Source organism: Drosophila pseudoobscura, chromosome X (genome assembly GCF_009870125.1).
Source record: "Drosophila pseudoobscura strain MV-25-SWS-2005 chromosome X, UCI_Dpse_MV25, whole genome shotgun sequence".
In the NCBI taxonomy this organism is placed as follows: Eukaryota; Metazoa; Arthropoda; class Insecta; order Diptera; family Drosophilidae; genus Drosophila; species Drosophila pseudoobscura.
In genome coordinates this window covers 62,011,988-62,134,304 of record NC_046683.1, presented here as the reverse complement: position 1 = coordinate 62,134,304, position 122,317 = coordinate 62,011,988, and the positions used below count along the sequence as shown (strand labels likewise).

The window sequence follows — 122,317 nt, the reverse complement described above, 5'->3', positions numbered from 1 at the left end:
GAGCAAGAGGGCTGAAGCAGTAGAGCACCTCTAGTGCTAGAAAAAACTGCATGCAAATCATTTGCCGGTCATAAATTATGCAGCTCAAAGCAGCAAACAGGAGCTGCAGCCGTGTGGCAGGAGGCTGTCGAGCAAATAAACTTCAATTTATCTCAACATGAGTTTCGGTTTTTCTTGACCACTTTGTACCTGCGAGAGACCACCGACAAGCTTCTTTTTTGGGAAAAATATATGTTAATATTAGCCTTTAAGGAAAGATCAAGTACTATTACAGGCTTCCGCTTTTGTGTGTGTTTTTGTGCGTTTTAGGCGGAAACGGAAATGCCACCGGTCGCAGTCCAACGTGTTCTTGCTTTTGGTCATTCCTTCCTGCCTTCATGTTTGTGTGTGCCCTGTGTGTGTGTCCTATGCACGTCCTATGCAAATTCAAATTCATGACATTCATGGCTGGAAGAGCACACGGCGAATATAAATATCGATTAGTTAATAGCAAAACTATGTGACAGGCTGACAAGGTCTTTAAAGCGGCATTGAACTTGTCTAGGCCTTTGCCTCCTCTCCTCCTCTCCTCCTCTCCACCTCTCAGCACAACTTTAGAATAACCTTTGCATGATTTAATTATTTGCAGCCATACGGTAACATACGACCCAAAAACTTCACACCTGAATGCACAAAGGCCGACATAGCGGCGGGGATGTGAGCGGCTGAATGGTGCAAAAGTTTTGCCACTTTTGCATTCAGTGTTCTACACTGTATGTTGTTGAAGGACCCTTCTTCTGACCCCGCTGCCACTGCTGCCACTGCTGCCATTGCGGTTTCTCGCATTCGGGTCTCTATTTCTCTTTCGGCCGAGAAATGAATGTCTCAATTCATTTTACGCCACACTGCGCCTCAAGTGGAGCGCGCCATGCAAAAAAGGGCTGCCAATGCGGGTCTCGGCTCTCGGGTATGGGATTTCGGGTTGTGGGGCTTGGGGCTGTCGGTCTGGGGGTTTGGGGTTTGGGTTCACATAAAAACAAAAGTAAAAAGCAAAATAAGAAAATGGAGGGAAAAGTGCAAGCAGCGCAGAAAAAGGACTTTGGCATCATTACAATTTGTTGATTTGCTTCGTTAAACAGCAAACAACAGCGAGCGAAAAGCGAAAGGCGAAAAAAAAACGCACAAGAAAAGGCGAATCAAGAGTGCAAAGAGTGGTCGGATGAAAGAGATTGAAATGAAAACGCAGACAGAAATTGAAACAACAGGCGACAGTTGAATGAATCAAGACAAGGCATAAAGAAGGGACCTCGTCTTCGACATAGAAATGAACGCTTAGGCAGCCCCAGTCTCAGCCCCAGTCTCAGCCCCAGCACCAGCCCCAGACCCCGCCACAGCCCTAGGCAAACGCTACTTCCATTCAAATGGCGAATGCATTGTTGCTTATTTGCGAAGAAGAAAGCGCGAATAAATGAGCAAAATAAGAAAGGAAAAACATGAAAAACCAAGGAAAACAACAACGGCAAATAAAACAGTGAAAAGCAAATGAAAACTGACAAGGGACTGGCTGGCTGGCTGGCTGGAAAGGCGTTGAAGGCGGGTGCCAGCATCCTCTCTCCTTCAAAGGCATCGCCCTTGGCGCCAAATTTTTTATCTTTTAGCTGCTGTTATAAAAGAAATGAGAGTCACTGTGTGTGGCCGCTGGCTACAGTTTAAAATGAGGTGGAAGTTGGGGCGGAGTCAGAGGCAGAGACAGAGGCAGCGATGCTTGCAACCAAGGTGGCAAGCAATCATCACTGACAGGCAGCGGCCCGAGCATGAGGAGCAAATATTTCTTGTTGCCTTGCGGACAAGTAAACATTCAAAAGATTTCGATTTTTTTCCATTTAAGAAACTTGAATTTTTAGCAAAATAAAGACCGATACGCTGCCCTCTCGTAATTGGCCTTATCACTTCTGACCCGACTCGACCCTCTTTGCACAATTAGATTTATTTGCAAAATTATAAGTGGAATTGCAGCAACCCCAGCAATAATTTTCTTTTATGGCCCGTCGCCGCAGTTTATGCAACAAAAGCGCTTCCCCATTTGTGTCATAATTTATTGCACACTCTTGGGGGCTTGGATAATTAGCATTTAATTTTGGATTGTTTATGAAAAAAGAGCGCGGTGGGGAGAGCAGATAGCAGAAAGTCTCCGTCGAAAAAAAGGTTCATTGGAGCCGCTCATTAAATTAGTGAGCGGATGTGCCGCCGATTTACATTCTTTGATATGCGGAGCACCCAAAGTCCAGGGTCCACTCGGCAGCGCATAATAACTTTTTTTAATGAGCTCCGATTTGAATAACAAATTGTATGGTTAAACTCGATGTTGGTCTTCGGGGGCAATGGAAATTAAGAGTTGATTGATGCTCCATTAGAAATTATGCCCAGTCCCTGGGGCGGACCATATCGCACACCTGGAACTGGCGAAGTAAACTGTCCGCTTGCTGGACATGTTAATTGGTTTCTGTTGTGTGGCTGCCGGTGCCATGCCTTCTGATTGCTTTTCTATACAGAAATTAGCTCTTAAACTAAGTGTCCAGTGTCCCCCGGGGGCGGAAAATTGGATTGGTCGGACCGGAAGACTAAGTGGTAATTTTCCCAAGTGGCACAGTGGCACGGTAGCACAGGAAATATAACTATTTTCTCTACAAATAAATGAGAATTTTAGCAGGATAATTTTCTGCTATGAGTGGCTCTTGCTCCATGGTGCTGGCTGGCTGGACAAGCCCACCTTTCTCGTCTGTCACTTGATCGGCAAATAACCCACTTCCGCCTTGAATGAAAAACTTTTCCCAAAGACCAAAGGCACCGCAAGAGGCAAGACGCAAGACGGTGTTTGAAATCGACAAATGACGATTAGCACATCGCACAGCAGCAGCAGCAGCAGCAGCACAAGCGTCAGCAGGTGTTTTTGTTGCTATTGCTACTGTTATTTTCTGTTTTGGCCAACACACACACAAACACGCTAAGAGACAGTCCGTGGTTTGGGGAACGGGCGCATTCACGTTCGTGATCGGCATCGGCCAGCGCAATAATTTTGAATTTCATTTTCAGTTGGTGAACAACGCGCGAGCGAACCAGACACGCGCGGCGTCAAAGTGCACAGAGAAGTACAGAGAAATAAACAGAGAAAGACACACCGAGTGAGACTGAGAGACAGAGAGCGAGGTGTGATCAAACAAAATAAGAGAAAGACCCAACAGCTGCTCAGGAAAAAGTACGAAAATTATACGAAATTTTAAAGCAAACAAAGAGTAGACCCTGTACAGTGCACACAGTATTTGGTTAATGCTTTTCGTTTTTTTTTTTTTTTTTTTATTGATTCCCCGCCAATTATTTTTGCACTTTGCAATCGCTTGTGATCGAATACAATTTTTTGCTGTTTTTTTTTTGTATTTTTTTTGCATTATTCAATCAATTTTAACGAAGTGTTTTCCCCACACGACATGTAACAGAAATAAATAAATAATTATCGTTTCTATGCCGTTGATGCCGATAATTTGTGAAGTCAATCAAAATGAATTAAAGAACAGCCTGAAATGTGCGAATATCATTTCAATTGAAATTCTGATCAACTGTGCAATGCCAAGGCCGGTCAGACAGGAAGAAATTGGGCCGAAAACGAGTTGATGGTCAAGTTAGCAGTGGGCTAGGCTAAGCCAGGCAGGGCACAGGCTGGTAGGACATGAGGAAGAAACCATTGCCCAAAACAGATCTAAGTGGACAAACAAGTTTCAAGTGTATACAAAATCATTTTTCAAGATTTTTCCAGCTTTAAGTTTTGGTTGTATTCAGAAAAGATTAAGAGGAAGTAAGACCTTCTGAAAGCCTCCATTTTGCTGTACTTCTTTGAACTTCGTTATCTGAAAAAAAAACAAGAACATTGAACATGGAACATGGAGCCTCTTAAAGTTACAGAAATTATATTGCTAATCGCTAATTGCCCACAAATTTTTGGTAGAACATAGCTCTGATTTATCCACTTTATCCACTGCCATCAGCCTTGTTCAATAACAACTCAGACCACATGACCTTTGAACCTGAAGTGTGTGTGTCACACACAACAATTCGCCATGTAGGAATTTTGTAGAATTGTTTTGGTTCTGGGTAAATATTTGAAACATTTTATCTCGAACAAGCGACATAATTACATTTTTATCTAGATACAATTTTCAAATGATTGTAGGAGCGAGCATCTGGTATCGCGTCTTGTCACATTGTCTAATGAATTGCCCTGGTGTGTGCAGGGACAGGGAAATGCCATGGTTTTTCCCATTTCCCATTTTCCGTCTCTTCTTTTTTCGCCGCAAAACGAATTAGATTTTGCGGTCTCTGTTCTGATTTTGATTATTTCCCCACTGCAATGCACTTGTATCCCGCATTTATATTTGATTTTTGGTTTTCTGTTTTTTGTTTTTTGTTTTTGGTTTGTCTTTTGCTCAATTCGATTGCATTGCGTAAGGTCGTGTCGGTGGGTCGCTGCTTTTTGGTCTCGTCTCGCCGAGATATTTGAATTTTTGTTAACCGCAAAAAAAGCTCGGAAATAACTTGGCAGACGACGAAGACAACGCATTTGGGTGTCTCTACAGAGTCAGGGCCGGCCAAGCGATGGCTGCTGGGCCATGAGCTACCATGCGGCCTGTCACCGAAGAAGCTGCAACCCAAGGGAAGGAGCCGATAAAATGACATGAAATTCCCCATTTAATATGGTTTCCCCATCAACAAAAAAAATGAAACCAGCCATGGCCAACAGCAAAATGCAAAACTTTGTTCACTTTTCGCTAATGTTTACGTTTCATTTCAACAAGTTTTTTGTGGGAGTTTTAAAGATTTGTAAAGAAAGAGTGTTGATGGTGGTATAACATATTTTGCCTAGGATGGGAGTGATCTCTTACAACCTCCGCTCGATAAATCTTTACCAAAAGACCTCTAGAATTATTTTTGTTAGAGTTGAAATTTAATATGAGCGAGGAGAGGTTTTGCCAGCTTTTGTTGCAACACAGTATTCATATTTCATACCCCATTTTGCTGCTCACTTTTTGGCACGTTCTATATATTTTTTTTCTTTAGTTTTTTAGCCATTTGTTTTTGTTGTTTATTGCGTGCGCTGCCCATTTGCAAGCCGTTAAAAAATCAAAACCAAAAAGTGTACGGCACGGAGAGTATGTGCTTTGGGGCATCGGGAAATAATCTTTATGACGCTGAGCTCCGCTGATATTTCACGCTTCGTTTTACGCACCTTTAAAATGTGCTAAACACAGAAATGAATCCGCGAATTCTGTGCTAATTGTTTGAAATTTTTTTATACCGCATCTTTTCAAAACTAATTGTGAAGAATTCTCTCTCGTTTTTTCGTTTACTGATGAAATCGCTGGCTGGGGCGATAGAGAATTTCGATCTCCGGCTGACGGCTGATAAGGCCGTGCTTTATGAGTACTTATTTCGAGATCTCTGCAGTTCGTTGAAAGACCGACTCGGGATTGAGGCCAAACCCAAAGGGGGCTTTGACACGTTTTCGTAGCTGATCTGCCAATGAAGGTCGTTGCTGTTGCCGCTGCTGCTGGTGATTGGGAGATTCGAGTGCTGGTTGAGTCATGTTTTAAGTACTTGTTAACAGGTACTTGCAACATATTGTACTGGGCCGAAACCTGTTTCAAAATGTAAAAATAACAAAGACTCTTACATAACGAATGGGAGTGCAGTGAGGCAAGCTCTGGTTTCAGCTTCGAATTTATGTATGGCCGGTCGGTCGTCTCGTCTCGCCTCGCCTCGACTATGCTTTCCAGAAAACCTGTTTACGTTTCGGGCGCCTCTCTCTCACTCTCTCTTCCTTTACTCTTTCCCCAGCCATGTTGCGGTCGGACTCTCTTCGGTTGCCTTGGGCTCCCAGGCACGTGCTTTTCACCTGTGGCTTGTTATGGCTGTTTGGGGCTTTGCATTTGTACATCATTTGATACGCTCTCTATTAGCGGCCTTAAGTATTGTATTATTATGGGGTTTATATTGAAATTTTTACGGATTAATTCGAGGAATTTGCAGTTAAGTGAAGTACGGATTATTTGGACCAGAACATGCCGGTCGATTACCCATAAAAAATAAGATTTAAGGCTTTTTCATTTTCTTCTTTTTGTTGTGTATTTGGGTCGTCCGTCGGGTCTCGTGGCTAACCGCTTAAAACTCGAAAAAACTCGTAATAAGTTCGGTGTTAGATCCGGTCAAGTGGTGGTCTCTGCTGGTTAGCTGGCACAGCCTGACACTAGTGAACTCCCCGAAGAAGCTGTAAGAGCCACAGCCGCCTGTCTCCGAAGATCGATCGATCCAGGGGGCACTCGGCCGCCGGCAGCGTATCGCCTTTCTATGCGATTCTCATGGGAGGCAGCTAACCTGAAGCCAAAGCCAAGATTATTCCAGAGTTTTTTTACATTTTCATTTTCTTAAATGATTCAAGCCACTTAAAGCAAAACTAAACTTCAGAAATCGGTATTCCAATTGAAATCCAGTAAGGATAAGGGGGTCTGTCATTCAAATGTCACATATGTGGGGCCCTCTTTGCATTTGCACGGGATCGTGATTGAGGTTGTTAACACTTCGTCTAGACTGTTTGTTTAGCATCCATTAGGCCTTATTTTCCTTAAAGTTAACGCAGCGGAGTGCATTGCCTTTGCCACTTCAATCTTCAATCAAATATTGTTGCACCCTTCTCGCACTTTCCCCCAGGCCTGGCCAATGATATTTATCCCACCCGTCTGTCTGTACTATTTATTTGCAGCACAGACTCTATTCACAGCCCAGACTTTAACAGATTGAGGCAGCTGGAAGATACATTTACGAGTGCTAATAAAAGTAAAGTCTGTTAACTGTTGGCAAATGTGCGAACAATGGCAAAGATGTGAAGTGTAAGCGGCATAGCTGAGTCGAAGGAGAAACCCAGGAAGTATTGCACAAGCTTGCCACCAGAGAGTGAATTTATTATAAAACAAAAACACAACAACAAAATGAATGCCAGCGATGAATGGACGCTCGTGGAGCAGACGGAGCCTGCACCACAGGAGGTGGAGATGGAGATGGCAATGGAGAAGAATGGCAGCTCCATGAGTCTGCGAACACACCCCACAGTGGCAGAGTATTATGGCAGTAAGTACTCGAGGGAAATCCCATTGAAGAGTTCCTAATACTAATACGGTTGTGTGCACATCCCTCAGATATGACTGCCTTCCTTAGCCTGGCCATTTTCATAGCCAGCCTGCTGACCATCCTCAACATCTGCATCTACTCGACCACAGTCTCGCGTCTGAGGCGCCACCTGAACAAGCCACTGCGTACGCCGTCCATCCTGATGGTCAGCCTGTATCCGATTATCTCGCTGGCCGCACTGGCTACCATACTGGTGCCGTACTCCTGGTTTATTTGCCACACGGTGATGCATGTGATGTTCATGGTGGGCGGGCCCATATTCCGCACACTGCTCTTCCGCTACGTGGACTCCGAGCAGAACTACGTGAAGGAGTCGGGCGGGGAGGCGGTGCAGCTGACAACGCCGCCCTGCTGCTGCTGGTGCCTCTGCCTGCCGATGGTGGTGCCCACGAAGGCCAAGCTGTGCATCTCCCGGTACATGGTGTGGCAGATGCCCTTCTGGCAGGGCTCCATTATGCTGGTGATGAACATCCTGTACTACCGGGACATCCAGCTCTACCACCAAGTGATGTACTTCTTCATACCCTTCATCATCAGCTCGATTGTCCTGGGCGTGTGGTCCCTCCAGATCACGGTGCGAATGATAACGAAGCTGCGCGGCGACTATCAGCTGCGAAAGAAGATGTTCTGCCTCCAGCTGGTGGTGATGCTCTGCAAGCTGCAGTATCTGGTGCTCTACGATCAGCTCGATGGCATCAAAATGGGCGGCGAATATCCCATCAATCACACTGTCTACAAGCAAAGTGGGTGGAGAGATCCTTTGTTTGGGAGAAACATATTCATTTTGGTTTCTTTTTTCAGCCATCATCAATATCCTGATACTGGTGGAAATGGTCTTGGTCTCCATGATGGTGCAGAGCGCCTACCGCACACCCATCCAAGTGCAGATCGATGAGGTCAACAAGGACAAGGAAATCACTCGCATTTGAGAGAGGGAGTTTTACAAACGGTTACAAAACAGTAGCAACGAATTGTGATAATTTCAATAAAGAAACTGTAGTTAAATGTAGTCGGAAAATGTCGTCCTGCACCAGCTTTAATTGTCTCTAAGCTTCCACATCTTTCTTAGCCAAGTGTTAATCATGCTTTAAGACCGAAAACAAAATGAAATAAATCTCCGCAAATCATGTGTTTGTTCTAGGACTTCTGGTCTGGTCAGAGACTACCCAACCCCAACCCCAACCCCACTTGTACTCATAATCCCATCCCCATCCCTATCCCCATGCCCTTTGTCCCTGCAGTCATGCGTGCCGCATTTAGCTCATAATTCTCCCTGCGGCAGAGATCCGTTTTACATTTTTCAACCGACAACAAAATGCTGGCGGGGCTTAGACCCACGGACCAAGTGCCATAAAAATACAATAAATATAATATGATGAAATATCTGTATACATATACATCTTCCTCTCTGTTTAGATAGCCTTTCTTGAGGATAACTCAATTGCTGTCGCAGACCGCGCACGCGGCCATAGGCCAGGCATCACCAGACCACATTTTGTCCCAGCCTGGAAAATCCTTCGAGGGAAGACCACAATCTTCGGTGGAGGAGCATTGAGAGGACATTGCGTACTGCAGAGAGCAGTGCGTTGAAATTTATGATTTATTTCAAAAGAAAGTACATTGTGCTCTGCCAAAATAAATCACACTAAAGATGCTGGCTGGCTGGCAGGCAGGCAGCTCTCAGAAATAGCAGAGGAAGCAGCCAGGGCTGGTTCGGGGCAGGGCGAATGAAAATCAAATATAGAAAAAAAACAGGCGTACATACAGATCGAATGGATGGATACTCTTGGGGAAGTTCATCATATATTTACTCTTAATTATGGGTTTATTTATGTCTCTATCTGGAAAAAGATGATACATCAAAGGATGTTTTCAATACCTCTGACACGCATTGAATGCTTGAAAGTCCTAGCCTTAGAAAGAAAAGCCAACCCAACAAACGATCGGCTATGCCCCATAGAAACACATAGAGTATTAGCAGGATGTCTGGCAAGAAGGACAAGGAAAACAGGGGAGTGGGTAATGGGGGACTAGGAACAGTCAAGTGCCACGGTCGGTCGTCGCTGGGCACGGTTATCTTATCGCTCTTTTATGGTGTACACAACGCCACAGAGCACCGAGCAGTGGCAGCCACGAGTAGGAGAAGGGCAGCCTGTGGCTACAACAGCTCCATCCTATCCCCTCCCCAGAACCCCAGCCCCGCCTTCCCCGTCTGGTCGAGATGTCGCTTTTTATGAAGAAGCTTGTTTACCCGGGACTTGGCCAGGGCTTCCATCCAGCCATCCAGTCATCCAGCTGGCTCTCTGCCTTCGCCAGAGCCAGAGCCAGAGCCAAGTAAATCAGATTAAGTATCCGCTGCTCATTTTGATGAGCCACTGTCAGTGCGGGACTCCAGTTAGGATTTTTGATTTTCTCTTGTCTTTTGTGCAGCAAGGATACGTATCCGAGTGCCGCATATGTGAGCGGACGAAGATTTAATTACAATTTGACGCAGGAATAAAGCTAGCATCCATTTATGGAATTTCACTCAGCTTAGCCCCGGGGAAAAATCCTGTAAGGACAATTTTTTAAAATTTATTATCACTTAGCGCTGTCGCAATCCGATGAAAAAAAATATAAATTTTTCCGGCGGGTAGGCAATCATTTTTAGCACTGATTTTCGTTCCACATGTCATTGTGGATTTCATGCAGCTCTCTTTTTGGCTTAATAAAAAATTCATAAAGCTTTTGGGGCGGGTGGGGCGACCAAGGCTATTGTTCAGATATAAAAAATTAAAGAAAACCATTTTTGTGTTGCCTCGCCCACTGCGTCCTGCGTCGAGCGTCCCTCGCACTCTGTCTGTCTGTCTTCCATTGTCTACGCTTCTTGGCCATGTCCAAACACGTTAGGCCATCAACTTGGAACTACAGCATGGAGTTGGAGGACAGCGACTGGGGCACATTGGGGCACAGACGGGACAGAAATGGCAGCCTCCAGTCCTGGCTGTCAGCCGTCTGCGTCTTATGTCACTGTCCATTAGACGCGCCATTCACAGGCCTTTAAGTTGTACTTATGCATTTTTTACAATCTCCCTTTAAGATTGCAGAAATCTTGTCGGCTAAAGAGCAGCAGCTAGAATTTCATGGCTGCTTGGAGCTGGAGTTGCCGTACAACACTTAGAGAAATTAAATAATGCGCATACGAAATGTGGTGCGCGCTGCTTAATTTTCTTAATAGAAATTATAGCACAATATTTGTCATTCACAGGCAATTTAACAAATTCCTCTCCCACAGCCCCCCCCACCACCACTCTTTTTTCCCCTATATCTTTCTCTCTCTTTTTTCTGGCTTCTGCAGACATTTTATGATTATTGACAGCCCCACTTTTTCGTTGACTTGACTTTGCTTTCCGCTGGCTCTTGTTCGTTTGTTCTTCTGCTTATTTTTTATGCTGCTTTATTTATGTCAGGCCTTTTGTTTAAGTACCCGACTCCTGGCCAAGGGCTCCAGGCCCCTGACTCGTTGCTACAGCCTCCAGGCTACGGACTCGGACATTTTGCTGGTGCTAAGTAAATAAGTTTTATGGCATTTCTTTTCCTTATTTGTTGCTGCTCTGCGTCTGCGACTTCTGCTTGATTGATTTCATTGGCTTTGACACTCGGTGTCACATCGGTGGATCGTGCGTATTTTTCCGCTATTTGTTGGGGCATTTTTCAGGCGCCTTGAGGTAGGTAGATATTTAATGCAATTAAATTCGTACAGAAAACTGAATAACACAGATAATACATTGTATTTACTGGGCTTAAAGGAAATATCCGATTTTTCTTGGGTTTCCCTTTTGCCTTGGGGCCTTCGATTTATTTCCGCGCTTAAGGGTTTCAGTTTCGTGTTGATTCCTGGTCTAAAACCCTTTTTCCTTTTCCATTGTCAGATGTCAGCGACAGCCTTTTCCGTTGCCATTTTTTGGCGAGGGTTTTTGTTTTTGGCTCTTCTGACTGATTCTTAATATTTGCTTCTTATGAAATTGGGCAAATATACTTTGTATAATTTAATTAAAAACTTTGGCAACTCATCGTTGACTTTTTCCGGCCCCAAGTCAGCGGGCCACACACACATACAGACTCTTGAGTTCCTGGGCCCCGTTATGGGTTGTGGGTGGTGCTAGGGGGTGCCTTGAATTAATTAATGTTCCGCGTAGCGTAGCGGCGAGCAGCCATAAGAAAAATATTTGCGCATGTTCTGGCATAATTAGAAGGGTTTCCCTTCTGTCTCCCCTCTTTCTCTTGATTTACTTTTTTTGCGATTTTTGTGATTTTTCTTTTAAGCCAAAAACCAAAAAGAAAAATGTGCCTAAGCATTTTTCAGTTGTGAGGCTTTTGTTTTTCTTATCAAATTGATGAGAAGTTTTCAAGGTTTTAGGGATGGACTATGCAGATGCCCTATAGCCTGGTTTGCAGAGAAAAATATGGCCTATAGGTTTGAGGATATTAAAATCAATTTGAATTAGTGGGCATATTGTCAGAGTAAAATAGTTGAGTGGCTTGTCCGTCTTCATTTCCCAGGCTTTTCCATTTACTCATTTGTAGGGTATTGGCAGTGCTAGTGCCTTACCCCTGAGACTCATCAGCTTTTTTGTCGCCTGCCTTTAAGCACACAGAGCACACAGCCAAAAGCTTGGCTAAGTATCCTGCTGGTGCAAGGGGAATGGTGGGGGGGGGGGGGGGTCCTGTGGGGCGCCTTATGCTGAGCACTCGGTTTAACAATGGCAAACAAGTAAAACGCTGCGGAATCCGCTTAAAGAGCATTTGTATGTAATGGCAAGAAAAACGAACAAGAGGATACCGAAACAGCAACACCATCCAGTCATCCACTCATCCAGCCATCCAGCCATCCAGCAGATCCCTCGGCCAGGCCGGGCTGCATCGCTATGCTTGCTTGGCTTCCTTTCCTTTCCCCTCCCCTCCTCTCCTCCCCGTTCCTTTTCTCTACTTTCCTTTCTTCTTTTATTCTGTTTTTCTTACACCTCCGCATGCCTCCATTAGGGGATTTTGCATAAGTGACAAGGCCTGGCTGTGGTAGTGGCAACTTTTTCCTCCTTCAGCTCCACCTCCACCTCCACATGTGGCACTGTGGCATGTGAGTGGCCCGACTAAAGCCCCGGCTAATGCAGCACTGAGAGACGTGCATAAGGCGCTGGTAACACGACACGCTTGTCAAATGGTCCCCAGCCGAGGACACGATGGACACGATACCTCGATGCGGACACTGACACTCTGCCACAGATGTTCCGCTGCTCCGCTGCCGCTCTCTCTCTCTCTCTGTTCCATTAAAGTGGGGAACAAAGTCACTGCATCAGCTGAAAGTGGTGTAATTGAATGAGGTGGCACTGGGATCCATTCGCATTGTCCGGACGCGACTGGCGGCACTGTGATTGGATAAATGATTAAGTAGTTTGCAATTACGTTAAAGGAAACTTTGCCGCTAATAAGTTTTTGGATTTAATTGGCTAAAATAAGTGGACACTTTGCCAAGAAAGTTCTTTGCCGGAGAATGGTGGGAACTGTAATTGAAGATGTTCTAAGCAAAAACAGCTAAAAAAAGTGTGTTCAATTAAGAGGATGAAATGTAGGACACATTACAAAATGTAAAACAACGTTTTTGTTGTTTTGCTGAGAGATAACACAGAATTAAGGGAGAATGTGCAATGCACGCGCGGATTGAACATGATCGGACATGAAAGAAAAGAGCAGAGGATAGAACGGAACGGTGTTAACGGAACAACTGACAATTAAGGGGATCATTGTCCCTCTTATCAGTCATTCTCTAACGAGCTCTGTGTGTCCCACTCGGAGGGAATTTCTGGAAAGATTCAGCTAAAGCCAGATGGGAAATGATTGGAATGGGCATTACGCCGCGTGATAGAAATGAGTGTACTTGGAAAAACAAGAAAAGACTTGATTCGAGAGAATACACACAGAATGTAGACTTAGCAGCACGCCAGCAGAGACAAAACGCATTATCTCCAGCCTTTACAGAGTCATGTTAATTTAGAGTAAGATAACAGAGCGAAAGAAAACGAGAGAGAGAGAGAGAGGCCTTGACCTACATTATTTCTCTGTGATCTACACAACTATGCTGTTGCTCGGCCACGTACTTTCGCTTTCGTTCTATGCTGTGGGAGGAGAGGGAAACGGGGAGAAACGAACATCGATCTCCAAGCAGAGCTTTGACTCTCATTACCCCTCTTTCGTGAAGTTACACATACAATAAGTACGATAAGCTCGTTCGCTCTCGTTCTTCGACGAAGCTTTGAGTCGCCCTGCACGCTTCTGCATTCTTATCACAGCTTGCAGTTCCCCCTGGCTCCTCTTTCAAAGCGCTCATCAAAGCGGTCAACTAAATAGAGTGTTTCGTGACGTGAGTTCTTTCTCTGTGATCAGCTTTATGCACTACGAAATGATTTCGCCACAAATTTTCGCGCTCGTTTTTATCATTGAGATGGGGAGCGATAAGAGAAGCAGAATTTCTAAGAAGAGCTTTGAGTAAAATACACATTTACTCTTATCCCAGCTTTCTTATTTCCCCCCGACCACTCATTCAAAGCTCATTAAGCGGTCAATTAAATCGTGTTTCTAGTTGCTGCACGCGCGTCTAAATGCAAGTGAAGAGAAAAGCGAGAAGAGAAAAGGGAAAAAAGGGAGCGAAAGTGCAAGTTAAAAATAAAAATACAATAAAACGGCAATATTGGGTGCAATATTGAGTGCAACGCATTGCAGCCAACCGTTTGAGTGTTCTTTTTTTTACCGCATGTGAATCAGTGCAATCAATCGTTTTCAAATTCAAATTGCTTTGGTTCTTTGTTGGGAAACCAAAAGAAATGCAACAAAAAAACCAATTTAAACGCTACGATAATTAAAAATAACAACAACAAAACGCGTCAAAAGGAAACAGAAAATATGATGTAACGCTGCAGCATTTTGGAAATAGGTGAGGTGAGTGTTTTTTTTTTGGCTACAGCTTTTTGTACCTTTTTGATTCCATTTTTCCGAATTTTATTTACATATTTTCTAAAATTATATTTTGCATATCTATGTATATTTTCTTCAATTTCCCCTGTTTTTATCAATCTTTTTCGACTCCGATAAACTCCCTGTTCTATCATAGAACTTCTATGAAATTCTCATATACGGCCCATAATGTGGGGCTCCCTTAAGTTTTGCTCCTCAAAATGCTGAGTATTCGGACTCTGAGGCTGATAGGCTGGAGCCGCTTTGGAGTTTTCCAGCAGGTGTACATGTAGTTCAGGTTTTGGCGGTACTTTTCCGATGTCGCTATGGATTTGTTAACATTTTTGTATCAGTCTTTAAAGAGCTGCCATCGCGGAGAGGCTGTCAGTCATCTGCACTGACAGCCTCTCCGCGATGGCAGCTCTTGCCGTTCCCTCATCTATTGAGCCGTTTTGCATGGATTGGCTAAAAAAGGTGGGCACTTTGCAAAGAAAGTTCTTCGTCACAGAATGTGGGGAATTCCAATTGAAGGTGTTCTATGCAAAAAAAGCAAAAAAAATTGTGTTAAATTCAGAAAACTTTGTTCGATTTTTGTAGGAGATAATTGAATGAACATCGGGGTCTTCTAGTTCTCGGTTATATCGGACCATTACGCTTTTTTGTATGGGATTTTCGTGTAAATTGTCTCATTAGAATTCGTTTTCCTTAACCAGCCATATATCCCGGGACCAATTCACTTAATTTCAGGACTCGTGGGCACACACACACACATACTCGTGCATACATGCATCAACTCTAACCGTATTCATGGGCGCCCCCTCCCTGGGGGTTCCGCTTATGTGATTACTTTTACTATTAGCCAAATGAGCCGAGGCCGAGGCCGGCGCCGAGTCGAGGGCCAAAGGAGGGCCGAGGGAGGAGTAATAAACCATCAGTCAACGGCCAGTCGGACAGTCGGGCAAAGCAAACACTGGAATGAATAAACAGATTGGAGGAGCCATGGCCCAGGCTCCGCCAGCAGTCGCCCCGGAGGAGGTGTTTTGTCGGAGACCACACTTCTCGCAGGCATTCTCCTGGTGCGCAGCTGATCAAAGCTAATCAATTTAATTTCACAAAAGCAATTTATTACAATATACGCGTAGCGAATCGAATCGAGTCGAGTCGGATGGGCAATCGATGCCAGCGCCATGGCCAGAGGTTGTTGGCCAAACAAACATATGGCCAGAAGACACGAAACGAAAGGAAAACATTCTATTCGATATATTTAATCAGCTTCAAGAGCCTCGGCTTTAATTCGCACACAGATTTGGTTACCACCGACCGCTGTTGGCCAATTTGGTTAGCCAGGGTGGCTCTGTCGCTGTCATCGTTAACCCTTAACAAGGGAAGACCATTTGCCAGGCGCAGCTAGAGCAGAAGAAGACCATTCGGGCTTATTCAGGCGACCACAAAACGTATCCAATGTATCCAAGCAACGACACAATTGCCGTCTGAAGTGCGCAACATGGCCGTAAATATTTAAAACTACCAAAGAAAGAGTTGGGAGTGGGGAGTGGGGAGTGGGGAGCTGGCAGCAGAAATGTCATTAAAGCACTCGAGGATGCGGCGCGTGTTGGTTTCCACAGATCAGCATCATTAACACTATTTTCCCTGGGCGGTGCTTCAAAATGATGACATTGCTGGCGGTGGAAACCAACCCAATGATGACACTGACAACTGGCTGCCAGTCACAGCCAGAGCCAGAGCCAGAGTCGGAGTCGGAGTCAGAGTCGAGTTTAGTTTAGTTTTGCTTGCCACAATCATTACGAACACTCAAGAATTCGCAGCCGTGCCACAGCCCACAACCCTGAACCCACAACCCACAGAACAACCCAATCCCTGAGGCAGCTCTGTTGCTGACGTGGCCAACGTGGGTCCTGGCAACGATGGGCAACGGTACATGGAGGGAGGGCGGTAGGAGTTTCGAGTGGTGGAACATGTGGCCTGGCCACTCGAAAAAACCCGAATGAGAGAACCCGGAGCCTTCCAGTCATCATCTACACTTAAACGCACTTTTATACACTTGCCAATGGGTGAGAGGATGTGAGGATATGAGGATAGTGGCCCCGAAAGTCGAGGAGTGGTTGAGTGCTGCTGCTGCTGCTGCTCCCGGCTCCCGGGAGCTGGATCGGAACGGGTCTGCTTGTCTGACAGCCAGCCAGGTCAAATAGAAATCCATTTAATTTTCAAATAGTGGAATGTTTGCACACGCTCACGCATGAGGAGAATGTCCTGTCCTTACTCTCTCCCTCTCCCTCTCTCTCTATGTCTCCCTGCAGGCGCACATTCCTGCTGCTGCCTCTAATGTAAAATTCATAGCTGGGCCCTCTCTTTGTTTATGCAAAGGTGAGCCATGAGCCATGAGCCCCCAAGCCCCAAGGCGGGGAGTCGAGGGGTGCCATTGTTGGCATAGTTTGCACCGGACACAACTTGCATTCCCATTCCCCTTCCCCATTCCAGTGGGGCTTCTGGTGGGACACCTGATCGACAATTCCAATGGCGAAAACGTACAAATTCTTTAAATATATTTATGTGGATTTTCCCACATGAGTTTCAAATCTTCTTCGGCGCTCAGTTTGTTGGGTAGCAATCCGCAGAGCATCCCCTCCGATTAATTATCTGCGTTAATGTCCCATCCTCATGGCCGCGGTCTAAGCCAGCTTTGCAATTGCATTATGGCCAAACCAATTTCAAAAGGGGGCTCAGAGAAAGAGACACAGATAGAGGGTGAGTGAGAGTGAGAGAGAGAGCAGTTGTTAGGGTTGTGTTTATGTGGGATGATGATGTGATGCTTATTTTGCATAATTGACTGCAAATTGTGGACACAGGAGCGGGGGCGGTGGCGGGTGCGGTGGCTTTAGCTTGCGGCCATGTAATTGCCATACAGAATATCAGAGCGGCCACCCGGTGCGTACGCTGAACGGTTTATAGGGGGGCACCGAGGGGCTTCAACCTTTCCAATTGCACAGCGCAATGGAGAACGATGGTGGAGGCGGAGGGCTGGCGAGCCAAAGAGCCAGCTGTCATAGCCATGAATACTCGTGAAGCGAACACATTAGCAAACAACTTTTTGGGAATATGTATGTGAAGTACCCGTCACAACAGCAAAACCAACAACAACAACAAATAACAGCAACAATGCACAAAGAAAAGTTTGCACGGCCTAAACAAAAAGGCGCCAAGTACGACACTGAAATACAGGATGCGGAAAGGAAGGAAATTTAAATTTGAACCAAAGAAAAAGAAGACAGATTATTATTACTACTATTATTATTATTACCACTATAATTTTATATAAGCTAATAAATAGTTAAAACTAGGTATTAACAAAGTATGGGGCTTTAGCTACTGAGGCCTTAAGCTCACTAGAGTATTATTATCTATAATATTAAATATGATATGTACATCAATAGTATAATAGATAATAATATGCATATGCACAGGGGTGGTTGTGTATGCGGTTATATGTAGTGAAGGATTTTAGTTTAATCTAGATAGTCGATGATTATTTTGGCGTTTTTGTTGGTAGGGGCATGGGGTCGGTGTTGTGGAATATTGAGGATCTTTGTAGAGAGAGGGTGGGGCATGAGTATATTATATGTCTTAAGTCTATGGAAATTGTGGGGATTGGTAATTACGAATGTAGAGGAGAGTGAGTTAACATCGATCGTTTAATTTCACATTATTACTATTAGTATTATTATTATTAGAATTTTTATTATATTATTATTATGATTATTATCCCTATTATTATTACTACCATAATTATTATTATTGTTATTATTATTACTAATATTCTCGGCATTCAAAGGGTCCTTACCCACTCCTGTTGGCCAGTGTAATGTGTGTTTGCCCGAAATACAAACACAAACACATATGGCGAATATGGAATGGTACACACACACACACACCAGCATTCGCCTTTAACGTCCGCATCCGCCCACTCCACCGCCCATCATCTTAGCCCTTAAAGGTCAGTGCGTTCTCGTTCTCTCTTCTCGCCGTTCGTAGTTGTTTTTTGGGTTTCTCGGTTTTAGTGGCATTTGCTTTTGGCCGTTTCCTTCTTTCTTTTTTTTCTGGTGTCAATGTCGGGCAGAACGGAACAGGGCGGGTGGGGCGTAGCCAAGCACGCACGTATCCATCCACATACTACGTGTCGGGCTGATTGCACATAAATATTGGGGTGGTGAGGCGGTGAGTGGGGGGGGGGGTTGCTTCAGCTCTACTATCCTCCCTATCGATATGGAGTGTGGCTGTGTATGTGTGTGTGTGTGTGTGTGTGGGATGAGGCGTTAATACAACGCATTTTGTTTACAACTTTTCACTTTTTGATTTTTCAGCTTTGAGGCTTTCAGTTTTTATTTGCTTTTCAGCTTTTCAGCTGCGTGAAAACTTGCTCTATTTGCACAGAGGTTTTCCCTTCCCATTCCTTTCCATTCGCTTCCCTTTCTTTCAATGCTTGTTTGTTTATTTATTTATCTATTTGTTAAGCTGTTTGGTTATTCATTTGACATGTGGCATACAAAAATGGGTTGCGGCGGCGGCGGCGTCATCAAGTGGCAGCTGCGCCCCAATAAGTAGGCAATTGAATTTTTTCTTCGCCTCAATCCTTGTTACCAGGAAAATGTCCATAGTTTCACTGGATTTTGTTTAGACAAAGACTCTGGCTCTTTGGGGCATAAATCAATCTTGAATTTCGGCCATTAATGTCACCCCTCACCACGAACCCCGAACCCTGCATGGCATTCACGTCATCAGTTTGATTTACTGCTGGCACAATTTTAATTACGTGGCAATGAGGCCTTAACTGTATGTGTGGCATATATCACTTGCACTGCCTGCGTGTGTGCGTGTGTGTGTGTGTGTGTGTGTGAGTGTGTGCACTGTACCCAGTAGTGCAATTAATTTATGCCAAACGGCGGCAGAGCCAAAGTAATTGTACCAAATTGACACAAGACCGCAAGGTGAAAACCAGGACCAGGACCTGGGCCGGGCCTGGGCCGGGCCTGGGCCGGGGCTCGGGCTCGGGGTGTCAGAAGCCCGGTGTCAAGAGGTGCTTGTCGGTGCGGCGTACTAGCATGCATCAATATTGAAACAGAGCCAGGACAGAACCAGAACCAGAGCTAGAGCTGGGTCACAGAGCCATTAGGGGTAAGCAGGCAGGCGTCGGGAGGCCGCATGGGACGTGCTTACCAATAAGGAGGCCTTGCCAGGATGCACAATCCAAATGCCAAGTGCATTGCTGCCACTCTGCTGCCATCAATGTCCTGGGTCGAGTGGAATTACAAATGAGCCCCTGTCGAGTGTCGACGAGTCGCCGAGTCACGAGTGAGAACAGCTTCTCTGAGGCTTATCATTGTTGGGGCCAGGAACAGGAAACAACAGCAGCAGCAGCAACAGCAACAGCAACAGCATTAAAGGAATACCAGAGAGGTGCTAGTGAAGGATAGAAAGACAGCGAGGTGCCACCTTAGTGACAAAAAGTCCCAGTTGGGTGCAAGTAGACGATGTTGCAGTTGCAAGCAAAAGTTTCGCTGGCTTTTGATGCTTGGCTTCCTTTGGCTTTCGCCATTCATGCAACCATTTTTATCTGGCGCGTAACAGACACTGGCGACCCCCCTTCCCCACCCCCCCCCCCCCCATTCTCATCCCTGCCGCTTGCCGTTTACATGCATAATTAATACTCTTTCTCTCTCTCTCCCTCTCTCTTTCTCTCTGCAATATTAATCGCAGTGAAAGACCTTTTGCTGCCATGCAACGCCATTCTTTTGCTGCGAAAATATGTCTTTTGTTACGGCACTGAAAATGGCAATCGATGAAAGTGTTCTGCCCCTTCCCCCTTCCCCCGGCCCCTGTCCCCACCCCTGCCCTGCGCCCAGTCCATGAAGGATGTTCTGACCTTGCATTACTATAAGATTTCCAGGGAAATTATATTCCATTAGAGTGTATTTACGTTTTCTTTAACTTCCAGTGAAATCCAACCTCATTTCGTTCCGAAGAGGAAAACCCCTAAGAAATTGATTCCCAGAGCTACTCAAAACCAAAAATAATAACCAAAAGAAATGGCAGCAGTGGCAGCAGCAAAAGGTCTGCTCTGCTCCCATATGGCCGATGATTTTCCCTTTTTTATTTCCTTAACCATTTTCCAATGAAGAACTCTTCAAAAGAGAGACAAAGAGAGAGAAAGTGTGGGGGCGGATGAAAAAATTTGCATATTTATTCGACTTGTTGTTCGTTTGTTGTCGGCTTGTTGTTGTTGTTGTTGCCATTCATCGCCGTTTTGTCCGCGCGCGTAACTCAAGACCAAGAAAAACCAAATTAAAAAGTAATTTGAAAACCTTTAAACGCAAAACGCAAGTAAATTATGCAAACATTATGGTCGCTGGCTGCTTCCCGAGAGAATACAAAAACAATACAAAAAGGACAGCCAAGAGAGGCCCAAAAGGAGGACGGATGCCAGCAGGCAACTTGGTCCAAGGTCACATGCGACATGAGACATGGAACATGGGACATGGAGTCAGAGACATGGAGCCAGAGACATGGAGCATGCGACATTATGGTTGCCATGGTTCATTTCTCTTCTTCTCTTCCCCCCACCACCCACCAAAATGCCTAAATGCCATTTTATGAGAATTTCACAATTTCTTGTGTCTTTATTTCTTTATTATTTTGTTTTGTTCTTCTCTTCGTTTGGCTCGAGGGGTGGCCCTGGCTACAAATGACACTAATAATTTCCATATAAATGAAGACATGAATACAAATCAAGTGCAATCATTTGTTTCTTATTTTTTGGTTCCGTGAAAGGCGAAGGCGGGGTAGGGTATAGTGTTGAGCTCCTAAAATTGAACCTGATTGACCATCGGACTAATTAAATGAAAAACTTTAAGGCATGCCATGCCAGGCCCCAATTTAAGGTACAATTTGTGGCTTCAGGGCACTAGGGGCTGGAAACGAAATTAGAAATGCAAATGGAATGCATATTGAAAGGTGAGTCTCTCTACCTCTCTCTCTCTCGCCACATCTCTCTAACGATAACTAACTAACGTCCCACAAGACTCTTTTCCAGCTAAATGAAAGCAAAGCCCCCACACACACACACACACACACATATACGAGAGTTGTGGATGTTGTTTCTTAGATATGCAATCACAGTAGTAGGAGCAGCAGGAGCAGCACCAGGAGCCAACGCAAAAGCCAAAGCCGCCAGGGGACATGTACGATGGTCGGAGTGGAGCCAGCCAAAAACCCAAAATGTGTCAACATTTAGTAGTACTCGAAGGAGCACACTGTATGTAGATTGTGCCAGTGTGTGTGTGTGTGTGTGTCAAGGTGCTGCCATTGTGGGATGTGCCAAGGAAATGTGTCGACATGTCGACATACCTGTGATCCTGGGCTATATGGTACCGAAAATTTAAATATGCAACTAAATATATATCTCGACGAAAGTTGACAACGTTGGGAATCTATTAACACGTTCTGACACTTGCAGGCAGTAGATTGCTGAAGGGCCGGGCAGGGCAGGGCAGGGCAGGAGAGGGGGAATATCTCTGTGCCTTTACATCGACAACTAAATGTCAATTTATTTTACATCAAACAAGGAGACACGCGACACACGCGACACACGAGACAGAGAACATGCTGTTGCTGCCACCTAGGCCACGGCATGAACACAGATCCCTCCTCACAGATGCCTCCTCTCCGTAGAGGCATCCTGCAGCCCTGCACAACTTTGTCGCACAACTTTTGACTTTCAATTTTGCAAATGAGGTGACAGGAGGGACATGTGCCAAAGTTATTTTACAGGATAGCGCTGCCAGGACTTACAGACAGACAGGTGTGTGTGGGTGTGGGTGTATGTGTGTGTGTGTGTGTGCGTGTCTATCTATGTTGTTTACAAGTTAACTGATTTACGTTCGTGATTTTTGGTTGCTTCTCGAAAAAACTTTTGCATTTCATCACAGATCCAGACCCGGCAGGAAGATGCCGCTGCTGCTGCTATTCTTAGACTTTTGGAAACCAAAACAAATTGCGGTTTATTCTGGTTTATTCTGGTGTTTAGTGGTAAGAATAGTTTTGGCAACAAAGTGGCCTGATTTCCACTCCACTCTTGCGTGGAGAATCCTGTTTGCTTTTGTGCTTGGAAACCTTGAAGGCATTTAAGGAATTAAATGATAATAATCATTTAAACATATCCACTTTCCGACATGTATTCCACCGCAAATTCCTTCTCTAATTATCCTTGACAGGGAATGCATATTTTATGAACAGCCCTCTGACGATTTTCCATTCAAAGGCTTAGCCGACTTTTCTGCTTAATTTCCCACATGGTTGCCACCTTTTTTTACCTGTTTTTTTGCCAGCTTTGAGCTGTCGAAAAGTTGCCTTAGAATTTGGCCTGATTACTCCGTACTGTTCGTCCTGCCCGTCCTGTTGCTGGTCCTGCTGCTCATCTGCCAGGTTAATCCAATTAAAGCGAATCCAATTAGCATCTCAGACAGCCTGCATCCTGCCGGTACTCTTTGAGCGAGGAGGACTGGCCCCTCTACTAATTCCATCACGAGTACAACAACGAAACTGCAATCTTTCTCTTTTTTGCCACCTTTGCAGCTGTTATTTTTATCTCTTGGCCCAAACGCTTAACTACCTGTGTGCTGTGGGCCAACTACTCTGGCCTAATAACCATCTCTGCAGCCTAATGTGTGCTTGTGCTTAACAAAAAAAAATGCAAAGGCAAAGGCAAAGGCAAGAGGCAAAGGCTAGAGGCATCAGTAGAGGCTGGCAGGGATCCCGATCCCCTCATAGAAATTGGCAGCATCAAAGCGTGCCAGGGCGCACTTAGCATAATGGACAAGTCCCAAAGAATCCCAAGCCAACGAAAACTGGTCGAAATTCGTGGCTCTCTCTCTCTCGATGGTGGCCTAAAAAAAGAGCTTCCAGAGCGAAAAGCTCTCGATGCCGACCGACTCCACTGGCTGGCTGATGTGCAACAGGCCGTCGCGTCGCGGTGACAAATGTGTTTTGATTTGAGGCAGGCCGAGGGAAAAGTTTCGTCCTTTCTAATGCTGAAATAGTGGCCGACGCGAGAGAGAGAGTGCAAAACAAAGTACAAGTGAAATTAACTTTAATGCGACGAACAATTCAGAACACACAAATTTACGATAATTGCTGCAATTACATTTTGCAAATGATGCTGCAGCTACAGCAGCAACACGACACAGAACACACAACAACGACGGCCAGAGATTACTGGCATTCCGCAGAAACAACATTCCCTGGCACATCCCAGAAATAGTTTATTCCACCCCCTTCCATCCTTCCATGCCACTGTCTCAGTGCCTCGTAAAAGCAAATTGAAGCCATTGACTTGAGGAAATCTCTGGCTCTGTCTGGCATTACATTTGGCTGGAGCTACGTTGCTGCTGTCCTGGCTGTCGTTTTATAAATTTCAATTTCTTAAATGTTTAGCATACTTTGGGGAGCGGTGGCTGTTCCATAGCATAGCTAGCATCGCATCGCATCGCATAGCATAGTTGACACACAGACACTGGCAACGTGACGACACAGTAATCACAATCAGTGGCATTACCTTGGGCTTGTCTTGCTTCCTCCTGCCACACTCTTTCTCCTCACTGCTGGAATGGAAAGCATAATAAGATTGGACTGAATGTGACGCCGACGCCCCTCTACCAGCTAATAAGCGAAAGGTTAGCTGGGGCCGGTGGGTTGGGCATAATAGGATGTCCCAAGCCACGGATTACAGTGTTCTCTGCAGTTCAGAAATTCATAATTTCCGAAGAAAGTACAAAACGCGGGAGTGTCACTTTTCACATTTCAAGGAATATATTTCCCCATTCACCTGCTGTTCAATGTTGAATTCCAAGAACCCCTTAATTTGGAAAATCCATCAAAATTAGTAAATAAATTTCTTGACTTTTCCATTGAGTGCCCAAGTACTTGAATTGGAAACAAACACACACACACAAGCACACACTCACAACTAGAGAGCATTGAATTTCAACAAATATAAAATTTCCAAGAACTGTGGCAGTCGCTGAAATTACTCTGCAGCAAATGAATTTGTGTTCTATCATTTCTATTTATTTTTCGCATTGCTTTATGTTTATTCGGGGAACAAATAATCCTCATTCATGATTTAACGATGGTAAATTCAATTAATACAATCCCTTTTCCCCTCCCCCTCTCCAGCTATCAGCGATATAGTACATAGACTCCACTCGTGCGTGACATTCTCATGGCATGGCAGGCAAATACTCGCACGAAATACCAAATAGTCGCACTCCAACCATTATGAATATTTAATTTGGTACATTGACTTTTTGCTAATTGCTAGGCGGCCCCCCCATCCGCCTTATCGCAGATGGAATTTAATTGAAATATGTACTTGCGTATGTGTAATATTGCGCATACGCCCTGGATGGCAATTACTTGTTTGCTTTTGTTTACAGAAGTCGCTGGCGAAACGTTTTAAAACTTGATTTAATTATCGCCAACACAAAATACACAAATACTGCCTGTTGTCAAAGGATATTTACGGGAGTAAACCGAATACACGTAAATAAATGTATTTTTTTTTGCTCTCAATTTTTCTATTTTCTTGCACTTTTCCCAGGGCTTTTCTGTTTTTTTTTTTACAGTTTTTCTACTGCGGTTTTTGCTGTGCAAATTGTCAAACCACAGCAATTTATCAGCAATCCCGACAATTGCATTATTAATGGCAGGCGCTTAGAGACCACAGCACACCACACATGCTGTGGACATTGGAGGACGGCTACTGGGTGCAGGCCACTGGCTCCTGGCTCCTGACTATCCCAGGGTCCCCTTCATGCGGCTGTGTAGTTTGGTGCTTTGAGGGCTTAGCAATGGTTTCCCGTACAACATCTGTCTCTCTCTCTCTCTTCTGCTGGGGGTCCAGTTGGACTCCACAACAATAAACCAATTTAAAGAAACCTTATGTAAACAGTTTTATAATGGATTATATATGTATGTGCTGTGCTGTGCTGTGTGTGTTCACGTGTTCTTAGTGCCACAGGATCCGAAGCAATCAGAGCGGAGGGCCGCCAGCTGGACAGGAAATGAAACAGTGGTAAAGAAACTTTTTTCTCGGAATTGTTCAATGGAGAATAATAGGTTTTGATCAACGTTTTTATGGTAAAGTGCATTTTTTTTTTTAGATCGCAAAATAGTATTTAGTACCCATTTGATTTATTTATTTAAGCTTCTTTCCCACTGCCACAAGATTTTTCACATTTACATACATTAGTCTCATACTGAAAGCTTAAAACCGAAAGATTTAAACTCGTTGAAATGCGACACGCTCACACGCACATTTTCGTTAGTTTGTTGAATATTTCGGCTGTTCTAACACTAGAAATATTTAAGTGCACTGAATTCGATTCCTTGCCGTAACACAATAAATATCTGCACAAAAGCCTCGTAATTCACAGTCTGAAACTTCTAAAATAGTTAATAAATCTCAATTGATACAGTTTACACATTTGCAGATAGCTCTTAGATACATTTATCATCTTTAAGACTCCACTCCACTCCCATACCCATTTCCATTCATTTGTCTGACTTTGTTGCTAAACATTTTCCAAACCACAAAATCTAATCTGCTGCCATGGTAATACCAGAGGTGGAGGAGGCGGAGGTGCCGGCGGATGAGAGCGTAGGAAAATGTGGAATGTACGTCATGGGAAAATGTTTGCAATGCCATTTGTTTGTCCTGGCACAATGGCTGCAGAAATGAACCGAACTGCAGTGCTCCCCGTGCATCGTAAGTGGAACGGCGAATGGTCGAATGGGTGGCACATCATCATACAAATAGAACCACAGCAGTCTTTACAGAGAGCAAAGAGTACAGAGCTCACCGTCTGCTTTAGCCCGCATTCAGTATTCAGCATCCAGCAGCCAGCATCCAGTAACCAGTAACCAGCAACCAGTAACCAGCAACCAGCATCTCGCTAAGCGTCGTCTCTCATGGAATAAACTGCATTGCACAATTTGCACTGTGGTCAGTGCTCAGCCTCCTCTGGCAGCTACAATTGGCTGGCATTGTCAACGGAGGCGCCCACAGACCGCACTCACATGCAGCAGAGAGCTTTAGAGGCCAGGGATTTGCATGGCTCTGAAGCCATGGTCCAGTTAATGCACGGAATGCTGCTGGGGCCACTCAGCACAAAGGTAACCTCCAATTTGAGGCCACACAGAAATATGACTTCAATAATATTAAAGTTGCAGAGAAGCTGGGAATTCGGGATGCCACTTTCTGCAGATGCAACTTTCAGTGTGTGCGTCTGGAGAGCGGAAGGACTTAAGTTTCTGCTGCTGCCAGCAATTGTTATTCCAATTAAAGAGATTTGCCCCAAGTGGCCAACAAAGTTAGGAATTTAAGGCACTTGCACTCTCGCTTGCCCTCTCGACTGCCCTCTCGACAGTCCTCTCGCCTGCCCTCTCGCCTGCTCTCCCGACTGCCCTCTCGCCGCTCTCTCACTCAACTATTCGAGTATTTCCTTGACAATTTTAATTATATTTCAAATGAACATTCGGTAAAGGCATTTTTTGTCTCGTGAAGACTTCTGTCATTTCATATCTGGGGCTCTCAATTGCCATAAAATTCAGATTCTCATAGACGACATGTTAATAGAACCCGTCAGCAAAGCTCTCTATGGAGGAATATAAGCTTTTAATGAAATTATGTCTAGGCATTGCCAAGGACATTGTACGGCACACACGCGCCCACACACTGACACACACGCATGTCCTCAAGCCCAAACTCAAAGCCGAGCCCAAACCCATTCAAATCACGCATACGCCATGCCGGCTGGGATTGGGGCCAACTGTCAGCGCACTGTCGTCTATCTGTCGTCTGTCAGATGTCTCCGCTCTTCGTTCTGGGATTTTTCTTCTTTCTCGGAAAACATACGGGCATACGTATACGTACGTACATAATTATGCAGTTGCTGCAGGCGAATCAATTAAAACGGAGGCGAAAACGACGGCATGGATGGATTGCAAAAGAATCCAAGCCGACCCTCCACCCACCCAGTTACCGTTAACGTCTCTAAGTAGATGACGCTGTGGGGAGGATAAGCCATTGCACGCACCTTACAGTGCCTTTGAGCTGGGGCGCTCGTTAAACGAACTGCTTCCTTTCTTCTACTTTCTGTTGCAGCAAGGATTGCGGGGGCCATTGTTTGGCCACGTCTCCCAGGTGCTGCTGCGACTACTGCTGCAGCTGTTTCAAGTGATTTCCGTTCGCAAAGCCAACACTGGCACTGGCACAGGCACAGGTGCCTTTTCCCATACCAATGAGGCATGGAGGCATGGGGCATGGGACCCTGTCAGAGCCTTCACGCAGCAGCATTCAAAGAGGAGCCCAGATTATGAAAAGCCTCTGAGTGGTTGTCAAGTGAGATACATTCAAGATTTTTCGATTTAAAAACGTTTTTTCGTTTTAAATTCAAACCAAAAAATTCCCCTTTAAAGAAGTCCTTTCGCTGGTATTCAGAGACATGTACGCCAAATATCATTGGGTACGCACAATCACAGCCATCAAGCTGTGATTCTGATTCTGATTCTGGTGTTTCATAACTTGATACTATGTGTGGCCCTCTTGCGCACCCCCCCAAAAGAACGAAGGAAAATCTTTATTTCCATCCCTCACATAAGGAAAAAAATATATAAGGGACAGGGCACAGGAGACAGGGGAAGGATGCTGTTGCTGCTGCTGCTGCTCCTCGACTTTGCCTCAATTAATTTGCGCTTTATGTTTTATATGGGCAACTTTTTGCCTTTTATTTTTTTGCCTTGCTTATGGCCCTGTTAAATTTACATAAAATTCCACACATAAGATACTCCCCCCCCTCGTATGTGTGTCTGTGGGTGTGTGTGGCTGTAACTCGGGCATAAGCAATAAATCATGAGCAGGGGGAGGGAGGGATGGGTACGGGGCGGGAGGGGGAGTTTGAAGGAGACCGTGCGACATACAATATTTTCACTAATGAAGTCATTTCACAGTTCAATGCCACGGAAGGAAGATGTGGCGCGTGGACTACTGAGCTTTGCGTCTTTATATCTTCATCTTTGGCCGGCCAATGGCACTGCTTCAAGGATAACGGATGCGGATGCGGATACGCCTGCCTGCTGGCTTCGTGTCTTATTGGCAAAACGGATTTAGTCACGTTTCCGATGCCTTTATCGAGATTACACTTTTCACTACACTTATCCGCTCTCGCTGGCGCTCTCTCTACTCCTTTCTGCAGGTCTCGTTTCTCAACAGCATTTTATATACAATGTATAAAATCTATTCTTTAATTATTAATTAAGGAAAGTCAGCTGCAGTCTCTCTCTCGCTTCGCCGCAGCTGCTTTGCTCAGGGCCCCCGAGGCGTATGCGTAATGTGTGCCCCAGACCCACTTGCAACTCTTTTTCCTGTTGTTTTTTTTTTTTGCGTGGAAATAATCATAAAAATGTAATGGGAAAAAAATGCATACAGCCACCAGTTCTTCTTCTGTTTTTTTTTTGGCCACCTTTGAAAGGTGCCAGAGGAGGGAGACGTAGGGTGTAGGGCATGGGGTGGGGGCAGAACTTTTTTATATGCACATGCACAGATGATGAGCACCGATGATGCCACAGACACATGAGGACATCGTTACGGAAGCTGCTTTGTTGGCTGAACTGGAAGCAGATTGGCGGAGAAGGGGACCGCATTGGATGAGCCATAAAAGCATGAAGCATATTTTTATAGCACATAAATGTCATAATGCCATGCGGTATTTCCGCTTGCGCTGGAGGGGAGCGGAGTGGACTGGATCGGAAGTTGTAGCATCATCCTACATTATGTATGTAGGTATGTGGGTATGTGCACATGTATGTGCCTGTATTACATGAGTTTAAGTGCACTGCACGCAAAGCCAAAGCCAAAGCAAAAGCCAAAGCCGATGTAAATTATCAAATGGAATATGGAAATCAATGGGATTTGGCTCATCATTGATTTGGATGCTTATGGGTGCTTACAGGAGCATTTACCATTCGTAAATGGCACCCAAATCTGAGGAAGCATCAAATGGTTGGGCGACTCGAGAGTCTCTCTGGCTCCCTGTTGCTGCCCGCCCCCTAGCCGGCTCTGCCCTCAATGTAATTTAGTTCCAGCTGCCGCACAGTTTTAATCCCGATTGCTGGCTCAGGCCCTGGTCCTGCTCCTGGCCTGGCAAATAGTAATTAATATTCCATTTGGTTTTTTATTAACTGCAACCAAAAAAAAGTTCCGCCCTTTGCTGCACTTCCCCCCTGGTTCCCCTGGCAGTGCCTTTCCGGCTCTCTCTCTCTTTTTTCTATAAACTTTGTTTTCTCAACTTTAATGAACCCCCAGCCACAAGCCCAAGAGCGCGAGAGAGGGAGAGAGGAAAACAGAGGAGACCAGAGGGCAGTCTGACAGGGTGGAGGGGGGGCGGAGTGGGGCATGAAGGTAAAGCGAGTGCAATGGGCGCATGAAAATCGAAAACCTAATCAAGCAAATTGGCCATAAAAATAAATCGCATTAGCCGAAGGATGTAGTAGGTTGTCAGAGATGTGTGCCACACCTCTCTCTCGCTCTCACTCTTCCTCCCCCTCTCGCTGTCTAAGCCTTTAAGTTTCCAATTCATGTGTGGCACTGGCACTGCTACTGCTGCCTCCGGGGCATGGACACACATGGATAGAGGATGCAGAACGAACGCACATGCCCAACTGAGCTGCGCTGAGCTGAACTGAACTGAGCTGAGCCGAGTCGAGGCGAGCCGAGTTGGTGGCAAATACACGTTCGAGTAGCATTCAACTTTGTGTTTGCCCAGTGTAGCGTAGTGTGTAGCGACTAGTGTGGCAAATGGCGTATGGCGGATGGCGAATGGCGAATCGCTCCGAGGTCCGAGAGGGTCACTGAAGTGCATATCAAAGCAAACTAATGAATAAATTCATTGAATCCGTGGCTCTGGCGCACACACACTGGATTCACAAGACTCGCAGGATTCAGTATTCGATATTTGCACAGCATTTCGCCAACAAATCGTGGAGAATGGCAGAACGGGGGGGAGGGGAATGTTCACAGTTCGCAATGAGATTTTGCCAGACATTCAAGGATATGGACAGCTGTTTTGTTAACGATGGGATCCCGATCCAGATCCAGAAAATTTATACACCTGCTCCAAAAAGAGCAACCCTTTCGGGTCGGTCCCTTATTTATGGGCCCTCTAGTCGGCCATGAAGCAACATGAAAGCGAAAGTGTTTCTAATGCTCTTAGCCTGCCTTCCTCAATGAGCTGCTAATTTGAGAAAGGACCCATAAAGAACGAGAGAGACGCACCGCACCGCACCTGTGGCTGCCGTGGCCGTGGCTGTGGCTGTAGCTGTTTGGCCATTAAAACGTTGCGCATGGCCTGGCAGTATACTTTATTTGTCAATTAATCAAGTCTCGGGTTCTGGTTCAATTAAAATTTTATATGGCCAAACAAAAAAAAACAAAAACAAAAAAGCGTTAGAAGAAGCCTTGCGCCGCCAATTGGCCAAAAGGCCTATCAAATTTTAATTGGTTTCAGGTGTAGCAGGCAGGCGGCAGACAGCAGGTAATTGAGAGCTGTAAATATTGTACCCGTATGTATATGTACATGAAAGAAAGCTACATATCCTTGGATATCTGAAAGGCTTAAGTTCAATCTCGAATGAACCGAAACGTCTTACGGGGTGGGTTGCCTAATCACACCCCATCGGAGGAGTGGAATTTAAATAAATGACCCACATCACGGGAGGATACTATACATGTTTTGTATAACATTTTATGGCCATAAATCTCTTCTATTTGATTACATTAACCCGTTACCCTCTCTCGCCCTCTGCAGTGCTACCAAAAAAATACCCAAATCAAAAAGTGTTAAACAAAAGAGCGAAAAACAACAACAAAAAAAGAGTCAAATTTAATTTGAAAGCGAGTCGCTTTGCCCTCTGTTACACACTGATTCTCTACAATTCTCTGCCCAAGTTCTCCCTCCCCTCGTTGCCGCTCCACCCATCCCTCCTCTGGCACTGGTTCCCTTGTTTGCATTTGTTTCGACTTTTACGGGTATTTTCATTGTGCATTGCTTCTGGGTGGCAATTTGTTTTCCCCTATTTTTGTTTTTTTTTTTTCTCTTTTTGTCTGTTTTTTGCTAGAATTTTGCTCTGCTTGCCATATGATTGCTCTGGCCACTGACTCTTTATGGATGGTGCGGGGGGGGCACAGGAGTACGGTTGCGTTTTGGCCACAACCAAACCGTTGATTGTTTTCGTTGGCAGTCCTGTTGACGGTCGCCCATCAACGTTCTCTGCTCTGCGGAGCTCCTTGCATAGATTTGCGACGTCTCCCTTGGGGGAAATTCCAAAGGGAAAAACAGTGAGAGAGCAAGAGGGGTGAACATATACGTATGTATATCATTATGGTATTACTTTTTCGTTTCCGTTTCTGTCTCTGCAGTCCGTTTCATTTATTAAATCACCCTCGTCAATCAAGTTCGTTGACGGTCGGTCCGTCGCTCGGTCCTTTCGTTCTTTCAGTTTCAGTTACGCTTTTTTGGTGCGTTTTTTTTGTTGTTCATGCCCCCACCGACATCAGAGATTATTGTGTTTAATAAAAAATTAAGTGCACGGTGCAAAGTTGAAACATTGGCCATAAGCTATCGGCTGAAAATCACTCATACGCAGCGTTGTCCGCCCCACCAGACCAGCCCAGACCAGCCCAGCCATTCCCGATGCGTGTCACGTTTCAATTGTTTCAATAGGGAGCTCCAGCTCCAGCTCTGGCCATGTGATGGGGTTGGGGTGGAGGTTGGGTGGTTCTCTTGTGCTCTCGTGACGCGTGTGTGTGTGTGTGCGTGTAAAATGTAGAAAAAATAAATATTAAGATATACTACGAACACATGGAGAAAAAACCTTGTATATATATGTATACCCCATATATGTATATAGATATAGATATATATCGCGTATATTGGCAATGCGGCATGGAGGAGAAGCAGCAGCAGCAGCAGACACGGTCATGCCAAGGACAAATTCCGACAAGTGTGCGGACATAAATGTCGTTATCATTAGGTGGCCAAACACTCGAAAGACCAGAGGGAGCAAAAGTAGGGCAAATTAAATATTGAATGCCATGAATGATTAAATGCAAGCTCATCAGGGGAATTCCCATTCGACTTTCACCACTTCCCCCCACCGCCGAAGTCTGGCATTTGGGGGAAGAAAAAATTGAAGATTTAACCTTTCCTTAGACTACGATTTAAAGTTAACTTTTTGAAGTAAGTATTTAGGGGCACCAAACCAGAAACCAGAAACAATTTTCTTTAAGCCACATTTTAGCGAATAAAAAGCACGAGAGCCGAACTTCTTCAAACCAAAGGAATGTAATGCCAATGCCAGCAAAACAGCACTTAACAACTACACACACACAGGCTAGGATGCATGCATGCATGCATGCACCTTGAGGCGCCACAAACTAGCATCGCCAGCTGCCGAAGAGCAAAAAGCGTTGGTGGGGCGCTGGCGAGGGATGCAGGCGAATAAAAAGCCATTGTTGATCCATCTATCAAAACGGGAGAGCACAGCACAGCCCCCTGTTCCATGGGGCAGAAGTGGGGGAGGGGGGGGAGTAAAAATCGTAGCCATGTCGAACCGCAGCGAAACAAACAGCAGCAACTGTGAGAACTGTGAGGAGCAGAGTTCAGGTGGCACACAAAGAAAAAAAAAAGGTGCAAGTGTTGGCCAAAGAGCAAAAACACGAGATCCCGGGCCACGGCACGCCACGGCAAGGCACGGCAAGGCACGGCACGGCACGAGAGTTAAATGCAAAAAAGCCAGCGGTGGCGGCGGCTATCAACTTTCAAATTATTAAAACCCACAAATTTACAAAGTTCCACCCCTCGCCGAAGACGAAGGGAATAAAGTTTTGTGCCTGGCGTCAACTTAATTATTGAATACCGACCGTCGGCTTTTTTTTCCAGAACCGCACCTGCACCTGCACCCGCACCCACACCCGCATGGCATCCGGGCACTCGGAGAAGCAGGTGTGTGTGTGGCAAGGCAAACGTTTTGTATATTAAATATCAGGGACCAAGCCGGCAAGTCGGTAAAATGTTTGAGAACATTTTAAATTGAAAAACTTTTGACCAGCACACAAATTAAAAAATAAAAAATAAACCGAGTATAAACTTCGAGGAAATGAACAACAGCAGAAGCTGGCAGCAGGCAGCATCAGAGCAGGGGCAGTGGCTGAGGCAGGGGCGGGGGCTGGAGGTGGAAGTGGAGAAATCATTAAAAAATAAATCTCTGCATCAGGCTTAAGAGGCTTGAAGTGAGATTGCCAATATCTATGGCCTGCCCCGAGCAGAAGTCACGTGCTGCACAAATTGATTGCAATACGCAGTGGAAAAAAAGACACCGAAATATACAAAAAGCATACAATAACGATGCGTGGCCCAACAAGAACAACAGCAAAAACAACAAAATATTTATGAATACATTTTGTCGCCAGTGGCGCATTTCAATTGTTGTTTTGGCAACGCGTGTGGGTGTCGTGCCACAACATCCTGTAATATTAAGCCCATTGTAAATCACATAAAAGTGTATGTGGAAATTAACTTTAATTCATGCCAAGCCAAACGATGAAATGCAAATAAATGAGCTTAATTAATTGGCGGCAAATGTGTCAGCCGTTGACTGTTGAACGGATTTCATTTTTCAGCCCAAACCCAAACCCAATCCCAATCCCAATGCCTTATGCAAATGTGGAAGCCATGGCAAATAATTGGTAAATTCTCCATCAAATAAAACATTAAATTGATCTTTAAAGCAATTAACTTTTATGCATGTCAAAATTCAACAAATTAGTGTCGATCTCCATGGAAATATATTCATTTATTTAACAGGCAAATTTTCTTTAATCCTAATTGATTTTTAAAACTAAAAATTTGCTAACAATTTTACAATTTGAATTGAAATATTTGTTGCATATACATATGTACATAGATGGAATATAACTTTCTTCTGTTTCTTAAAATTTCTCTTTTATTTCGACTTTAAATTCTGGTCTATAAAAGCGCAGTACCCATCGCTCAATTCCCTGGCTGCATGGTGCCCCAAATGGCCTCTTTACTTAGTCCGACCAGCGAAGCGACTATTTAAAAAGGCAACAGCCAATTTCATGACTTTTCCATACAAGAAGCGACTGGCTGGCTGGTTGGCTGGCTGGCTGGATGGCTGCTTGTTTAGGCCGGGGCCGAGCAAACAATTCTCAAACAATTTTTGCTTGTTCAGCCAAGGCCAAAGGCCAAGCCCATCAAAATGAATTTGAAAGCGCACCTTAAAGTCAAGGCCAATACCAGAGTGTTTCATCTCTTTTAAAGCATTCGACCATTCGACCATTGGCCAGAAAGGGGTACGAAGCAGTCCATCTGCTTCAAGTTGTTGGCTTTGTCTGGGCTGGTCACTCACTTAACTTGATGCTTTGGGCCGGGAACGGGGCCAATTGGCCACCCACCCACCTGCCACCTGCCAACTGCCCATCGCTGGGCGGGCAAAACCGTTTTATGGCGGGTGGCGTTTCATGGCTACAACTCAATTTCGTGTTTAACAACTAAAAGTGCACGCCAGTTGATGGTCTTTGATGGCAACTAAACGGAATACATACATATACAGGATATACTCCACACCAAAGTTGCCTTTGGTGTTGGGTTTTGTTCGCATTATGCAAAACTGGTAGCCCATGACTCGCGGTCGCTTCCGCGTTTCCTGCATATAAATTCCATTCAGCCCTTCTGCCTCATCATCGTCATCGTCATCGTCATCATCATCATCATCGGTCTGCGGCAAGGCCAAGTTTATGGACGCTCATCGTTGAACAGTACCCTGTTCTGTTCGCTTTTGGCTAAAAGTATTAAAAAGTTGGGCTTCCAATTCTTTTATTTTTGTTCGGTTTGTGGTGCGCCTTTGATCCGGGAGGCGGCAAAACGAACTGCAAACGACAGCCAAAAATAAAACGCCAAAAAACCGATGTGGGCCACAACCAGACCCAGACCCCGAAGAAGCTCATGGCAATGCAATTGCCTTCCACCCCGCCCGGCCCCGCCCGCCCCGCACCAGTTTTTCTTTGCCCTTCCTCCAGTTATCTCACTCGAAGGATGGGCCGCCCTGCCCTGTCTGCAGCTGCCTTAGCTGGCGTGAAAATGGTGGATTTCAGTTGTATTAATTTTTAAATAGTCTTGTGGCCATCTGCAATCCACATTGAACACGGCCACGGAGTCCCGGAGAGCCCTGCTGGCATGTCTGCTGCTGTGCTGATACGCTGCTGTGCTGCTGCGCTGTTGTGCACCATGTGTGTGTGGAGTATGGCATGTGGCATGTGGCAGCTGCTCTTTGCCTCTGGCTCGACTGGTCGCGGAACGCGCACAGTTAAAAGCTTTTACTTCTCTCTGCCAAAGGCTTGTGTGTGTGGGTGTGTGTGTGTATGTGCTCGCGAAATCCATCGTCGAAGATGGCCAAAAGTCTCCGAATTGGCCAATATTAAAGCCGAAAGTATGCTGCTTCTGGGCTTTCCTTTATCGAACTTTTGCCATCGACTGATCAGATATTAACATGCATAAATCATTTCATCTCTGATCAGCCTCGAGCCTTGAGCCTTGAGCCTTGAGCCTTGAGCCCCCCCGCCTATCACGAAATTTATGATTCCCGCTGGGCAAGAGAGAAAATGGTCCCACATGCTAAGCCGACAACTTGTTGGACCCTTCGGCGCCCCGGACTCGCTTTGATTTGTGGCCAAAATGGTTGGCATTATTAAGGCCTTAAGGTGCCATGCGAGTGGTGCGGATGGTGCGCGTTGGTGCGCATTGGGTGGCTCCTGATGTGCCCCATTTGTATGCAAGCTCACGAAACTGGAGAGCGAAAAACTTATAGCCCAAGGGGTAGATGTAAGTTTAGTTTAATAGTTGCTCGAACGCGAGTTTTTGGCAACTCTAGTCGCGTCGCGTTTTAATGCAAATTAAAACGTTGCCGGCGCCAAAAAGTTGTTCGTGCTCCATCATTTTCGGCGCAGCCAAGGATTAAATTGAGCCAGCAGACGCCGGCAGGAAAGAGTCACAAGACCCCAGTCCCAGCTCCAAGACATCCCGATTCTGGAGGCACTCATTCAGGGGCGAACAAATGGTTGCTGGCCTCGCACTTCTGCCGATTTTGTCACACGTCGTCTGGCAGTTTGTAGCCGCATAACAAAAGCCGTCAAGAGGCGGCCGGAGTTGGTTAAGGGTCTAGTCTGGTCTCGGCCATAAACTTGATGGCATAATGTCTGCGGACTGAGCCATTAACGCACGCTTAATTAGTTTTGGTTACAGGAATATGGATATTATTCAAGTTAAGGGTACTCGTAAGTATTTTTATGTACATAAAGACTTAGTACGTCCACATAAGTGTATGTCCATACATACATATGTACCCATGTACATACATGCTTTTAATGGAGTCCTTGATTAGAATAAATTTTGAGGTTATATATTTACATATATATTTTTAACCAAAGATTTGATCTCAAAGTAGAAAAAGTTAAGAAAAATTGAACTTTTTTACTATATACAAATATTTTATCTAAATTTATTTTATAATTAAATCAAAATATATTTCATAATTTAATTAAATATTTAGATACATACATATGTATGTATTTATATTAAATATGTTACTTCTCTTTATTATAATTATTTTTTTTTAATTTTTACTAGAAATCAATTTTACTCACACTTTAATCTATTGATATATTATTACTACTAAGCATGTTTTATACATGATTTTAATGTTTATTTTTTTTATTTTGAATTTGCTAATGCTCTTGAATTTTACCAGTTTTTGGTTTATTTCTGCCTAAATTACAATTAAATCTCACAAGCCTGGGGTACCACTAATGGAGGTCGTATGTAGACTTTAGTCGCCCACTATACGTATCTCAGAGTAGCACGCTGTTTCGTGCACTTCTTCTTTGTTCCATCGCTCGATCTGCTGCTCTTTACACTCTGCGAAACTCTCTTCTTCCCTGCAACACAGGACGACACATACTCTCGGGCCACTCCAATCAACAAATACAAAAGACTTGTTTTCAATAAAGTAAAAGAAATGCGGTTTGCTAAGTGCTGTCTACATTCTACATGTTGCAGATCCCACCATCCTTCAGCTTAGAAAGAAAACCACAATTTGTATGGATTGAAAGTTGATAGGAATTTTAAATCGTGTCGATGCAATGGCGACCCCTAAAGATACATTTATCGAGCCAAGTGTTGGAGTTTTCTACCATTTTTATGTAATTCTTTTTGGTATGACTTGCCTTTAGATCTCTATATTGATTTAATGACCCCAAATTTGATGACTCATAGGAGTGTTCTCCTTGGGTTTACCTCTCGAAACATAATCAAGTTGCATGCATCGTTTCGCTCATCGCTGAATATGCAATAAAATGCTGAAACGAATTCAATTTCCTCTTCGATTTCCTTTTGACATTTTTGAATAGCGATTTCATATGCGATTCCCATTCCCCAATCCTCATTCCCAATCCCCATTGCCCATTGGTGGTATTTTTTTCCGCCTTCAACCATTTCCATTGCCAATTCCATTCGATTCAAATTAAATTTGTGTTTAATTCAATTTAAAAGTATTTTACCCGATTTCAATTCAATTTTCATTGCGATTCTCCGTTCCGTGGGAGATATTCAGCTTGAGGAGAAACGGAGGATACGGTGTGTAGCAATTGACGGGGAGAAATATCCAGCGGCCTCTGACACACCACCGACTATCCGTAGAACCTGCCTGTCTCATCCTCTTCTCTGTAGCCGCCAAAAACCAAAGTCTTTGTCAATTTCTACTTGGCATTTTGGCTTTTGCGGTTGTTTTTCCAAAAAGCAAGAGTATTTGCATTATCCGTCTCGACTCTGACACGGGGATTTCCTGTGGATATGCCTCGGTTTCTGTGGCCTGCTTTGTCTGTGGTTTGTCCCCCGCGTCTTCCCTCTCCCGCTCCCGCTCCCTGTTGCTGCTGCTGCTGCTGCTGCAATCTCTATTGTTGCTATTGCTATTCCTATTGCTGTCGTTCTTCATTTCTGTCTACTCTGTTCGTGAGCAATTTAATTGAATTATTTGTAAAGCCTTGGCCTGCTTCTTGGGCCCTAGTTCTGGCTGGGGATCTGTGACAGCTGCTCTAATTAGTTGGGCAAAGGCAGCGGCAGTGGCAGTGGCAGTGGCAGTGGCAGCAGCACTAGCAGTGACAGTGGCAAAGGCGTTTAATTAGCTCGCCTTCAGCTGGAAATTGAGGTGAACCGCAGCCAGCAGGGTTAAGCTCCTTAACAAGACGACAGCCTAGAGGGCATTAGGTACTGGGAGAGTGGATTCAGGCAGTAGGAAGGCAGCTCTCACTCAGGCACTCGAAGTGCCTTGTCAGAGCCATCTATTATGGCCAAATTGAATTGCTAACAAGCTAGGGAGTCGTCCAGGGGTGTCGTGTTGTGTCGACAACAAATGTCATTCATCCAGCAATCCGGCAATCACAGCATTTAAATTAATTTCACGTGCCATTTTTGCCTCCTTCTTTTTTGTTGCTGCTCCTGCTGCTGCTGCTGCTGCTGCTGTTGTCTGGAGCCTGTGGATAATGCCAGGCAGCAATTTAATGATTCAGCGAATATCTGGCTGGGTGGCATTGTCTACCAGTCCTGGGGGGTGCGTGCCAAATCCTTAGCTATTCATCCTGCGTGCTGTATAAGCAGTCCCCAGGCGGCTTCATGTTGCCATCAGAGATGATCAGAGCTGTACGGTACTGGCACTGTGACTGGAGCAGGGTGGAACAGAGGGAGGAATCACAATCACTACTGCCAGGATGATTTCTGTTTAACATTTCGAAGCGTTTAATCGAACAATTAACAACTTCCCCACCGACAAATAATTGATAAATGATTCATGAATAATTTAAATACACTTTAAGGCCTTTAAAGAGCAGGCTAAGACTCGGGGAAAGTCACAGGAAATCACTTGGCAAGTCACGTTGCAGGGCCTGCAGCTGAGAATCGTTCACGGGCAATTTCCATCTTGGCAGAGCTTGTTATTGGCCATGGCCTAGACTTGTGCGGCTGTCTGTCATGTCTGTCAGTTATCAAAAAAAAAAAAAAAAAAACAAAAAAAGTCTCCCATAAACACGTCGCACACGTATGCGCCATTTTAAAAATGGCGTCAGCCTCACTTCCGCTAAATTGTTGTCGTCGCTTTGGTTGCTCCTCCTTGAGTGCTGGTGCGGGCCAAAGGCAACAACTGCATTTAAATTCAATTGAATCCAGATGCTTATGAAGTCGTTAGAGAAAAGCCCTCCTCCCTCGCACACACCACACACCACACTCCACAGCCAATGCCCAATGCCCAAGCCTGCCACCAGGACTCCTCCACAGACCGTCACAGACAATATTGTCACATCGTCGAAAATAATTGCCGGAAATACAAAAGGAAGGCAAGACGCAAGGCGTAAGGCGCACAAATAGAAACCAAATCGAATCGAATTGAATCGCATCGAGGAAGAGAATGAACGGAATCGGAATCGCAATCGCAATTGGAATTCGGAATAGATTTCCAATTTTCTGAACATCCATTCCCAGTAGGCGGTTAGGAAGGAGGAAGCACCGCAGGGAGTCCTTGTCATTGAGGCTTACGTGGCGTATACTCAACTATAATTAATTACGCCCTTTTGTGTCGTCTCTGGCTGGTTGAAGCCTGGTGGAAGTGGAAGTGGGAGTGGGGATAGGAATAGGATTGGATGATGATTTCAGTTCTTGAGTGGCTTCTTTTCAATTCCAATTGTTTGACTCCTCTGGCGCCGCTTTCTTGCCCGCTGCTGCCGCAGCTGCAGCCTGCAGGTCCCATTGTCGGGTCATTGACTGTTTGGGGAAAATCTCCGGGCTGGCTGGCCGGCCGGCTATAAAAACCCGCATCGATGGCCTGGCTAGCCACATTCATGCACTGCCAGTGCAACAGTTCACAAGGAGGCAAACGACTTTGCAGCAACTTTGCTCTAGGAACTACTAAAGGATGGCCCAACTCCATCTGCTGCTCTACTGTGCCACAACTCTGCTGATTGCCAACGCCTTGGTGCTGACGCCGCAGCTCCTGAGCGCCGCCTCTGTGGCCGATAATGAGCAGGGGGGAATCATCGGCAAATCGAAGACATCCTTCCCCTTTCCGCTCGACGACGATGTAGAGGGCGTGGAACTGCCCATGGAGGTGGACCAAGAGGTCACTGTGGACCAGCGACAGTCGCAGCAGCAACAGCAGCAGCAGCACTCGCTGCCTCCTCCCTGGTTGGAGTTTGCCGAAGATACAGCCCCGGTGGCAGCGCCCCCATCGCCCAAGCACCGGCTGGGCGGCCACAAGCATCCGACCGTCATCAAGCATCCGACGAGCGGCTTCCACAAGCTCTCCTCCCACGGCCATCGCTCCTGCTACGTGGAGATCACCAAGCATGTGGAGGGCATCTGCCAGTCCATGCCCCTGGGAAGTGCCTGTGTGACCGATGACTATATGGTCATCTACAACGATGGCAACTGCTCCACTCAGTAGAGGGTCTCCACTTTGCTCTTTTTTTTCTTAGTATAACCATTTTGTATGTGCCATAAGTGTCTAAATATGCGGATGGGAGGAGTACGACTACCTGATGTGCGTTTCACAAAACAAAACCAAACAAAACCAAACAAAGCCAAACAATCCCATACAATTTGTATAAATAAATCAATATACACACGAGTACCACAAAATACTTACAATATACTCGTATATGCATTTAGTAACATTTCTTATTATTGAGATCGATTATTAAATTCCTACCTAATCTCTGAACTTGAATCATTTCTAGTTTAAAAAACAAAATAAATTAAAATACAAATTAATTTAAACTAAATCGAAATCGAAACGTTATAATAATAATAATACAGAATAATTTAAAAAAACAAAAAAAAAGAGCTTGCCAGTTGGCATTTCAGAGATTTCTGATTTCTATCTCAATTTTGGCCATATCGTAGGCTTGGGCGGCTTTGCGCCCGGAATGGTCGATGAATTGCCACTGGCCACACACTGGGCCCCAAACAGCTCCAGCAGCTGGGGCGCCCGGAAGAAGGAGGAACGTTTCCAGCTGGCCGGACCCACGCGATCCATATGATCGTAGATAACGCCAGTCGCGTCTAGGGCACGAAACTGCTCTATCAGATGCTCGTCCTGGCCCAGGTCATTGCCCCAGAGGAAGATCACCTGTTTCAGGTCGAGAGCAACGCTCAGCAATTGATGTTTCTGAGCAAAGTTCTCCACGTGCAGGGCTGTGCCCAGGATATCCGCCGAATGGGCAAAATTGACGGCCTGCTGGAAGCTCTGGGCCCTGAGATCCATGTATGGATCCCAAATGTTGGACCGCCCAATGCTCATCAGGATCGCGGGGAAGACCTGCTGCTTGAGCCGGATCATAGTGCAGATGTCCGCATCGAAGCTGGCAAAGATCAGGGGTCGGCCGCAGCCATAGCGGACCGTCGTCTGCAGGATTCTATCCACATAGACATTCTTGTTGAGGCTCTGGGTCGACTCCAGGAGACCCGAAGCCATCAGTTGCGGCCACTTGATCTCCACCAGCAGGCCCAGTGACTTGGGCAGGGCCTCGTACACCTCCGAGAGCTTGGGGAAGATTCTTTGGCTCTGGCTGGAGTCCCTCAGGTTGAGGTGCGTGTATTCCTGCAGGCTCCAGCGCTTCAGGATGAACACGCGACTGGCCTTGAGCTCCGCGTAGGTTAGCTCTCTGATCAGCACGTAGCGCAGATCGAAGCGATCCCTGATCTGCTGATCCTTGCCGGATGTGTAGAACCCGAAGCCGTGCCAAACGACAGGGACATAGTCCTTGGTTAGCTGCACGTCGAGCTGAACCATGTCGCCCTTGGCCTTCATCACGGCCAGGAAGCTTTCTATCGTGTTCTCCGTGAGGGTGGTGGAGGCCTGATAGTAGCTGGCCCCCAGTCCCCGATAGCCCACATCCATGGTGGGCCAGTTGTCGGGCCAGTAGTGATGGAAGCTCTCCCTCAAGTTGCAGGCCTCCACCTTGGGCATGGGCAGCACCACCAGATAGGGCAGGCTCAGCTGTCCAATGGCAATGGTCTGGAGACTGGCGAAGATCGGGAGCTGCAGTGTGCCGCGACTTCCCCGGATTTGCTCGGGAAAGATGTAGACCTCGCCCAGGGACTGCTTGCTCCCCGTCTGATAGATGGAAAGGCGAAAGGCGTTGTAGATGTCCAGGGGCTGGCTGATGCGGAAGATCACAATGGAGCCCTGGCTGTACTTCACTCCCAAAGCGGACAGTGGACGGAACGAGGAGTGATTGTAGACATATTTGGCGACCTCAATCCGGGAATCATCGATCACGTTGAGGGGCGTCAGCGCCAGTCGGAGCTTGGCCTTGCTGCCGACCCCCTGGATGACCATGTGATCTTGCCACACGAACTTCAGCTCGATTACGTACTCGTGCTGCAGCCAGCCGCGCTCCAGGTGGAAGCCACCACCCACCGATCGGGGATAGGCTTCGCCGAAGATGTCCAGGCCGGGGGATCGATAGATCTCGTAGGTCTGCATCATTCTGGCCACCTTCTGGCCCTCCCAGCTGCGCAGAATCCGCCTGCCCTGGCCATTCTTCGCGTAGATCAGATAGCGATAGTAGAACCGCTGGCTGGCACAGACCCACAGCCGGAGATACCACTTGGTCCTGGCCCTGTCCTGCGCCTTCAGCGGAACTGCCTTCTCCAGCTGCCAATACCCGAGGGCGGCATGATCCCCGCTAACGGCAATATACTCGTCGGCAGCCAGGCGAATGTTGTGCCTCAGCTCCAGACTGAAGACCCGAAAGAGGGGCACACAGATGAAGCTGCGACCCGAGACCTGCCCGGCTGGCTGCTGCTCATCGTCGAAGATCTTGAAGGCCTGCAGCTTCTCGGCGGCAAAGACAAGCGTTTCATTCAGTTCCGTTCGACTGGTGGTGGCATAAGACAATGGCAGGGGCAGCAGCAGCAACAGCAGCAGCGGCATAAACAGAAACAGCAGTATGCTAATTGATTTTAACACATTCAACAACACACAAAATCGATACATTTTTCCTCATTCCACACAGATTTTGGGGGCAGCAGGCACACCATCATCATCTCGCCAAAGAAACAAGTTTTCTCTTTCGGATAAAAAAAAGAAGTAAAGCGCCAAAACTTAAAGAAAGAAAAAACGAAACACGAACTCGGACGCGGACGCGGACGCTGACGCAGACACGGACGATGCGGATGCGGAGGCAACTTGACCCAACGATGACAAACAAACGAATGAAAGAATCTCTTAAAGCTCAGCATAGTTTTGTTGTCATCGAAATTGAATTTTGGATTTTGGTATTGATATTTCGAATCGAAGATCTCTGTGGATGCCCTCATCGTGGATTAATAAGTCAGCGCCGGCCAGCGAGCCCACTAATTGAGTCGGAAGGCGGACTTCGGGGCCTAATGATGGCCCGAGCAAATGGCAGGTGGGTTAATTAAAGCATGATGGAGATATATGTCCATAAAGTCGATTTTAATGGGCAGTGAAAACCTTTCACTCAGAGAAGATCATATCATTTATTTTCATGGCACCCCGCGGCTCTGGTACTTCGAGGGTATCTGAAATTCGACTTGGACTGAACAATTCTCTCATTGTTTTAAGTTATTCGCATATTTTTCGACCAAATTTGGCATATATGTAAATTTCTGGCTAAAGAAAGTTTGGGCCACGCGAGAGAGAGAGAGAGACCACTACTGACTGCTTCAGATATTTTCATCGTCGATCAGAGGCTTGAGATAATGCGGATGGTATTCCAAATGAAGATACCTGGCCAGATACCAGCGCTGCCAGGGACCGTGGCTCTGGTTCACACAGTTTTCCGGCTTCGCCACCAGCGTAAAGTTGTGCAATGACAGACGTACCGTCCGAAGGTAGCCAGCGACTGCGTTGAGGGTCTCCTGTGTGGGTTCCTGGGTCCTGGTGTAGATGGCCATCAGATGCTTGAACCAGGGCAGGGAGCAGTGAAGTTCCACGGCATAATTATCGTAGTCCGTCATGGTGATGCGTGTCCAATAGAGATTCACTGGAAACATATAAAGCACACATTAATCAAACATAGACATCAAATCATTCGAAGTTGAAGTTGTCTATCGCTTACGGCCGTCGAGGTAGCATCGGGTCTCTCCCCCTGGATTGGTCCCATAAATCCACCAGCCGCCCTTGATCTTAAATTCCCCACATATCAGGTTTCAGTTATTAGCGATCCAACGCTAGATTGCTTATCAATTTTCAAGATCATCCAATCTCACTTTCTCACCTTCTCTGTGTCAACTGGAAATTCTTTGTATAGACATTTCCACGCCCCGCTGGCACAGGCCCTACCGATTGGTGACAGCAGCAACAGCAACAGACCCATGCGGAGGCATAGGCATAGGCACTGGCACTGGAATTCCCACTGGCTCGTCCTAAGCCTCATGCAAATGAGTTTGCGCTCTAATTGGCCATAAACTGAACTGGCTTTAGGCATGGCTTTTACACGACTGCTCCGGCCGCCCAGCCTTTTTTATGGCCCTCTCTCTGCCTTGTGGGTACCGTTTATGGGCCGTGTTTCGGGGCTCAGCATTTTCATGGTGGCTTTTACATTCGTCACGATATGCTGCCCCATCAAATGTAAGCGGATCGAATTTTACAATTTCTTTCTTCTGTTTCTTTGTTTCTGTTTAGAGATCAGATCATCATATAGTAAAACACGTCATTCCATTGAGTGTTGTGTTGCGTTGCGTTTGCGTGTGTTTATTTTTAAACGAATGTCTTCAATCAGCACTTTCGGATGAGCGGAATATTCAATATTTATCTCTTTGTTCTGCCAATCACGCGTGGCATTTGTCTGTTTTGTATTGACATTAAATATATCTTTAAATATTAATAACAATATTTTTTTTGTTCTTTTTAGTGTGTTCTGTACTGTGTGTACTTTCAAATGGAAATTGCTTGTAAATTTCATTGCATTTAAGCCATTCAAATAGAACAAAAACAAAAAGACTCTTTGCTTAAACATAGACAAAAACTAACACTACAAAATGGTATAAAAAATCCCCAATAATTATTAAATATGTGAAAGCAAATAGCAAATTTTCTATGTAGTATTTTTGCATAAAAGTTTTCAAAATTATTTGCAATTAGCTCTGGTTTTTTTTTGTTTTTTTGGTTTTTGCACATTTTGCATTGAGGTATTTAACGATTTATAGCAGGTATTAGGTGTACATAAATATATGTGTATTTGCAATTCTCATTCTCATCTTGTTTTCTTTTCTCAACTTTTTGCATCGCTTTCTTCTCTCATTGTCTTTTATGTTGCTACTTAATTTTGAGGGGAATTCCTCCCATGCTCTGGGGGAATGGGGGTTTCTTTTTTCTTTCTAATTATGGCCATATGATGGCTTCACATGTTTCGGTTTCCGTTTGGACAACGTTGGAAACTATAATTTAATAAACAACATTTTGAAGCTGCGCTTCTTCCCCTTCGGTGATGCCCCTTCTCACATTTCTCTTTCTTACGTTAAGTTTCCAAATAAATATACAAAAATAGGTTTCTTTACAAGATTAACGATTAACTTAGGCTCTAAGATCTACCCGCCCCTTCACCCCGCCTAGACCCGGCACTGGGCCGCGAATTCGGCCATCAGGGCCGGAGACTTGAAGAACGCTTCCTGCTTGCCGTCGGGCATGTAGAGATCGCTGCGATCGTAGCACGTGGCCGTGGCCCCAATCTGTGTGAAATACTTGACACGCTCCCGCGAGTTGCAGTCGTCGCCCCAGACGACGGCGATCTGGCCGAGGTCCTTGGCCCGCTGCAGCATCTGGGCGGCGTTCTCGCCGAGGAAGTCCTCGGCATGGGGTGCGGTGCCGGCCAGCTCGAAGGCCTGGGCATTGTTGACGGCCGCCTCGAAGGTCCTCGTTCGCAGGTCAAGGAACGGCTGCCATTTCTTCGTCTGGCCCTGGGTGAGGTACATCACAGGAAAGACGTTCTGCTTGAAGCGCAACATGGTGCACATGTCGGCGTCGAAGCTGGAGAAAATGATGGGACGCCCGCAGCCATGCTGGATCACCTGGTGCAGCACACGGTCAGCAAAGAAGTTCTTGTCGATCGTCTGCTCGGCCTCGCTGCCACCGCCTTGGCGACGCTGCGGCCACTTGATCTCCACATCGATGCCCAGGGATTTGGGCAGCTCGTCGAGCACCTCCACGAGGCGCGGAAAGATGCGATGTGCGGGTCGGGACTCGGCATTGTGCGAGGGATACTCCACCACCCGCCCATTGATCACAGAGAAGATGCGCAGGCGCTTGAGCAGCTCATAGTTGATGTCCTTGATCAGGACGTATTCCAGTTGGTCCGGCTTGCTGATCTGCTTGCCAGGCGGGGCGGTGCGCAGGCCAAAGTCGTGATAAATCACTGGGACTCCGTCGGCCGTGAGGTGGATATCCAGCTCAATCATGTCCGCATGGTGCTCGTGGGCACTCAGGAAGGAGGCAATCGTGTTCTCCCTCTCCGCCGGGGCATCGGCAATGTAGCTCTTGCCGTTGCCGCGATGTCCCACGTCCAGATTGGGCCAGCTCTTGGGCCAATAGTGGGCATAGGTGGTCTTGAAGTCCAGCGGCGAGTACCGGTACGGCTGGACAATGACATACGGCAAACGGAGTCGGGCCAAGGTCTCCTCGGCATCGCTGGCCGACTTGATGCGCAGATGGAGGAGTCCCTCGCTGCCCGTCAGCTCTGAGCTGACAAGACTGGCGCTGCCCAGGAGCTCGTTGGACATGGTGTAGCAGTCCAGACGGAAGTGCTGCTGCAGCATCTTCTCCAGCGGCACAGTTATGTGGAAGATGACAATGTCGCCCTTGGTATAGGGCACTCCGAATGTGGGTTGATTCTCCAGCTGACTCTTGCCGTATTCCTGCTTGGTGTACTCCACCTGGAGGCCAGCGGTCATCTCCACGGGCACGATCTTCAGCTGGACATGCTGGGGGTCGAAGGTTTCGATGTCGTGCACTTGGAACATCTTCTCGCTGTTGAACTTGAGCTGGACAATCACCTCGTGATTGAGCCAGCCGCGATGGACCTGCGGCTTCAGATCCACATTGTTCGCGGTTATGCCGAACACGTCGATCTGGCTGCACTGAATCTCCGAGCAGGGACCCAGGGAGCGCGGCTTGAAGTGCGTCTCCCAGCGGCGGATCTGCTTGTAGCCGGACAGATCCTCCACGTAGACAAAGTAGCGGTATTCCAGCTGACGACACGACTGCAGCGGCACCGTGGCCTGCCAGTTGAGCTCGTCGAGGGAGTCCAGGGGCACGCAGCGCGAGAGCTGCCACTCGCCCAGGGCCTTCACGTCGCCAGTCAGTCCCAGGCGCTCCTCCGGCGCCAGGGGAGTCTCCAGTCTCACGTTGAACTCCCTCAGCGTCGGCTTGCAGGAGGCCCCGGCCCCGGCACCTGCACCTGCACCGGTGACTGCGCCGGTGGCCGACGGCTCCAGCTCATTGGCCGTTCCATACTTGATGAGGGCGCCCGGTGGCACGGTGGCTGCCTCCACGTATGCGGCGCACTGCAAGGAGATGGAGGCATAGGCCAGGATTAGTACGGTGGTGTGCCACAGGGCCATCGCTCAGCAATGGAGACTAGACTACGACTGAGGGCACCGCTGCCAGCGGTCTCGTTTAATAAACCCAACCCACACTGTCTCGGAGCCGAGATTAAACGTTGACCCCTTGCGGATTTCGTTTCGCGCCCTGATAAAGTTTCACTAAGCGGAACGCCGAGTGTCGCCGTTCGATTTAAATCTCGCCCCCATTCCCCCCCTCTGGCTGGGTATTTAGAAACGAAAACAGGTTCGCGCGATAAGCACGCGTTTTTAGTCGCCTCCGTGCCGTGCTCCAACGAGATCACGTGTTTTGCACTGAGGCTCCCGATTCAAAATCAGACTGGCTCACAGATTAATCTAATCAAAAACCCATTAAAAAGAAAATCTATTCTATTTAAGCAGCTGTGGTGTGCTGATTATTCCGCGCTATTTTTGAATACATTAAAATATTCCCAAGCTCGAGTCTAATCTACGTACGAGTACAATGTGTTTTGCGTAATGGATCTACTATACGTTAGCATATATCAAACAGTTAGATGACAAGAAGATAACCCCACCGACGTCTATTGGGCAGTGATTTATTTCCTGCTAAAAATTGATTTTATATTGCAGCGACAATCAATGTCAAAGTCATTATTGTTTTTCTGATAAACGACGGGGACTTTTCGGAGCTATGAATAGGTATATTTTAGAATGTTTCTCTTCCAATTATTCACAGTTCCACACATATTTGCACACACTGTTGTTCAATCAAATTTTGTTGGTGGCGAAAAATGCAAATAAAAGCACGCGTTTAGAATCGCTTCGCTCGATGTAAGCGTTTTACCTTTGAGCGAACCGCATGAGATCCGCAAGGAATCAAATGCACTTTTTGTTGCTGATGGTGGTGGTGGTGGTGGTGGGGGTGCTGCTGCTGCCATGGCAGTTGATTGGTGGTGATGCAACTTCTGCCTAGGATTAGCCGACACTTGCCGTGGGGTCTATGACAAATGGGCGATAAATAGTGCAGTCGCCATAGCCAAAGTTTATGTAAGTGGGCTGAGCAACCCATATATTATTTCTACAGACACGTGTCGAGAGCAGCCCCTACAGAATACACTAAAGAGGCCGCAACAACGCCACCCACCTATCGGGCAGAATGTACAAATCGGTTCTGCTGCCTCCACCGCCTTGGCAACATTTCAAAAGATAACTAGAAGAGACTGGGCTAAAGAGTCGCGTGAGCTAATGAGACCCCAAATCGGTGAAATCGGTATATGTATATAGTAGTGGTATAGTATGGTATATAGTTTTCTTAGTTCTTTCTATATTGTAGTTTTTCCGCCTTTATGTATTTTTGGCTGCTTTGCGTCAAAGCGCGGGCGCGTTTCTTGAGCGTTTCGCGCGCGTTTCTTCTCGTTCTTGGCACAATTAGCATAGCCTTGTAAATCAATCGGTGGGCCGTGCCGCCTCAGAAACGGCCAACAAATATCCAAAAGCTCTCCAATGGTTGTTTTAATTTTCAACGCAATCGTTTTGTTTTGTTTAAATTTCTGATTTCTCAACTTTATGCTAATTTCCGTGTGGGATTTCGAGCTTTTTTGTCGATTTTCTGACGCTCGCTCGCTGCGCCGGCTGACATTCACGTGTTGAACAATAATTACCGTAGCTTTAACGCACGCGCTCTCTACTCTCTCAAGCGTTTTCGCACATATGTTCTTTGTTATGGGAAATTTTAGAGTCGGAAAGCTTCTCTGCCGCTTCTTGGGAGGGAACTTTACTCCTTCTTACTTATACTTAGTCTTATCTTATTTTTAGCAAAAAAGCTCTGCTGGCCATCTGTTTGGCAGGGGGCTACAATTACAGCCTGATTTCTTATCAGGCCCCAGCTATAGGATCATATATCAGCAGAACGTTTTATTGCATCTATAAGCTGGAAATTGAATCTAATCGCATCCATCGCAAAGGCAGGAGGCACTTGAGGCACTTGGGGTCGTTCTCGGTCTCTCCGTCTCTGAAACCTCTCACAAGCACACAACTCCAAGCTAAATTGAATCACGTGAAACCTTATTGCAGCATGTGGCATGGCTCTGAAGAGCTTTCAAATAAAATAAACAGAAACGCTGCTGTCTATGGGGTGGGTCGATTGTTTTTACTTGGAAACAATTGAAATTGGAGGTTGGAGTTATATGAGTGCTACTCCACGATACAATTTCCGTTTCCCTTGAAATGACATCATAACAAAACAGACACTGCCATATCATTATACTATGCCGGACAGAATTCTATACAGAATGTAAATATACACACTCTTAGTATTTCCCTTGTTGCCCATTATCTCCAAGACCAATTTAGTGCATTAACCCTACACTCTCTCTCTCTCCCTCTGTCCCCCTCAATATATTGATTTTCATATACTAAAGACATGCAAATGTCTGATGACAACAGCAGCGACCTTCACAGACCCCCCAAAAAGTCAAAGCTCAAACACTTGCATTTTATACTAGAGACTATAAAACCATACACACACCCACACACACACACCTACATTATACCCAGCCACAACAATCACTCCACTCCAACCATATATGTTTGTATGTTTGTATGTATCCCAAAAGTACAAATGATTTCTGGTTTTTAGGGTATAGGTTTTTGTTAATTACATTTTGCATGTGCTCGTCCGAGCTTTGGTGTTCCATCGGGGTCAATATCATGGGAACGGACATCTTACTGGGGTTTGGGTTTGTTTTTGTGTTTGAATTTTGTTTCAGGTAAGAGGTTGCTTTGGTCTGGTCTGGAGAACCAACGAAAAAAAACTTATATCACAGTTGATTAAATTATTATATTTTGCACTATACGCGCTTTATATGCGCAATTGGTTTCCCTTTTGTTTTTGTTTTTTTAGCTAGGCAAGCATTTTGTACTTGGTTTAGTTTTAAGTTGGGGCTCTTTTATGGTTGCTCCTTTGTTGCTATTATTTATGTTTTTTGTTTTGTTTGGTTTGGTTTGGTTTTGGTTTTGGTTTAAAGGTTGGTTGGGACGCTGAGGACGGTCCGTCGTCACTGCTCCGACGTTGCAGTCGCAACTGTTTCAGGCTCTTTTGGTGTGCGCGCAATTTAAACGATTTCTTTTTATCGAAAATGTGTTGGAGAGCTTTTGCCTTTCGCGTTTGCCTCTTTGCCCGTTCCGTTCCGTTTTCTTTGTGTGTGCGAGAGGCAGAGGCAAAGCCAGACACCAGAGACAGAAAGAAACAGCGACGTTGGCGATTTAGGTACAGTTGCGGCTTGCTCGGGGCTTTTTCGAAAATGTTGTTGGCCTCAGAAAAACAGAAAAACAACACAACACACGATAATGAAACAATAAAAAAGATCCCATGAAGATTAATCGAATTAGCAATGCCCTGAAACGTTCGTCTAGAATCAGAGGCATAATCATAATAAGATTGATGAAGAAGAGAGATTGCTAATTATTTAGCACAAGAGTCGAAAAGAGCGAATAGAAGAAATAGCGAATAGAAAAATACTATATGTATTTGGGATACGCAACTTATTTTAATTAGCCAACAATCGACTTGGAATGCTGGAGTACTCTAGAACTATCAGAAGCGTTTCGTTCGCAACCCTTTAATATCCTTAAGTACGACCGTCTGTAGATAGAAAACCGTCCAGACTAAAGCCATAAAACACAATTCTAAACCAAAATATATTAAAAAAAATACTTTACAAATAATTCCATATCTCAAGTGAAATTCGTCACACGGAATATTCGTGGTATAGAATTGATTCGTTAAATAGAAAACTTCTTTGTATGGAAGTTCGTAATAGAGAAATTCGACTGTGATAAAGTACAATAACTCTAACCCCAACTTTAACTGGAAAACCCACCGAGCTACTTGAAGTTAGTAGGTAAACCCGTATACCCCTATCGATTAGGGTAGCTAACTATAAAACTCCTACCGATAGGATTTTGATTTAGTTTGCGTCGTACAGCAGAAAACACGCTATCTACCCAAAAACGCAAAAGCTCCCGGCTCACGGCTCGCTCTCGAGCACAGATGGGATGACGACACGAGAAATATAGTGGGGACCGGACCGGACTGCGGGAGCAGCAGAACCAGGGTGAGGGGAGGGTGGATCCATGCCACGAGGAGGGAGGCTTATTTGCTCCAAAGGCCAAAACGTGTTGGTCGTGTGCAGCCGTCAGACCTGCACGTGAATTGCTCTGTGCTTTGAGGGGCGTCGGCTGGCTGTCGGTGCCTGCCGGGCCCTCGTCGTAGTCGTCTGTGTAGTGTTTACTGATGCTGAATGGGCATCCGGACAAAAGCTCTCTCCCGCTCTGGGCAGCGTGGCATGGCATCGCTCTCCCACAAACCGGTTTGCGTCGGTTGTATGTCGATATTGTTGTTTTCCTTCAGTTCGGGTTTGTTTACATCCCACTCTGCTGATAAGACAAGAACTATACACTCCGAGCATTATTTTGAAGATATGATACGGGGGAGGGAAGCTTTTTCCGTGCGCAAAGTGGAAATCGCTTCGAAAGTAAAGCTTTCCCGGTCAAGGTCTTCAAAATACTACGTATCTGTCGATCCTAATCTAATAATTTCATTTCATGTTGCTAGGCGCCGTACAGCCTGTGTACGTCCATGTAGTCGTCTCTGGCTGCCGGATATTATAAATAAAACTAAAGTGCCCTTGTTCTCGGCGCCTCAGTTCTCCCTTTTCTCAGATTCCTTTGTGCGCTCTCTCTGTCGCATTATGTGTTCATATAAATATACATTTCGATTTGATTTATAATAATTAAGGTGTTATTTCTTTATATTCGAGTCTATAATCATTTTGCTATAGAGGCAAACAAACCGCCTCATCGGGTCCAAAGTACAATTGCTGCTTGCTTGCTTGGGTTTGCACGTTCAAATATTTAACGGTACGGCGGCCGCTCACGAAAGCTTTATTCTCGTTTGTCTCTTACGCACACCCACGTTAGATATATGTACATACATACACATATGTATGTGTGTGCCGCGCCCCTTCTGGGAAGCCATTCGCGTCTAATATTCAAATGAATCTCACTCCTGATACGATCTGATCCGATCAGATGCGATCCGACCCATCCGATCTGTGTGTTGTTTTCCTATGTGCATATGTATGTATGTATGTATGAATGTTGTTATCCAACATGATATCGGTCACGTTGCCTCTGGTGTTGTTCGCCAAAACAATAATATTTTCGTGTTGTTTTATACAATAAACATATATTTTGTTTTTATGGCTACAGCTGCGACTGCCGGCTTGTTTACAGCTCTCTCGAATGATTCTTGGACCTTGTAACTGGCAAAGCAAAATGAACAAATATTTGGTTTAGATAAGCAGAAGGAGCACACCAGAAGGCACACAGTTTTCATTGTGCAATCAAACTGCTGTTCGACGATGACCTGAACAAGCACGTATCTTATTCCTGAGAAATGCACTTGTAATCTTGTATGTATATCTTATATATTGTAGAATTGATTAAAAAATTTGAATTTATTACAAAACCCACCCATATTTGATAAAACGACACTTTCATATTCCAAAACATGATGGAAATCTAAGCTATAAACGTAGAGAACATCTCATACCTGGTGATCAGACATTTGATCAGTGGATCCTTGGATCCTTGGAGTGTTTTCCGAATGGCAATTGGCAGCCCTTGGGAAAGGTCGTTGCACTTGAAGCACTTGAAGCTTGATTGCTACACGTTTACAATGCCAGTAGAAAGATTGCAGCGATTGCAATTCTTATCACACGAGCGTCGAAACTTGTACTGATGATGTTGATGATGTCGATTTGAAAACCGTTGCTCCAACTTAGAGAGTACTACTAAATAGGAAGTCGCTCGGTGTCGATTTGGCCGCTTCCCCGTCGTACCAGACGTCCGAACAGCGTAAATACAATTAAATCAATTTAAAACAATAAAAGTAGAAGCAGCAACAGCAGCCGCAAGGCAGCAGCACAAAGAGACAATGATGGATGGATGGATGGATGACAACATCCCGGTGCAAAGATAAGCGAGAATGAGGCATCGTGTGGCTGGCTGGCTGAGTGTTTCGTTCGTGAACACTGGCGAGAGAATCGCGAGAGTGACCTAAAAGATTAAGAGATTATTAGAGTCCGGTACGCCAGTCTATAAGAACTTACATTTACAGCCAACTGTACCGTCATTCAAACACAACACACAACACAGCACCCACATCACGCTATTGGCAGAGTTCCCGTCTCCGTATCGACGGCGGCGTCGGCCGTGTTTGTCTCAATGTTTGCATTAGTTTTGGCTTCAGTCTTTAGTGATTCTGTGGTTGCCTCCACAGCGTCTGTTGCTTCTGCTGCTGCTGCTGGCGGTGCATTTTCATCAGTCTTTGTCTTGGCCTCACGCTCAAACAGAATGACCAGCTCCGTGTGCGTCGTGTGGGGGAACATGTCTACGGCCACAGCGGATTTCGGATAGAAGGGTTCGCCCTTGTAGTGTTTGGACTCCGGTCTGGCCAGCTCGATGAAGTTCCGCTTGGCGCTGTGTGGATTGCAGGAGACATACACCAGACGATTGATGGCACTCGCCGAACGAATGGCAGCAATCGAACGATTATCTACAGAGGAATGGAAGAATAAATTGGTTATAATACCCAAAGATTGATTTCTGCTGGAGCTTACGCAGTCCCGCTCTGGGAGGATCCACCACGGCTATCAAATCGACTGGCTTTCCTGGCTCCTGCTCATACATCGCCTCCCGCACCATGCTCTTGATGAAGTCGTCAGCGTTGCCCGTGAAGAACTTGCAGTTTGTGATTCCGTTCGCCTCGGCATTGAATTGCGCATCCTTGATGGCATCTGGTACGATTTCCACGCCCAGGACCCGCTTGCAATGCTTAGCAAAGGCCAGGGCAATGGTCCCAGTGCCACAACAAATGTCCAGCATGGTTGTGTCCTTCGTAGGAGCCACCAGATCAATGGCCTGCTGATAAAGCACATTGGCTCCTTCGGTGTTGATTTGGAAGAAGGCCAGGGGACTGATGCGAAACTGGAGTCCCTGAATGGTGTCTGTGATGTGTGTGGTGCCCAGGATATGGTCGACGGGGTTAACCATCTGGCCAGCCTCGCGATGCTTGACATCCTGATAGTACAAGGAAGTGCACTTGAAGGTGGCATCATCCTGTTCACTCGCGTGCTCATAGAAGGACTTTAGCTCCTGCTTTAGTTCCTGCTGTTCGTCTTCACTCAGATTGGAGGAGTAGATGCCCGCCACCAGCATCAGCTCGCCCGTGGCGCTGGAACAGCGCACCATCAGCTGCCGGAAGTGTCCCACATTGCCATCTGGATTGAAGGGCTGGAATTTCGATTGCCTCACAAGCTTTTGAAAACTCTGGGCTGCCCATTTGGCTTGGTCGGGCAGGTGCGGCAGATCCTGAACCTCCGCCACCTCAACAGAGCCATCGCTGTAGCTGCCCAAGCGGAACCCCACCACGACTTCGCCTTCCGAGTTCTTGCCCACAGTAAACTCGTTCTTGTTCCTATAGCCATTTACCGTGGGCGAGGGCAGAACTTCATTGAATTTAAAGCTATCCAGATGTGGCTTCGCCTGGGGATTGATCTTCCTCAGTTCTTGGGTGTATTTCTTCAGTAGCGTGGACATTTCCTCCGATTTCTGCTTTAGTTGATCATCGTAGGTGATACCCGCTAGTGGACAGGTGGCCTCTACGGCTGTGCGTTGACGTTTCGGCTTGCCATCGGTGGCGCCTTCTGCCGCTCGCTTTTTCTGCAGTGGATCGGCGGATGCCTTTGCTGCCAGCGCCTTCAATACCCTTCCCTTCCACTTGTAGCCGTTTAGTGTCTCCAAGGCTCTCTGCTGGTCCTCCTGGGTGCGAAAGCACACAAATGCAAACTCCTTTCTGGTGGGGGACTTGATTTTCGTCATGTCCAGCTTCAATGTATTCTTCAGTAGCTTTTTGAACTCCTAAAACGGGAAGTGGTTTAGTGTCTTGAAAAGAGGAACATACGGATGTCTCTTGCTTACCCCAATGCCAAAGTACCCCATATTCTTCACTTCTATTTTGTATATTTCCGACGTAAACTCATTCCGCTCCAAATAGGCGTACTCCTCGCCGGCCTTTTCCTGGTCGGGCACGTCGTTGGAGGCAGATTGCTCTACCGCTGTCTCCTTTAGTGGAGCATCATTTGGCGGCACTTCAGATGGCGTTTCTTTAATTACACTCTCCATTATAGTCCAATTCAAACGAAATTTGAGCAAAAAATATTCAAAACAAAAAACACGTGAAATAACATGTGGAACCGATATTCTGATATTCCTCTAAAGCCCCCTCTATTTAAACAGTTCAACTACTTGATGTAAATGGCGAAAAATATTAACGATTGTACATTCTTCTTGTAGATTCATGACATCTTTCCTCTGAACGTAAAAAAAAAAACGATCTCTCTCCTGAACTTAGCTAAAATTATTAAATTTTTCAATATTTTCGGTGGAAAATTAAAATACCCGCTTGGCTTGTAATGGGTTAATTGGTGTCCGTCAAGGATTGGAAACCTTATTCCTCGATTTTGATTTTCCATCGAATATTACTAGCTAGATTGATCTCTCAGCTCTGCCCACATAAATTTATCCGATTGATGAATCAATGTTCTACAAAATAGGCAAATTTCGACGTGAATACCGTAAATGGCCAACCTGCTAGATGGAAAAAACATGAAAAGAAAAGAGATGCAAGCTTCTATAATATTTATCGCACTAAAATATCGCTATAAACATGCCGATAGCTAACAATAAGTTACTCGTAGCTATAAAACTCGGCGCATATTTTAAAATTTAAACATTTCAATAATAAAACGTTTCTTATTTCGAATCAATTGTAAAAAGTTTATTTCGAACATTTTTCTTCAAGGCTATTCGCATTCTTTGACCTCTTCAAATCGCTCTAGGGCTCTATTTAGGATTTCTTGACGCTCAGCCAGCAGCTGCTGCATTTCGGGTTCATGTTTCATAATGTTTCCGATCTCCACCAGCAGCTCCGATGCCTGTTTGAGTTTTTCTGCGCACTCCACAGGGTCCTCTTCCACGCGCAAGGCCTGTGCCACGAGGGCCTCCTCCAGGTCGATCAGCAAATTGCCCCGAAAGATGCTCCAGCCGCCATCGAAAATGTTGGCCAATTTGAGGAGCTCCTCGCAGAGGTCCACTTTTCGACTGAGCGACTCTTCGCTGAGTTCTGTGGGGACACGACACTCGGGTTACTACCGTATACGGAAATCCCCGTCAACCGCCGATCTGCTTACCATCCATGGTGAATCCTGGAGCATTTCCATACAGCTGAGTGAGGGCATATTTCGCCTGAAGGACATGGGTGTTGGTCTCATGGAGCTCCACTCGATGGCGATAGATGAAATCCTCGAAATCCACGGGTGTCGTCTTGTCCAGCGCCTCAATCTCTTGCTGAAGCTTGGCGTCCGAGAGCAGCACTTCCTTAGCGGATCGCTTCAAGTTGCATAGCTGGCACTTCCAGTTGGCCGTATTCTGGAGCGGATTCACGGAGATGATCTGCGGGGAAAACGGTTTATAAGAACATATTCCCTCGACCCATGCTGCTACTGACCTTTCCCGCCTTGCACTTAACGCATGTCTGTGCCCCGGCAAAGGTGCCTAGCTCTGTGGGATCCTGACACCTGGCACAGGCGCAATCGAAACACTTGGCTTGCCGCAGGTGTAACCGTCGCTGGATGGTGCTCCTCAGGGGTTGGGTGTACGAAATGCTCAGGATCTCGCCCTTGGCAATGGGCCGCTTGGCCAGGAATATAATGTTCATGTCGTCGTCGAAGCGATGCCGCATGTTGGGCGCACAATCGTGTGAGATCATGGCCGCACCGGGAAAGAGAGCTCTCACCTTTCGCCGTTCTCGGGGCTGTCGCAGCTCGAAGGTGTTGGTGTCCAGGATGGCGGCAATGCGCAGGATATCCACCTCCGACCAATCGCGCATACCCAAAATGGTTTTGATGAACGTTATGAGATTGGCCCGCAGAACTTGGTACAGGGGTGTCGCCAGGCGCTCCTCGAGGTGATCCTCCAGGGCGGAGAGGCGGGCAAAGCCCTCGGGATCGCTGGCCTTCAGCTGCATGCAACGCAGCAGCATAATCACGCAGTAGGCGGACTCCTTGCGCTCGTCCTCGCCGGGCGTGTAGTTGATCTTCGACTGAAAGTTACTACCGGACATGAGCTGGCACTCTGCTCGATGGTGGGGCGACTCCTCGCACTCCCTCCCGCACAGCGGCCAGCTGCAGGAGCTGCATTTGTAATAGTTGCCTCGCTGCTTCTGCGGGGCTAGCAGATTCCGATGGCAGCCCAGGCAGATGGGCGCCGAGGCCACCTTGGGACCCAGCAAGAGGGGTGCCTCCCTCAGGATCTCCTCCCCAATCTTGACGTCCCTGGTGGCGCGCAGATGCCGGCCCAGCGTCTCGTTGGTTGCCACCTCATAGCACTTGCACTCGCGCTTATGACCCTGCTTCCAGTGCTCCTTCTGGTGCTCCCGGCTGCAGTAGACCACGCTCCGGCAGGCGGCACACAGCTGCGAGGCTTTCGCCTGGCACAGGGCACAGGATGTCAGCGATGAGGACATTTATGATCTGATACGATGGTAATCTTCCACTGGTCTTCGGACTAATCTTCCACTGTCCTCTCACTGTATCTTTTCCTGGATCGCCGTGTGTTTGCGTAATGCGCAACGTTTGAAAATTCACTGAAAATCCAACATTTCTACATCTCTAGTGTTCTGTTTTCGGACTCTACTCGCGATCTGCGATCTCTGTCTGCGAGAACTTGTATTGTTTTGTGGCTCTGCTGCCAAAAAATAAATCCGATCCAATGGGACGCTCGAGAGAACTCCTCTCTGGCTCTCTCCGATCTCCGATCTCTTGTCACATGGCGCACGACGATTTAAATTTAGATCTTATATCTCTGTGTTGTGCTGTGTCGTTGTTTCAGAGTCAAGACAATGTCCAATTTGTACGGCAACATTATTAATGCCTTGGCTAAAAGTTGATCTTTCTCTGCAATTCTCTGCAATCAGCTAGCTTTTGTCTTGCAGTCAGTCCAACGGCAGTCGTAGCAGTCAGAGTTTGTCTGACGCCTTCCTTTCAAACCTATGAGAATAATTCTGGTCTGCTGTGGTTTTTCAAGCTCATATTTTAATATCTCTCTAAAAGATATTTGTAAATATAATGAAAACCGAAGTCGGCCAGCAGCTTAAACATTCATTTGCCGAAAATCCAAAACTCCTCCTGAAACTTTCCTAAATTCCTAAATAAACAATGGTGATCCCATAATTGTCCCCCCTCTATGACAATTATTTAAAAAAAAAAACAACTCTCGAAATCAATTAATTCCATTTTAGCAATTCAATAATTTATTTAGTATTTCTCATTATGTTTAATGTTTAATTGGAAATCAGTCTTTTTTATTTAAATAAGAGTTAAATGCATTTTGTTTTTGTGCTTGTTTCGTTTCGTTTCATTTCATTTGATTTGATTGGATTGAAATTGATTATTTGATTGATTGATTTTAAAAAAAAAGTTATCGCATAAAATACGTGGTATACAAAAAAACTATAAATTGAACTAAAATTGTTTGTTTTTGTTGTTGTTGTTAAGTTGCATTGTTGCTTGTCTTGTTGGCGGTTAGTGTTAGAAACTAATAATAGGGTTTAAAATTAAGTTGGCTTTAAAAAAAAACATAAATATACACGATCGATCGGTAGAAGATAACTTAAAACTCTCATAAGGAGATACTTAGATACATCTCCATCTCCATCTCCTTCTCTCTCTCTCTCTCTCTCTGCCTGTCTCTTTCTATACACCTAAGAAGCGCTGCATAAAATTTCATATTATAGACAACAATTTCATTTAATAATTTTCACTAAACAATAGAGTCATTTTCCACACATTTTCCTTCGGTTTTTGTTTTAGTTTTTTCAGCAACACAAAATGCTTGGGGCAACATGCTGCCAGCTCTCTGATACGTGATATGTGTTGCGGCAACATGCTGCTAGGTCGGTTAGCATAGCAAAAAAAAGCATACGAATGTGTTGCCAAGGCAAAAGGCGCGTTAATTTTGGTTTCTTTTTTTTTTGCATAAGCTACAAGAAGGCTATATACGATACGATATATGCATGTATTTGTGTATGTGTACACCCCAAACACCCCATTTGGGGCAAGGAGTCGTAAGTGGTTACCAAACGAAGACTGGGAGGAGTGGAAGGATCCCCCTCGTTTCCAGATCCTCTTGTAATATCGTTTTGCTGATTCGAATACATATTTTGTTGGGGTGGTATTTTGTTGGTTTCGTAGATGGATGATAAATGCTAACTTTAAATTACAATTGGCGCTACATTAATCATTAGATTAGACTGAAAACATAAGCAACATTCAAAAATACATAGTTTATAGTTTCATTCGTTCTAGTGGTAGTTATCCTTTCTGTGGTTTCATTCAGACATCCTGCTGCTCCTTGAAGTGATGGTAGTGATGGTGGATGTGCTCGTGCACATAGCGATGGATCATCGAGCTGGAGGCACTGGTGTCCAGCTCCACCTCTTGCTCTTGCCCCTCATCGGCCTCCAGGGCCTGCTGCTGTTGCTGCTTTCCACCACTCTCGGTGACGGCCTCGGCCACGGCCTCACCCACATCGTCGTTCAGATCGATGAGGGTATCGGTGCTGACCACCTTGCTGGGTGTGCTGTGAGTCAGCGGTGGGCTGGCCGGCAGATCCTCCTCCTCGCTGGCCAAGAGGTGCGCGCACTCCAAGGCATCGCCAAAGATTTTGGAGCCTGCGGAGCTGGAGCTCGAAGTGGGAGGACGCTGCTCTGCTAGAGATTCCTCCTTCGGTTTCAGTGGCTGCTGCTGCTGCTGCTGTTGGTTCTGTTGCTGCTGTTGCTGCTGCTGCTGCTGATGGTGATGCTGCTGCTGCTGCTGCTGCTGCTTGTGGCGATGCCGACGCTGCTCCCGCTCCTTCTGCTGCAGCTGTTCGCTGAGCTTGGCATAGATGAGATTGCCGTAGTTCTTGTAGTCCTTGCTGGACCGCTGCTGCTGTTGCTGCTCCAGTCGCTGGTAGCCTTGCAGCAGGCTCTTCTGATTGTGACTCTTCTTGGGTATGGGCTGCACTGTGGCCACATTGCTCGGCGTCGGCGGTGGCGAGTGGGCGGCCGATCCGCCGCCACAGATTGTGGCATGCAGGAACGAATCGTAGCCACAGAGATTTAGCTTGTTGTGGGCACTGTTGTGACTGTGCTGGGCGGCCAGTACGGCCGGATTAATGGCCAGCTGCTGATGGTAGATGGGTATGTGCGGTTGGGGATGGTCGTGTTGATGATGACCTCCCCCCACCTCGATGACCGCCGGAGGCGCTGGCACCTGTGCCTGTGCCTGTGCCTGTCCCTGTGCTTGTGCCTGTGCTGGCACCGGAATGCTGCAGGTGGCTGCCGCCGGATGGTTGCTGCTGGACAGGGACAGGGACAGGGTGCAGGGTGGGGGGCTGCAGCTGAGCGGAGACTGGGGGGCGGCAGGACTGTGGTTGGCAATTAGTGTTGGAATTTTCGATCCCGTACTGGAGCGTTGGCGTTGCTGTTGTTGTTGTTGTTGTTGTGCTGCCGGTTGCCGTATGGGACTCACATTGGCTTGGGGTTTTCTGTGTGTGTGGCAAAAACAATTTGACTTCAATTAGTAGCTGGTTGGCTGATTGCATGGGCTATTTGTCAGGAATGGTTATGGATGGTTAGTGTTTCAATTAGGGATCCGAGTGGGGAGGGGGGGGGAATGGGTCGCCAAAAAGTTTGCAGAACAAAAGGAAAATGCAAAGAGCAAATGATTTATGGTTGATTGGGTGATTGTGTGTTGGGGATTGGCGATTGCTGATTGGCGATTGGCGATTGGGGATGCTGCTGCTGCTTACCCATTCAGCTGAAAACACAGGCGATTCTTCTCCATGCTCTCCCTGATGATGCTTATCAAATCGTTTCGATTTAGAGCCGATTTCCAGCACTCGGCCGACTTCCGCTGCTGCTGCTGCTGCTGCTGTTGCAGCTGCTGATGGTGGGATTGATGGGGGGGCCGTGGCTGGCGCAGCTGCACTCCGTCCAGCATTAGCTCCCCCGCCTGGGGCGGTGGCGACACCGAGGCACTCTTGTGTGCCGCCTGTGGCTGCTGCTGCAGCGACTGTTGCAAGTGGCGGTTCTGCCAATTGCCGGAATCATTGCCCACCGAGAGGCTGCGCTGGCGCGTCTCCAAGCAGTGATCCTGGTACTGTTTTTTGTGGTTCAATTGTTGGTGGTGGTTGGTGATGGTTTAACCAAAAAATAAATATACAAATAAAACATAATTCAATTAAATAATAATTAAAACAATCAAAATGAATGCAGAACAAAGCAAAGCAACAAAAACAAAAACAAAAGGCGACTTTTTGGGTATTGGGTCTTACAATGGAGGGTGGGGGGGAGGGTCGGGTCGGTCGTTGTGGCCATGAATGGTTTGAGTCGTTTCATAGCCACAATTCGATTTTCGGATTTGATTGGATTGGATTTGGAAGTTTTTTTGTTTTTGCCATGATTTGTTTGTCTGTTTTACCTTGTGCCTACCTTTTGTTTGCGCGCCCTCCGCAACATCTTCACGCGCTGTGTGGCCTGCTTCATGTAGATGTCCTGCTGCCGCTGATGGTGCAGCTGGCGGTGCGATGAAGGACAGTCGGGAACCGTGGCCTCGTTGCCCGCTGCCTGTGCATCCTGTTTGAGATTCAACATATTCTCGTAGGTATTGTCCGGCGTGTCGGCACAGCACAGCTGCTGCTGCTGCTGCTGCTGGTGCTCCAATTTGGCGCCGCTCTGGTTCTTCTGGTATCTGCCGTGATGATGGTGATGATGGTGGCTCTTGCTGCCAGCACCCTTGCTGCCGCTCCCACTTGGCTGCTGGTCTGCTGCATGCGACTCCCTCTCCCTCTCTCTCTCTCTCTCCTTCTCCCTCTCCTTTTCGCTGTTGCTGTCATCGTCCTCGTCGTCGGACTTAATCAGTTTGCGCGGTCGATACCGATGCTGGCGGCGTGTGCCGGCGGATGTCGTTAGCGCTCCACCGCCGCCGTTGCCGCCGTTCATTTGTTTCGACATGGCTGCCAGGCCCGTGGGCAACTTCTTCAGTTTGTTGTTGTTGTTGTTGTTGCTATTGTTGTTGTTGCCGAGTGCTGCCGCTGGAAGGGGCACAGAAGCGGGGACAACGCCCATCGCCATCGCCGGCTGCTGTGCGGATTTCGATTTGCCCTCGGGACTGACGGTGAGGCGCACATTGATTGTCTTGCTGCCACAGTGGGGCACCACCACGGACTTGCCAATCGACTCGTATATGGTATACACAATCCCCACAATGTCGTCCTTTGTTATCTTGCCATGATGCCCGTCCAGATCGTAGAACGTGAACGAGAACTGCAACGGCTGCGAGGACTTGCCACCCTCCACGGATACGTCGCAGGTGAATTCCTGAATGGATAGATTTTTTTTATGAGTACGAGATAGATTGGAAATGAATAGATTGATGGGGGTGACAGGGGGAGAAATGGAAATTCTCTACTTTCTATCTAACAACACCAGAGACCACTTCGTGGCATCGTAGTGCTAACAATTTCTCGCACCACATCTGCAATCAACTTTTGGGCAGCAATTTCTCATGCAGTAGCTGCCACAAACAAAAATCGCTAATAAACTTTGCAACATTTACAAGCATACATCTAACTATTCCAATTGAAGGTGCAACATGTTGTGGTGCCACACATAAAAACAAAACAACAATTAGGACAGAGCAAGAGAGAGAGAGAGGGAGAGGAGAGAGAGGAGACCACTGAAACCAGTCGAAAATTGTGGCCATAATTTGACTAAATATTTAATTTGCTTGCCACTAAAGAAGCAGAGTGGCAGAGTGGCAGTGGCAGCAGAGATTCTAAAGGGGTGTTGGGGTGGGAGGCGGGGATGGGGATGGCCCATTACCATTGATAAAGTGCTGCCCAAAGCACACAGCATCCAAAACAGTTGCCACTCTCCTGCTGCTCCTCTCTCCCTCTCCCTCTCCCTCTCGTATAAATAAATATAATTTTCTTTTTGGCTGCTACTGCTGCTGCTGCTCTCCTCTCGGCTTGTAGATTTTTAATTGCCTCTGAGTGCTTTTCGTGTTTGTTGCTTTGCTTTTAATGGTTTTTATTGAATTTTAATGTTTTGATATTTTTTTGGCGAACAGAACAGGCACTGAACACCGAATAACAAGAGAAGAGAAGAAGAACAGTAGAAGACTCTCCATAACAGCAGCAGCAGAGGAAGAGAATGCTCCATCCTCAGTGGGTGGTAATTGAAAATTGCCGGCGCCCTTGTGTTAATGAAATACTTTTTCCCGCCTCCCCTCCCCACCCCTCTGAGACGAGTCTTTGTGGGTTGGAACAGCAAATGGAGAGTGAAGCAGCAGCAGCCATTGAAATTTTAATTAAAAGCACATTGAAATGTTGAGTTTATGGCCGATGTGCGTTGTGGCCCAGTGGGCCATGAGTTATGGCCAACACAGAAGCAGGAGGAGGGGGCTGTAATAACAGCATGCGAGTGGATTAAACTTGACCAAAACAACAACAACAACACAGCACCCCACAACACCTGGCTAACAAATGGAAAAACAAACATCATTTAATTTATCATCATCACATATTTATAAGCAGAAGACCCCTGCGATTTGGGGCCACAAGCAGGTAAATGAATACCCTTTCCCAAGAGCGGAGCAGCAGCAGCCACCAATAATCTCCTCTATCCATCTATCAGAATACACTTAGATGCCGTCACCACATCTGCTCTCTTTCGAGGACCATCCGTCTGTCTGAATGCATGCAAACGCTAGCCAACTCCTTCGAGCGCTTCTCTCTCTGGATGGTCCTCACCACAGCGACAGGCGACGTCACCTTATAACAAAATCCATCTTAAATATGCTCTCTCACTGCCCTCTTACTGCTTCCATTGGCATTGTTTCGCCCCCTTCTCTCTCTCAGTGTGGCCGTGCAGTTTGACACACGACTGGAAGTGTGACGGCCACGCCCTCTTGCCCTCTAGCCTGTGCTTGCTCTATGCCAAAGCCAGGAATACCCTTATCTGCTTTCAGTGTATAAGGAAGGAGTGCAAGTGAGTGCTCCATAAATATTTGGGTTATGAAACACGATGGGAATAATACAAATCCATAAATTCCGCCATAATTGAATGGGAGAATTGGAAATCAGAATCAGATTCGGAATCAGAATGGACTATAAAAATAAATGTTTATTGGATTCGGTCGGGGTTGGGGTTGTGGTGGGGCGGCTTTGCTTGGCAATTGATAATCTAATAAGCTTATCAAGTTATGGGTATGATGGAGTGATGGACTGATTGACTGATGGACTCACCTCCAATCGGATGCGCTCCTCCTTGTGGTGGTGCAAGTGACGCGAATGCATCTGCTGATGGGCTCCATGTGGAGCGGCTGCGGCTGCCGCTGCCGCATCGACCACATCCTCATCGACGCCTGTCGCCGCAGCCGCCGTCTGTTGTTGTTGTTGTTGCTGCTGCATATTTGCATATTTGCCGTGCTTGCCCCCGGAGCTGCTGCTGATGCGTAAATGCTTCGTGTGGCTGCCACTACTGCTCATGTCCTGCGGCAGCTGCTGCTGCTGGTGGTGGTGGTGGTGCCTGCTGGCATGGGTATGGGGCATGGGCATGGCCTGATGATGATGCTGGTGCCCCTGCTGCTGCTGCAGCTGCTGCTGTTTGTTGCTTGCCGAACCGGAGGCATTGCCCGGTGGCGTGGTGATTATATTAACCACCGGCGATCGCAGTTGTATATTATTGTCACGTTCGCTGACCAGCAGCAGGTCGGGCGGGGCGCTGCACGAGGAGGAGGCACGCACCTGGTGATACATCAGCTCCTCGGAGTCTGTGGTGCATTCCTGGACTGCAAAGACACCAGGGAGAAGAGGGGGAAAGGATACTTTTAATTAAAATGCAAAGTGGCATGAAATTGTCGGCATCAAAACAGCGCTGCCACCCCTACACCCCTCCCCCCAGCGGCTGCTGCTACTGCTCTTCTTTGGCGCTGTCTAATCCCCCACAGAAAAGCCCAGACCCCAGACCCCATTTCCATTTTGCCCATTTCCCCATTCCCCTGTTGGCGGCTTTTGGCGCCTTTGACGTTGGCTGCCTTTCGTTGGCGGCTTTTGCAATTTATTTGCAATTTGCACAAAGCGCATTACAACAGCAACAACGGGTCGCACACAAAAGTTTATGCCCCAACGCCAACACAAAGCGATGGCGACCAGGCGGCCAATGCCCCACCCCCACCCCTGCCGCTACCGCTGCAGTCTGGCACCCCCCTCGAGACACTTGAAAGGCGACTGTTCGGAGAGCATTCCTAATTAATGACGTCGTCGTCGTCGTCGTCGGCGGCGGCGGCGGCGGCGGCAGTGGCGGCAGTCAAAGTTTTCTTTTCTTTTCTGTTGTGTTTTTTTGGTTTTCTTTCAATTTTTAATTGAAATGGCTACAGTACTATCTGGCTGCTGTGGCTGCTGCGGCAGCTGTTGGCCAACAGATGAGCAGTCTACCACGCTACCAAGGCCTTTGGTCTCGGTTTTGGATCCATTCATTACTCATACGACGCGTAGACCACAGCAAAGTGGGAGAAATAGGAGAATAGCTGAACGACGGAGTGCTTTCTTTATCCATAAACATGTGTACATACAATATCCACTTTTTAGCCGTGAAAATAATAGCTTGATAAACTTCAAAGACCCTCCACTTGACACACAGAAATCCCAGCCACAAGCCCAACCTCACTAGCCCCAGTAGCACCATTCGCATTTAATTTACTTCTCTTTTTCCTTGGCCACCCACAAAACCCTACACCACACCCCAACACCCACCACCCACTATTCGTGGCCATTGTATCTGCTGCTGCTTCATTTTAATTAATTAGCGTGCTTAAAAACAAAAACAAAAAAAGCAAAAAAAACTAAAGAAAATTTCCACTTCTCGCCTTTGCCCCTCCCCTCCTCTACTCTCCCCTCCTTCGACACTTTTCGCAGCTGACCTAAATTTGTGGTTTTCGCATATTTCGCATTTCGCTTTTCATTTCTCATTTGAGAGCTGCGTCCTTGCCGGGCAGGCCCCGCCCAGCAGGACATGGCTTTTAATTGCATGAACATTATGCAAGCAAAGCAGTCCCAAGTTTCCATTTTGTGTAATTTTCCCTTCATTCTTTCATTTCTTTCTGTTGTTTTTGTTGTTATCCCCGGCAGGATTGCGCCAAAAGAGTTGCCGCTGCCGTTGCTGCTGAGGTGGCGACAATTGAAGACAATTAGCCAAAGTGCCTGGGAAATGAGCTGGTTGTCGAGTCCTGGGCCAAGTCCCTGTAATTGTTTGCACTGCGGCATTACGATAGCACACAAAGTTGCGGCAGTGGGAGTGGCAGCGGCAGTGGCGGGGGGGATGCGGCATGCCGTATGTTGACCCAGTTAACACTTGACAATATAGAATTGTAGGTTACCTCGTCTGCCTCGAAAGTGCTTTTCCACAGAGAATATCCCCAGAAACGTCACAAATGCCACCTGCTTTCTATATTTTTTCGTAACATTTTTGTGTTAAATTTTGTGTGTGTTTTATTACGGGACAATTTATAACATTTTGTTGTTGGTTTTTTTGTACAATTTATGCGCATTTTTGATTTGCACCACAAAACCCAGTCGCAGTGCCAGTGCCAGTGCCACACAAAAAGTTCATTAATTAATTATGCAAATCTTTCATAGAAAACTTGTGTTATCTACAGCATCAGGCAGGGACTTGATAATTACACATAGATACGTAGATACGTAGCTGCGTAGATACATAGACACAACACCCCTCCCCTTAAACCACAAAGATATGTTAATCAAGGGCCTACAGCACACGTCCCACATTCTACATCTCTGAAGCGGACTTTAATTGAGACCAAAAGCCAAGATCAACGAAAACCACTACCACACGTTCGTTCGGTGCTGAGGGACCGAACATTACTCATACGCCACGTAGGCCGTATTCAATTTGGGCTGTTGCTGTTGCTGTTGCTGTTGTGCTTTTCTTTTGATAGATAAGCCGCCAGCCGTGACGTTCCATTTATCATAGAAAATTCATGAAGCTGCTGCTGCTGCTGCGGTCACACATTTCGACATGGCCTTTGTGACCCCACCTCCCCCCCCAGGTGAGCCGTGAGCCGTGTGCGCCTAGAAGCCCTTGGAGCTCTTGGCCTCGGCTTTGGCTTCGGCCTCATCTCATCTCATCTTGTCTCGTTGTTGGGCAATGCTGGCCGTGTCTATTGCGGTCGTCATAGTCATAGGGATTGGAAGTGAGGCCGTGGTCCGAACGTCTTGATGGGGCTAATCATTTTCATTTTCATTTCCATTTTCTCTGCCGTGCCGTGCCCTGTCGTGCCCTGCCCTGCCCTACGCACACATTACGCAAATGTACAAATTCAATTCATTTTGCCGCCGTAGGCTTGGGAACACCAACAGTATCTAGTATCTTGTATGTGAGGGGCCCCTGATGGATACTGGACTTTTTCCTTATTTTCTCTCGTCTTTTTGGACTTGATTTGCTGCGAGTTTCATTAGGTTTTGTACCTATAGTATTTAGTACTTTTTTGATCCATTTAGATGTTTTATCAATCACACCTCGAGATTGTTTTTGCGCCACGGCGACCCCCTTTTATGAGTAACAATTGAAAAGGCATTTTTTGTAGGTCATCGGCGAGTCGTGCATGCCCCCAGGGCTCTCTGAGGCTGTCCGGCTGCCACTCTGGCCATTCTCCTTTCAATTTGTGCCTATATATCGTGTATGTATGTATGTCTATCTCTGTATCTGTTTTTGGAGTGGCTTAGGCCAAAGTTAATTTGCAAGGCGGCATGTTTCATATCAGACGCCAAAATGCTTTCCTGATGACTCAACAACAACAACAAAAGCAACAAAAACAAGTTGATTCCCATTGTGTGTGTCGGGTCGGCCACTTGAGAGCAAAAAACATGTTCTTTTGGTTTATCTTGGCGCCACGATCGTCGGCAAAGGCCGTGCGCGGTATTTGCTCAAAAAAAAAAAAGAAACACACACACACAAAAAAAAGAATGCTGAAAGAAACACAAAGGCGATAATTAAACGCAAAACAAAGCGGCCAAGAACAGAGAGAGAGAGAGGGGGAGAAAGAGAGACATAGCAGAGAATCTGGGAACCCGAGATCAGAGGCCCATCAACTGGTGGACCTTTAATTAGAAAAAGGTGTACCCACGAAAGCACACGAGATAATCGCACAAAAGAGTACCAAAAGTTGCATCCAAGAAGTGACAAGAGCCGCAACTCCACGACCAACTATGGCACGGAGAGTGGCCAAGTGGCAGAGTGGCAGAGTGGCCGCGTGGCAACCATTATTTATTAGACAGATGATGTGCCAAGACCCATGGCCAAGCCAGAAAAGATATAAACCAAAGATAAAACTTCATAATTGCGTCTCTGTGTGGGCCAAAGACACACACAGGCACACCAAAGACCGAAAACCGAAAAAAAAACGAAAAAAGTTGTTGCTTTTGCTGTTTCTGTTGCTGGCCAAAGATATCTCGTATCTCGTATCTGGCATGTAAGTGTTAATGAAGTTAAGTGTTTTTGACGCGAACGACGACCGACCGGCAATAACAAAAGCAACAAACAATTAATGAGAAGTCGCATACGGAGCCAAACACACAAAAGAAATGCTCGGCCCTCTATGATAAAGATCAACACACACACACCCATACACACCCATACCCACCCATACACATGCCAAAAAGAAACAAACCAAATACGAGACCATACGTGAAAAAGTTGTGAGAGAAATGCTAGGGGCTAAAGGGCTCCCACGGAGGGGGGGGGAATCTAACGAATGCCAGAAGTTAAGCAACTTTCAGATCAGATCAGAGTTAGCTACGAGACTCCTTCGCTTGGCTTGCACTTGGCTTGCACTTGGCTTGGCATCTTGGACATAAACCCTGCCGCCTGATCACTTGCTGATCACTTGCCGATCACCCGCTGAAGGATCAAGTGCTTTCCAATTACCGTGTTTTTGTTTTGTTTTTTATAGCAATTTTTTGTCCGACACTTGACAATTTACAACCACAATTTGGCATGGCATCGCATGGCACTTATCGATGGTTTGGTTGGGCAATGGGGCCGGCAAAAATCAAACGAGTCCCACAAAAAAAAAAACAAAAACAAAAATATATTTCACTATCAGCCCCAAGAAATCTGCCTCAATTTTTGTTACCCACTTTTATTTTCACTCTGTTGTTGTTGTCGCAACGCGACGTAGCAGAAAATCTTATCAGGTGGAAGGGGAGTGGGGCGTGGGGAATGGGGAGTGGGAATGGGAATGCTTGCTAAATACCAGTAGCAATTATTTCGAGGGGGAAAGAGGCGCTGAGGCCCAGACTGGGGGCTGGGGGCTGGCGGCTGGTGGCTGGCGGCTGGCGACTGGGGTCTGGTAACGTTTAATTAAACGCCGATAATCGATGCGCCTACCCAAACAGTTACACGATGGCCCCGTGCTCCCCCTTGCCCCTGCCCCTCCCCGCCTTCTTTGGCTTATCAGCCGTCTGAAGTTCAGGGCGAGCGTCATCATCGATTGGCGGTAGCAACGGCGGTGGCAGGGACAGGGACAGGCTCTCTATGGCAGGGCAGGCACAAAGTATGCCAACTATTGGCAGTGGTTGTCGACAATCGATTGCAGTTTTTTTTTTTTTTTCTTTCAGCCAACAGCCGCAGCAGCAGCAACAGCAACAAAACTTGAACGAGCGAACGAACAAGCCAGCAAGCTCCTCTGGGCCGGTTGCTTGTGTGTCGGCATTTTTATAACTTTTCTTTAAAGTCACAAATCAAGTGAAACAAATGCCGACAACGACGTCAGACAGATCCAACAGATCGAGCGTGCCTTTTGTCCGATACATATACATACGTATGTACAGATGTATGTATGTATGTATGTATCCAACAAAAATCCCTAACTCTTCAGGCCGCTTCGTGGAGCCGCCAGCCGCCAGGCCCCAGCCCCAGCCCCAGCCTCAGCCGCAGCCGCAGCGCGCGTGTTGGAGGCCTTCATCTCTACCGCAACGTGTTCGGAAAACGGGTTTTCTGTTGGGATATTGTATCGCTATATAAGCCAGAGATGGGCATGCTAAATTACATATCAGGTTGGTAAATGATTTTGAACTGAACTGAACTGAAATGAAAAATAATACTCGGTTTCTTTTGGTTGAGTGTTGGATAGAAAGTCCCATTCCGAGAGCATAAACCAACCAACGATATACAGTTCTATGGTTTTTAATTCACGTGTGTGTGCGTGTATGCATAGCAGATCTGTTAACTTGGCTTTAATGCTAAAGTATACCTCTCTCACTCGCTTCTGTGCCACTGTGTGTTTCTCTGTCTCTGTCTCTGTTTGTCTCCTGCTGCGATTTTGCTGCACCAAAGTTTGCTGCGGCTCCACTCCACACACAAACGGAAATTAATTACAAACAGAGGCTCTTAAACTGGCCAGCAGCAGCGCCAACAACAGCAACAACAAACAGAAAGAAAAAAAAAACACCAATAATGAATGGAGCGTCATAATGAACGAGGGCCGCTCTTAATGTTGTTATCCGAGAGTGTGTGTGTGTGTCCCTTCTCTCCTGCTACTCCCCTGCCCTTGTTAGTCATTAACTAAAAGGCGTTAATTTCCCCCCTTTAAGCAAATCAGTTGTTGTACTTTTTGCTGGCGCCAATTTTTTTTGCTCGCTATGTGTGGAATTTTATCAATCGTTTGTTGGGCCCTGGCAAATGTCGCTATGTCTGGGGTTCCCATAGCATTGTTGTTGCTGTTGTACGGAGTCAAAGTATCTGTTGTTTGTCAATCAAATGTCAATCAAACAATGCTCTAGTTTTCACGCTCTGTCATTCTGCTGCTGCCGCTGCCGTTGTTGGTTGTTGGTTTTGTAATTTCGATTGCTAAAGCGTAGAAGCTGCAACGAATTGTGTAAATATGCATGTACTTTGTATCTGAACATGGAATGGCGCAGACAGACAGATGATAAGATACGCGGGGGCATACTCCGTAGAAGGGTACTTCTCCTCCTCTTCCTCCCCCACTGGGAGGCTGTGATGCTGCGATGCTGCGAGGGTGGTTTCATGGGGTGTCATGTGCCCATTCTTTTCTACCCATTTCAGTATATTTCCATCATCGATTTTACGGTTTCATTCTTAGTTAATTAAATATAAAAACTCCGGTTTCCTGCCAAGTTCTTAGTTCTTTAAGCCTGCCTTGACAAGGAAAATTCTTCAAATCGAAATGCCAGAGGCCCCAAAGCTGTCACTCAGGGCTCCCGAATATCGCGTTTCACACAGTACATATGTATGCCTAGGAATTTGCGTAAATTATTGTGCTGCTTTTATTGTTGGGCTAGAGGGAGGGTGTGGGGGACTGTTGGCCCTTTTTATGGTCATGTAAAAAAATTGCGCTATACCCAAGGTGTTGGACAGAGACAGATGGGGGTTGGCCGCCATGAGTGAGAAAAGTGAGACGGCGACACATCTCAAGTTTTATGTGCGTGTTTTTTTATTATTACAATCTTTTATGGCCACCTGCAATGCCAAAAGCGGCCGCCAACGAGAGATAAAAGATACAAAATTTGTATAAATATTTCAGTCAAAAAAAAAAACACATAAAAGAGAAGAGAGACAGAGTGAGAGACAATAAAATTGTACAAATTATGAACTTGAGGCGTGCTTGGGGGTACGACCCAGAGCCACCATTAAAAAGCGAAAGGAAACTCGGAAACTGTCTGTCTGACTGTCTGGTGACATATGCACTCGAAAAGCAGCTCGAAAATAAATACTTGAAAATTATTACACATTGTACCCATATTCTGTTATTATATTCCCTTCAGAGGGAGAGGGAAAAGGCCTTCAATGTATTGGTATTATAATAAGAAAAAAACATATACATATACACACATATGTACACACATGTATGTACTCGCTGTATTATGCCTTCTTTCTTTCAACTTTTGCGCCTAATTCACACTTTGTCCTCGTACGATGTCGAGTGCGAGTACCCCCCATTCCCCCTTCCCCATCCTCCTAGCTTCCCAGCATCCCATCTCCATTCCCCATCCCAGAGAACTCTCTTGCTCCAACATTGTTGTCATTGCTGTTGTTGTTGCTGTTGCTGTTGCTGTTTTCGTGGCTGTGTGTGAAAATTTTTATGTATTGCCTTTAGCAGCATCATCAAAAAAAATACAAGCCAAAATGGGTATAGGCGTGATATACGGGGGATATAGGGGATTGGGGAAAAGAAGACATCAATATGAAATTTTTGTCACGTTTTCTAATGTGCCAATGGCCAGAACAGAACGGGGAAGGGAACGGAACGGAACGGAAACCATGGATGCGTAGCCCGCATAGGGCCCGCGGGCAGTGGCGTGGTAGGGCAGGGGAAAGAGGAGTATCTGATCTGAAATTCTGGTGTGAAAATTGAAAATGATGTTGACATGGGGACACTGTAAGGGCTGTGTGGCAGGTGGAGTTGGGGAAAATTTGTATGCCCCAAGGAAAGCGGGAAATGTAAATTTATCCATAATCGAGTAATGAGGGAAAATACGAAAGGACATGAAATGGTGCTCTCCATATCAAAGGAATTCTTGGCTTTCCAGCAACTCTCAATAGATCTCGCACATAAATAGATCTGTTTTCATCTTTAATCATTTGCAATTTCAATTTATTTCCTACCCATCCCCTGCCCCGCACCCATTCCCTTGGACGTTGATCATCTCCTCTGCTCGATACATTATTATATTCCATTATATATGGTATTTCAATGGGAACATCAATCATCGCCGGCTAACCCCCCTTGGCGGCTGTCTCTGGCCAGAGCCAGCTCTCTATCATTTGCAGCCATCAATGTTTTTATGTTATGTTATGCCATGTGCTATTACTTTAGCATTGGCGAACGAGCACTCCACATACACTCCTCCTCCGATGACTCCCCTGCCCCCTGCCGCCTGCTGCTGCTGTTGGTGGCACCTCCATTGGCCCCCGACAAGCCATTAACATGCCCTAGCCAGCGCACACACACACGCGCATATGGATAGACATGGCGCACAGATACATCTCAGAGATACAGATACATTCTCACACTGTGCCACGCATGACTATAAAGTATATTTTAGCATGTCAAGCGTTGCGCATCCGCTTTGATGTTTATTTGACAGTTTTTATAGCGGCTTTTATCTGCCAACTACTTGGCTATGACCGCCTGCCCCTCTCAACCCCCCTTGGTATCACTCCGTTCTCCATCCATCCATCTATCCATCCATCCACTAGATCTTTAGCCCCCCTTCGCTTCTTAAGTTAGCCCGTCCGTCCACCCTCCCCTCCCCGTACTTATTTGCTAAAAACAACAAAATTCCCCTAACCCCCCACTCTCTGTGTTTTAAGAATGCTTTTGAAGATTTATAATTTGTTTTTGCCTTTGTTTTTATTTTTGTTTTTGTTTTCGTTCTTGTTTTGTGCGGCTTTGACTTTGAGAGCATCCCAGCACGGGCACACACAAAATGCGTCACAGAAATTGTAAATACATTTTCGGGTAAGAGAAGAGAGCCATTGCGACCTGATTGCCCACGCAGACGGCCAGTAATTTCGTTGGCTCTTGGCTGAGAATGCATCTCGAAATGAACACGGCCTAGATAATCGGTTAAATCTCTGTAGATCTCTCTTACCGATTCTCTTTTTCTCTCAAACACCCACGCGCCCTCTTTCTCTCTCTCTGTGTCTCTCTTTTTCTACCACTTTTCGTTGCTCTTTTGGTTTTGATTCATTTTCAACTTCATTACAAATGTCTCTCCACATTTTCCAAAATAGTTTTCACAACAATTATTTGTTGTTCTTCATATTTTTCAATGTGTTTTTTTTTTGCGCTTTTGATTTTTGGCTACCGCCACAATATATATTCCAGGGCCATCCAGTGGGCGGCCGGGCGGGCGGTCTCTCTCTTTTGCCAGAATTTCTGTTTGCACAATTACCTCAAACACAAACACACAGATACACACACACACACCCACACAGAAAATGCGAACAATTTTTGTGCAAACGGCGGCAAATTAAGTTTCTTCACATAAAGTCGGGAATGGATATTGGACAGGCCACCCACTGGCCCCACTCCACTCCATATGGCTGTTCCCAAAAGCGAGGGGTTTTCGCATTTGGCTAAATATTTAATGAAAATATGCGCATTTTCCCCTGGTTATGCCTTTTGTCTTTCCTTTCTTTGTTTTCTGTGTGCTGTTCCGATTGCAATTACATTACGCAGGCCAAGACAACAATAAACGTATACGGAAAATTGCGTATACGCCATGGCGTACCGAATGGAAAATCCCGCACTCTGTGCTCGTGTTTTGTGCCTTCGTGTTCGTGGATTATTCATGCAATGGACATTGCCATTTCATTATTTTAAAATCAACAAGGATTTGCATAAGCTGATTGCATCTCACCCCCCAGAAATCCCTACATCCCACCACCCACATCTATTATTAATATTCTTTCGGGAGAAGCCAAAAACTTTTATGAAATCAAGTTTTCTTTTTGTTTTTTTCGGGGGCTGAAACTTTGACTCGTAAAATAGTTTTATTGCCGCTCGCACTCGCTCCAAAGAATTGTCGCCATTTCTTTTGTAAGCCACTTGCCACTATAATTAACTATTTTTCGTCTGTGCCTCCACATTACACACACAATCCCGAGCCTGGAGAGGGGGTGGAGGGGGGTCTGAGGGAGCCAAGGGCTTAAGTGGGATCCATTGGTGGCTTGAGAAGTTCAGACGTGTGCGGGGAGCGCCACAGTTAATGTCAAGTTTCGCTGAGTGTCGCCAACTATGTGGCAAAGTTGAAGAAAAGAGAGGACCCAGAGACGGTGCCACAAGGCAGTACACAGGGGGAATTGAGAATGTTTTGGCAGGCCCCAGGAAGGGGCATCGAAAGAGTTCTAGGACAATCTCCAGTAGTTCCCAGATTCGAGGATCATTTATCCATCAAATATGCCGTTGTTCTACTTGGCCTGTATCTACAAGATCTCTTCTATTATATTTGTATGGTTTTAGGGATCGTACTACCCAAACCCGAAAACGTTATCCCACTCTAACCCTGCTCTCATTAGAGACCGCGGGCGCCTCTGGCTGTGGCTCTCGACTCGACTCGACTGTGCCTGGCTCTTGGCTTTACTTTGGCTTTACTTTGACTCTACTTTGGCCTGTGGGTCTGTGGGTCCGTGTGGGCCTCTACTTTTGTTGCCTTTTGCCTGTCGCTTGTTTACTTTTCATATGACAAAGTCAACCGACATCGTTGTCGGCGGCAAATTCTTGGCAACTTTTTTTGTTCTCGTAGTCTCGTTTTTGCTGTTGTTGTTGTTGTTGTTGTTTTCTTCTCATTTCAAACAACAAATACCCGAGCACGCAGCACGTTCTGCAGTCGAGTTTGTCGGTTGTCGCTGCACGTAGCATATTTAAGAAAAAAAAAAATAAAAAATAAAACCGAGAGGGGAAAGGAACAAAAAGCCTCGCCGATTTACGTACTGCAAAAACTTGGAAGGCAGGCAGGCAGTCACACATATGCCACATGACTGAGATTCGGGACAGAGACAGAGACAGGAGACAGAGACAGGAGAACGGTGTACGGAGTACGGTGTACGATGAGGGGCCGGAGAGAAAGACAGAGAGAGAATTGGAATCATATGTGGGCTCTGACAAGGGGCTACTGTTTGCAAGTTCGTTGCAAGTTTTTCTTTTGCTGTGGCAAAAAAAAACCAGTAGCAGCCCCCAAAAAGTTGAAGGCAGAGACAGAGGCCGGTGCTTCATGCCACGTTGCACTCGAGTGAATGCCAAAAAGTTGAGGTTTGTTCTCCTGCCATACTCTCTCTCTGTCCATCCGAATAGGGGAAAGAGCAGAAAAGACTGTGCCTGGAACTGCCCAGTAACGAGTAAGAGTATCCATGCTTCGTTCTGGCCATGCCATCTCTTGTTGTGTGTGTGTGTGTTGTTATTTTATAGAGCAAAAAATGGAGTACCACAAACTGACCCTCCCCATCGCCTGGGGCCAAAATTAAACTGGCTTTTGGCCTGGCCAGCAAATATTTGTGGTTGAGCTCTGTGCAACTCGTGCAGCACTCGTGCAGCATACTCTTTCGGCCACAATTTGATTGCATTTTAACAAGGCAAGGGCTTCACTTTGGTTCGCTTCGCTTCGGTACGGGCCAATTTCTTCATCGTCTTTTGCTTTTGCTTTTGAGGCTGGAAAAACAATAAGCAGCATTTGAAAATTCAATTGTTATTGCTGGCTTTTCTTTCATCTCTCCCATGGTCATGGGAGTCTGGTTGGTCCTTTCTAGCCGCATCCCCAGTCCCAGTCCCTGTCTTTGCCCCTGCCCCTGCCCCTGCCCCTGCCCCCACCCCTGTACGGGAAACACAGTCTAAATTGTTTTCCATTATTTTTCTGACTCAGCACTCGGCCAAGAGGGCAGGAGAGTGGCAGAGGCAGAGGAGAGGCTCTTCATCAGCCTTTTTGATTGCTGTCCAGCTGCCTCTTGAATTTTTTTCTGATTTGTCATTATATTTATGAGTTACGACTGTTCTCTTCTGTTCTTGTTGTTGGCTGTCCCCAGAGCGCTTGGCCATAACATGATTTCCGTTTTAGGCTTCTCCGTCCGCAGCAGCAATCTGGCTCTGGCTCTGGCACTGGCACTGGCTCGAGCTCTGGCTCGGTCTCTGTGCTTCTGGCTCTGCGGGCAAGCAATTAAGAGAAACCGAGAAACCGAGAAACGACAACAACAACAACAACAATAACATCTTGAGCGGAAGTCATTTAGCTCTTTTCCATTTTGAAGTGGAGTTTTGTAATTGATTTTCTTATTCCCATTCCCCATTCCCATTCCCATTCTTTCCCCTTCCCCTTGTGCCCAGAACGGGCTTCCCCCTCCTCCCCGGCTCTCGTCTTGGGCCCATTTAATTGCCCTCGTACACAAACCGCTAAATCGCGCCAAAGTTCTATGCAAATAATCATCATTTCCTAGGCCCATGTCCGTGTCCATGTCTATGTCCGTGTCCGTGTCCGTGTCCGTGTCCGTGTCCAACTCTATGTCCAACTCCATGTTCAGCGATGGAGCCCTTATTGGCACACAACTTGACCCAATTCCAGGGCGTGCCTTGGGTCATTATGAAAAGTGGAAAAAAGAAGTGGAAAGAGTGGGAAAACTTGAGGCACGTAGAGCTCTAGAGCTGATTGCAGATTGTTTTCCCAAGACTTTCGGCTCGAAAAAGATACTTTTGCTTCAAACCCAAACCCAAACCCAAGGCAGCTGTTGCAGTTTTCAAATATTTCAAATACTTCAAGTTTCACTTACTTCCGGTTGGAAAAGTTGCCGAATGAAAGGCCTTTCAGAGAGAGGGCTTTTCGGGGTGGAGAGGAGTCGGTTGCCTTATATTCCTGGAAATATTTCACATTTGCTTCGTGTTGCTTGAAAGTTTCCCCGTCTTTATAGATAGTGTTCCCCATCCAAAACTAAATGGTGTCCCCTCCCATGGCCCAAGTCCATAAAAATCAAAATACGTGACAAAAAGTGTCTTCTGAAATTTGCACTCACTAAACCACATACTTATCCACCATCCCCCATCCACCATCCCCCCCACCCCATGCTGACCAGAGCCAATCATCCCTGGTCCCTTCAAACTTAAAGTGTCCTTTAAACTTGAAGGGAGGAAAACGGGGAGGAGGAGAGCGAGAGAGCTAAGAGCTGCCCAGATCTCAGTGATAAACCATCGGGAAGGAAAAAGGAGAAGAGAAAAAAACTTTATTAAATACACTTAAGCTACGCTCTGTGGCCAGGTTTTGGACGGAGGTCCCCGAAGCTTCGTCCTGGTCAAATCGGCCACGACTTTTAGTCAAAAGTCCAGAGTTGCTTTGAACTTTTCCCCCCCTCCCCACCACCCTGCCCCAGCCAATGCCCTTCCTTCCGCGCACATTTCCTTTTCGCTTTGGCAACAAAGTTAACTTGATTGAACTTTGTTTGGCTTTGCCCTTAGCTGCTTTCCCACTTCCCCTTCCCCTTCCCCACTGGCCCCCTTCCCCACTATGTTTTCTGTTCTTCGAATGTTGCTCTTGTCCTTTGCTTTTCTCTTCTTTTCTTGGCTTTTTCCTTTCTTTTCCTTTCGGTTCATTCCCTGTGTTTGTATGTTGTTTGCGCTTTATAAAAACTAAATGGAAAATAAATTTTGTTTGCACTTTGTGTGTGGCACACAAATAAAATAGAGGCAAAAAATGTTGTTGTGTGAGCAAAATAGAAAATGGAAAAAGGAAATCGCAACTTGAGTGAGTGTGAAGGAAAAAGTTTTCCAAATGCCTCCGCAGGACAGGCATGCCTGCCACATCTCCCACATCCCACATCCCATTGGGGGAGGGGGTGCTGCATGCTGGTGGCGAATCCCTGGCTTAATTGTGGCGCATTTCCGGGGAAACCCGTTTCATTATTTGATGCATTGCAGACAATAAACCGAGGAATCGCAAAGAACTGCTTGGAGGAGCCGGAACTGCGTGAAAACTCCTTCCAGAATGGAGTGCTCTTTCATATATTTCTCAGTGTGCCCTTGGTTTTCCCTTCCCTTCTTCTTATTTTTCTTTGGGGGTGGCTTCCGTTGCAGCAAATGGCCTGCCGCCGCCGCCGCCGCCACCGCCGCCGTCGCCGTAGCCTGCAATCCATGCGATAGCAATCCCTCGCCTCTTGTCATATTTCCTGGCTCTGTCTGGGCTGTCGGGCTGCTTTCGGGCTCTTATAATTTGGGGGCGTTTAAGCCGGTTTTATTTCAGTGGACGGCGACACGAAGAGAGCAGAGTGGGGTCTAAGGGTTGCTTTAAAGCCGTGCCATACGTGACTCTGGCGACTGTCAAAAGTCACCCTCGGAGATTTGCTGATGAAACTAAATAGCCAAAAATGCAGACTGCCTATCGATTTTGGTCATTTATCGCTCTAATGCGATTATAATGCTTAAGATATTCTATCCCCCGAAAACTACGAACTGAACTGAGATTCCTCCCCTGCCCTGGCTTGGAGTTTGTTAAAGCGTGAAAAGTGTAACGAAAACACACCCCCGAAGAGCAGAAACTAAACCAAAACCAAAAGCAAACCAAACCAAAAATCCAACAATCCAAAAGGGGGAAAAAAACGTCCTCTAAGGGTTGCCGCTGGGGGCCGGGGGGCTTATTTCGGCTGTGAAGAACTTCAAGGAGTCAGCTTTCTAGCGCTCGGTACACACCTGCAAGGAAACGGCAGAAAAAGAGAACAAAAAAGGGTTGCATTAGTCAAGGATGTTACATATATAGAAAGAAGCAGAAGAATAAACGGGGGCTGGGGCTGGGGCTGTTGGGGGAGTTAGACAGGGCTGACAATTCGTTGAAGGCATCAATCAGGCATGCCATCAATCAGTTTATTTAATCAACTAGAACGTGCTGGAGTTGACATGTGAAGCATTGAGATATGGAAAGGGCAGAGAAGGAAAGGATGGTGCTAGATTAGGTCTGCCCCCGCCCCTGCCCCTGCCCCTGCTCCAGCAGGAGTGGCCATAGGCCATAGTATTGATGGATATCCTACGGTTCGATGCATCCAATAGTTTTCCTTTTGTGATATGAAAACTAACTAAAGGAAATTGCTTGGATCTTTCTCTTCTCCTCTTCTTCTCTTTTCTCTTTCATCTTATTGTTTGTTGTTGTTTTGGTTTCGTATTGTGTGCATGTGTGCTTCCGCTTCCGCATGCGACCTTATCTTTCATCTTTCTTTTTATCTTTCAAGTGGCATTTATCTGTTTGTCATCCTTGGTTTTTGGGGGACCTGCTTTCGTTATTCCAATCGCGTTTCTTGGGCTGTCAGATGGATCCCTGCTCTGCCACTTGCATAACTCCTGATCATATTCTGCGGCAGACCCGTTTATAACAATTTAAGGCCACCCGTCCGTGGTCCTCGTCCTGGTCGTATGTTATGGCCATTAGGCCTAATATGCGCTAATGCTATAAATAAACCCCTCGTCGCCATACGATTATGGCATACTAACAAACTTCGTTTTGCTTTCTTTTGCCACAAGTCGGGGAGCCCCCATCCCGCTGCTAATATCAAATGTAATTTACAGTTGCGCGGAGGAGCCAACAAACGAGATGGCGTTGACAACGGAACGCAGTGTCTTTAACGCCTTTAATCCAATTTCCCACAGAGAGAGGGAGCACTGGCAGTGGCAGTGGCAGTGGCAGTGGCAGACCCTGAAAGACCCAGAATGAATACAAATGTGTGGCGTACGTGTTAAATTTTCTCAATTAAATGGGTTGCCACCGACTCCGACTCGAGAGTTATTTTCCCTGTCATGTAATCGATATTTATATTTTGTTTGGGCCATTGACTTAATTTCTTATTTCTCTGCTTTCTGCACACAACAAATTATGCAATTCAAATTAATGCTGCCATTATCCCCGATCCGATCCGATCCGAGAATACACAGCATACTGATAGATAGGCCGATACATGGACAGGGAGAGTGTGTCTCTCTGTGTGTGTGTGTGTGTGTGTGTCTCTGGGCTTTCTTTTCTTTCCACTTTTTTTGTCGAGGGGGGATAAATGAAATTAATCCAAACTGGCAAATGCCAGGCACGTATCAATGTGGATGTGGCTATGGCTATGGCCTGTGCGGATGAGTCTCCATTTCTGCTGTGTTTGTCTTTTGTCTTTTCTTTCTTTTCTTTTCTTTTCTATTCCCATCCACCATATCTATCTATCTCTATCTCTATCTCTTGCCAGCTTGCCTGCTTTCCTGCCATATGATTTTTCAATAGCTTTTTTCCTGCCTCGCAGTAGAACAAAAGGCCTCCTCCGGAGTTGCCTTAATTCTGTGTGCTTTGAAATCGAATTAGGGTACTATCCGAGAGAGCCCCAGACACATCTACCCCATATACCCCATCTACCCCATCTCATCGCTCCCTTCCCTTCCGTTCAGTTGTCATTTCGGTTTTTGGTGTTTTTCGCCAATTTCTGTCTGACGGTGGGATAGCAAGGGAGTGGGATAAATTTATGCCTCTGTCAGGAGGCAGGAGCGAGGCGGCAGGAGGAGCCATCTCCATACTGACTTTCACACACGTAACCTGGTTGACAGCTGTTGCCCAGAGCAAAATGCGAGCAGGGAGTGATGCTGCTGCCATGGTAAAAGATAACAACAACAGCAGAAAAAAGGCAGAATAAGCTAAAATATATATATGTATATGTATATATGTATATATATATTTAGGGGTGTGGCATCGTTTGGTAGGGCTTTGCATTGTTAGCATTTGGCAGTTACCTTTCGGTTCTGGTTTTGGGGAGGAGCAGGGGGACACGGACACGGACACGGCATAATTGGGCTTCATTGGCATTTCAGTTTTGGGGCTCGACTCCTGCCACAGGAGTCGGGCGTTGAGGCAGGGACTAAACACAGATGTAAATGCCTAGGCAATGGCGGTTTTTCCACACAAATGGCAGCGAATTGACCCAGTTTTGTGGGCCAATTGGAGGGTGGGGGATGGGGTATGTGCTCTGTAACGATGTACAGGCTACAAAAGCTAAGGTTTCTATTTATAAATGAGACATTTTTTCAACAATATTCCAGCAAAAGCCACCAATAGACCGTTCATTTTCTTTTTGCTTTTGGGTTCTATGGAATTTCCTTTTGACAGCAACTTTCGTAAGTGAATTCCACACCAACATGGCGTTTCCTCTGACATTTTTCTCCTTCGCTTTTCCACACTGACATCTTTGTCACCTGAGCATCCTTCCGCTTCCTCCCGGCCTTCCGGTCTTCCGGTCTGTCTGTGTCTCCTATTCCTATACAGATTACGCAGGATACACATATCCTAATCCTCCCTCCGCACCGCTACGCTTGTGTATTTGAGCTCAAAATTGCTTCCCCTTAAATTGGCCAAGACGCTGCCCCCCCTGCCAGCCACATTGGATTGTCCTCCTGTCTTAACGGAAATCTTTGCTGGCAATTTTCACACCCAAAAGGGAAATACTTCCTACTACTTTAGAGACAATCACAAATACCTTCATTATGGCTGGGAGCAGACGGGAATTGGATCGAAACGTGTGTGTTTCTGTGGGATAGGAATAGGGGATACGTAGGAATGTGGCATCAAAAGACCCTCCAGAGCATAAGCGTCTCTTTTATTTTATTGTTTTGTCAACGCTTAAAAGAAATGTTTTTCCATTTAGCTGAACACTTATGAGCATTGCCGAGTGCTCTACGGATATGTTTTCGGGATTATAACAACAACAAAAAAAACCAAAGAGAACAGAAGCCGAAGAGAGCGGCCAGGAAAATGTCTTTCAAGATTTTTTTCTCTCTGCGTTCTTCTGTGGTGTGTGTGTGTGTGTGTGTGTGTGTGTGCCTTTGCCATTGACGACGACTTTTCACACCACATCAAAAAGGCGACGAGGCGGAGTGCACTCAAGTGTATAAACAATGGCGTTAAGTGTTTAAGTGCACGGAAATATCAGAGCCATGGATTGGCCTCGAACTCGAACTGTTCCGAGTGTTGGCTGCGCTGCGCTCCGCCCTCCCCCTCCCCACCCCTACCACTACCCCTACCCCTACAGTACAAAAAAAACAATCTCTTAGTTCTGGCACTTGTGTACCTCTTTCTCTCTTGCTCTTCGAGCAGCTTTAATTTCATTTTATGGCATTAGCAATTTAAAGAAATACTCTACTCACTCGAACGAGCCAACAGAAGGGAAAGAGAAGAGAACCCGCACAGACACAAAGTTTAATTGCTGGCAACAGCTTGGAAATAGTTACAGATAGAGACAGAAGCGAGGAGCCGGAGACGCAGACGGAGACGGAGCCGGAGAGAGCCCCATATAAAAAACCGCATTGGGAATGGTCTGTCCGTCCATCCGCACTAAAAAAAGAAAAAGGCACCGACGAAGGAGATATAAAAGAGCACAGCAGATGATAGTCCAATAGAGACATTGGTGTATAATTTTATTGCCGCTCTGTGCAGCACCAGATGGCGATGGTCCGTCCGCCCCCTCCACAGAGCACTCCCATGCCAACATCCTACTATTCCTGTGCTTTAGCCGTACGGGTATTTACAGGTGGGGGCCACTGCCACTGGCTTAATTCAATGAACCAGCTTAAGACCAACAAACATCAGCTGAGGCTGAGGCCGAGGCTGGGGCCCAGCTTAAGTTAACAGCTTGACTTGAATTCCACGTGACTGGGGCTCTCTCCCTCTCTCTCTCTCTCTCTCTTTGACCCTCGGATTAGGTTAATTAAGAGCGTGTGCTCTCCGGCTAATAGAATCCAATCCCCAGAGTGAAGGAAAAATGCCAATAGGCCATAGAATAGTGTCAGTTGGATGATCGATGAATTCTATTTGGTTTTTCTACGATATTTGATATGAATGTCATTAGCAGAAGAATTATGATAGATGGCCCCACTGACATTCGTTGAAATGTGTGTTGGGCTATTATTAATTAAAACTAATGATAGAATTAGAGAATGTTTCTCGTTTAAATCATGCGAAAATTATGAAAATATGCATTTTGCGACATGCTCACCCGAGCAACCACGTTATCCCTTATTTTTTTCGGTTATATTTCGCATATTTCTTTTACATTTAAACACACTGTTATACCAATGTTCTCTAAGTGTTCTGTGAGGGGAATCAAGTTTGAAATAATAGGATAACCCGACAAAAAGATTAAATATCCTATATGTGCCGATATATGTATATGTTTCAAGGAAAACAAGCAACCATTTCGAATCGAAATCAATATTTCCCATAGATTCAGTGATGCAACAATTCTCTATAAGGACGCAGTTAAACTGGTACTGGAAGACCCTCCCCTGGCTACCATCCTTGGACATTCAGCAAACAATCAGAAAGGCAGTCCAGGGAAGAGCTAACTGAAAAAACACATTCGCTTTAATGGGTTTTCTGGTCTGCTTACTTGCGTTGGGTTTTTAATAGTTTGGAAAATGCCAACGTAAGTAACAGTTAATTGCCTTTAAGCAGCCATACCATAGACCATAGACCTTACCATATGTACCACCTACCGAACCGAACGGATCCCGGACCGTCCCCTCGTACTGGTAGTTTCAAAGTTAATTTTCCTCTTTTTTTCTGGGTGTGTGTGTGTGTGTGTTTTTTGCCTGCTCATAATTAGATGCATGACTTGGCAAAGAGCCTTTTTATGTGCCCCCGTCCATCCGTCTGGTCTGCAAGTGCGCCGGGCCACTCAATTAGCCGGAAAAGACATTAAACTTTCGCCGGGGGCCACACGATGCGATAGCAACAACTGCCTTCAGAAGTTCAAGACTCTCACGTCTCACGTCCATGCCTAATGAAGTTAGTGCAGCAGCAGTGGCAGTGGCAGCAGCGACCAAAAGAAGGAAACAAAAAATAACAACAACAAGTACAAACATTTTGAGCGCCACTTTTTTCTGGGCAGCCTGCAAAAATTGAAAAAATCATCTTGAAATTCCCCTTTGGCACCTTTCCATTCCACTGCTTCGGGTTTTCCCTTTGCTAAACGTCAGCCATAAATAAAATGCAGCAAAATTTTCTCCGAAAAAACCAAAACAAAATGGCTTGATGGTGTGCCAGGGGGGTTGGGGGGTTGCGGGGTGGTGTGGCAAAGATAGCTGCTGCCCGCTGCCTGCATTCGCCTGTGGCATGTGTACGTGTCTGGTTATCGTTGGAGCTGCCACACTCATCCACACACAAAGTCATTCCTGTTGCGGCTGCAACATATTTTGGGTATCAAATTCTATGCAAAAATACTAGCAGCTCGTTGAAATTCTATTGGGAAATATTTGCGCACCAAGGCTACACCTGAAAGGGTATGCCGCCGGAAGGACTGCAAGGACTATTGAGTGCTGTGGCAGGACGTATGGCTCGGACTCCAAAGAGTATTTATACGTTGGCTTATCAGCCGGCGAAAAACAATTCCCCCATCAATTTTTCAAATTCTCTCTCCCTCTCGCTCTGGCTTCGAGCCCCGTGTGGATTAGGGACTGGATCTGGGGGGGATCCGTGCGCTAAACTGCACGGCGAACCATTAAAAATGAATTGCTTGGGCCATGGCACATATATTTTATAAACGAAAATTATTTTCAACAGCAAATGTTGTTGAAATAACACAGCCAAGGGGGCAGAGGCCGGGGCACGGACACGGCCAGGGGCAGGCGGCAACTATTAATAACAAAGTTGAGGGGTAGTGGGAGGAGGGGTGGCTCTCTCGTCGTACTCCCCGTAATACAATCATATAAATTACACTGCCAGAGCAATCAATCAATGTCAAAGTCAGAGACTCAGTTGCGCTTATAGGCCCAGACCCAGACCCACAAAGCGAGAGCCAGAGGCAGAGCCAGTGCCAGACCCAGGGTCTCGTCAGGGTAGATTTTGAGCTAAGCTGCCACGTACTTGGCCGCTCATCAATTTCAATAAGCGCGGAGCAGCTCTCGCAGCCCCCGCCCCCCCTACTCCGACGCCCGCGTACCTCCAGCGGAGGAGCAGCAGATGACCACCAGCGGCTCCTCCATTAGCACCTATGTCTAAACGGCAGCGGCATTTGTCAAAGTCCCAGAGAGACATCCATTCATCCCATATCATCCCATACCCAGGGGAGGACTGTCACTGTCACTGTCGCTGTCGCTGGTCGGTCCCTGGTCCTCGCTCGGAGAGCTCTTCAGTTGTTCAGTTCTTCTGTTGTGTTGTTGGGTTCGGTTCCATGTGTTTTGCATTTTAAATTGTGCCACAAATGAAATTGAAAATGGCTGCTAAATATGTGCAACTATGCGACACTGTCTTTTGCTCCTTCGCTGTATCTCTGTATCTGTATCTGTGTGTGTGTGTGTGTGGTGTGGTGTCAACAATGGCAATGGGACGCTTTGGGTGGCATTTCATTGACAGCAAGCCATAAATTTTACAAATGACAGCAGGCAAGTGCTGGCTGAATGACAGTTGAATAGGGCAGAGCGGAGCCAGAGCCAGAGCCCGAGCCAGAGCCAGAGCCAGAGAGGAGGCACAGTCCACAGATCCATTTATGGTAGTTTTCCATGCCCCCCCATTTGTTTGCTTTTTTTTTGCTCTATTCAAATCAGTCTGTGCTTCATTTTTGGGTTCAAGCTGAGAAAATCCAAGAAATCCATCATTGAAGCCACTGCCTTTTCTTTGATTGCCTGACAACCAATATATTCCTTATGCTCTGCCTCACAATCATCTTTTGTGTTTCAAAGACTTGTTCCCCACCTCCTCTGATCTCTCCTACTAATCACTCTCCAAGCCCCAGACCCCAACCCCAACTCCAGCTTCAGTTTCCAGTTCCATTTCCATCCTGCCCCATCAATCAAACCATCACAAACGAGCTCTTTCAGACAAAAGACAATCACTTCGGAGAACTACCTTTCCCCTTGCCACACACCACACCATACCATGCCACACCACACCATGCCACGCCACGCCACGCCACATCATCTTTCTAATGACAGCCCCAGAGTCTACTCCATTCCATAAGCACTTATCTGGTATCTGGGGAATCAGCTTAATAAGACCTTTTCAAAGAGAGAGAGAGAGAGAGAGAGGCAGCCTTCGGTTCGAATTGAAATGTAGTTCGCTTTAATCAAACGCTGTCTCCCCAGACGGACCACACCTTTCGAGTGTAGGGAAGGGAAGTATTTCATTCGATTCCTGCAGCAAGCAGAATGCAGCCTGCAACCGCATAGAGACCACAAAATGCCGGCATAACGGCAACACCTGCCCTCTACAGTGTTGGGTCATTGTATGTGTGTGTGTGTGTGTGTGTGAATGTGTTGGGAACGGAAGTCCATAGAACCAGAGCTAATGGCGGCCAGAAGCAGTTCGAGAGGAAGGCCAAACCACGACCAGCATCAAAAGAGAAGAGAATCCAAATCGTAGGCGCCGCATTTTGGAGCAGCTGTGGATGCGGTTGGATGCACCGGAAGTTTTAACTACCGCCACACACACACACACACACACACAGATACTCAGATGCAGGGGCAGCCAGGGGAACACACGCATACACGGAAATTAAAATCAATTGCTGGGGTTGGAGTAGGGCGACAATCTCAGGAACAGAGACCCCAGACCCTCCCGGCAAACGGATCTCAAGACACACACGACGACGACGACGACGATGACGATGACGCTCTCATCATTAGCTCTGTCCCGCTGTCCCGCTGTCCTGCTGTCCCGCTGTCCCGCTGCTGTTGTAGCTGTTGCCATCCGTAATCGTAGTTCTCTTGTGGATGGGATGGAATGGGATGGGATGTGTCATGCTGTTCTGTGTTACCATGAAATCCCAAACCAAATCCCGAAGAGATTGAACGAACGTCTGCCATGTGTCCTACGGATCTCCTTCTGGCTGCCTGCCCTCCGCTTGACGTTTTTATAGATGCTAACAATGTGTCAGGTTTTCCAGGAACTCGGTTCGGTTCGGCTTTGGCAGGCAGGCAGGTCTGCTGTGTCTGTATCTCTGTCTCTCTGTCTCTGCATTTGTATCTGTATCTCTCAAGATGATAATTAGGCAAATGTTTTGCCTGGAAGTTTGAATGAAATGCCAAGAAATGACTAAGAGCTCAAGTATTTTTAGGATAAATACGCTAGATCTCTGATAAAAGGGGTTCCGAACGGACAAGGAAGTCGGTAGAAAAATACCTAGAATTCCGATTCTTGAGAGAGCAGATGAGTTTATAAGCAAACTATTGGTATATAGATATATTGAATATCTTACGAGTAAATCGCATTTCTGAGATACTTCAGAGTGCATTCAATTTGGGTTTCTTTTTGATAGAAATCTTTTCCCCCATTTCAGAGACAGTTTCAGCTGTTTTCATTCATTACAAGTCAAGACTGCTCCCAGTTCATCTTTTTATAGCATACAAATTGCATTTCCCCCTAATCCACGAGGGCCCTGTCCTAACCCCTCCCTCCCCTCCCTCCCCGACACAACCGATCCACGACTGTGTGCATATTTTTGGCATCCTCTGGTAGCCTATTTTTGTTGTATTCTTGAAATGGGGGCCATGCAAATTATGCGTAAATATACGTACATACATCCAGTCCCCCGCAAGATCTCCCCCTGCCGCTCGTCCTCCGCCTCCTACTCTATCGAATGTCTTGTTTATCGTTTGGCGAAAAAAAGTCAGCAGAGAGCACCGCCGATCCAAAAACATACTCGTACTGATGGAAAATGATTTGTGGCACAACATTTTTCGGAGGAACCCCCAGCGGAGCAGGCGGTATCACCCGAAGCAGGGCGGAGCCGAAAAGAATATGTAACAAATTTGTAATTTGAACGCTACAAATCATAATTTTGCATAATGATCAATTCATAAACGTCAAAACCATGTTGTTGCCAGTCGCCTGTGAAGTGAATTATGGCCAAAAGCCACAGCCACTGCCACAGCCAGTGCCACAGCCACCACCACAGGCACTGCCACAGCCAAAAGCAGCGCCAAAGCTTCCCAGCAAATATTATTCGTGGAATATTACGACTATTTTGTCTGGCGACAATCTGGTAGGGGGGGGGCGGCATGCCAGTCGGAAGGAGCCAGTAGCAATTTGGTGGCCAACGTACAGACAGACACATAATACCCTGCCCAACAAAATGAAAAAAAGAACAAATGAAAAAGAAACTTTCGGCCAAAAACTAATTAAATAAAATAAATTGCATTAAATGTTTGCTGAGCAGATACTCGCACTCGTATCTAATTACGAGGTGGGCTTAGCAGAGAACCATCTCTAATATTATTTATAGCGTTCTTTTAATTTCGAAATTTCCACTTTCACCCGCTGCCATTCCAAACGCACACCATTCATCAAATAAGCCACAAAAAATAATGAGAACAGCGCCATCGCCTAGCCATAACTCCGCTCCGAGGCCATGACAGATGGCTCCCAGTCCCAGTACTCCTCCCCGCCCACCCCTCCCTTCTGTACCTTTGAGGTCCCTTCTTCTTGGACAGCCTGCAGCATATCAAATTAACACAGACACGACACAGAGTCAAGGAAGTCGAGGACCCAGGACTCTTTTTGCTGCCCATTAACTGTAGCACTTTTGGGGCACGGCATGGGCATGGCCCTCCCCCTCCCCCCTTTAACCTACCAACTTCAATTTGTTGGTCAGGTTTTATATACACACACACACACACACACACAGACACACACACAACCCGTACACATAAAACGTGTACGTATAGGTATACGTGGCTTTTTAATGAGCATCATGGCAGCATCATCGGAGGAGCTTTGAGGTCGCTCCGAGTCTTGAGGTCCGATAGCGAGGTCCCGAGTCGGTTCGAGTCGGCTGAGTCGAGAGTCTGGGCCATGGCAAATTGCTGGTTCTCTTTCTCCTTTCGGACCCCGAACTGGGGCCACAAAGTGTTGCGTTGCACTCATATTTTTGCCGTTTGCACCTTAATTATATGGCCGCCGACAGAAATTCAAGTGAAAAACACAGCTCCGATGATGATGAAAACAGCAACAACAGCATCGCAGCATCTCGGCCATCGAAACCTAAGCCTATTTCGTGCCGCTGTTTAAACCATGAAAATTTAATGCCAGCTTAGGGGAAACAATGAGCAAAGAGAGAGAGAGGAGTGCTGAGCGGTGAGCGGTGTGCGGCGGAGGGTCTTGGGTTTGGTATTCGAGGAATTTTTCGTGCCACATTTCCGTTTAGGCTCAAAGCCGCTTAACACCGCACCCCGCACCACGCACCAGCCACCGCCCGCACCTCTCAGAACAGAGCAGAGCAGTGGCATGGCGTGGCGTGGCATGGCGTTGCTCAAGTATTAATTATGTACGCATAAAATATCTTTTGAACCTTTTTCTCCTGCAACCCTTTCAGCGTAGTGTTCCTTTCTTCTTTTTCGGGTCCGGTCCCGACATCAATGGGATGCAAATTAACTGTACAAACATAAATAACACTTAAAATTCTTGGGAAAAAGATGTACATTCGTATACCTCCCCCACCCCCACCAGATACTCGCACCAGATGGATCCGTCTGTCCCGCTCTCGGCATTTGTCAAAGCCATAAAAATTGCTGGGCTTCTGTTTGATAAGAGAACCCTCTCGGTTTTGGTTTTTTATCATTTCAGAGAGAGGCAGTGGCTCGTTTCCTGGCGTTTCCTCATTAATTCACAGGCACGCAATCCTTTTTAAAAAAAAAATATATATATATCTGTAAAAATATTTCTCCCTCTTGCTGCTCATTACCCCAGATACTTTTGTATCTGTGCGTGTGCCTGTTTCTGTACGTGGCTGTATCTCAACTTGTTGCTGTTTTTTTTCCCACACTACTTTAATGAATTGAAATTGACAGCTTGTTGTTGGCATATCACATCATACACACACACATTCATGCATATATGTATATATACATATGTACATGTGTATTTATGTATGTGCAATATTTATATATACGTTTTTGTGTGCATTCGTTTTGTTTTTGTCTGTTGTTGTTTTTTTGTTTGCCCCTCGCTTTAAATGTATCTGCAAGATGCATCATCAATTATTCAATAGACTGCACTGCAATGCAGTCAAACGGAAAACTTTTTCCCGTGGCCCCACCTCCCCTCCCCCCCCCCTTTTCCACCCTCTATCCCCCCTCGGGTTGGCTGGCAGGCACTCTCTGTGGCAAAGTGATTAATTGGCGCTACAAATTTATGACGTTGTTCGGCCGATAGCCATAGCCCCAAGTTGAATGTATGATAAAGTCACCGCCCTCCCCCCCCTCGAGGCACCACCAAAATGGATCTACGCCCCCATCCCCCCTCGAAGCGATTAAAACTTTTCGTCAGTGGCGTGCCGCTGCACACAGCAAACTTCAACTTCATAAATACATTAACGTGTGTATCCGTGTATCCGTGTATCCGTGTATCCGCATGTGTACGTGTTCCAGTGTGCCGTTTGTTTGTCATTATGTTTATTGTTGTTGTTATGGTTTGGCTTTTGTGCAATAAATATTATATAAATCATAGTAATATTTCATTATTTCCGAACATTTACTTCGTCCTGAACTTCTGCTAACGAGCTATCCATAGGATACTCGTACTTTCTTGTGGCTTTTGCAGTGCAGTAATATTCTATGATATATGTACGATCCAATGATCCAATAATCCATTGGAGAGGGAGCGAGAGAGAGCGATCAGTGGCTCTTCATTTAATGAAAGTTTTCCCTCTTTCCTCTGGCAGTACCCTGCCAGCTTTTTGTTGTTGTTTTTTTGACCACACCCACAAGATACATAAGTATCTCTGGGTGGGGGGGTCCATTGTTGATGATGATGATTATTTGTAATGTACGAGTATGTGAGGGTTTCGGCTCAATGCTTTTAGGTTCTATTTGGGTTGATTGTTTCTCTTCTCCCTGCCACACAGTGCCACACAGGGCCGCACAGTGCCACACAGGGATTGTGTTAATCATGCTACATTGCAGCCCCAGTTCCCCAATAATCATAGTAATATCGAGACAGCGACAGAGACAGAGAGGGAGTGTGAGAGCAACAAACAACATCATTATTTTAGATATTTATGATATTTATGCTGGGCAGAGGCAGCAGCGGAGGAATGGAGGCTGATGGCTGTTGCCATGGCTCTTGATAAAAATTTAATGTAGCATGTTAACAAGCGACCCGTTATGATTGCCCCCCCTCCCCCCCACCTCCTACCATGCCACACAATACCCAACACAAAAAAAACTAAACAGAGGGAATGGCAAAATGGCACAACAACAACAATACGAGTATGCGAGTACAATCCCAGCAATTCCAATACCAAAATTCTGCAGTCCAATTTACCATTTCAATGATGATGATGATGTCGGAGTCGGAGTCGGAGTAGGAGGCGGTGTAAGAGCAACTCCACAGACGACTCCCAACCTCAACATTAACCTCAATCCGTGAGGAAATGGCGAAGAAGAAGGGACAACAGGGAGAGGCAGAGGTAGAGAGAGAGGCACAGACTTGGTTAGGCAATCCAGCAAATCGAAATCGAAATTGTAGGTGCGGCTGAAAGCCTGAAGTGGAAAGCCGACGCTCGCTCGCTCGATGGAAGGAAATGAATAATCAATAATCACAATTGGAAAATTTTCTATAAATTGCCAAATGCCGGCAAAAATTTACAGTTTAATTTTGTACTTCTGTCTGAAAATGGTTTTTCGTCGTGTGAGAAATGTGTTGTAATTTCTGGTGGAATTATTTCTTTCGAGTGAATTTTCTACGCAATTTTGGACCTCGCTTAAAAACAAAGAAACCTTCAAAATGTTCCACTCGTAGTGGAAGTGGATATCCAGTGCCATTGGCAATCTGTAGCATCCCGTCGAGAGCCATCCATTATCTATTTTCGCTCCCAGAAGCACTTAGCTCTCCCTCCCAGGCCCCCTCCTGCATTCCGCACCCATTCTGATTTGGGTAGGGAGTGGGGGGGGAGGGGGTGCAACACGTTTTTATCATTTAACTACGTGGTGGATGGGGAGAGCCCCGAAAATAAATTCTAGCGAGAGATGGAGAGAGAGCACTCTGGCATCAACAGCGTGGGAATTAATATCAATGTCGTTGCTCTGGTGCTCTGGTGCTGCCGCTGCTGGTATCAGCTCTCAATTTTCCTGCCACGGCCACCATGGCGTATGTGTAATGCCCGTACGGTTTACGGTTTACGGTTTATTCTCTTTTCGCCTTTTTTTCTGCTTTTTATCAATTAAAAGCCACTTCAAAAGCGGAAAGTGTCTGTGTGCAGACGACAGACACGACACCCGAATGCCAACACACACACACACAGATACACACACAGATACAGACACCCATTGATAGTACGCTTTTGTTGTCAGTGTTGGGGCTCTCGGTTTGCTCTGGTTTCTGTTTGTTAGCCGCCTTTTGTTTTATCTCCACCAACAGCATGGCCATCCCAACCATACGCCCCCCCCCCCCCCTGCCCACAACCTACTCGGAATATCCTCTGGCAAATGCAACTCCACAAAATTTCGAACATTTCTATATAATATAGTGGCTGACAGTGCACCCAGCAGGCACAATTCGAGTGGTATTTAATCACTAGAATGCGAGGGTATTGTTAGTCCTTTTATTTGGATCAATCCTTGAATATGAAGACAGAACGGATGTACCTATAGTTTCGACTAGAATTTACTATTTATAAGTGATCTCTTTAATGTTAAATGTGTTTGATAATATCCTCTCTCCTGCCAGGAAAGCCCCTTGATTTCTGTTTAGTGGGGGGCCGTTTCCCAGACTAATTTTCACTCAAAGCAAAACACAGATACTCGCGCACACACACGCACTCGTGGGGCCCACATGTTTGGCGGCTTCTACGCTTTGACATAATAAAAACCAAACCAAACCGAAAACCCGACCCGATCCCAAGCGCACATATGACGCGGCGATCCCCAAAATACAAAAAAAAAAAAGAAATACGAAAATACCAAATGAGAAGTGGAACGAAGAGGGGGGTGGGGAGGGGATCGAAGAGGCAAAGGCCGATGTGTCGCTGTGGCTGTGGCTGTCACTGTGGCGGTGCCAGTGGCGGCGTCCACTCAAAGCTAATGACCGACAAAGCGTTTTGTATTATTTTCAATTTCATTTTCACTATACACAAACTACGAGTATTCCTACGACCCGAGTAGTCGGACACTCTACTTGGCTACGAGTGTTCACCGATCACCGCTCACCGATCCAACGTTCCACCGTTCACCGCCCTGCCCCGCCCTGCCCCGCCCTGCCCCGCCCTGCCGTGCATTAAATATTATTAAGATAAGACGGAAAGTGGAGTTCGCCTTATCAATCAGACGTCAGAGGTACCGCCGACATACACTCTTACACCCGTAACCCGTATCCCGTAGCCCGTAGCCCCCCATACATTTTGCAAAGAAGAAGAACCAACTGGGGGGATCCAAAACACGGTTCTTCCATCACATTTATTGGAAACCCAAAAAGCACTGCCACAAGTATTCGCTGGTGTGTGTTTTGTTTTGTTTTGTTTTGCTTTGCTTTGTGTATCGTTTTCCCAGAAATTTCCTCTGTATTTCCTCTGTGTTTCCTCTACTGTACTCTGCTCTGTTGTTGTTTGGGCTTACAATTTACATATAGGCTAGAAGTTATGGGTCTTTCAAAGAAAAGAAAGGAGTACGAGAATTCCAAGAAGAAGGCTTGCTGGCCAGGAAGGCCAGAGCCTCAAAAGCCAATTGCTAAATCAACACAAAACACGGCCCCAAAACATAAGCCGCTGCCGCTGCCGTTGCCGCTGCCACTGCCGCCGACGGACCAAAACAAAAACCTCAAAAGTCATTACATATATCTTGAAGCCCCCTCTTCGCCCTGACGACCCTGCCTCCCAGCTGGATGCTGCTGCTGGAGCTGCAGAAATGCAGAAGCTACGAGCTAACAGCTTTTTATCTTTTGGCACAAGGCGGCAGGCGGCAGGCGGCCAAGGCAGGAGGAGCATTGTTTCGGCCTCCGAAAACCAGTCCTGCTGTCGAAGCCCGTTCCGATTCGAACCAAAACAGAGCCAAGAGCCAAGAGCCGAACACCATATAGGGTCGCTGGCATGTCAACGAAAAGGCGAACGCTCGAACGCTTGAACGCTTGAACGCTCGAACGGCAACTTCCTGGCTAATATTACGAAAATTGCTTATACCAGGCTATTGGCCCCACTCTACGGATGCATGTCCACTCTTTTGCGGTGGATCAGCAGCAACCAACAACAAAAATCGTCCAGAGTCAAAGTTGGAAGTTGCAGCTTGAGGAGGTCCCTCTCCTCTCCTCTCCCCACCGCCCAGAGCCCCTGCTCCCGCCAAACCGAGTTCAAGTCGCGAGTGTATGGCGGCGGCCTGTCAGAGCACAGCCAACGCGATTCGCCTGTTGCCTTCTACCGTAATTCACAACAACCATAATAATACCAACAACAACCATTATAATAACAGCAGAAGGCAACAGCACAACACCACAACAGCAACATCAACGCGAAGAAAAGCCAAGGCAAAAGTTGTGAAACCCGCATTCGAGGCGGCACAGTGGGCACAAGTTCGATTGGGGGGAGGGGAGGAGGAGGAGGAAAATGCTTCATTTTCGAGTGCGCTTTTCCAAGCTTATAATCGTTATTTTATTTTTGTAATTTAAACACAATTTTTAGAGAGTGGAAATTTTAAAAACAAAGTGCTTTCAAATATTAAATTTAATATAATATTAATTGATTTTAATATTTGTTCTTATTTCAAATAAATAAACTTCATTCATTACAAAAACTACAATTTTGTGTATTTAACAAAACACATTTTTTTTTTAAATTTTTGTATATTTTTATTAATTGTAGGCCGTAACAAAAAGACTTTTAAATACATTTATGTTTAATTAAAATTTTTTTTAAACTAATTTTAATATGTGTCTTTAAAAACTGAATATTTTATGCATATAATGGTGTGTTTCCCATTCAAAAAGCACTTCTTTGGGTTCCTAAGACTCCACGTAAATTCCCTTAAAATCCCTCTCTATTTCCAGCTCTCGTATTTGGAGTATAAGTATCTCTGATAATCCCCATTTAAACACACACACGCACACACACCAAGACTCTCTTGTCGTGTGTCTTTTGTCCCACTGTGGGGACGGCCTCTGGTGCCGCGCCTCAAAGCGAAAAGCGCATCTTTTGAACAGAGCGCAAAGCGCAGCTTGACTGAGGCCGCACCGCCGCATTCACAGCATCCGATCCGATCCGAAGGCAGCGGCAGCGGCAGCAGCAGGGCACTCAACGCGAGCTGCGGCAAAGCCGCGCGCGGTGTGTATCTCAAAGATACAAAACAACGTACATACACTCGCTGGATCGCTGGCTCGCTGGATCCGTCCGTCCATCTGTCGATCGTCGTTCCGTCTCTAAAAACCGCTTTTGTGTATGGCCGCCACCGCCGCCGCCGCCGTTGCCGTGGAGATGTTTGGCATAGTTGGCCGGGCCGCGGAACTGGTTGGGATGTGGATGTGGATGTGGCTATGGATGGAATGGGATGGTGGAGCTGGAGATGGGGAATGGGGAATCGAGTCGGAGCAGCAGCTTGCAACGACTCTGCCGACTCTGCCGCCTGCCGCCTCGGCTCAGTTATTATTATTTTTGCTTGCGGCGGCGGCGGCGGCGGCGGCGGCTCAGCCTCTTGTTGTTGTTGTTTTATCAACGTGAGGGTTTTAAAAGGTTTTTGTGTATGAGAGTCGGTCTGTCCATCGGCCCGTCCACCGGTCCGTCCGTCGGTCTTGGCCTCGTAGCAGCTGCCTTTACCTTTACCTTTACCTCTCTCTGCGTTTACGTTTACGTTTACCTATGGCTTTACCTTTACCTTTGCCTTTGCCTTTGCCTGCAACAGGTAAGAAATGTTCGTACGTTGTTTTTAAACGGCGTCGGCATTTCAATTCGCTTTATTTTCATTTTTTCTCTCTCTCGCTCTCCCTCTCTTGGGCTCTTCCTTTAACTCCTGCCTCTCTGGCTCATCGAATTTTTGTGGCTGTGGCAGTGGCTGTGCCTGTGCCTGCTGCTGGCTGCTTTCTTTGAAGTTGCATGCTTCGGTGTGCCTTTGGAGGTTTCCTTTGAATCCCCCGGTGCATCTGCAAGCAATTAGTGTATGGGGGCCCCCGTCCTGGCGGCCAACAGCAAAAGGAGACTCTCGTCTCGTCTCGACTCGACTCATCAGGAAGGGTTCAAAGTGTTGGCCTGGCATTTAATTGGCGCAGACCAATTGCCAGTAGAGATCCCCCCCCCCCCTCCCCACTCTCTCTCTCACGGAAAAAAAGGGAGTACGGAGACGGCATACACTCGTATTTCCAATGAATTTGTGGACAGAAAACAACAGAATGGTAGAAGAAAAACAAAAAACAAAACATTGATTGATTGATGTTCCTTCATCGATTCGGACATCAACGTCGCGTCTCGACCGTTTGGCAGAAAGGTCGTCCGCATTTCCAATTCCGATTCTCGGCAGTTCTCGGGAGCTCTCGGGGGTTCTCGGGGGCTATCGGAGGTGCGCAGGGGTTCGTTCTGCGGTACGCGGTCCCTTGTTTATTTACGCGTATGATACGAGTATGCTACCCATGACTAAGGAGAAGGAAGGAAGGTCTCTATAGCAGGAGCCAAACGTTCTATTGATCACGACTGCAGCGGCGATCCCATCCCATCCCATCCGATTCGAATCGATCCGATCCGATCCCTTCTTTCTGTGTATCTCTACAAACACTTCGATCTGTTTTCCAAAAGAGAAGAAAAAAACTGTCTATTTTCCATGCGTCGTTTTTCTTTTGATGTTTTGTAGTTGTTATTCCTCTGTTATATGCCCCGATTTTCAATTTCGTTCTATTTTTGTGTGTATCGTCCCATCCTGCTCCCTCTCCCGCTCGCTCTCGCTCTCCCTCTCCGCCGAACGAACGACCACAAGCGAAACATTCTCCGGCTGTGTACCCGACCCCGGGTATCTGTATCTTCAAGATAAAAATGCAGTCCGCTGGGGGATTGCCTACATTTCATTTTCATTCTTCTTCCAGCCGATCCGTTGTTATTGTTGTTTCTGCGTAATTATTGGAAAAGGATGTGGGAGAAGCCCTTGACTGAATGAATTCTGAATAGAAGATAGATGGGTGGATGGGTATCTGGGTATCTGGGATGGCTGTGCTGTGCTGTGCTGTGTGCGAGTGTATGTGTGGCAGAAGGGCCATATTTCAGATCTTCAATGCCAGATTGTTGCATGTTAATGGGGGGAATGGGTCTCTGATAACACAACCAGCCAGCCACATCCAAGCGAATGAATGGAGGAGGCTTTTTGCATTGAATATTTAACATTGAAGGATTTAGATAGAAAATTATAAGAAAAGTGGAATAAGTAGAGGATTAACCTGGGAACCCAACCAAATCCTATTAAAAATTATAGCTGAACAATGATTTAAATGTGCACGAGTATATCTACTCTCGAAGTAGCCCCAAAATCACATAAATGTCGACTTCCAGGTAACATTTAAATTCAATTTATTTTCGTATTTTCAACAAATTGTTTCCCCCGAACTCTCGCCTGTCGCAACTTTAGCACTCCCCAAGATCATTACCATCCATCTTTTCATATCTGTTGGCAACTATCTCTCTGTCTCTCTGTCTTGCTGTCTCTCTGGAAATTCACTAAACAAGTTGAGGAGAGCGCTTTGGCTTTCTCGCTTACCTGAGAATTGTTTGTAGCCGCCGAGTATTTTATGCTTCCACCATTTGACAATGTTGCCCGCCATCTCGAATGCTCGAATATTTATATATATATATATATTTATATATGTATATGTGTGTTTTCCTTTTGCTGGTTAGCCGTAGATGCAGTTACTTCTTGGATATTTTCGGCTCTTTCTGGCGTGTGTTGGGACGGGGTGGGGGTTGGTGTTGCTTGGTTGGGTTGAAAATTTACGACCAGAGGAGGATGCCAGGAGAATGCCAGGAGGACCGACCTGCAGCAGCCCAAAATGTTTTACGGCCTTTGTGTGTGTGCGCGCTGCTCCCCTGCTGGATATCCTTTTGTGTAAGGATCCCGGATCCCGTAGTAGTCCTGCCTCTAATATACTCTCCTCAGGTAGAAACTTCTTCACCGTTGTCCTGTGTTGTCGTTGTCCTGGGATTGTTGTTCCTGTTTTATGCGCTGCCGCTGAGCGACCTTAATTTGTATCTGGTATTATTTTCGACTGTGCGGGTGGCAGGACCAGGACCAGGACACTCTCTCTCTGTGGAGTGGCAGGGGCAGCGGCAGTGGCAGTGGCAATGGCAATGGCAGTGGCAGGAGGGGGAGTCGTAAAAGTTTTTACAGCTCTGATATGCTGCATTTTAGTTTAATTTGCGCATATTGCGCCCTGCTTTCAGTGTATGGGTGGGTATGTGTGTGTTTGCGTATCTGCCAGATACTTTTGCCTGCTGCGCGCGTAATTTTAATTGTAAAACATTTTTCGCCAGACTCGACTTGTTGTGGTTGTTGTTCTTGTTGCTGTAACTGTTGTCGTTGCTGTTGTTGTTGTTGTTGTTGTTGTTGTTGCCCGACGGTCGATGTAAATAACTTGGCTGGCGGCTAGCGATTAAACAGCAAAAATACAACAACAACCAAAAAAAAAATGCTAAAAACACGATTTATTTCCAAATGAATTTCAAGAGACGCGAACGATGTGTTTTGGTGGTGTGGGAGGGGGGACGTTTTTGGGCTGTGGGGGTGTGGGGGTGGGCGACTTATTCGGGGGGTGTGATTGTTGCGGGGGCGGTTTTTCGGGTTGTTTAGCTTTTCATTTGAATTTTCTCTCACTTGTCGCGTATTCAACACAGATACGATACGTTTATATTTGATTTAATTTATACGTATATCACGGAAAAAAATTCATTTCGGTCCGTGGTTGTGGCGGCGTATCTTCTAGAACGACGAGAATATCTCTGCTTCGGATGTATCTCTCGGAACGACACACGACTCTCGCTAATGGCCGACGAAAACAAACTAAACGGTACAAACCGAACGCGGCGCTACACGGGGAGGCGACTCGACTCGAATCGACTCACAAAGTGGTTGAGGCACCAAACCGTCCACCCGACTGCTGCTTATACCATGGCCATGACTCGCTCTCTGCTCTGTGCTCTCTCTTCGTGGGGACCTATATCGAGTGTTTGAGCACCGCGAAGAGCGGACGGTCCATACCTTTCTGAGAGGCATGCCATGGCTCTCTCTCTTTGGCTGCTCACAGTACGTGAGTGGTGAGTGGTTTTCGAATGGAGGATTGAGTGTTGTTTTGATATGATATGGTTTTGTTTATTTAAGAGCGTTTACTTTGAGCATTTCCGTGCTCTTTCCGGCTGTAGCAGTGGTTTTTGATGGCACTTTTCCACAGGGACTGCTCAAATTTGTCGATATTCAATGGAGATTTACTGAGAAGAATATGATTAAATGTGTTTTTAACAAATATTTAAAGCTATACCCAGCGGCGACAACACTGAAATTTTCATATTTAAAATTCGATTTAAAAATTTATAACAATAGATTCGATCTGGGAATGATAACTTCAAAAATAAAACGAAAAGAAACGGAAAGTCTTTTTACTTGCATTTTGATATTAATATGAAAATATTTAATATATGTATTTCATATTTTATATACATATATGTATGTATGTACATATGTACATATTTCCTACAAATTGATTATATTAAATGGGTCCAAATTATTAAATTATTATTATTAAGTTTATGTTTACAGCGATTCCTTTTTAATTTTACTTTGATTGTATTTTAAAATCGAATATTTAAGTTAAATATCGGTATGTTTTTTGTTACTATACCATTTTTCGCCGGAATATGTGTCTTTTCGTTTTTCCTTATGAATGTTGAAAAATAAATGGGATTCGAGTCGCTCAGATAGATCCGATAGACCTTAAATCTTCCACAAACACCTTTCTAATCTCATGCAGAGTGCTCGTAGGAGCAACATCTTCAAGTGCAACAATTTCCACGCCCCAAAAAGCGGAGCTTTCTTTTCTTCTCGCCTTTGCTGCGGTTCGGCTTATGATTATACACATATGTACATACATACAAACATACATAGTATATGGATAATACCCGGTTTTAATTTGGCTCCTATGCATAGCCGCCGCATCGAGCAATTTTGATTGTTTTTAAATTTGAGCGGCAACATCGGCGTTGCTTGTGGGCCCCTCCCCAGAGCAGCACCGCACCACCGCCTGCTGAGACCAAACATCAGGGCAATTACCCACAAGAAACCAAAAAAAAAACTTAAAAAAAAAAAACCGAGAAGTAACCCCAGACCCAAGCTCAAGACCCGACGATAATAACAGAGCAAGGAGAATCCTGAATTACGCTGAAAAAAAAACCCAACCAAAAAAAACACAAAGCTTTTTCTTTCTTCTCCGATCAAAAGCAAGTGGAGTCGGCGGCGGCGGCGGTGGCAGCGGGGGGGGGGTGCCCGCGGGGCGGCACACAGATCTTCCCCGGTCCCGAGCCGAGCCGAGCCGTGCCCTCGGGGGGTCCACAGGCTTTCGCACCGTAAAACGTTTTCGGCTTTCGGGGTATAATGGCGCTGTAATTGAAGAAGAACACGCGATCGCATAGAGAGGGGGGAGTGGGGAGAGGGGAGAGGGAGATGGAGAACCTCTTTCTAACAGAAGGGTTACGTTTCGTTTCGTTTCGTTCTTCCATTCTTCTGGATGGGCTTGGGCTTGGGCCTGGGCCTTTCCTGCCTCTGTCTTTGTTTCGACCTTCGTCGTCATCCATTGATCCATCGTCTTAATTTCATGATGTTCTCTCTATCAGATGCGGGGCCCCTGATTGATGTCAGGGATCTGTCCGCCCTGCCCAGATATTGATTTATGTTTTACTCTGCTCCTTCTCCTGCTGCTACTCCTTTATGCTCGTATCCCGTTTCCCGTATCCCGTATGCCGTCCCCCTGTGCCGCTCTCGGGCATATTCTGTTTAATTTCGCACAATATTTTGCACTGCGTTTGACAAAAGTTGATGTACAGGCCAGGCCTGTGTCAGCATTTCCACTTTGACTGCAAATGTAATTACCCAAAAGCCGAGTGGGTGTATCAGGCGGGTCGGGTAGGCTGGAGGTGGAGGTGGATGGCCTCGTCAGAGACTGGACATGGCTGGGATCTGGTCTGGCTTTGGTTTTCGGTAGGGGCCAGGGCCATACATATGTGGATGGATGGCAATAGGGTTCTGACATTTGCCCCGGACGATGACTGAGTGGCGACCATGGCAACTGTCACTGTAATTGACAAGGAAGCTGTATTGGAAACGGTCTCTCTGTCATTCTCTCGGTCTCCCAGACCCCCCCTTTCTCTTTATGTCCGTCCCAACCCCTGTGTAGCCCATATTTGTATGGCCAATTCTGATGAGTTTTTGAAGGGCTATGCTATATGTATATGCTTTATAGGTATAAATGTATGTATGAGCTGTATGTGTGTGTGTGTGCATGGGCTTACTTATTAGGTTAGGGAGGCTGCTTTTGCTGCAGGAGATAAACATAATTGCTTTTCTCTCGAACACGATTAATAGGAAAATACTCGTTTATGTACATACATATGTACATATATATACTTTTTTACACTTTATTTATGTAAAGCATAATTCCAAGAACTGCCAAGCTATTAAAACATTCAACAGCATTCAACTTTGATGAGCTGCTGCTGCTGTCCCACATATGAACATATTTTCAGCAAAAAATATGAGACAAACATAAATTAGATAGGCAGATAAATTTCCCAAACAGGGCTAGATCTCATTAAAAAATATAAAAGTATTTTCCGTGATCAAGCTCGAGGAAAAGATTCATAATTATTTCTTTTGAAAGTCGTAAAATCAAATGAAATCAAAGGAAAATAAAAATCTTCTATGTATATGTATGTGTAGATAGGGTCGGTCGGTCGGTCGTTCGGGTACATCGTCAAACTATTAAATAAATTAACTTTGTTGTAAGTGCTGGTCATAAATATTTATACTTTATTACGAGTATATGTTTTGTCATAAAATTCAAATGAAGTTGTCTCCCGGCTCCCGTCCCCCGTTCGTCGTCGATGGATGGCTCTGGACAACGCGTTTATAAACAAATTTCCAAAGCAATTATGAATTGTAGTTTTTGGCGCTGTCCGTCGGTTGTGGGACTGTGACTCCGACTGCGACTGCGACTGACAGGAAATTATACTATATTGTAAGGCCATAAAACTGACAGGCGGGCCAGGGCCCAGGTCCAGGCCCATGGAAATGGAAATGGAAGAGCCAAATGAGGCTCCCAAAAGAGATCTTCAGTGTGTGTGTGTTTTTTGGGCTCTTGGTAACATGTGCAGCAACAGCAGCAGCAGCAACTGGCCGTTTGATGTCTTCTCTCACTCATCATCGTTCGTTCTCCTGCTTTCAAATGACTTTTACCCAGAAGTCGTTAAAACAACGACGAAAATTTTCAATTAATTTTGATAAACGCGGGCCCACAACTCAAAAAAAAAAAGAACCAAAATAAATGCATATGGAATTGGTGCTGAACGGAGAAATGTAAGCGGAAATTGTAACTGTACATTGAGTGTGGAGTGGGGAGTGTGGAGTCGAGGGGCAGGTGCAACCAATTGTTGCTTATTAGCCCGAAATCATTAAAAATCCATTCAAACATCTCGGACCCACCAACAATTTTTGTCTACGCAATGAAGCCATTCCAATCAGCATTTTTTTTATGAGCTTTTGGGTTTTTTTCCGGCGCTTTTTGCCCGCTTGTTTCGACGGAATTTTTACGATTTTACATTTACAAGAGTCCACCATCCTATCCATCGATGTCCATCAAACGATTAGGCCCTCAAACAAATACAAATGCGTGTCTGTTGTGTGGGGGATTGGGATTATGGTTGCTGTGGGACTTAATGACCAGATTAATGATGCCAAAAACATGATGGCAAGCGATAGATTAAATGAGAGCTATAAAAACGAAATGACTCTGAGAGGGATGCCAGCAAGTGGGTGGAGTTTGGCAGAGATCAGGCCTCTTCAGTGTCTAGAAATATCTGAAATGTCTGGGAGATCATATCGGGGATCTGTCGGAATGTTGGAAATGTAGTTTCCGAGAAATTTTCCCAAAAGTTTCCCAATTTAAACCCTACATAGAACAGAGTTGGCACTGCTAATCTACTACACCTACAAGATTGAACGCAGACGAGTACGATGCAGATTTGTATGCGTAGGTGGATTAGTGGGTCGCTCTCTTCAGTCGCCTTCCAAGCTCTCCTTCTGATCCGCGCCCTAATTTCTCTCTCATTTGGCACTTGTTACTGCAAATTGTCTCACCTCTCTCCTACTCCAATGGAATGGAAAGAAGAAGCCGAGAGGAAACGATTCCAACTTCCAATATGCCCTAACATTCACTCTACTCTAGAGCATGAAGGAGAGAGCATGGAATGAGCGAGCCACGTATCCACCTACACAAGGTGGCTCTCTTTCGGGTCTTATTTTACGCTCAGCACTATTGAGAGCGCTTTGATGCCATGTTTAATGGGAAACAGAAGAACGAAGATTCAGACCCGAGCAGAGAGTGCGTTGCGGAAGCGGACCAGCTTGTATAATTTCATCATGCACCTACGCATGCATATCTGTTTCGCTCTCACGCTTTAATTTTGTTCACCCCTTCCAAGCGTGCATTTCCAAGTCAACTCCAAACCGTCAAAAGCTGGAAAATGTTGGAAAAGTGTCTCTATGGTCTCTAACGAAGTGCAGTTTAGTGGAAAATGTCTAAAAATGTTATGTTTCAGTGCTAGTAGAAAATATTGTGCAAAAGCGCTTAGCGTCGTGCCACGTTTGTAAGGTGAGGCACTCTCAGCAAGGAGCATATGTATAACGGCCCAAGATTATGGGCCAAAAAGTAAGAGAGACTGTGTTCATTTCCCATTTTCTGTACTCTTTGCCTATTGTTTTGTCTTAATCTCAAGAGCATGCTATTCCGTTTTACTTAGATCTCAGAACTTGTGCTCTCCTTCTAATGTAAATGGGTGTTTGGTCAGGGGAAATCCTTGCCTTGCCAAAGACAGATCTGGTGCAAGTCAATTGTTTCTTGAGCCTAAATGTTCACTAGCGATATCAACGCCCCAGTGCCATAAGTTCTGCGAGTACAAAAACGAAATTTATCAGACATTCTGCATGCCGTTAGCATTAGTTTGCAAACCCCAAAAGCCAATCGAAATATTTTTAAAAATATTCGGACAAAAGCAATAAATAATCAAAACTTACAACACATAAAAATCTTGAATTTCCACAAAAACTCAAGTGGAAATCATGCTCTAGCCGCCGGCAAGAAGTAATAATTTATGCATTTTCATTTAGTTTTTCCAAAATAAAGTTTTCCATTTATTTTTCGCCTCAATCGTAAATTACAGACAGCTGGCATCGAGGCGTGAGCTTGTGGGGGCCTCTCTCAGGGGGCCGCTAAAGAAAATAAAAAAAACGCAACATAAAAATCATTTTTTAAAGTGCTGCCCAGCAACAACATCTCACTCCCTCCGCCCCCCTTGGCCTGTATCGGGCATTATCTACGCTGCCGTATCTGATAATGATCAACTGTTGGCCGACGCCTCAGTTGCCGCCTTTTTTTCTTCTTTACATTTTGTTTTTCCCTCTCTCTCTCTGTTTTTTTGCCTTTTAATTAAACGCTCTCAAGCCGCAAGTTGGGCTCAAGTCTGGCGCGCGGAGTCGTGCAAGTCGGCGGCTGCCCCTTTGAGGGAGAGAGAACTCTTCGGGGCTCAGAGGTTGCCGCCTCATTCAGTCATTCATGCCGCCGTCATTGCTTCATTATCCATGCGCACATCACTCAGCGGACACTCTGCATACTCGGGGGCCCTCTATCGCAGAGCGAGACAGAGAGAGAGACGAACCCCAGCTCCATTTCCCCAACGAAGACCCATCCATAGATCTATCCATGCATCCATCCATCCATCTGTCTGGGGTCCCGTCCCTAACAGAAAATCAATTTTCTGTGTGCCCAAAGTTTTTCTTTGTGGCACATCTTTCGTCATTTTATTATTTTCAAGCACACACAATTTGGGATAAAATTTTAATTTCTTATATATGTAAATTGATTTGTTGGTCAATCTTTGGCAGACGAATTGGAAAACGAAGAGGAGCGGAACGGAACGGAGCGGAGAAGACAAAGACAGACATTGGTTATTTATTATTTTGGTACACTCTTTTATTGATGCCAGAATCTGAAGTGGCAGAGAACAACAGAGGTGGCGTTCAAGGGGGGGAGGAAGGGAAATACAAGTATCATATAATCCAGGGCAACAGCGGATGGTCCAAGAGTACTACCAAGGCTATTTATTGGGAACATAATTCCAAAGACCATAACACTCTTCATTGTAGAGTATCACACACCAATCTCTGATGAAATAGTCTCTGTTCTGATGTACAATTCTGGCGTTTTTTAAGATCTCTGCTTTTTATTTCTGAATTTTTTTTTTTATTTTTTTTTAACAAAGCCAGACTTTTTTGATAATGCCCATATTCCAACCACACAAAGCCCATTTATTGTCTTAAAAAAAAGGAAAATTTGCTATTGGAGAATAAGTCTTTTGATTTTTTTGGAGAGCTTAAAGTATTAGCTTGGTTCAATCAAACACGAAATATAGAGCGAGTCTGAAGCAACCCTGAAAAAGTCGTGTACCAAAAAAATGTTAGTATTTAAATTGTCTTTAGTTCAATCACCCCTGCGCTTCGTTTCGTGGGTGCTTCGTGCGTTCTGCGTCTCAGAATGCAATTATTTGAGGAACGCTGTAAATCTTAGAGACTCTCTGTTCCGCCCACGCACTGACTGACTGACTGACTGAGTGACTGACTGAAGTGTCTTTAGCACCAGCAAAACCATGCTCCTGCATTGCGTTAACTGTATGCGTCACTTGCATCCTGGCGCCCCGCGTTTTTGTTCTGCCCCTCTCTCTCCGTTCCTGTCTGCGGAGGCGTCTCCTGCAACTTGCATCTTGTCTGCTTCTGCCATATGGTCGCTGCTGGCTTGTGGGTGCCTTGCGGTTCTCTGATTTATAACATTGTTTACACGGCATGCCAAAAATTGTGATTTACTGGCCATTGGGCGGGCGGCCACACGTGTGCCCATTTGATTGTAATAACTCATACGACCCGTGGTCCGCCCCCTCTCCCGTTTGGGCAGGAGGACGACTCACTCAGGCTCACTCTGCAAGGAACGGGGATGTGAGGAGTGGATGATGATGACTGATGATTGGATGGAATGTAAAGTTTAAGGGCTTGCCAGCAGCTAGGATTTCTCCTTGGTACTCGTCTCGCCCTTCCTTCTTGTAAGTTATTTTCTCCCATCACATTTATGATGTCTCCTATACAGATTTCTCATATTTTTCCTGTACTGGAGTCCTGAATGTATGTGCAGGCCTGGTGCTGCGTGTCCTTCGACTCCACTGCCATCCCAGGCCACCTCTGGAAGCCCCCCCGATCCCCGGCTGTTCACACTGCATTCGCAGTGCAAGCATGAAGACGACAACGACAATGATGATGATGATGAAGTTGATGCTTGATTAGCCGGACAAACAGACGGACAGACAGACACACGGCCTGACCCGATCCTCCTACCCCTTGCATGTGCATGTGGATGTGCATGTGCATGTGCATGCTCATTTGAGCATGGCCGGCAGGCCTCCACCAAGGCGCACACACACCTTTTGATGTTGCGCCGACATTTCAGCCCAGTCTCGCGGGCTCCGGCTTGCGGACAGTTCAACCAAGTCGAAAGCCACCGCCACCCGTGCGAAAAAAGAGAGATAAAAAAAAAACGTCTGCAATAACTACAAAGGAATACGTTGCCGGTCCGTGCCGGTCCAGTCCGGTGCGGGTAGGGTAGGGTCTTATCAACTTGTCCAAAAGCTTTTGCGCTCGTTCAAATCAATTTGAAGCGGTTGGCAGCGAGTTGGCATCGAAGGCGGCACATCTCGGCATCGGCATCGGCATCGGTACAGAGACAGAGACAGCCACACACATCGTTCAGGCGCATGCGCAGCGGTGGGATGGTGACTGACACATAGAGGGCGCTGCCACCTCCTCCTCAACCGCCTCCCCCCCGCCATCAGTCTCTTTCGGTTTGGGCCCAGCTGTTGTCGGCCTTTTGTTGGTCCGTTGCCATCGCTTTGTTCTTTGCCGTCCCCGCATTTAATGGTTGATTTTGCTCACTCGCTTTGCTGTGTTTTTGCGGTTTTTTTTATTAAATTATTATTTACTTTTATTACAAAGCGCGACGGCAACGGCGACGGCGGCGGCATGGCAAAAATTGATGCGATATTTCAATTTGTGACGCCCCGATGCCCCGCGCGATCGTTTCATGTCCGACAGCAAAAAATAAAAAAGAAAAAAAAACCACACGAAATTATATAGAAATAAATATATCAATGAGACCGCCTACACTTGAACTTCAAAGCGCTTTCCCAACACCCAGCACCCTACCCAACCCAACCCTTTTTTTGCTAATAAAATTTGTACGCTACCAAAAATACATACAACTGGGGGGCAGAGGCAGGGCGGAGGCAGAAAATGTGCTTCACTTCAAAGCAAAATTCAGGGGGGTGTCAGGGGGTAGGGGTATGGGGGCAAATCCCTCTTATAAACAAAAGGCAATTGAAATGCTCACTGAAAAGAGATTTTTTTGCTTTGTTTTTTGCTTTTTGTATTTGCTGCTACTTAAACGTAAGTTGAACCATCCCTGAACAATCTTTCTTCCTGTGTCTCTGCGGCACACAGCGATTTGTTTTGCCCGTCACTTTTTAATTGTTGTCAACCCACACACACACACACACAGAATACAGAGACCCAAACAGATGGACATGAGGCGTGGGGCAGGCGGGAGGTAGGGTGGGGCAGGGCCGCACCCAAAGTCGGGATACATGAAAAAGACATCAAAGCAAATCTTGACAAGCGTGTATGCCTCTTATCTGCATCTAGCGAGAGCGAGAGAGGGGGATAGGGGGAGAGGTAACCGACGGGGGAGACCGTTGCAAAAAGCACACTCACACATAGGCACGGGACATGCCTGCCACAGGAAATGCCTGCCTGCCTGCCTGCCTGCCTGCCGCTCCGCTGTGGTCTGCTCTGGTCTGGTCCTTATGTGGGATACATTTCCTGCCTGGTTTCCTCTGGCTCCTCCCCAGCACAGCCGTGTTCTCGAATGCATTTTAAAGTTGCAACCAACATAACCATTCATAACTGTGCAACAACAGCCACAACAAAGTTTTTAGACCCAAAAAAAAGAAAACAACCTTTGAGTAGAACTTGAGAATGGACATTGGACCTTTTGGGTACCCTCAAATGGGGCAGAAATTACTAGGAAAGGCGAGACTTTTTGCATGCAGGTGGACTTGGGCTCCTTGTCTCTTTCAATTTAGATGAGAGCCCTTTTTATGCTATACGAGCTCCGAAGGGTCCAAAATAGGGGTACCCAAAACGATTGGATCTCTCAATTGAATCGCTCTTTATTATTCATTCATTATAATTAATAATAATGAAAGAAATTCAGAAATAAGGGCTTCCGCTCGAACCGCTTGACAGATCGATGTGTCATCGTAAAGATCCACCATTAAGAGCTTTATTCTGCCAAGGAATCATCGGTTCCCTTGCCAAGGTTTTGTCATAACATCCGTATCCTTAGCCTTATCGTTATGCCAGTCAATAATGAGACTTTGATTCGCCTCATAAAACGGACAGCAGAAGACTCTTCTCTGAGTCTTGGCCTGGATATGCCCCCCACTTGCCCATCCCCGCACACTTATGTACATATTCTGCTCTTGTTTTTCCATGCTGCAACAGCTGCCACCATTTTGGTTACTTTTTCTGTTGCCGCTACCGCTGCCACCGTTGCCACTGCTGCTGCTGCTGTTGACGTTTATGCAAATTTTGTTGTTATTTTTTGTGTGTCACCAACAAAAAGAAAAAAATGGAAAAACATTAATGGAAATCTGGAAAAAGCCTCTGGTGGAAGGGAAGGCTCAGCAATCGATAAATGTAAATTCCTGCAGCGAAAAGTGGAGAGCCTTCCGCCAGGAGAAGGAGTCCCAGGTCCTTTGCTTACATGTGAGAGAGATGTCCCTTTTTTGTGGGTGATTTTCATTACATTTAATTTAATTTAATTAAATTTGTAAATTATGAATCTCAGAACTCAAGAGGAGAGACTTTCAATCAGGGGATGGGAAGGGGGCAAGTAGGAGCAGGCGCATCTAAGGGACATCTAAATCATTGCCATGATAAGGGCAACGGGCTACGGGCTACGGGCTACTGCTCCATTTACGTATATCCTGGGAAAACTTTGTCCTGTTGCGTAACTCGAAAGTAATTAAATTGAAACAGAGTTCAAAATGCGCACACAAAAGCCGGAAACTCCAAAGCCATATAGGGTGGGGGGAGGTGGCACACGCAGGGGCGTGGCATGCAACAGCACATATGTACACAGCAGTGTCTGCGTGGGATTTGTCCGGGCAGAAGTCAAGTGTTCCAGCAGCAGCAAAAGTGTTGAAGGCAAAATGGGAAATGGGACGAGGGACGAGGGCCAGGGCGAGGACTGGCAGCATGTTGACAGCCATAGTATTTCCCCCCCTGCTCTTCTGGATGGAGCTGGACTGCCGACACCCGACTACCGACTACCGACTCTGACTCCGACTCCCCCCTTACAATATAGAGCTATATGCAGTTATGATGATTGTTGATTTAGAGTTTTTAGTTTTTAGCCCCTTGCCAGATGGTTGTTGGGGGGATTTGTGTGTAGCATGCAATTAATTTTGTTGCCCGAACTTCAAAGGAGTTGCAAGAGCCGCCCTGTGGACAGGCAGCGACAACGATGATGACAACTGGCACTGGCTGCTGCTGGCTGCTGCTCCTGATCAATGAGGGCTCTTTGATGCAGTGGTGCCGCCCCCATTGGCTTCCATCCCCCTGGGGCTTTGGTCTGACAGCAGTGCTAATGGAGGAGAAGGTCCCAATCCCCCAATGCCGCAATCCCCATACCAATAGCCAGCCCAAAAACCAATTCGAACTCTTTCTGTTCCGTTCCCATAGTATCTGTAACGTGAGACCCTTGGAATGTCACTAATTCTTTCCATCCACTCCACTGCGGAGCCTCTTCCTGTCCCCTCCTGTTGTTCCCTGCCTGTGGCCTGTGGTTGGGCCGCCTGTCAATGCGAGAGGACTTCACTTGACTCCGCTGCTCTGCTCTGCTCTGCCCTGCGATGCGATGCTCTTCTTGCGGTTGACATTCGCGACGAGGCCTGTCATCCTATGGCCTCTCCTCTGCTGGTTAGCAACTCTGTTCATCTGTCGCCGCTTGCTCCATTCCTATTCTGATTCCCATTCTGATTGCCATTCTGCCAGTCCCATTCCCAGCTAACTCGGAAACCCCACAGCCTCCGGGGCCGCCCTGGGACAAGTGTGGCTTTGATGGGCGACGCGGCCGATTCGGACTTTCCGCTTGATAAGATTGACAATGAAACGGACTGAGAATGGGTTAGATATCTTTTGTGGTATGCAGATCTGATACAGATGTGTTACCAAAAAAGAAACCATAAGAATGTCCTAAGGGAAACTTGGAAAACGGGAAAACACACCCATATTCAAAGAACAATTTTTGCTTTTTTGTATACAAACAGAATTTAACAGAATAGAATTCACTTTCAAACTCCTTTTAATACGGCCCATATTTAATCCAAATATAAAATACCTTTAAAATCAATATATACTATGTTCAATTTGCAATGTTAATGATTTTCCCTCTCGCTGAATATCTTTTGGTATCAATCTTGGAATCTGTAAAATTTGTATAATGTTAACACATTTCAGGGCTTACATTTAGCAAGGATAACTAAGGATAGGCGGGTTGGAGTCTTCTATAAGGTATTTAAGGCAAGATTTGTTTGATGGAATTTCTGTCCTTCCTTTGAAAGTTTTTCCTCCTAAGAAAACATGATATGTTTCACATTTAATTAACCCGAAAAGTCTCATAGAATTCTCTCTGTGTCTCTTAAATCTCAGCTGTGGCCTAAAGCAGGCCCTAATCAAATCACACGCACCACAATCGAGAGCGGCAGAAGCTGAGATTGCGGTCTGGTATGGGCCCCTGCTCTGGGAATGGAATGCCACCGCGCGTCATGTGGCATGTCAATTGTGGCCTACGGCTAGATATCACATTTCCAATGTCTAACCAAAAATATGCGCATAAAAAAGAAACGAAACCAAAAGCGTAGTGCATCCATCCAATTCCCAGTCCACCCCTGGGCCCCTTGTATCTCTCCTTCGAGCTCTCGAACCCTTGAGCCATCGCTCGGCATATGTGCATAATTACACTTTTATTAACAGGCAAGCGGCAGCCAGGAGAAGTCAAAGTGAAATTCTGCCACCCACAAGTCACCCACTTGCCACACACACCCCCCCCCCCTTTTCCACCCTCTCTTGGCTCCGCTTTCCCTTGCTTTCCATTCCATGCCTTTCCGCTATTCTCTTTGTCTACGTGCCTGGACTGTTGAATGCAAACAGGTGCCACTGAGCCCCTGACTGGAGCTGAAGCTGGAGCTGGCATGGCAGCCTTTCGCTTCCTGCCACCCTGCCACCCTACCACCCTACCTTCGTGAAGCCTGCATCCGCGGCACATCCTCAGAGACACTTGAGCCGCACTCGGCTTAAATGAAGTGCACACGCCGCCATGCACATCAAAAGCGGGGCCGACATTAGCCGCAGCGCGCAGTCAACTAATTAGACACGCCCCTTGCCCCTGCATCCATTTGAAACCATAATTAAAGTTAACTGTTCTTTCTCTCTCTCTCTGTCTCTTCATCTCTAACTCTCATGCTCTCTCGCAGACACTCTCTATGGCTCTCTCTCTCTCTGTCTAGATTATCATACCATTAAATATATTATTTGTATTTGTTTAGAGCTGAAGAACTGTTTAAATAAAGATGTGCATTAAATACATTAATTTTATGGCACTCATACCCCAAAAAATCCGTACTAGAAAAATGGGGAGGTGTCGTAGCATACGATGCCCTTTCATACATAGCATAAATAAATAAATTCCATAACATTTTAGGAATATCTTTAGAGATACATATATCTGTGGCTATCTGATAGTTTTAACTTTAGAAGCTTTAACTTAAGTACAGTTTTAAATAATTCGAAATTAAGTTGTTTTAATTAATTTTAGTTTAATTTAACTTAATAAGTATCATCATAAGTATTTAATAAGTATCATCTTTGGCCTGAGATTTATAAACAGAGATCTCCAATAAGATTTGAGTTTAATACAAATTAAAGTCGAAAAAAGTCAGAAAATCATTTTTGTAATAAATTCTTGAATTTATAATTTTTGTATTATGTTCCTTATGCGCCGCTACTGCTATTGAAGCCGATGACTGCCGCATTCTCTCTCTTTCTATCTCTCCCTCTCTTTCTGTTTGGTATCGCTGTTCAAAAAAGTGACGATCTCTCCGCATTCTCTCGGAATATAAACCTGAAGACGGCCCGGCTATAAGGACTCGGCTGTAATGCTTTCTAATGCATTGGAAAAAGTAATAGATCCGATCCGAATCATGCAATTCTCAAATGAAACCCTCGATTTTTCGTTTGAATTTGTATATTTTAATACATTTTTATCCTGGTTAATATTTATTAAAATTAAAATTATAAATAAGATTTTTTTCTGATTTCAACAAAAAATGATTTTAAAAAATATTATAGTCCCCAGAAAATCCTTGACTAAGAAAAAAACGTTTGTCTCAAGCTGCGATTAACTCATGTTTTATTCAACAATATTTATATGCGCTTCTTAATAGCGAATCGTATCGTATTTTAAAGTATACTAAAACAATGAAAAATACAAATAAAAAATCTACAAGTAGTAAACGTTCTAAAAAACTTCTGCAACCATAAATTTGCCATCAAAAAAAGGACCCATTTAAGCTCTGAGAAATTCTGTTTAGAGGCATTTAGGACATATCTTGCTCAATATATAGTATACATCTTGGGCTGAATTGTCTGCAGTTAAACTGCAATTGTTTATACACTTTCAAGCTTTTCGGTTTGTCATCAAATGGTTTTTACATACATACATGTATGCACATACATATATTGCTCAGTCTTCTAAATCGAAGTTTTTAAGGGGGGGAGGTATTGTGACAAAGGGGGGTACTAGGTAATAGGTAATATCATCAACAGATATCAAATTAAATATACTCGAATATCTCTTGGGGTTTTAATAACTATTTACATAAACAGTAAAACTTGGCCGAAAAAAATAAACCAAAGCTCCACGGACATTAACAACAAATCACGCCTAAGCCTAGTCCCTAAACGGTAGAGTAATTATGTATGCATTTTATAAGATATAGTTTTAGTTTCTGTTCTGACTATGAAAACCTTCGTTCTGTGATGTCATCTTGTGATGCTTGTTGTCGATTGCTCAAATCGGAGTTTGAGTATATCTGCTGCTGTTGATTAACATACAGCTGCAACGGCGATGGTACATGCCCCAGGAGTTGCACCACCGCTGGCGGTGGTGGTGTCATATCCAACGGTGTGGTCGATGCTGTTGTTGGCGGTGTCGTGTTGGAGCTGAAGCTGGACGAGCTGGAGCGTGCCGAAAGGGACTGGGCCGAGCGAGTGCGTCTCAGGGGCTCTGCTGGGGTGCCACCTGGATCGCCATAGCTATGAACCCTGCCCACTACTTTCAGGGTGGAACGATAGGGCGGCTGCTGATCCTGGCACGCTTCGCTGTAGTACGACTTGCGTAGGATGCAAGAAATAACCAAAAACGGAATAGTCAGAATACCAACAAAGCCGATTGTAATGATCACGAGCACATCCAGGCCCTCCAGACGCCAGTAAGTAAGAGTATTTGCATGGGACTTGAGGAAATCCGCGCCACCCGAGTCCAGAATGAGCTCAATTTGGCCAACGGCCAGAGAGGATGGCGAGGGACCACCAAGACGTTTCCTTAGTTTGACTAAACTGTCCGCATAGCTGGTGTTCAGTGTTAGTTGCCGGATGCCGTGCAGCAGGGCATCATAGGCTATGGCATCGTAGTTGACCGTCAGCGAGACTCCATTCAGCTGCAGACGCTTGGCCATCACCTCCTGTTCGGCCAGTATGGGTATGGCCAGAATGGGCGTCTCGCCCATAATGGATTCCCATACGCTCAACTGGCCGCAGCTGCTGATGAACAGCTTCACCAGCGTGTGCGACAATATCGCCTGCTGCGGCCACCAATTGGCAATCATCACATTCTCCGGCAGCTCCAGACTCGATACAAAATCCTCGTTTTCCCACTTTAGCACGAAATGGAACTCCTTGAGGTGACCGAAAACATCCATGAATATGGCCAACTTTTCGCTGGTCAACTGCGCTGTCTGGACATCGGCGCCGAGACTCATGTAGATGCAACCCCCCGCAGCAGACTCCATAAACGACAGGAGATGCTGGAATTGAGGAATTAAGAGTTTAGAAAAATGAATTGATGGTAAATATTCCTGGCTTACGTTCGGCAATGGGCGTAGGTCCGTGCGAGCCGTCAAGTGGAGGCCACCCACCTCCACCATATTGGGCAAATAGGCACGCGGATAGTTTAGGCCCGGATGAGAGTTTATCAGAGCCAAACTGAGATTCTTCGTTAGATCCCGATACAGCGGCAGTTCTTGCACCAGCATCTCAAAGTGTTTCGAGTAGACCGTCTGCTGGGAGATCAAATGAAAGAAGCTAGGAAAGGAGCGAGGATTACTGCAGGCTCTCAGTGTGGATAGGATAGCATGACACTTACTTGTAGGTTAGACGCTCGAAAGTGCTCATGAGGCTATTGACGATTCGCTGTTGGGTGTTCATGCGCTCTGTGAAGGGTAGAAAGTTGCTTGGATCCAGGGACGACGATTGGGGATTGCCGAACATGTTGTTTAGCCAGGAATTGGCACCGGTGGGACTGATTGCAACGGTGGGTATGCCATAGTAGTAGGCCAGGCTGTCATAAAGGATGCAAAGGATCATCAATCATCAATCAAGGGGTTCTGCTGCTTCTGGTTCAGCTATTACTCACCCCAAGAGGGCATCGCTTAGAAACAAATCAACAATCAATAGATCAAACTGCTCGCCGCTGGTTAGCAGCTTCCGCACCTGCTGATCCGACAACAACAAATCCACATTGGTAGTGCCCGCATAGATGAGCCGCGTGAAACGTTCCATCACACTCTGCGACCGCATCTGTTCCGGCTCAAAGCTCATGCCCATACCCACCCAGTTCTCCTTGAGCCCCTCAATGCGTATTTCCCTGATGTTTGGCAGTTCTGCATCCACTCCACCCGCCTCCAAGGCATGCGGACTGATCAGAGTGATCGAATGATTCCGCGGACTGGCCACCAGCTCCTGCAGCAGTCGTCGGCCAAAAAGATAGTGCGACTTCCAGACACTGGGCAGCACGGCCAGGATGTTGGCACAGGAGATGGCGCCGCAGAGCAGCGACAGGGCCATCAACAGCTGCAGCAAACGCATTTTTTGTGTGCGTGTGGCCTTAGGGCAATGTCCACATACGCATACGCCTCCACATTCGCATTCGCATCCGCGTACGTGTGCTTGTCCTTCACTTGGAAGCAGTTGATGCTTTTCCGGTTTTGCACAAACGCACACACACACACAGCTGTCTCCTCCTCCCTCTCTCCTGGCGCTGTGGGGCGTCTATTATTATCTGTTGCTGCTGCCGTTTGTCATCAACATCATTGCAGCATTGCACAATACCACCCAATGCTCTATTTAAACAAAAAAAATTGCACCAAAACAACACGCGAAAGTGAAAGGGCCACAACCAGTGTGCTATACCAACAAAAATACGAGCTTAGCCCACTTAAGCCCCCTTTATTTAAACAGGATAACAACTCGAGCTTAACCGCGGAAAATAGTACTAATAATATTAACAATAAGTACTCTTAAGGGTCTATTATATCCTTTGGCTTTACTGAAACAAAAGACCAAGATATCTTTCCCCTGAACTGCACTAAAATTCTTCAAGATTCATAATTCTCGCGGAGTGTATAATAATGCCCACCGGTCGATATGGGTTAAGTGTTTTCTGCTCATGATTGGAAATCATATTCCTCGATTTTTATGTTCGGTTGAGTAAAGCCAGCTACCTAGGACCCCCAGCCCTGAACACAAAATTTATTCCGATTGATGAATCAATTTTCTACAAAATTAGATAATTGTAAGGAGTTATTGGAGTGTTTCTAGATAAGGTTAAAAAAAATAAGTCAACAAAACTGCAAAGTTGTTTACATGGTAACTACACATACAGATTAAGCCTGCCGGCAGTGAATGGCAAATCTGTGTGTGGCCTGCCTTCTTTCGTTCATTCAATGAACTAGCTCGTTCTGTCAGTATGTTCTTACTTTTGGTGCATGGCCGTTTTAGTTCTCAGTGCAATTTTGTCCGCTAGATTCTATGTTACGCGATTATTATTACATCTAGATTTATTAATTAGATTTGTTAGCTGGAAAAATAGCAAACAGAATCGAACTAGGTAACATAAAATAACGAACAACAAGGAGCGGTTCCGATGAACTTTTTCAGTTCGTTCACTACAGAGAAAAGCTCGTTCATGAACAACCCAACAACACTATTGTAAACAATTTGAAAATGGTCTTTGTTGTTTAAATTTGTTTCGCTGCTCTTGAAAAGCAATTGAGTAATAAATCAGTGCTAAATTGGGTTAAATTTGTTGCTCTGCCCAATGGTTGTATTGTAGCACCGGTAACAAGCAGACAAGCAAAAAAATTTGCATTTTTGGATGGATGCCAAAAAACTTTGAACCGCATTAGACAGCAGAAAAGCGAAAAGAACAGCTGGCAGCAAGCACGGAGCACGCACCTGGGCAGGCGGATTGGATTCATTCAGTTGATAGCAACAGCCCCAACCCTGAGTACACAGAGCCAGTGCTCAGGTAAAGCGCAATCGTAAAACAGCAACAAGCAAGAAGCAAGAAGTGGGAGAAAAAACCGCCGGCACCAATACGAGCTTACGTAAGCCACTTGCAAAGAGTCGAACCTCTTCAAAATGTCTCAGGAATTAAGTAAGCTAAGAATTACATACATATGTATATGGTATAGTAAACATCTAACACATATGGTGATAGCCCTTATCGATGTGGACAAGCCGCTGTATGACCTGACGACCTTCGCTGGTCGCTTCAAGTACTATGCCTGGATGACAGATCCCCGGACAGTGGTCCAGCCCAGTGAACGGCTGCTGGAGGCCAAGGAAATGATTGAGAAGTATCGCCGGGAGCCGGGCCAGGCGCAGTCCCTGGGGCCAGGGAAATCTCTGGAGGATGTCCATTACAACATGAAGTTGTATAGCTCGGCCTTTCATCCCGACACAGGGGAGCTGCAGAACTTTTGTGGTCGCATGAGTTTTCAGGCAAGTCTCGTGATGTGTCCGGCCCCAAAAATAGCAAAACCACTGACGTCGTGAATGAGTTGCCAAAAAACATAAAAAAAGAAAGGGGAAAGAAGGAGAATCGAATGTGTAATAGCTTAGCGGTGTCCTCCTCTCACGCTGTCGATTATGTAGTATTTGTCTATCATTGTTTAGGTTCCTGGCGGCATGTTGATCACTGGCGGAATGCTGGCCTTCTATCGGACTGTGCCCGCGGTGGTGCTCTGGCAGTTTATCAATCAGTCCTTCAACGCGGTCGTCAACTATACAAATCGCAATGCCAATTCCCCCACCAGCGTTACGCAGCTGGGCGTGGCCTATGTGTCGGCTACAACCTCAGCCTTGATTGCTGCCATTGGATGCAAGAACTACTGGTCGAAGAAGGCGACTCCTCTGTTCCAGCGATTTGTGCCATTCGCTGCTGTGGCAGCCGCAAACTGTGTCAACATTCCGCTAATGCGACAGAACGAGATACTCAGAGGCGTGGAGGTGAAGAACTCGGAGGGTGAGATTGTGGGCCAGAGTCGTCTGGCTGCCATCAAGGGTATTAGCGAGGTGGTCATATCACGGATAGCCATGGCAGCGCCCGGGATGCTGGTACTGCCTTTGATCATGGAGAGATTGGAGAAGCTGCCCGCTTACAGCCGCATCAAATGGATAAATGCCCCTTTCCAAACCCTGATGGTTGGATGCTTGTAAGGGGATCACGATCACCTATAAGGAATATGTCTGCCATCTTTTCACTCCCTTTTTTCCTTCCTTTCAGCCTCTGCTTCATGGTGCCCTCCGCCTGTGCTTTCTTCCCACAGCAATGCTCGTTGGACACCTCTACTATGCGCACCTTCGAGCCGGAACTCTATGAGGATATGAAGAAGAGAACCGAGGGAAATGTACCCAAGCGTGTCTACTTCAACAAGGGTCTGTAGGGATATGACAAAGGACATTTCAACGGGGATGACAATAATTAGTCCATTGGTTAGTCGTTGTGGTTTCTTGTGTAGCATTTATTGTTTCAGATCGCGCAATATATTGCAAATTGTTCCTTGTGTCTCGTCTCAATAGCTGAAAGAGTAGTATTTAAGCTGAAAAAGTATCTCAACTACATAGCAAATGTATCTATCAGTCAATTCGTACTTAAATGGTATTACTTTCTGTGTATCTGGTGTGTGGGTTATTTTAGATCAATGATCCGTATTTGCAAAACTGTGCTGCTAACTAGTTCATAGCCTATAGAATTGTAAAGTTGTACCCGTTCTATCCAGAGAATTCTCAGGCCCAACTAACCAGAAGAGCTGAGCGATACTTCTGTGACCTCCCAATAACATCCTGTCCCCAACTATATGACGCGTGGACAGGCTGGATGGTAGATGGTTCCTGACACAAAAGGGTCTCAGAACGGCGTACGGTATTAACTAATGGAGAAAGCCAGCTCAAATCAAATTAATTCGAATATTATAGAATTGGGAGTATTTCCTTTATTCCTTTAAAAAACTAGAATCTTTAATTGGCAAAACAATTTGCTGGTATCTCTGGCTTTTCTCAATAACCTATCCGAAGCAGAGGCAGATTTTCCACAGACTTATGTATTTTTTAAAACTAATATACTCACGTGTTTTGTTCGATTAAGCGAAAAAGTGTTGAAATAAATGTTATCTAACGAAAATGTAGACCACTAATGAAACTAGTGATACTTTTGTACGGGTTTTAAAAACGGGTTTATTAATTATGTATCCTGTAAATATGTATATATAGTATATATATATCGTAATATATAACTTTTCGCGATTTCATTTATTGCAATCGTATCGGTTTGTTGTTTTCGGTTTTGTTTTTGTATCGTGTTGTAAAGTTTACAAAAATGTGCAAAACACAACTAATGTTTGTAGGTATCTATAGAATATAGAATATCTTTCCTTTTTGGGGGAGGACTGACTGACTCTCTCTCTCTCTCTCTCTCTTTCTCTTATTGTACGACTGTATTTATCGTTTAGGCTTCCGTTTCGTTTCGTTTCCTTTCCTTTCGTTTACTTTACTTTTTAGTATTTCTTGGACATTCTCAAGGTACAATTTCGTTTTATCTTTAAATATACTCATTAATCTAGGTTTTGTTTTCATTTCATTTTTTATTTTGTTGGCACTCTCTCTCTCGCTTAAAAATTCTTATTATTTCGGTGCTAAGTATTTGATGGAAAATTCTTCAACACTCAGAGATGTTTCAATATGTATGTTAAACTGTTTATCATAACAACAACAACAAAAACACCAAAAAAATTCCGAACAAACACACGCCCAAACAGCTGCCTGGCAGCACAAATTTTACCAAATTTCCAATTTGTAAAAAGTTATAATATTTCGTTTTATTTTATGAAATTTGTCACACGAATCAGCAAACATTTAATATATATGTATGTATTTTTTTTATTTATTCTTATTTAGGTATTATTAAGTGGCAAAAACGTTCGGGGCTCTCGATCGTGTGCTCTTGGGGACTGGCTCGCTTGAAACAAGCGCTTTTCAATGCCGTTCAAAAGTGAATATTTGTTGGCTTTGGTTTTTTGTCTATTTTCTATACTGACTGAGGCATTCAATGTCGCAATTGGCATTTAAATCTTGTTCAATGCTGCTTTTTATATTTTCATTATTACCGCCATAGTTTTTTCGCACGGCGTTATGTTTGTTTTTAAGTGTGTGTGTGTCTGTGTGTGTGTGTGTGTGTGTGGGAAAGCTCATTCAAAATCGTAGGGTTTTCCGCTGAAAAAAGTTTGGGGGGGGCTTATATGCTAGCTCGGCATCATCCTTCTCCTCCTCCAACAGGAACTTCGATCCGTATTTTAGCTGCCTCAACAAAATCGCAACGTTTTCTCGTTTCATTCCTGTACTTGGACCAGGGGGGGTTCCCCTGAACGTCAGACTGTTTTGCGATATAAATGTTTCCAAGTGGAAACTGGAATGTGTGTTTTGTGGGTATGAGAGATCTGGTATCTCTTCGGACTCGACTTGTGCGAGATTCAATAATGCAATGCAATGCAATGTTTCTCTTTCTTATAAACTTTAGTATTCAAATCATTCCTATGTATAAATATATTTATATCATTTCGTAACAACCCATTCGCCGGCATTTGGACT

General features: G+C 45.9%; 10 protein-coding genes and 1 long non-coding RNA gene across 22 annotated transcripts; 4 read left to right on the top strand and 7 right to left on the bottom strand.

The window, feature by feature from the left end:
- The first annotated feature begins 3,064 nt into the window (after nt 1-3,064).
- LOC4812626 (organic solute transporter alpha-like protein) lies at nt 3,065-8,339 on the top strand. Of its 9 annotated transcripts, none has more exons than XM_015188517.2 (4): nt 3,065-3,235; nt 6,793-7,152; nt 7,221-7,955; nt 8,014-8,339. In XM_015188517.2, exons 2-4 carry the CDS (start codon nt 7,014-7,016, stop codon nt 8,139-8,141), a joined length of 1,002 nt encoding a protein of 333 aa, XP_015044003.1. In that variant the 5' UTR covers nt 3,065-3,235; nt 6,793-7,013; the 3' UTR covers nt 8,142-8,339. The 9 variants fall into 9 exon arrangements, with proteins under 9 accessions (XP_015044003.1, XP_015044001.1, XP_033239366.1 ...); XM_015188515.2 differs by having other exon boundaries at nt 6,788-7,152; XM_033383475.1 differs by having other exon boundaries at nt 3,112-3,128; nt 6,788-7,152.
- Nucleotides 8,340-40,273: 31,934 nt separating this feature from the next.
- LOC4812244 (uncharacterized) lies at nt 40,274-41,172 on the top strand. The gene has a single exon (XM_001352881.4). It carries the CDS (start codon nt 40,363-40,365, stop codon nt 40,888-40,890), a length of 528 nt encoding a protein of 175 aa, XP_001352917.2. The 5' UTR covers nt 40,274-40,362; the 3' UTR covers nt 40,891-41,172.
- A 150-nt stretch (nt 41,173-41,322) lies between these two features.
- Nucleotides 41,323-43,782, bottom strand: LOC4812381 (glycerophosphocholine phosphodiesterase GPCPD1). The gene has a single exon (XM_001352882.4). It carries the CDS (start codon nt 43,444-43,446, stop codon nt 41,323-41,325), a length of 2,124 nt encoding a protein of 707 aa, XP_001352918.4. The 5' UTR covers nt 43,447-43,782.
- Nucleotides 43,783-43,933: 151 nt separating this feature from the next.
- On the bottom strand, nt 43,934-44,965 carry LOC6900234 (uncharacterized). Its single transcript, XM_002135527.3, has 3 exons — nt 44,693-44,965; nt 44,534-44,600; nt 43,934-44,458 (listed from the first exon to the last, which is right to left on the bottom strand). The coding sequence occupies exons 1-3, from the start codon at nt 44,900-44,902 to the stop codon at nt 44,139-44,141; spliced, it is 597 nt and encodes a 198-aa protein (XP_002135563.3). The 5' UTR covers nt 44,903-44,965; the 3' UTR covers nt 43,934-44,138.
- A 582-nt stretch (nt 44,966-45,547) lies between these two features.
- LOC4811858 (glycerophosphocholine phosphodiesterase GPCPD1) lies at nt 45,548-53,736 on the bottom strand. Of its 3 annotated transcripts, none has more exons than XM_001352883.4 (2): nt 50,654-51,105; nt 45,548-47,975 (listed from the first exon to the last, which is right to left on the bottom strand). In XM_001352883.4, the coding sequence occupies exons 1-2, from the start codon at nt 50,714-50,716 to the stop codon at nt 46,026-46,028; spliced, it is 2,013 nt and encodes a 670-aa protein (XP_001352919.3). In that variant the 5' UTR covers nt 50,717-51,105; the 3' UTR covers nt 45,548-46,025. The 3 variants fall into 3 exon arrangements, with proteins under 3 accessions (XP_001352919.3, XP_015044005.2, XP_015044004.2); XM_015188519.2 differs by lacking the exon at nt 50,654-51,105 and adding an exon at nt 48,838-49,077; XM_015188518.2 differs by lacking the exon at nt 50,654-51,105 and adding an exon at nt 53,608-53,736 and having other exon boundaries at nt 45,584-47,975.
- Nucleotides 48,258-48,823, top strand: LOC117185036 (uncharacterized). Its single transcript, XR_004470529.1, has 2 exons — nt 48,258-48,524; nt 48,586-48,823. It is a non-coding gene; the product is annotated as an uncharacterized lncRNA (long non-coding RNA).
- Nucleotides 53,737-53,971: 235 nt separating the features above from the next.
- Nucleotides 53,972-56,344, bottom strand: LOC4811859 (tRNA (uracil-5-)-methyltransferase homolog A). Its single transcript, XM_001352884.3, has 4 exons — nt 56,037-56,344; nt 54,677-55,976; nt 54,167-54,612; nt 53,972-54,113 (listed from the first exon to the last, which is right to left on the bottom strand). The coding sequence occupies exons 1-3, from the start codon at nt 56,238-56,240 to the stop codon at nt 54,221-54,223; spliced, it is 1,896 nt and encodes a 631-aa protein (XP_001352920.2). The 5' UTR covers nt 56,241-56,344; the 3' UTR covers nt 53,972-54,113; nt 54,167-54,220.
- Nucleotides 56,345-56,856: 512 nt separating this feature from the next.
- On the bottom strand, nt 56,857-58,835 carry SmydA-2 (SET and MYND domain containing, arthropod-specific, member 2). The gene is made up of 3 exons (XM_001352885.4): nt 57,625-58,835; nt 57,308-57,569; nt 56,857-57,240 (listed from the first exon to the last, which is right to left on the bottom strand). The coding sequence occupies exons 1-3, from the start codon at nt 58,639-58,641 to the stop codon at nt 56,921-56,923; spliced, it is 1,599 nt and encodes a 532-aa protein (XP_001352921.3). The 5' UTR covers nt 58,642-58,835; the 3' UTR covers nt 56,857-56,920.
- Nucleotides 58,836-59,686: 851 nt separating this feature from the next.
- On the bottom strand, nt 59,687-100,810 carry nkd (naked cuticle). Of its 2 annotated transcripts, XM_033384519.1 has the most exons (5): nt 99,395-100,802; nt 65,466-66,010; nt 62,650-63,537; nt 61,968-62,317; nt 59,687-61,703 (listed from the first exon to the last, which is right to left on the bottom strand). In XM_033384519.1, exons 1-5 carry the CDS (start codon nt 99,456-99,458, stop codon nt 60,509-60,511), a joined length of 3,042 nt encoding a protein of 1,013 aa, XP_033240410.1. In that variant the 5' UTR covers nt 99,459-100,802; the 3' UTR covers nt 59,687-60,508. The 2 variants fall into 2 exon arrangements, with proteins under 2 accessions (XP_033240410.1, XP_033240411.1); XM_033384520.1 differs by lacking the exon at nt 59,687-61,703 and having other exon boundaries at nt 62,027-62,317; nt 62,639-63,537; nt 99,395-100,810.
- A 13,688-nt stretch (nt 100,811-114,498) lies between these two features.
- Ugt316A1 (UDP-glycosyltransferase family 316 member A1) lies at nt 114,499-117,592 on the bottom strand. Its single transcript, XM_001352887.4, has 4 exons — nt 116,805-117,592; nt 116,535-116,729; nt 116,257-116,473; nt 114,499-116,196 (listed from the first exon to the last, which is right to left on the bottom strand). The coding sequence occupies exons 1-4, from the start codon at nt 117,254-117,256 to the stop codon at nt 115,129-115,131; spliced, it is 1,932 nt and encodes a 643-aa protein (XP_001352923.3). The 5' UTR covers nt 117,257-117,592; the 3' UTR covers nt 114,499-115,128.
- A 683-nt stretch (nt 117,593-118,275) lies between these two features.
- Sfxn2 (sideroflexin 2) lies at nt 118,276-120,872 on the top strand. The gene is made up of 4 exons (XM_001352888.4): nt 118,276-118,826; nt 118,890-119,173; nt 119,348-119,886; nt 119,958-120,872. Exons 1-4 carry the CDS (start codon nt 118,811-118,813, stop codon nt 120,115-120,117), a joined length of 999 nt encoding a protein of 332 aa, XP_001352924.4. The 5' UTR covers nt 118,276-118,810; the 3' UTR covers nt 120,118-120,872.
- Nucleotides 120,873-122,317: the final 1,445 nt, after the last annotated feature.

What these genes read in the sequence shown, in the direction of transcription:
- LOC4812626 (XM_015188517.2), top strand. Translation starts at nt 7,014, where the DNA reads ATGAATGCCAGCGATGAATGGACGCTCGTGGAGCAGACGGAGCCTGCA. An exon ending in AGTGGCAGAGTATTATGGCA is followed by an intron (nt 7,153 to 7,220) that starts GTAAGTACTCGA and finishes CACATCCCTCAG; the next exon opens with ATATGACTGCCTTCCTTAGC. An exon ending in TCACACTGTCTACAAGCAAA is followed by an intron (nt 7,956 to 8,013) that starts GTGGGTGGAGAG and finishes TTCTTTTTTCAG; the next exon opens with CCATCATCAATATCCTGATA.
- LOC4812244 (XM_001352881.4), top strand. Translation starts at nt 40,363, where the DNA reads ATGGCCCAACTCCATCTGCTGCTCTACTGTGCCACAACTCTGCTGATT.
- LOC4812381 (XM_001352882.4), bottom strand. Translation starts at nt 43,446, where the DNA reads ATGTATCGATTTTGTGTGTTGTTGAATGTGTTAAAATCAATTAGCATA.
- LOC6900234 (XM_002135527.3), bottom strand. Translation starts at nt 44,902, where the DNA reads ATGCCTAAAGCCAGTTCAGTTTATGGCCAATTAGAGCGCAAACTCATT. An exon ending in TTCCAGTTGACACAGAGAAG is followed by an intron (nt 44,601 to 44,692) that starts GTGAGAAAGTGA and finishes GGGGAATTTAAG; the next exon opens with ATCAAGGGCGGCTGGTGGAT. An exon ending in CCGATGCTACCTCGACGGCC is followed by an intron (nt 44,459 to 44,533) that starts GTAAGCGATAGA and finishes ATATGTTTCCAG; the next exon opens with TGAATCTCTATTGGACACGC.
- LOC4811858 (XM_015188519.2), bottom strand. Translation starts at nt 49,062, where the DNA reads ATGGGTTGCTCAGCCCACTTACATAAACTTTGGCTATGGCGACTGCAC. An exon ending in CTCATGCGGTTCGCTCAAAG is followed by an intron (nt 47,976 to 48,837) that starts GTAAAACGCTTA and finishes ATCTCCTTGCAG; the next exon opens with TGCGCCGCATACGTGGAGGC.
- LOC4811859 (XM_001352884.3), bottom strand. Translation starts at nt 56,240, where the DNA reads ATGGAGAGTGTAATTAAAGAAACGCCATCTGAAGTGCCGCCAAATGAT. An exon ending in TGGGGTACTTTGGCATTGGG is followed by an intron (nt 55,977 to 56,036) that starts GTAAGCAAGAGA and finishes TTCCCGTTTTAG; the next exon opens with GAGTTCAAAAAGCTACTGAA. An exon ending in TCCTCCCAGAGCGGGACTGC is followed by an intron (nt 54,613 to 54,676) that starts GTAAGCTCCAGC and finishes ATTCCTCTGTAG; the next exon opens with ATAATCGTTCGATTGCTGCC.
- SmydA-2 (XM_001352885.4), bottom strand. Translation starts at nt 58,641, where the DNA reads ATGTCCTCATCGCTGACATCCTGTGCCCTGTGCCAGGCGAAAGCCTCG. An exon ending in TTAAGTGCAAGGCGGGAAAG is followed by an intron (nt 57,570 to 57,624) that starts GTCAGTAGCAGC and finishes TTTTCCCCGCAG; the next exon opens with ATCATCTCCGTGAATCCGCT. An exon ending in TCCAGGATTCACCATGGATG is followed by an intron (nt 57,241 to 57,307) that starts GTAAGCAGATCG and finishes GTGTCCCCACAG; the next exon opens with AACTCAGCGAAGAGTCGCTC.
- nkd (XM_033384519.1), bottom strand. Translation starts at nt 99,458, where the DNA reads ATGGCGGGCAACATTGTCAAATGGTGGAAGCATAAAATACTCGGCGGC. An exon ending in CGGCTACAAACAATTCTCAG is followed by an intron (nt 66,011 to 99,394) that starts GTAAGCGAGAAA and finishes GTGTCTTTGCAG; the next exon opens with TCCAGGAATGCACCACAGAC. An exon ending in GGAGGGCGCGCAAACAAAAG is followed by an intron (nt 62,318 to 62,649) that starts GTAGGCACAAGG and finishes CACAAAAAACAG; the next exon opens with TACCAGGATCACTGCTTGGA.
- Ugt316A1 (XM_001352887.4), bottom strand. Translation starts at nt 117,256, where the DNA reads ATGCGTTTGCTGCAGCTGTTGATGGCCCTGTCGCTGCTCTGCGGCGCC. An exon ending in CTAAGCGATGCCCTCTTGGG is followed by an intron (nt 116,730 to 116,804) that starts GTGAGTAATAGC and finishes CCTTTATGACAG; the next exon opens with CCTGGCCTACTACTATGGCA. An exon ending in ACCTACGCCCATTGCCGAAC is followed by an intron (nt 116,197 to 116,256) that starts GTAAGCCAGGAA and finishes CCTCAATTCCAG; the next exon opens with CATCTCCTGTCGTTTATGGA.
- Sfxn2 (XM_001352888.4), top strand. An exon ending in GTGGTCGCATGAGTTTTCAG is followed by an intron (nt 119,174 to 119,347) that starts GCAAGTCTCGTG and finishes ATCATTGTTTAG; the next exon opens with GTTCCTGGCGGCATGTTGAT. An exon ending in ACCCTGATGGTTGGATGCTT is followed by an intron (nt 119,887 to 119,957) that starts GTAAGGGGATCA and finishes CCTTCCTTTCAG; the next exon opens with CCTCTGCTTCATGGTGCCCT.